General features: G+C 43.0%; 2 protein-coding genes, 1 long non-coding RNA gene and 1 other non-coding gene across 5 annotated transcripts; 3 read left to right on the top strand and 1 right to left on the bottom strand.

The window, feature by feature from the left end:
• The first annotated feature begins 24,704 nt into the window (after nucleotides 1-24,704).
• On the top strand, nucleotides 24,705-33,256 carry EIF4G2 (eukaryotic translation initiation factor 4 gamma 2). Its single transcript, XM_045557513.1, has 19 exons — nucleotides 24,705-24,851; nucleotides 25,345-25,447; nucleotides 26,113-26,244; nucleotides 26,365-26,431; nucleotides 26,530-26,681; nucleotides 27,039-27,149; nucleotides 27,345-27,428; nucleotides 27,521-27,619; nucleotides 27,871-28,012; nucleotides 28,110-28,270; nucleotides 28,644-28,757; nucleotides 29,330-29,455; nucleotides 29,608-29,712; nucleotides 29,808-30,023; nucleotides 30,107-30,365; nucleotides 30,719-30,923; nucleotides 31,060-31,271; nucleotides 31,362-31,483; nucleotides 32,427-33,256. The coding sequence occupies exons 5-19, from the start codon at nucleotides 26,598-26,600 to the stop codon at nucleotides 32,490-32,492; spliced, it is 2,106 nt and encodes a 701-aa protein (XP_045413469.1). The 5' UTR covers nucleotides 24,705-24,851; nucleotides 25,345-25,447; nucleotides 26,113-26,244; nucleotides 26,365-26,431; nucleotides 26,530-26,597; the 3' UTR covers nucleotides 32,493-33,256.
• LOC123643167 lies at nucleotides 28,810-28,952 on the top strand. Its single transcript, XR_006736719.1, has one exon. It is a non-coding gene; the product is annotated as a small nucleolar RNA SNORD97 (small nucleolar RNA).
• Nucleotides 33,257-49,265: 16,009 nt separating the features above from the next.
• CTR9 (CTR9 homolog, Paf1/RNA polymerase II complex component) lies at nucleotides 49,266-74,043 on the bottom strand. Its single transcript, XM_045557512.1, has 25 exons — nucleotides 73,786-74,043; nucleotides 72,480-72,578; nucleotides 70,236-70,475; nucleotides 69,636-69,753; nucleotides 68,981-69,070; nucleotides 66,537-66,685; nucleotides 64,699-64,806; nucleotides 63,420-63,527; nucleotides 63,071-63,307; nucleotides 62,755-62,844; nucleotides 62,515-62,643; nucleotides 62,221-62,404; nucleotides 60,980-61,068; nucleotides 60,056-60,241; nucleotides 59,883-59,970; nucleotides 59,191-59,339; nucleotides 57,729-57,845; nucleotides 57,424-57,569; nucleotides 56,106-56,177; nucleotides 55,459-55,594; nucleotides 54,813-54,959; nucleotides 54,227-54,384; nucleotides 53,062-53,158; nucleotides 52,732-52,844; nucleotides 49,266-50,327 (listed from the first exon to the last, which is right to left on the bottom strand). Exons 1-25 carry the CDS (start codon nucleotides 73,828-73,830, stop codon nucleotides 49,895-49,897), a joined length of 3,528 nt encoding a protein of 1,175 aa, XP_045413468.1. The 5' UTR covers nucleotides 73,831-74,043; the 3' UTR covers nucleotides 49,266-49,894.
• Nucleotides 74,044-74,048: 5 nt separating this feature from the next.
• Nucleotides 74,049-97,169, top strand: LOC123642439. 2 transcript variants are annotated; one of them, XR_006736454.1, is made up of 5 exons: nucleotides 74,049-74,074; nucleotides 87,092-87,211; nucleotides 94,242-94,308; nucleotides 96,449-96,581; nucleotides 97,115-97,169. It is a non-coding gene; the product is annotated as an uncharacterized LOC123642439 (long non-coding RNA). The 2 variants fall into 2 exon arrangements; XR_006736455.1 differs by lacking the exon at nucleotides 94,242-94,308.
• The last annotated feature ends 44,366 nt before the right edge of the window (nucleotides 97,170-141,535 follow it).

Genomic DNA, 141,535 nt, shown 5'->3' with positions numbered 1-141,535 from the left:
TCCAGAGATTCCAATATCTCTCTCATAGTTCCAAAGAGACAAGAATTTTAAGGAGGAAATAATCAAAGACATGATAGAAATGAAGAAAAATTCCTGGTATGACTCTAGTGTAATTTATAAGGTATATTTAATACAATTTGCATTTAAAAAAAGAATGATCAAACATTACTTAAGTGCATCTTATATTTTATGGCCATGTGGCATCTCAAATTTCATCTTTATAATATATATTTCTAAATTATACATTCTTTGTGTTTTCATAACGTGCTTTTTGTAACTTTTAATTTTGAAATAAAGTTAAACTTACAGAAAAGTTGCAAAAATAGTACTGATACCCATCACCTAGCTGCCCCTAATGTCAATATCTTATATAACCATCATATAATCATCAAAATTAATAAATTAACATAGGCCTGGTCCAGTGGCTCAAGCCTGTAATCCTATCACTCTTGGAGGCTGAGGCAGGAGGATCGCTTGAGGTCAGGAGTTCGAGACCAGCCTGAACAAGAGCGAGACTCCTATCTCTACTAAAAATAGAAAAAATTAGCTTGGCATGGTGGTGCACACCTCCCAGCTACTCAGGAGGCCGAGGCAGGAGGATTACTTGAGCCCAGGAGTTTGAGGTTGTAGTGAGCTACGATAATGCCTGGGTACTCTAACCTGGGTGACAGAGCCAGATTCTGTCTCAAAAAAAATTAAATTTAATTTAAAAATGAACATAAGTACAATGCCATTAGCTAAATTACAAATATATCTTATATAAAGTAGGGGAGAAAACTGGTCAATGAGAATAATTAACATATATAGATATATACAAAACAGAACTAAGAAGATGAGTAGCCACTACATCTTTATTTCTACAACTATTCTTGAGGCCACTGTTTACAATATCTTTCCTTCATCATCTATTCCATATTAATTTTGCCAGCATCCATAGCTAGTTGAGGTTTTCACATGATGTGGAATTCCTGAGAAATTTGAGTCCTTGGTGGTTCTGCTTGAATTGCATTACTATGGTCTCCTATTAACTTTTACCACTATACCTGGCAATACTAGGAGGCAACCAAATCATCCTGTGGGTTCAAGACATTCTCATCCTTACTCCTATTGTATAGCAGCAACTATATTTCACCTGATATCAATCAAGAATAAATCATCCCAGCCTATTCAGTAACCTCTTTCTTCCCCCTGTTCCAATGTCATCAAGAGCCGAAAATAATCAACTAATAGTATAAACTTCCAGTTAAGTGGAAACATTCTTGGGTTTTCTGGGGAGAACATTCCTTCCTTGGATACTAAGATTCTAAAAAGGACAAGCTCAAAGTTGTGGGAATAGAAAGTAAACCATTTTGTGGGTGGATTAGTTGGGTATAATAGTGGGAGATGTTTATCTCACTCCAGGGTTTCCCAGCTGATGTAGATAAGGGGAAAACAGTACTTTATGTTGGTTGCTGGTTCACAGCACATAATGCTGTAGGACAGGAGTTAGACTTTTTTCTGTAAAGGACCAGATAGTAAATATACCAGGCTTTAAAGGCCATATATGGTATCTGTCACATATTCCTTGTTTTTGCTTACAACACTTAAGAAGTGTAAAAACCATTCTTGAAAGCTGTACAAAAACAGGATGTGGGCCATATTTGCCCTTAGACTATAATTTGCTAATCCCTGCAATAGGGCAACACCCTAACCTTACAAAGTATTCCCTCCATACTGGCACTGGAACTTAGGCTTCAAAAAGCCATTCAAGAGTTCTAAAGGCCAGCTGCTTCTGGAAGATGGAGTGTACAGTAAGATCAGTAAGTCTGTGAGCATAGTATTCTGGATCACCAGGGATTAACACTATTGTATAATAATCCCTTAAAGGTCAAGATGTTTCCCTTCCCCCTGTGCACAGTTTTACCCTAGCAAATAGCTACATGTCTCTTTAGGGAAAGGCTGAGAGAAAGATTTATATAACATACTTTTGCTATAACCACAAGTTTCTTTCTCAAGTGTACATAGCATACCCCGTATTCAAAGGCATCTGGATCTGTGAGCTTCCCAGTACTAGGAAATGGATGAGGGCTGTTACTCCTAGTGGTGTCTCTAGTCAGGCCTCTGTTTTCCCAACCTAGAGTTTGTTTATGTGCAAAAATCTTTTTTTATTATTATTATTTTTTTTATTCTTATTTCAGCATATTGTGGGGGCAAAAAAGTTTAGGTTACATATATTGTCCTTGCCCCCTGCCCCCCAAGTCAGAGCTTCAAACGTGTATTTGCACAAATCTTGAAGACTTTAGTGAACTACCCATCTCCATTTTAGTACTATTTAATAGAAACTCTATGATCAATAAGCCACCACCAGCTGGGTGCCATGGTGCACACCTACAGTCCCAGCTACTTGGGAGGCTGAAGCAGGAGGATTGCTTGAGCTCAGGAGTTGAGACCAGCCTGAACTATATAGTAAGACCTTGTCTCAAATAAATAAATACAATACAATAATTAAATTAGATTTAAGAAAAACCAATTAGCCACCACCAAAGATCTCTGTAGGTCAAAACTTTTAATTACCACTCTGACTATACTTGGTAATTGTGCCCAATGTGACTATGGAAGTTATTATGTTCCACTACCTGGCCTCTGCCACCTCAGCATCCCTCACCATCATTGAAAGTAGAAAGCCCATTTCAATGCCAACATAATGCAATTTTTATCCCCAGAGAACAGTCATTACAGTAATATTCAGGGATGCTTGGACTATCCTCACCAATCTATTTATTCATGCTATGGTTTGAAGATAATGTGCTCTAGGCCCTTTTGGGGACATAAGGGTAGATAATTCAATACAAATAACAACACACTTCAATGTTGCATTCTTTCCAGACCTTTGGAGCTTGTCTTCAACATTATATCAAGAAATTTATGGCAACTCAACTTTATTTAATTTCAGTCACCAGTTGAGTCTAGCTTTTAATTAACCAAGTGAGCATAACTAGAATACCCCTAGCTACCCAAACTAATGTGACTCCAGAATCTCTGGTAAGTGTTCTCATTTCAATAAATTCGGCCCAATCTAAAATTCCATTCTTCTTTCCTTGGTCTTGCACCCTTAAGAGTCTATTCCTACACATATTCCCCAGCTTTTTGCTAATGCAGTTTAGCAAAATATTGCCATTCTTCTGGCATGTAATGTTTCTCTTCCCAGACTTACTTTGTAGTTGGTCCCTTAGGAACATGCTCGGCTCTAACTCAATTTATAGGTCTGGAGTTAGTAAGAGGAGATAGGATGGAAAAGGAAAAAAATTGATATCCCTGTGCAAGATGAGGTCTGTATTATCTGTTATTGTGTAGCAAGTTACCCAAAATTTAGCAACTGAAAACGGCAAACATCTCACACAGTATCTTTAGATCAGGAATCTGGAGTTGGCTTAGCTGGGTAGTTCTGGCTCAGGTTCTCTCATGAGGCTGGTGTTAAGATGTCAGCTGAGGCAACAGTCATCAGAAGGATTGACTGGGGCTGAAGGATCTGCTTCCAAGATGGCTTATTCACACACTTGGTAAGTTAGTACTGATTGTTGGTAGGAGGCCTCAGTTCCTCACCATTGTAGACCTCTCTATAGTGTCCTCACAACATGGCATCTGGCTTTCCCCAGATCTAAGGCAGAAACTGTAATATTTTTTATGACCTAGTATCATAAATCACACATCATCATTTCTGCAATATTCTATAGGTTACAAAGGTCAACTCTATTGAGTGTGAGAGGGGACTATACAGAGGTATTTAATACTAGGAAACAGAAATCACTGAGGCCTTCTTGGAAACTGGCTATCATAAGATCATAATACGGTTTTCAAAAAAGGTAAGACCAGCCTCATCAGGGGAGGAAGGAGGTTGCTTCTGTAGGCATGGGATGCCCGATGGATTTTGGGAGCACAGGATACCATTTTTTGAGTCCCACTCTTTTCAAGTCAATGCCCTAACTTCCACATCAGAGATCAAGTAAAATTCTTAATTCTACCTCAGTGATAATCTACTGAATCAGACTCTCCTTTTAATATCTGGTGTGTTAGAATTGTGGCTATAAGAGATAAGGGCGGTTTTAGGGCAATCATAAAATCTTCTGGTTTTCTGAACATACCCTGAACTAAGACTTTGAAATCTTAAGCCTATAATTTTAAGTTTTCTAGCATATGTGGAAGCAACCAACACAACCCCTACCTTTGTATTCCTTGTGTTTTCCATAATGGTCTATCACAGCGGCCAGTTGGTTCACCAAACCTTGTTTTTAATAGGCACTTCATTCCAGATGAACACAGATGATCATTTTTTTAAACAAAAACAGAATATATTTTCTTATATAACTAAAAATGGATAGCCCTGGATACAGGGACTCAAATCATGGTAGTAAGAATCTATCCCTTGTCATCTCTTGGCTCTGCCTTCCTTTGTTGTGTTTATTTCTTGGGAGGCTCTCTCTATGTGATGACAGAGAGGGTCTCTGACTTACATATTACTAGTTTAGCAATCCACAGGTGATAATAACTATTTCTCCACTGTGGATCATGAAGTACCAGTTTCCTCTAATAGTAACCAGATCCCCACTGCCTACAAGCAGTTCAGGATAATTCATCCTACATTCCCATTTCCTGGAAAGACAGTTGCTTATAACTTTGCTTATTTCTGCATCAATCACTGTTTAGTTGCATAAAAGAGAGTCCAGTCACATTTAGGCATAAAGAGATTTAAAGCAAGGAATTGACTGCTTAGAAAACCACTGAAAGGACTAAAGGAGCTAGCTGTAGCTCCAACTCCTAGTAACAACCTCCAGCACTCACAACGACTCTGTTTCTACCATGGTTAGAAAAGCTCCCACTACCATTGCTGTAGGAATCTACTGCCATTATTGTTGCTCACCACACAACCTCATTACCTCAGCTGTTGCTGCTGCTATAGGAAACCACTAAGTTCCAAAATCATTCACATTACTTCTACCAAACCCACACAGCAAATTAGATTCCATGCATCTTTCCTCTCTCTTCACATGGCTTAGTTCTGGAATCATTTCTCACAAGATTCATTGAACCAAATCTTTCTGGGAAATGTCACTTATTAGCTTTCCAGATATGCAAATTAAAAAGGGTTGAGCATCAATCCAAAGTTCTCATAATATTTTATTCAGACTAAGTATTAGTATTATACTATAGAATTGTAAGTATTGATTATATCAGATTGAGAGTTCTTTAAAAATAGGGATAAAATTTTATTCATATTTAGGATACTCAGCATTTACAGTGCCTCCCTCAAACAAAATTCCATAATTAAACACAATATTAGTTTAAAACTTTTATTAAATATTTACTAAGAACCTTTGTGTGTATGAGTAAAGACTCATCCTTACATAATCCCTCTTTCAGCCAGACTGTACTCATTGCCTCCACCCAACCCTTTGCTAAAACTGAAATTTCCTTCACATTAATTCTTCTCTTATCATACCTAGAATACAGCATAGTGACTGGAAAGTTCAAGGATTTGGGGGTCAAGCAAATCTGGGTTTGAATTTTGATTTATCCATTTACTAGCTATATAACCTTGGGTAGAATATTGACCCCTCTAAACCTTAACTGTGCTATTAGGATAGTAATACCTCACAAAGTTGTGAGGATTAAGTTAGATAACATATGAAAGTTGCTTGGCACATACCAGACACCTAACAAGTGGCGTATAATATTATTAAAATATCTTCCTCCACCTCATATGTATTATATAACTTTGGAATTAGAAAGAATATAAGAGTTTATCTAGTCCATCTCTATAATACTAATAAACCGAAAGCCAAAGGAAGTGAAGTTTTACATCTCCTATTTCTACCTGCCATAATTTGTCCATAGTTCATCTCCTATATGTTGACATAATATCTCTTATATGTTGACACATTTGCACCTGAGATCCCTGATAGATACTTGAGCATATTTTTATCTTCCCTTTGAGTGAGACTTAATATGGAATTATCTGTCCTGTTTGATTGGCCCTAAATAGCTATCTTGTCTTGATCACTGTCTCAAGGACAACTCACCCCCATATACCTCATTCTGAAAGTGAAGTTTTCATCCCAGCATTCTAGAATCCAAGATCTCCCTTCTAGACACAAAAATGTATAATCTTGATCCCAGCTATTTATCTCATCATAACTATAGGTCAATCCATCTTTGGCCACTGAATTGCTGTACCTATATTGCTAAACCTGCCTTTGCTATCAGGCAAACCAAACGGGGTGTGAGTGTCTAATGCAGTGGTCCTCAACTGGGTTGGATGGGATTTTTGCCCCCCAGGGGGACATTTGGTAATGTTAGGAGACATTTTTGGTTGTCATAACTGTGGAGAATATTGCTACTGAATCTAGTAGGTGGAACCCAAGGATCCTGCTAAACATCCTAAAATGCACAGGACAGGCTCCCATAACAAGGAAGTACTTGGCCCAAAATGTCAATAGTGTTGAGGTCAAGGAATCCTAGCCTAATTTTAGACCCAAGTCTTGTACACTTAGCCCTGTGTTAGAATGTCATAACTCACCAATAAGGACCAATAAGTTCTAAAATAGGACAGCTCTATCAAGACACCATCCTTTATTATTTCTGCCCATAGAAAGCTCTTCCTCTGCCTTCATTAAGGCTATATTCATTTATAGTCTCCTAACAGACCTCTTTTTTTATATACATTTATACATTGTCTCTCCAGCAAGGCTATGAGCTCTTTGGGGACAGTAACCCCATCTCACATATTCTGTAGCCCTGTTGTGTATAACAGTATTAACCTATCCATAAAAATAATAAAAGAACCTTGATTCAGACCAAATCTTTCAGAATGCCCCCACTTTCTGGACAAAGGTCCAAAAAGAAAAATGATAGGATGTTTCCCTAACTGCAATATTCAACCTACTTGAAGTCAAGCAAGTCAAATCTTGGCTTCCTGGATCTCCATACATCCCCACCCATTCCTAAGCGTTCCTGGTTTTTATCTTGGCTTTTGATTTATTTCCATTGACACCTTCTCTTCTGTTCATCTTTAACTGCTTTCTTTACTAATACCCATAGCACCTTGTACTTCCTCATTCATAACACATCACACTTGAATTTTTTTTTCAGTGTCTTTCTTCCCCAAAAGACTTTTAGTTACATGAAAGCAGAGACCATTTCTACCTTCTTCCTTATTATATTCCCAACATCTTAGCACAACAGCTAGCACATAGTAGACAGTCAGTATATATCTATGGAATGAAAACAGCAACTGTCTGGCCCCAAGTTATACTGTCTCACATTTCCCTCTGACCTGTAGTAGTAAGTAACAAAATTTACTTCCCTTGTTGTTAGTGCATTTGAGATTTTTTTTCAAAGTAAGTTTTATTAAAACATACTGGATTCCAAAAGGAAGTTCAATAAAGAAACTACAAAAAGGAAAATTCAAATTTCCAAAGTATAGCTTTCTATTCTAACACAGACTGATTAACACCTAGGCTCCTGAGATCTGTTTCACAGCCTACTTGACTGTGCCACTCACCTAGTATATCCTTCCTTTGTCCCCTTTCTTACCTAAGGTCTCAGATAAATCCTGGGGAAAATTGCACATGAATGGGACAATAGGCCTTTTTTTGGATTAACTGCTGGTCTTACCCTCCTCCTGGTGCCTAATATCAGTTTGTCTTTCTGTGCCTTTATCTGTCATAGTTGGACTAAGGGAGATAGCAAGACTCTTTAGTCAATGAGAAAAAATAATTGTGTACTATTTTTGTCTAATCAGAATCATTTCTTCCTAATTGTCTTCCCTAGAGAGATCATTATGCCACATAAAACTGAAAACTTCATTCAAGTCAAGCTAAATTTCATATATCACTTCCCCTTCTAGTCTTTCTGTTATAAAGGATTGGTTTCAGAGCATATTAGACTGTTCAGTCTGCTATAACAAAATACCGCAAACTGGGTAGCCTTTAAACTACAAAAATATATTTTCAGTCTGGAGGCAGGAAAATCCAAAATCAAGGCACCAGCAGATTCAGTGTCTTGTGAGGGCCTTTGCTTTGATTCCTAGATGGTGCCTTCTCACTGCATCTTCATATGGTGGAAGGGGTGAACAAGCTCCCTTGGTCCTCTTTTATAAGGGGCAAAGAGAAAGCTCCCCTTTGCCCTCTGAAGATTTGTTGAAAAAGCAACTCACAAAAGGCAGATTAAATGGAGAAAAAATATTAAAAATTTTATTAACATGTACATGGGAAGAACCACAAAGTAATTACCTCCCCCACCAAAAGGGTTCAGATGCTTAAATACCATCCTGTCAAAACAGGTCATGGGAGTAAGGAGAAGAGGAATTCCATTGAAGGAATTACTAGGGTGAATGAATGGATCAAGGAACAAAGATTAATTTGTAAATAGTTCTCTTAGAATTTGAATGAGCCCAAGAGACAGACATTATCTTGTGAAAGGGTCTGTTCAGGTGTAATTACATTCTTGGTCTTACAGGGAAGGGAAGAAAAAAATAGTTCCCTTTGGTGGGTCTGGATCTTAGGCGCATAAAAGAACTTCAGCTTCATCTTGTACTTTGGGAGAGACTGTATAGGGCCTGGGGGAAGATCAGAGAGACCTTGAGGCTTCTTTGGTTCAGCATATCAAAGTGCCATATTTGGGGTGTTGGCTTCTGAGCCCTAATAGGCACTAATCCCATTAATAAAGGCTCTGCCCTCATGATTCAATCAGTTTCCCCTCAAGGAACCTCCACCTCCTAATACCATCACCCTGGGAGTTAGAATTTCGCCATACGAATCTGACGGGGGACACAAACATTTAGACCACAGCAGAGAGGGATTTTTGTTTGTTTGTTTTTGTTTTTTCTCTGCTTCATCCATGTAGAGAAGAGGGATTGTTTCTTAAATAGCTGTGTTCATTATTACTTGTCAGTATTTATATAATTGCTTTGATCAGAAGGAACTGTAAGGCTGGTGGCGGGCACCCCTCCCCTCCCTAATGAAAAAAAGAAGCCCACGAGACTTGCTGAAAACAATGCCTGCAGGGCCCAGCTAAGTTAAAGAATAGCCACACCTGGATGGTTACCCTGATAAGGGTCTCAGTTCCTGGATTCCATACATACCACCAGCCCCTCCTAGTTCTCAATACCCACCCTAAAACCATAACAGAACCGAAAACCCCCCCATCCCCCAGCTCTAAAACATATATAAGCCCACACAAAACTTCTGAGCGGTGCAACTTCTCAGGCCCCTCTCTCTGGGGACCCTTGAACCTGGCCCTGCCCCTCTCTTGGGACCCATTACTCTCACCCGGGAACGCTCAAATAAAGCCTCATTGCTCACCCCTTTCAACGCTGCTTGTCTTTCTTTCTCTGGCACCAACCATCCAAAAACCTTACAGGAACAAGGTTTTTTAGCTAAGCAGGATTTGAGGGGTGGAGTTAGAGAGAAGCTTTAAAACTCCTTTAATTTAAGAATGTTGCCACTACAATTGGTTTATTAACTTCTGAGCTTGGGCCTGGTGCGGTGGCTCATGCCTGTAATCCTAGCACTCTGGGAGGCCAAGGCTGGAGGATTGTTTGAGCTCAGGAATTCGAGACCACCTCTGAGCAAGAGTGAGACCCCGTCTCTACTAAAAAATAGAAAAAAACCAGCCAGGCGTGGTGGCACGCACCTGTAGTCCCAGCTAATTGGGAGGATGAGGCAAGGGGATTGCTTGAGCCCAGGAGTTTGAGGTTGCTGTGAGCTAGGCTGAGGCCAGGGCACTCTAGCCCCGGCAACAGAGCGAGACTCTCTCTGAAAAATAAAATAAAATAAACTTCTGAGCTTAGCCTCCTGGATCCATCTGTTCCCCACCCTATCCCCCATTTTGTCCTTGGCTTTTAATCTTTCTTTCTCTTCCTCCTCCTCCATATTTTCTCGATTTCTCTCTTGCTCTTGCTCTCTGAAATTTCTGCACAGCATAAAGAAACCCAAGGGTTTACAATCTTCTGAAATCCACTGCTAGACAACCAAGTTGTCTAGTAACCAAGCTGTGGGTATAGGTGAGTGTGTTTGCCCCATTTTTTTTTTTTTTTTTTTTGAGACACAGTCTCACTCTGTTGCCTGGGCTAGAGTGCTATGGTGTCAGCCTAACTCATAGCAACCTTGAACTCCTGGGCTCAAGGGATCCTCCTCCCTCAGCCTCCCAAGTAGCTGGGACTACATGCGTGGGCCACCACGCCCAGCTAATTTTTCTATTTTTAGTGAAGATGGAGTCTTACTCTTGCTCAGGCTGGTCTTGAACTCTTGGCCTCAAGCGATCCTCCCACCTCAGCCTCCCAAAGTGCTAGGATTACAGGCATGAGCCACTGTGCCCAAGCCTTACCCATTCTATAGGCTGGCAGAAGCCCTTCCTGATTCCCAGGCTTAGTTTCAGCTAACTCTCACTATATATATGTATAGTAGTAACTCCTCATCTTGGTTTTTGAATCAGGCAGGTATCCAGCTCTGGTTTAATGTATTGTAACATTGTGGAATTACCCTGGGGCTCTTTCCTGTTTGACCTGAGATCAATGGTGGTATAGTATTTGGGCTCTAGAACCCATACTGCCTAGTCTCAAATCCCAGTTCTGCTACTTACTCATTTCTCTGTGCCTCAGCTGCCTTGTCTATGAAAGACAGAATAACATTAATAATATTGAGAAAAGAAAAACAGCTCAGAGCAGTCTGAGCTATGTGAGGTATGCAGGCCCAGAGAAACATGAGTATGGGATTTCAGTTATTCACCATCATTTGTGCCTGGGGGCAATTATTTAAAGTCATTTTGTTCCTGATTAGCTACTTCACCCATTATCTTTATGTTCCTGGAATTTGTGATACCAAGAATAATGTATAACTAATCAACAGCTTACTTTATTTTAATATAAATTCTTGGTAAACAACTCAGGAACTGCCATTTGCAATTGCTGGTAATCAAAGCGTGTATATAAGGCCACTTGAAACTATGCTCCTGAGTTTCAAACCTCAAGCTTTGCCCAAATAAACTCTCTACTTATGTTAATTTTGCCTCAGCTTCTTCCTCTTATGTTGACAATATCAATCATCAACTGAGGTTGGTGTACACATGTAAAACACATAGAACATACATGAAACATGGCAAGCACTTAGCGTCTGTTAATTATTATTATGAGTTCACCCATGCCCTCGTTGGGGAAAGACCCATGTTACTTCTACCATACTAACAATTTAGCAAATGTTTACTGAATGACCACAACGTGCCAGACACTGTGCTAGGAAGAACATAGAGATGAAGCAGAAACTAATGTTGACTTCAATGAGCTATATTTGGTCTATTGATAGTAATGATGGCAAAAGAGTAGCTGTTTATCTAGGTAGTCATTTACAGTTGCCTCTATTGATTCTTGAATACAAGAAATAATGTTTAACCTTTGACTTCTAATATTATCTTATATTCTGTTTTCTTCAAAAGGTTGGGAGCACATTTGTAATCATAGATCATGATCCCCTTGTCTCTCTGTTAAATTTACCAGAGATAGTCAAAATTATATCTTTTCCAATTTTCCTATAATTATTAATAGAAAGAAACAATACCTTGTCTTTAGCTGTAAGCAGAAAGGCATCACTGAATTTACCATTGAACGTCTGTGCTAATTTAAGACACTTTCTCACTAGTTAATTCTCAGATTCAGTGGATTTTATCTCTGACTTGTGATCATAGTGAAAGAGTGCAGAAAAGAGACAAACTTTTTAAATGTTCTGTCCAGAAAAGAATAAGTGAAGAACCCTAATCTAAAAAAAATATGAAGTTCTAGTAAAGATTATGCTTGAGAGGGGAAAAAAAGGATTTTAAAAGATCCACTGAATTAACTAAAAATAAAGGACAATTCTTTGTTCTGGTTTATCATTCTCTGTGAAAAATGGAGGCATTTTTTATCTGGTTTCTCTGACAGGTGCTTTCTCTTCTAAGCAAGGGAAGGAGTCATGGACAGGCCCTCAGCTCAGCTGTAGGAATGTGAAAATGGAGAGGTATAGTGTTCTGGGGCAAAGATTAGTGTCTGAGATAGCATTCGGTGACTGTGGGTCAGCATTGTTTTACCATGGTATGTTTGCTTTCTGTTTTGAGTTCCTGGGTGGTTCACAAATAATTCCTCTTTCTCCACCTTTTATCTAATCAGTCACAATAAAAAGTAACTGTCAACCAGAAAACCGTGTATTTATTGCCAAGGAAAATACATTGATATGAAACTAGAAATCAATAACAGGAGAAAATCAGAAAGTCTGCAAATATGTGGAAATTAAGCAACACACTCCTGAACAACCAATGGGTCAAAGAAGAAATAAGAAATATCTTGGGACAAATTAAAATGGAAACACAACATACTAAAACTTATGGTATGTAGCAAAAGCAGTTCTAAGAGAGAAGTCTACAGCAATAAATGCCTACATTAAGAAGAAAGAAAGATCTCAAATAAACAACCTAACTTTATACCTCAAGGAACTAGAAAAAGAAGAACAAACTAAGCCCAAAGTTAACAGAATAATAAAGATTAGAGCAGTTCTCTCTCACTCTCTCACTCTTTGTCTCTCCTTAAAAATTAAAAAAAAAAAAAGATTAGAGCAGAAATAAATAAAATAGTCTAGAAAAACAATAGAAAAGATCAGCAAAATAAGAGTTTTTTTTCCAGATAAACAAAATTGACAAACCATCAGCTAGACTAAGAAAAAAAAGACAGAAGACTCAAATAAATAAAATGATAAATGAAAGGGGAGACATTACATCGATACCACAGAAACACAATGGATCATAAGAGACTACCATGAGCCATTATATGCCAACAAATTGGATAACCTAGAATATAAATGGACAAATTCCTAGACACATACAAATTACCAAGAATGAACCATGAAAAAAGTAGAAAATCTGAACAGACCAATAATAAATAAAGAAATTGAGTAATCAAAAATATTTCATGTCTGGTAGCATACACCAGTAAAGCCATCTGGTCCTGGGCTTTTTTTGATGGGAGGCTTTTTACTACTGATTCAATCTCCTTACTTGTTATTGCTGTATTTAAATTTTCTCTCTTCATAATTCAATCTTGGTAGGTTGTACGTGTCAAGGAATTTATCCATTTTTTTCTAGGTTATCAAATTTGTTGGATATATAATATATTTGGTCACAGTACAGTTGTTCATAGTAGTCTCTTATGCTCTTTTGTGTTTCTATTATATCAATTGTGATGTCTCCTTTTTCATTTCTGATTTTATTTATTTGTCTTCTCTCTTTTTTTCTCAGTGTAGCTAAAGGTTTATCAATCTTGTCTAACTTTTAAAAAAACCAACTCTTAGTTTCATTGATCTTTTCTATTGTTTTTCTAGTCTCTCATTATTTCTGCTTACTCTATTAAGAGATGAAGTATAAAGTCAAGGAAAGACCACTGGAATAAAAGTTTAAAAAATAGATGTGGACAAGTGATTTCTACCAAACTTCAGTTTTCTCATCTATAAAATGGAAATAAGAATATTTCTCTTACATACAAAAGCACTCTTTAAAGTACAAACTTGATCATTTTATAAATTATTACTGTGCATAATCTGTGCTGTGGACATGTACTTTCTGCCCTCCAAGCAAGATTAAAACTTGTTTTATTGCACTTAAATTTCTATATTTCAGTTCAATAATTTGGATTTTCTAGAATAATGATTCTTCAACTGTGTTGTTTCAGCACATTTTGTTCCATTTGGTTATATTATAAATAAGTATTGTCACTGATAAAAATTATAAAGTACCAAAGTTTGAAAATGATTTTATTTTTAATAAATGATAATATATGCAGCATTATCCCTATAATAATATTCTCAGTAACTGGCGTTCATATATGCTTTATTACTTTGGAAAGATAATAGTAGGAACTGCACATTACTTGAAGCCTAACTCATCTAAATTGCTGCCAGTAATTGTAGTCACCTTTCAGGAGTGTTTCTTACAGATGAACATTACCTATTCTCTATCTTAAGTTTTTTAAAATTAAATAAATTATGAAATACAGTTGACCCTTGAACAATGTGGGGGTTAGGATGCTGACATCCTCCCCCCTACACAGTCAAAAATTCACATATAACTTTTTCTTTTTCTTTTGGAGACAGGGCTAGAGTGCAGTGGCACAATCATAGCTCAGTGCAACCTCAAACTCCTGGGCTCAAGCAATCCTCCTGCCTCAGCCTCCAGAGTAGTCAGGATTATAGGCACACGCCATGACACCTGGCTAATTTTTCTATTTTTAGTAGAGATAGGGGTCTCACTTTTGCTCAGGCTGGTCTCAAACTCCTGATGTCAAGCAATCCTCCCACCTCAGCCTTCCACAATGCTAGGATTACAGGTGTGAGCCACCGTGCCCAGCCTATACCAAATTTTTAGTAGTATGAAAAGCATGTACTAGGTGCTCACCAAATATTTGTTAAATGAATGAATGAAAGAAAATGGCCCATTAGGTAGAGTTCTATAGTAAGAATACTATGAGCACTATATTGGACTGAATGATGACCACCTGAAGATATGTCCATGTCCCAATCCCCATAATTTGTGAATATTATCTTGGATGGCAAAAGATGTGATTAAATTAAGGATCTTGAGAGGAGGAGTTTATCCTGGATTATCTCAGTATAATCATGTATATCCGTATAAGAGAGAGACAGGGAGTTTTATGATGCACAACACACACAGAGACACACACACAAACACACAGAAGAAGGCAATGTGAAGACAGCAGCAGAAATGCAGCCATAAGCCAAGGAATGCCGACAGCTACCAGAAGCTGGAAGAGGCAAGAGATGGATTCTTCCCTAGAGCTTCTGTAGGAAGTAGGAAGTGCAGCCTGCCAACACCTTGATTTTGGACTTCTGACCTACAGAACTGTGAGAAAATAAATTTCTGTTGTTTTAAGCTACCCACTTTGGAGCAATTTGTTATGGCAGCCAAAGGTAACTAATGCAAGCAGCTTACACATGCAAAAGTGATTTAAAAAAAAGAAATATCTCCATTATCATTATTCATGTTGCTGTTGGGAGGGGGGAGATTGGTGTATTTGAGAAAGTATGAGATTCTGCCACATATTAACTGAGTTATGTTGGAAAAGTTACCTAACATTCAATTTCCCTATATATAAAATGGGGGAAATGACACATCCCTAACTTGCCCCAAATGGTTTGAAGTGAGACTCAACTAAAAGAATGCATATTCCTATATCATATAAATATTTATTATTGCCTCATATATGCCAGGAACTATTCTAAGCTCTTCATCGCTTGTTCTCCAACACATTGCCTACCCAGGAGCCAGTCATCTTTTAAAAATCTAAGGGACACAACATGGCAAGGTTCCTGCTGTCATTAAGCTTACATCCTAATGCAGTGAGCAGACAACATACAAGAAAGAATGCAAAATATCACTTCAGATAGCAAGGAGGACAATGAAAAAAATTAAGTGGGGCAATGTGATAGAGTGCCTAGAAAAAAGAACATTATTACATAGGGTAATCAGGGAAGGCTTTTCTAAACAGGTGGTCATTCAAGCTGAAATCTAAATTATTTTTAAAAATGCATCCATGTAAAAAACTGAGATAAGAGTTTTGGGCAGTGGCACTTGAAAAAGAAGTAGCCATAGCTTTTGCACATTTGAGAAGTAGAAAGCTTTGCATAAGCTTGACATATTTGAAGAACAGAAAGGGGCCAGTTGACTGAAGTACAGAGATCAAGGGGACCGTGGTAGGAGACGAGGTCAGAGTGATATTCAAGGGTCAGATCATGTAAGGTCATGTAGGCCATGAGAAGGAGTTTGGATTTTATTGTGGATATAATGTATATCCATGATCAGAGGTTTTTAAGCATGGTAATGACATTATCTGATTTGTATTTTTTCCCTTTTATTTATTTATTTATTTTACTGTTCCCAGGATCAGCTAGAAATGATATATATATTTGTTTTGTTTTTGTTTTTTTTTTGAGACAGTGTCTCACTCTATCATCCAGGCTAGAGTGCAGTGGTGTCATCATAGTTCACTACAACCTCAAACTCCTGGTCGGTCTCAAGCAATCCTCCTGCCTCAGCCTCCCAAGTAGCTGGGGCTACGGCTTGTGCCACCATGCCCAGCTGATTTATATTTTTAAAAGATGACTGGCTTCTGGGTACAGAATGTATCAGAGAGCAAGACATGAAGTTGAGGGACCAGTTCTAGAAGGCTACTGCAGTAATTCAGGCTAGAGATAATGGTGGTTCGATTAAGGTGATAGCAATGTAGATCAAAAGAAGTGGGCCAATTTAAGACATATTTTAGAGACAGAGCCAATAGAACTTCTGATGGATTGGATACGGAAAATTAAAGACAGAAGAGCTAAGAATGATTCATAGGCTTTGGGCCTTAGCAACTGGCAGATGGTGAACAATGGAGGAAAAACTGGAACATGTTAAATTTGAAATGCCTATTAGATATTCAAGGGGAAATTTCAGTAGGCAACTCAATATAGATGACATACATCTATGGCTTGCATGGGGGGAAGGGTGGATCAGAGATAGAGATATGAATTTGGAAATCATCATAATATAAATGATATATAAAGTCATAGGATGAATGAATTACCTAGGAGAAAACTATTCAGAGGGAAAAAAATAAGGCCCAGAATAAATCCTCGGTGGTACATCAATATTTAGAGGTCAAGCAGAGGAGAAGAATCTAACTTAGACTGAACTGAATTGATGAAGGAGCCAATTGAGGTAGGAGGAAATCCTGAAGCAAAATGAATGAATAATGTCAGCAAAATAATATGCACAAATATTTTCTCAGTTCCTGTGTGTGCAAAGAACTCCACTGGTAATACAAGAGGAGTACCCCATGTCAAGAATCTTATGATTTTGGAAGGGAGATAAAAATAAGCCCCATTTAAAAAATGCATTATATAGCTTTCTAACTGATCTCCCTATCTCCAGATTTGCCTTTCAATCCATTCTACACAAGCTGCAAGGTTAACTTCCTTAAAACAGCACTCTGATCAATTAAACTTTAAACTAAAACTGATCTAAGTTCTGATCAGCAAAAGAATTTTCTTTGTCGGTGTAGTCAAGTCCCAAATCATCATTCTAGCACTCAAGGAAGGATGGCTGAAGCCTCATCTCCCATTATTTTCTTTATGAAACCTTATAGCACTTTTTTCTTGGTTGTTCAGTTTAGCATTGCTTCTACCCTTCTCTTCCTTTGTATGTAATTGGTGTGTTGATCTTTTCTTTGTCTAGGTTGTGAGCTCTTTGAAAACAAAGATTATGCCCAACCTCCTTGCCTAGCTGTTGGTATATTCACTAACTTTTTTTTTTTTTCTGCCAAGTGGACAAAGACCACCAAATTTTAGTCATATGTACTATACAACACTGGTGTTAGTCAAATCTCCATCTCTGATCACCCTTCCCCCCATGCAAGCTATACATGTATATCATCTATATTGAGTTGCCTACTGAAATTTCCCCTTGGATATCTAATAGGCATTTCTAATTTAACATGTTCCAAACAGTTTTTCCTCCATTGTTCACCATCTGCCAGTTGCTAAGGCTAAAACCTATGAATCATTCCTAGTTCTGTCTTTAATCTTCCATATCTAATCCATCAGAAGTTCCATTAGCTCTATTTTCTGAAATACATCTTAACTAAATGGAACAAAATTTGAGTACCATACAAGTAGATTAGGGATAACCACAGGAATGAAGGAGTGATATACCTAGGAATAGGGAACTAATCTGAAGCCAGATGACAAGGGCCTTTTATGCCAAACTAAGGAGTTCCAATGTTATTCTGGTAGGGGAGAACTACTGAGGTTTTTGAGTAGGGCACTTATATACTCATCCTATGCTTCAGGAATGAATTGGTAGAGGGAATAAATGAGGCTATCCTCAAAATTACAAGCAATGGAGTATTAGTAGGAGTGAATTTTTAGGGGCAGCAATATCAGCCTTACTAGTGCCATAAAAGAAGATTGGGTATCTGGCCAACAGAAGGTAGAGTAGGAGCAGAATACAAAGGGCTTGAAAGCCAGGCAAAAGCATATGAACTGGGATTGCTGGGTTCTAATGCCTGTTCCCCTACCTGGGGAAAGTCCTTTATCTTTTCTATAACCCAGTTTCCTTTTCCTAGGTTTTATTTCAGCTGTAAATGTTATAATTTTCTATAATACTCTGTGCTAAAGTGGTTCTCAAAACTTGACCGCACATTGGAATCACCTAGAGACCTTTAAAAGCTATCAATGGCTGGATCCCACTTGCAGAGATTCAGTTTTATCTGGTTCAGTTGGATGCAGCCTGGACATTGAGATATTTAAAAGGCCCCAGGTGATTCTAATGTGCAGCCAAGGTTGAGATCAAATGATATATTAAATAGAAAATAGTGAAGCACTAAGATTCTTAAGCATGGTAATGATATGTTTAAAAGTGTTTTAAGCAAGCCTAACCACGAATATACAGACTAAAAGGAAAAGACTGTAGAAGACCAACTAGAATTTTTCAATATTTCAGAAGAAAAATATACTAAGGCCTAGATTAGCATATACACAATGATGTTGCAGGGAAGAAGATGCATGCAAGAAACGTTTAGAGAGAAGTAACACCAGGACTCAGTAACTGACTGAATATTAAACCTGACCAAAAGGAAAGAGAAAATGTACGGTCAAGTTTCTAGCATAGAATAGTGGGATCTTTAGCAAAACAAATAGTTTGAAATAGGTGGTTTATCAATATTATTGATAATATGGAAACTAACATTAACTGCTATGTCAGGGTCTATGCTATGTGCTTATCTCATTTGATCTTTACAACAACTCTATAAATACTGTTGTCATGCCCATTTTACAGATTTAGAAACTGAAGGAGAGAGAGCAATTAAATAACTTGCCCAGGCTGGGCATGGTGGCTCACACCTATAATCCTAGCACTCTGGGAAGCAGAAGTGGGAGGACCGCTCAAGCTCAAGAGTTGGAGACCAGCCTGAGCAACACTGAGACCCCCCAATCTCTACTAAAATAGAAAAAATTAGCCAGGCGTGGTAGCCCATGCCTGTAGTCCCAGCTACTCAGGAGATTCAGGAGGCTGAGGCAGGAGGATTGCTTGAGACCAGGAGTTTGAAGTTACTGTGAACCAGGGTCACCATGGCACTCTAGCCCAGGCAACAGAGCAAGACTCTGTTTCTAAATAAATAGATAAATAACTTGCTGAAAGTTTCACAGTAAGTGGTAGAGAAGATATTTGAACTCACCTGGTCTAACTCCTTTTCCTTATAATAAATTTCCTTAATAAATCTGTTGAGTTTGAACAAACAACTTTAAACAGCAAAATGGCTGTAGAGGCCAGACTGGAACATAAATGAGTGAACTAAGTGAGATTTAACTGTGGAAAAATTAAGAGAAAACACCTAGAGGAGGCAGTCCTACTTGGCTATACTTGAATGTTGCCCTATAAGAATTTCAGGCCCAGTATTACCATATTTTAAGATTTTTCATGAAAAGTTGGAAATCTGGATTTGTATATAAAATCTCCTAATATTTAAATTCAACTAATTCAAATGTCAAAACTACTGTGTGGCCCAAACTAAATATAGCTGCAAGTCTGCATCTCTGATCAATAAACTGTTGGAAATTCAGAATTGGATTTTGGAGATGTAGGATTAGGGAATCCTTAAGCACAGAAAGGATAGCAGATGCTCCAGGAGTAGTACGTGATAGAATAATAACTAGCATTTAACATGATTAGTTAAAATAATGCAAAAATGTATGAGTTAACAAGTCAGTGAAGACTCTTAAGAGTTTTTTAGTCTTATAAACTGATAAAATAGAAACTTATAAACTGCTGAAATAGAAGTGTAAAACTAGAAGATTGAAGTGGGTATATTCAAATTCAATTTTCTGTGAACTAAAAGCTAAATTCTAGACAATGACTTGAACTTTCATATATCCATAATGTGGTGCAAACATTGCAAAATTATGAAATGTTTATTTCTCCCACTGATTGGAAGGTAATTGAAAGGATGTATTTTATGAATATTTTTATTTTTCTTACCTAGGGTTATTCCCTCTCAGGCCAGTTTCTCACGTACACTCATACCTGCAAAGCCCATAGCAGAGAGAGGGGTTCACAATTAGCAAAGATTAAATAACACTTTTTAACAAAGTTTCTTAATTATAAGAACATTCAGCTTTTAGAGTTAGGTGAATATTCTCTTTGAAGTCTAGACTAGAATAATGGGTTTAAAAAAAATTTTTTTTTTATTTCCTTCCTCATGCCACCTTGTCAAAGATAGTTTTTGAACACCACTCTTCCTATAAGACTAATATATTCATTATCAGACATAAGGAATGTAAACCAGTTATGTAAAAATGTCACATATATTAAAGCATTTTTGCAATTTGTAAAGCCCTACAGAAATTAGAAAGAAACATTATTCTGTTATCTTGAAGCTAGAAGGGTCCTGAAATTACAATGTAAAACCTCTTGTATTTGAAACAAAATTTGTACTTTTCCCAAAAATAATCATTTCCTTTTTTAAAAAAACATGTAACTAACTCCAAGAGTGAGAATAAATTTTCTAGTTCTTAAAAATAAAGTTCAAGTGAAATTGATTTAATAGCAATAATTGTAGTAATATCAGGTGGGGGAATGATCAATCAATTCCAGCATCTTTAGGCAAAGACTTAAAAATGTTGGAATTGTCTTAGAAACCTTCAGAGTCACACCATATCCTTCTATTATCAGATTTAAATGTCCTAGGAAAAACTATGCACCTTTCCTGAAAATTGTCTCACGGACTAGGTGATTTCAACACCAAGAGCTGTTTTGACATGTCAAACTTAAGTTTCAGTCTTTGAAAATCATGCCCTTCATTGAAGACTTTCTTTAAAAGTCAAGCATATTAAAACACACACACACTTTCTTGCTCTTGATTATACACTGTATCAAGAACAGTATCTTCAAAATGGAGATGGGGACATTTCTGTTAAGTATATGCAAACATGACTCCATTTTTTGTATAGCCAAAACGGCGCAAACGATGGAACACAATATCTATCCTTTAAAATATTACCTGAGAAGTATAAATAGTTTGACTTGCGGCTTCGAAAAGCCTAATCCTACCTCCTATGATGGACCTTACATAAAATGAAAATACACAGCTGACAATGTTTAACGTGCTCTTTAAAAAAAGAAAGAACAAACAAAACCCAGGAGCTAGCAATTTAAAATCCACCAAACGCCCGCGCTCTGCAAACGCCTCTTCTAAAGAAGTCTAGCATATTCTGAGTATTCCTCGGTGACCGCTGGCCGGACATTCCTGTTTCTTGTGTGAGGTACAAAGACAGACACTAAGCCCCTTCCTTTCATTCACCCTGCAGGAGGTGGATCAGTAAGGAGCAGAGTGAAGCTTCCTTTTCGCTTTGGGGCTCTCGTCTTTGCTCCTCAAACCTACTCTCTCGGTTCCCTCACCCTGAGGCTGCCCAAGCCAAGGACCTGCAGACAGGTAGTGATTCCGGGCGCTGCGCCCCGGGGGCGCCAGGCCTCAGCCAAACAGGCCAGTCCCAGGGAGCCCAGGCACGCGACAGGCAATCACAGCTTCGTGGGGGCGCCAGGAAAATCAGTGCTCTGACACGCCACGGACGGAGGTCGGGTAAGGTAGCAAAAGGGCGCGTTTTCTTCCCAAATTCCCGGTGAGAAAACGAGGTAGAGGGAAAAGGGGTTTGTAGAACTCAAGCACGGGGTGCAGACTCAGGGAACAAAGAGACTGTGGAGGAAGACGAAGCAGCCACACCAACGCAGACTCAAAGGGGCTCTCTGACTTTACGCAAGCGGCCCGAAGCTTGACAGCGCTCGGCTTCCCTTACGCCACTAGCTTGGCCTCAGAGCCTTCGCGAATACGGCTTTGCGCACTGCGGCGGGGCTGCGCCGCAACCGAGCTTGGCCCTGTGGCTCCTCCCCGCCGCCCTGCGCGGATTGGTGGCGGACGACAGCCAGGCTGCTGATTGGGCGGCAAAGGAGCCATTCGGGGCGGCTCTGGTGGGTTCGGCTGCCCTAGAGTGATAAGTTCGGCTTCAGACACGCCTTAGAGCCAGCAGCGAGTCGGAGCTCTATGGAGGTGGCAGCGGTTACCGGGTGGTGGCTGCAGCAGCGACTCCTCTGAGCTGAGAGTTTCCAGCCGTCCCCGACTCCTTCCTCCCCCTTCCCTCCCCCTTTTTTGTTTTCCGTTCCCCTTTCCCCTCCCTTCCCCATCCCCGACGACCGGATCCTGAGGAGGCAGCTGCCGTGGCAGCTGCTGAGTTCTCGGTGAAGGTGAGTGGAGCCGCCGCCGCCGCCGCCGAGCGGAGCGCTCTAAAATGGCCGCCGTCCCTAGCCGCTTCTTTTCCAGCGGTACAAAATGGCGGCCGCAGGCGGAGCCGGGTGGGGCGACCCTTTTTTAGCGTTTCCTCTGCGCTTCAGGCACCTGGAAAGTCTTGGTCTTTGTTCTCCCTTCACGTTGCTTACGGAGTAGAAGGAAAAGTGCGGCCTTGCCCCGGCCGCCGTCCAGCCATGGCTGGGTGGCCGTCCCCTGCGGGGCCGAGGCCGTGGCGGACCAAGGCGCGGGTGTGCCCGGAGCGCGAGGGAGCGTGGCGGGGGCCACGCGCGCCGCGACGGGAGGGACGCGTGCCGGCGGGGAGGGCCCGGCCGTTGGCGCGGGACCAGCGAAGCGCACGAGTCCCGGAGCCCGGCCCCCAGGCGAGGAGGAGGTGTGTGGGGCCCCGTAGCGGCGGGGCTGCCTTTCGTTGGGGAGGGAGGAGAGAGTGAGTGTTTCTGCCGCTTTTGTCAGTCTGGGAAGCAATGGCGAGGCCGCTGTCAGACCCCGGGGGATTTATGGGGTGGGAGGGGGCCGGCTTGGAGGCGGCGGGTGGGCAGAGGCCGCCTTCCTGCCTGGAGAACAAAGAGCCAGGCGCTGGGCTGGCGGGGGCGGCCTCTGCTGCTCCTCCCCGCCGAGGGACCCGCGGCCTCGTGGGGCGGCTGTCGGAAGCACTTGCCTAACTCGAGCCTGGGTGGGAGGCATCCACCGGTCTTTTGTTCCCAGGAAGGGAAAAACGGGGTGGAGGTTCCTGCTGCCATGTTGTGGCCCCGGTCTTCCGCCTGCCTTGGTGCCAGCCGGCGCACACTCAAGCCCCTCTCTTGCTTGTCTCTACAAGCTGTCCGTGGAGAGCGGTTAAAAGGATGGAGGGTGGAGAAAACCACTGAACAGTCTTCAGTGTACCTGATCCAGTCTGGTGGGCTCATCGTTGAGGCAGTAAAAATTAGGGGAGACATTTTCACATGATGCTGCCCGTGTCGATAGAGTTAGATTTTTGTTTGTATTGAGCTCAGTGCTCAGTTTTAAAGGCGGTAGAGTGTGGCTTTTTCAGATTTGTTCTTAGAAGTTTGAGATGTTCTTGCATTTCTATGAAGACTGTTCTTTGCATCTTTGAACACCAGGGAATTTCTAGGTGGCTAAACAAAATGAAATTTTACTGTCTGTCTGTGTTTTGAGTACATTTTAGAGATCTGCAATGCAGTGAAAGTTCAACTGCAGTGCCAGGATCTGATATAAATTATAATTGAATGAAAGTTTGTAGATCTCTATGTTAGCAGTATCTAATTTTGGTGCTCTTTCTCATTCTAGGTTTTTCATTTCTCCCATACCCTCCCCTCCCCACCCCATCCAATAATATTATTCTTTTGAAGATTCTTCGTTGTCAAGCCGCCAAAGTGGAGAGTGCGATTGCAGAAGGGGGTGCTTCTCGTTTCAGGTATACATAAATTTAATTTTGGGAATCCTTTTGAAAAGGCCAGTCCTAAAACCAAGAGTCACCACACCAAATAATTCTTAATGGGCTGCAATTTTAATTTTTAAAGTTCTTAAATTTTCATTAGCAGTCTTCATAAATAATTGCCATCTGACAAATGGAATCACTTGTTTGGCTTTCCGTTAGGCCTAAGTTCAGTCTTCATTTGTGGTGTGGTATCTAAAATACAAAATAAAGAAATCCTTTATTTGAGTAACATGTAAGTGGAGTATAGTAAATTTTTTTCTTTTAAATAGTGCTTCTTCGGGCGGAGGAGGAAGTAGGGGTGCACCTCAGCACTATCCCAAGACTGCTGGCAACAGGTATGGTAAACAAGTAAAAATGCATTTTATGAATAATAGATTTAAGTTAAAAGTTTTTTCCCATACACGACAGTATAGTTGTGGCAATAGATTATCAGGAATCCTAGTCTTAAGGGGCACTTTTTGATAGATATCCAAAATATAAAATATCAACTCTTGGTTATTCCTTAGCCATATCATCTGCTGTAAGTTGGCGTCCTAAAATTGTTACTTTTTTCCTCTTATTCTTGGGATTATTTTTACTGATTTTTATTTCTGAAATCAGTTATTACCTCTACCTCTACCAATTGGTATTGAGTAAAGTGGTGTGCATGTAGCATGGTCATAAGACATTAGAAAGTGTTGATTCTCAGGAAAGTGTTGATAATCTCCCTGGACCCACAGCATTGGCGTCACATGGGAATCTTTACTAGAAATGCAAATTCTCAGGCCCCACCCCAAACCTACTAAAACAGAAACTGGGGGTGGGCTCAGCAGTCTGTTTTAGCAAGCTCTTCAGGTGATTCTGATACACACTACTGTTTATAATCAGCGAGTTCCTGGGGAAAACCCCAGGGCAAAACGCTCAGAAATGGATTCCTGCACGAAGCACTAGACGAGATGACAACTCCGCAGCAAACAACTCCGCAAATGAAAAAGAACGACATGATGCAATCTTCAGGAAAGTAAGAGGGTAAGTTTCAAAGACTGTTTTACTAAAAGGAGGGAAGAAATATGAATTAGCTGTATTTTTCCAGTCTAAGAATTATCTTAAAACTGAAGAGCTGCACATCAGTATTTTGGGGCTTACAGTTGCTTTCAGCCATTGGGTTATAATCCACAAGCCTGTTGTGCTGGCACTTCCCCTGGCTTGGTATCTAACCTGGCAAAGCATGGGATATAATGGTCTAGCCTTGATAATGAGGCACTTTGAGCTTTGAAAAAGTGAGGAAAGTTTCTTGTCAAACAGCTATGTACTCCCAGTCTGGAACAGGTGTTATCAAAATAATGGGTTTATTTCAACATCCCTTTGGTTAGATGAGTAAGAAGACGTGTCTTGATATTAAAGGTAGCAAGTAGAAGGAAAAAATCAACATAATTTAAGAGCTCAATTATGTGTATTGTCTGACACTTAACTCAATTTTGTGTATTGTCTGACACTTAAAATGGGATTTCTTTTTCCCCAGCATACTAAATAAGCTTACTCCTGAGAAGTTTGACAAGCTATGCCTTGAGCTCCTCAATGTGGGTGTAGAGTCTAAACTCATCCTTAAAGGGGTCATACTGCTGGTAAGTTTTAAGTGTTGGCTTAACTCAAAGGGGGTAGGAAACTAACAAACTCAAATTTTGTTGTTGTTGTTTTTTTTTCTTTTTTTACACTTCCATTATTACTTAAAACCCTGAGATGTGAGCTAGATACGTCTATATTTTTGAATACTGATAAAGAGTTAAATGGGGCCTAAAAGCAAACTATTTGTTTTCTTTTTGTAGAGAACACCATATTTTGGTCTTGGAAAGGAACTGTATGACAGTTGATAAAAGATTTTCCAGTGTCTTTTTAAAAAGTTTTGCTACCCAAGATGTTTTCTAACACCTGGGGGAGGGATGTTGACTAGATGAGATGTATAACTGGACATTTTTGGTATACTGTAATGGCTAATTTTATTTTTCCAGTGTGTGTGCTGAGCACTTGTATTACCTAAATTAGTTTACACAATAAATTTTAAAATAGAAGTGTCTTATTTCCAAATTTCAGATGAGATATAAAGAACTGTCAGAGTTGATAAGGAATTTGTCATGAAATTTAAGATCCTTAAAGACTACAAGAAAGTATTAAGTTACAAAGGAAGGGTTCTTTGAAAAAGTTTTCGTATTTACGTATTTAGTTTTTTTAAAAGTGACTTTTTTTTGTTATAGCAGCACAAAAAAATTTAAAAAATGACATTTTTCTGTAGATTGTGGACAAAGCCCTAGAAGAGCCAAAGTATAGCTCACTGTATGCTCAGCTATGTCTGCGATTGGCAGAAGATGCACCAAACTTTGATGGCCCAGCAGCAGAGGGTCAACCAGGACAGAAGCAAAGCACAGTAAGTGGTAGTTTTTGTTTGCTTACTTTATTTATTTTTACTCCTATTCCGTATCATTTGCTTGTTTTAAAGATGATTTGAAAAAATTAATAAAGTTTGGCAAATGTCTTACGTTTGCAGACATTCAGACGCCTCCTGATTTCCAAATTACAAGATGAATTTGAAAACCGAACCAGAAATGTTGATGGTGAGACTTTCTATTTGATACTAAGTGTAGTACTGTGTATTTTCAGCTAAATTCTGAGTGTTGACTTTGGTGTTTGGTTTTGTTTTTTTTTCCCCAAGTCTATGATAAGCGTGAAAATCCCCTCCTCCCCGAGGAGGAGGAACAGAGAGCCATTGCTAAGATCAAGATGTTGGGGAACATCAAATTCATTGGAGAACTTGGCAAGCTTGATCTTATTCATGAATCTATCCTTCATAAGTGCATCAAAACAGTAAGTATGACTAGGAATTTAGACTTACATGAATGTAACCTATGGGTACATCATTGAGGGAAATGAGTCGGTTGTCCATCTGAATGGGTGTTGGCCAGTGGTCAGCAAAACTTAAACGTTGATAGAACAGTATCTAATATGGATGTGTGCAGTGTATTTTACAACGTAAGGGTAGAACTGATTATACCTATGTTAAAATTGCTAAGTTTGGAGGGATATTTTAAATACAGACCAGTAGAAAGCACTGTACTAGATGCTGTGGGAACTATGAGTGAATGCAAATGTAAAGGAAAAGTACTACATCTAAACCCAGAGTAACTGTAAAATATCGTCAGCACCTGCTATTTCTTTTGATAGCTTTTGGAAAAGAAGAAGAGAGTCCAACTCAAAGATATGGGAGAGGATTTGGAGTGCCTCTGTCAGATAATGAGGACAGTGGGACCTAGATTAGACCATGAACGAGCCAAGGTATGTATGTTGTGCAGAGAAGCAATGTAAGTAGTTTGTCTTAACTTTATATAATCAAGCAACTTATTTTTGTGATGTTATAGGGGATTGCTATATTTAGTCATTAACCTTGGTTTTAATCTAGAAGTCTTAAAAGCCTTAAATTTACACTTTTGCTTTAGCTCTTGCAGTTAATGTATTTTTCTCTCTTATCAGTCCTTAATGGATCAGTACTTTGCCCGAATGTGTTCCTTGATGTTAAGTAAGGAATTGCCAGCGAGGATTCGTTTCCTGCTGCAGGTAAAACTCAAAGTTTCTTTAAATGTGCTGGTAAACTGAGTTTTTTGTTTAGGAGTATTAAAATAAAATTTACATTATTTTTTAAATTAAAGGATACCGTAGAGTTGCGAGAACACCACTGGGTTCCTCGTAAGGCTTTTCTTGACAATGGACCAAAGACGATCAATCAAATCCGTCAAGATGCAGTAAAAGTAAGATAGTATTTTTGTTTTTTAATCAAGTGTTATTGTAGTAACACAGGGTCCCCTCTCCCCCTTAACACTTAAGACTGTCTCGTCTTAACATGGAGCTTAATGTTTTTAGTGTCTAGTATGCCATTTTTGGAAGAAGCTATTTACAGAAATAATAGTCTATTGTAGAAGTTTTTGGTTTTCCCAGCATATAAATTTCAGTTTTAACTAAAACAGTGCATAGAGACAAAAGTTCTTGTTCATTCCTAAAGGATCTAGGAGTGTTTATTCCTGCTCCTATGGCTCAAGGGATGAGAAGTGACTTCTTTCTGGAGGGGCCATTCATGCCACCCAGGATGAAAATGGATAGGGACCCACTTGGAGGACTTGCTGATATGTTTGGACAAATGCCAGGTAATTTTGAACAAAGTGGTGGTTTGTTCAAACTAAAAAAATGAGTTTAGATTTTTAATTAGTAGAGTTTAAGAGTTGTCCATGTATGTATTTTAAGGTAGCGGAATTGGTACTGGTCCAGGAGTTATCCAGGATAGATTTTCACCCACCATGGGACGTCATCGTTCAAATCAACTCTTCAATGGCCATGGGGGACACATCATGCCTCCCACGCAATCGCAGTTCGGAGAGATGGGAGGCAAGTTTATGAAAAGCCAGGTAAAAAAAACATTTAAAAGTGTTCAGACAACAAAGTATAAAATTCTGTAATATATGTGATTTCATTTCCCTTTTTAAAAAATAAAACTATTTTAGGGGTGTGGTTTTTGTTTTTTTTTTCTAAACCACATTTACATTTGTGACAGTTATTTCAAACTGAGTGAATTGCGTATCCTTAAGATTAGTAAAGTATTAGTAAAATCACATCACTATTTGACAGGTTAGATTTTTATCCTTCTCTGTTTCATCTTTTACTTTCTTTGGGCAATTCATTTGAGCTTTCCTATGGCTTGGCTCATCCCTTTGGTACTTGATTACCATAATTTGTGGACCCCCCTTTTATCTAGACTTTCTTTCTCCCTTTCTGAAATAGGGGCTAAGCCAGCTCTACCATAACCAGAGTCAGGGACTCTTATCCCAGCTGCAAGGACAGTCGAAGGATATGCCACCTCGGTTTTCTAAGAAAGGACAGCTTAATGCAGATGAGGTACATTTGCCTATGTTATTTATATACCATAGTTTGTCAATTCAGAAATTTATTGCCCGATGATTATAAAAAAGACGCGTTATTAAGAGGACTAATGCTGGAATTCTTCACCCTTTTCTCTCTTTTTCTGTACTACTTTTTCTTGCTTTGGATATCCAGTGTCCTATGAGCGAAGATTATGAGATATGAGGGCAAATCTCTTAAAATCTTTATTAGTTAGAGCAAGGAAAATGGTTGTCAAGATATTGTTCCAGTTTCTCTGTAAGTAAGATGATTTAACTAAGACATTTTCTAAACTCTAAATTTGCTTTTTATTTGAATATTTTAGTCATGCTGATCCTAGGAGAATTCTCATAAATGCAAGATTTATAAGTTATCTTGTGGATCAGATGTTTGATTTTCTTGGCAGAAATTACACCTTTAAACTTTGTTTAGTTTCTAGAGAAACTTATCCCCTAGATTCTATCATGTTTGTGTAGAATTTTTAGGATGTTAGAATGTTACATTTAAAAATGTTAGCCAATTGCACGCTCTTAATTTGGATATCTGTTTTGATTTGCTTTCAATTCCAGATTAGTCTGAGGCCTGCTCAGTCGTTCCTAATGAATAAAAATCAAGTGCCAAAGCTTCAGCCCCAGATAACTATGATTCCTCCTAGTGCACAACCACCACGCACTCAAACGCCACCGCTGGGACAGGTATGGACCATCATATGACATTTTCTGTTGTTCCAGTATGTTCTAAAGATGTGTGAAGACTTTGGTGTTCTCTTCCCTCTAACCTCACGTGCTTCTTTTTTTTTTTTTTTTTTTTAATTAATAACCATATCTGTAACGTTGCTTATTTTTAGACACCTCAGCTTGGTCTCAAAACTAATCCGCCACTTATCCAGGAAAAGCCTGCCAAGACCAGCAAAAAGCCACCGCCATCAAAGGAAGAACTACTTAAACTCACTGTAAGTTTTAAGTAATCCCATTTTGGTCTCTAATTTTTAGAGTATATTTGGAATAGAGAAAATGCTGAAGATAACTTTGATTATGTTCTTTGTAGGAAACTGTCATGACTGAGTATCTGAATAGTGGAAATGCCAACGAGGCTGTCAATGGTGTAAGAGAAATGAGGGCTCCTAAACATTTCCTACCTGAGATGTTAAGCAAAGTAATCATCTTGTCACTAGATAGAAGTGATGAAGATAAAGAAAAAGCAAGTTCTTTGATCAGTTTACTCAAACAGGAAGGGATAGCCACAAGTGACAACTTCATGCAGGTAGAACATTTTCCTGTTTCTGTGATAAGAATTCTTACTGCTCAAATTTGAAAACTAATAAATTATTGTCTATTCCTTCTAAGGCTTTCCTGAATGTATTGGACCAGTGCCCCAAACTGGAGGTTGACATCCCCTTGGTGAAATCATATTTAGCACAGTTTGCAGCTCGTGCCATCATTTCAGAGCTGGTGAGCATCTCAGAACTAGCTCAACCACTGGAAAGTGGCACCCATTTTCCTCTATTCTTACTTTGTCTTCAGCAATTGGCTAAATTACAAGATCGAGAATGGTTAACAGAACTTTTTCAACAAAGCAAGGTCAATATGCAGAAAATGCTCCCAGGTAAGAGAATGCTGATTTTTTTTTTTTTTTTTTTTATCGTATATCTAGAGATTTCTATTACTTTGGATTTAAAATTGGTCAGGCTGATTATTCTGTCCAGGTAATGATAAACATGACCCTGATGATCCTGTCCAGGTAATGATAAGCATTACCATGGATAGATGTTACCATTTTATGAAGAGATAGTTATAATCTAACTATTATTTGATCCTTATGTTGAGAGTTTTTATTTGCTGGGTTGGTTCTTTATTCTTTTATACTTGGGAAATCATTCATAAAGCTCTACTCTCTAGACAGGCCAGCTGGGTAAGAATGAACTATTTGATAATACAAAAATGGCTTTGTCTCTTCAGAAATTGATCAGAATAAGGACCGCATGTTGGAGATACTGGAAGGAAAGGGACTGAGTTTCTTATTCCCACTCCTCAAATTGGAGAAGGAACTGTTGAAGCAAATAAAGTTGGATCCATCCCCTCAAACCATATATAAATGGATTAAAGATAACATCTCTCCCAAACTTCATGTAGATAAAGGATTTGTGAACATCTTAATGACTAGGTAAGATGAGTGATGTTCTACATAAAGTTACGTTTTATTTACAAGAAAAGTCTGCATGGCCAGAGGACTAAGAGTTGTCTGTTTCTAGAGCTAGAAAACTTACTTTTGGGTTCTAACAAGGCCTCTTTCTGTTCAGCTTCTTACAGTATATTTCTAGTGAAGTAAACCCACCCAGCGATGAAACAGATTCTTCCTCTGCTCCTTCCAAAGAACAGTTAGAGCAGGAAAAACAACTGCTTCTTTCTTTCAAGCCAGTAATGCAGAAATTTCTTCATGATCATGTTGATCTACAAGTCAGTGCCCTGTATGCTCTTCAGGTGCACTGCTACAACAGCAACTTCCCAAAAGGTGAGGGCACCATTACCTAAGAACGATGAGTGTGGAACAGTTCAGCAGCACACTAAATAATGGGATTACATTTTGTTTTTTATTTTTTAGGCATGTTACTCCGCTTTTTTGTGCACTTCTATGACATGGAAATTATTGAAGAAGAAGCTTTCTTGGCTTGGAAAGAAGATATAACCCAAGAGTTTCCAGGGAAAGGCAAGGCTTTGTTCCAGGTAAATCTTACATAAAAAATTTGGTCTGCTTATTTCAATTTGTTTATTACTTCAGATGAAAATTAGAGGTAGCTAACATTTTTAGGAGTAAAGCTACTTACATAGATTGGGTGATTGTGCGTGTTTGGATTTAAGCGTTTTAAAAAACTTAGAGATTGCTTCTAATTTCTCACAGTTTAATTTTCTGTCATGAACAGGAATTAAAGTCCAAGGGGAAGAACATACATCAGTGCAACCTGAAATCTGTGTATATTAATTACCTGGAGAGAGTAGTTTAAAAGTAAAAGTTGGTTCTAGGCCTCATTGCAAAGATTCTGATTTAGTAGGCATGTGGTACACATTCCAGATGATTTTCCTAAGTTTTCCAAAGGAACCAGGCTTTGAGAAACATGGTCTAGACATTTTACCTTTACTCCTCCTATGGTATACAAGTTAGGTTCATGAAGGTCATCCTTACAGCATTTATCTTTAGCCCTGTCCTTGGGGAATCTGATCTAGTAGTTTTGAGGTGGGACTAGAAATATGCTTTTTAGAAACACCCTGCGCGCGCGCGCGCGTGTGACACACACACACACACACACACACACACACACACACACACACACACACACACACACACACACACACACACACACTTGCTAATAACATACTTAGGCTTGGAGGAGCCATTGTCCTAGACTAAAGTAATTCTGAAATGTAACTGGAGAAGTGTCGAAGAATGAAACAAGCTAACTGGCCACAAACAGCTTTTATGTTATCCCAAATCCAAATAAACCATTCTTTGTGTAACTACTACATTTGCAGCATGTTCTGAGGTTTTGTTAAAAAATTATGTGGTACAACTTAAAATTTTTGTCCTTGGATGAAATTCTAGTTATATCAAGCCCCAAAGTTGAGTTTCATTTTCTGTTAAGTACTTTAAGTTAACAAATCTAATTCACAGGTGAATCAGTGGCTAACCTGGCTAGAAACTGCTGAAGAAGAAGAATCAGAGGAAGAAGCTGACTAAAGAACCAGCCAAAGCCTTAAATTGTGCAAAACATACTGTTGCTATGATGTAACTGCATTTGACCTAACCACTGCGAAAATTCATTCCGCTGTAATGTTTTCACGATATTTAAAGCAGAAGCACGTCAGTTAGGATTTCCTTCTGCATAAGGTTTTTTTGTAGTGTAATGTCTTAATCATAGTCTACCATCAAATATTTTAGGAGTATCTTTAATGTTTAGATAGTATATTAGCAGCATGCAATAATTACATCATAAGTTCTCAAGCAGAGGCAGTCTATTGCAAGGACCTTCTTTGCTGCCAGTTATCATAGGCTGTTTTAAGTTAGAAAACTGAATAGCAACACTGAATACTGTAGAAATGCACTTTGCTCAGTAATACTTGAGTTGTTGCAATATTTGATTATCCATTTGGTTGTTACAGAAAAAATTCTTAACTGTAATTGATGGTTGTTGCCGTAATAGTATATTGCCTGTATTTCTACCTCTAGTAATGGGCTTTATGTGCTAGATTTTAATATCCTTGAGCCTGGGCAAGTGCACAAGTCTTTTTAAAAAGAAACATGGTTTACTTGCACAAAACTGATCAGTTTTGAGAGATCGTTAATGCCCTTGAAGTGGTTTTTGTGGGTGTGAAAAAAATGGTGAGAATTTGAATTGGTCCCTCTTATTATAGTATTGAAATTAAGTCTACTTAATTTATCAAGTCATGTTCATGCCCTGATTTTATATACTTGTATCTATCAATAAACATTGTGATACTTGATGTAATTGTATGTGACTGAAAAGAGCTTCCACAATTTATGGAGAATTACTAGCTTTTGTTTTGAGGTATAGGAAATCAGTCTTAGTTTGAAGATTTTAAGACTTAAATTCTTAAACTCTCTTTTCATCACATAAGATTTAAGATTATTCCTCAGGTTACTGGAAGTAAACAATGTAAGTAATTTCTGTAATCTACAAAGATAAGTCTCATGAATTTGGAACAACGTTGCATAGCAAAAAAAAAACCTTAATGACATTTGTCTTGTATCATACTAAAATATGGGGTGATCTCTAGACAAGCATAGCCATCTTGCAGGAATCATTCTCAGTAGCTGCCCCTGAATTTCCAGGGAGATGGCCTGTTCCCTCTCAAGAAGTACTGGTGTCCCAGTAAAATTATCTGGATTCTTGATCCAACTAAAGCTCTGCATGGAGGTGAATATATTTTCAGAAGCCTCTTAAAGGGAATTTGTACCACAACCGCTTGCTGACCAGATGTCCCCTTGGAATAGCTTGATGATCCTAGGTTTACCTAGCTAACATTGGCTTGGATAGGGGCTCTTGAGAAAGTGTGCTCCTAGAGTCCTGGTTGATGTCTCAACACCTAAGAAACCTGTTCTTGGTGGCTAGGGGCAACCCTCAAGGCAGACAGTCATATTGCTGATCTTGATAGGACGACTTTTGAGGCAGGGTCTTGCTCTGTTGCCTGGGCTAGAATGAAGTGGCATCGTCATAGCTTACTGTAGCCTCCAACTGATCCAAGTGATCCTCCTGCTTCAGCCTCCCAGATAGCTGGGATTATAGGTGTGTACCACCACCCTTGGCTAATTTTTATTTATTTATTTTTTATTTTTTTATTCTTTGTTAGTATAATTATTTTTTGTAGAGAGATGTGTTCTTGCTGTGTTGCCCGGGCTGGTCTCAAGTGATCAGTCCTCCTGCTTCAGTCTCCCAAAGTGCTGGGATTATAGGCATGAGCCACCCTGGCTGCCCCTGGTAAAACCTTTGATGTCAGAAGAGGCTCTACCTGCTCATGCTCCAAGAAGGGGTGGTCAGTAGAACTAGTATTTTTGTGTCTTATTTGAGTCGGAAAAGCTAACACGAATTTTCTGTTCACTGAAACTTTAACAGCTTTTGGTGAATATCTAAAATACACACAAATTAAGGCCAAGCAGAGGCTTGTATAAACCTAATAAAGATTTGAGGACTGACTTTATTAAGACTAACACAGGAGCTACAGATTGTTCCTGACCCTCTGCCCAGCCCTTCCCACTAAGAGGGGAAAACTAATTTTTAACCTAGGAGAGGCAGCATGTGATTTAGGGAGGTGATGAGCCATTCTGATTTAGCTTATAGCTGGAATTTTCCCAGTACAGCCAGGGTATTGGGCTTTGGGAGTCTTAGAACTAAACCCTGGTGTGTAGGGGTTTGTCATTGCTAAGCAAGTGCTTTCATTCTCCCACTGCATACACTTAAAGAATCAAAATACTTAAGTGAGCCCTAGAGAAGATACAATATTATCTTAATCCAAAAACATAACAGTGTTTTATAACCTACCATACTATGGAACAACAGTATTGGGATGTAACTGACATGCACCCTGCATGACTGACCTATAGTGGTCAGCATTTAAATAGTAACTTCTCTTAAAAGTAAGATTGCACATCTGTACTACCCCAAATTTCTGCTTTCCTTCATGTATAGCAAAACTGAAAGCTATTCAATTTTTTCCCATTTCAAATCTCAGTACCCTTGCTCTCTTAAGTTAAAACTTTTCTCAAAGCCACCAATAACTCCAGTGCTATAGCCAGTAAGTTTTGACTATCCTGTAGGCAGTATTTGGGGTCATCATTCCTTGAGAGTGTTTGCTTGTTTCCAAGACACCTCACTCTTTTCTACCTTGCTGACTTCTCAGTCTCCAATCGGAAATGCCTAATCTCAGAAAACAAACAGTTTCAGTTGCTGTCAAAACCCTGCGCTCTCATCAAATCCTGTTGACTGTATTTCAAACATTTTGGAAATTGGAGAACTCCCCACCTCCAACCACCACCCTCATTTCCCATCAAGGTACCGCCATGGCCGTAACTGCCTCCCTGCTTAGCCCTTACTCCCCCATTTGATTGCAGCACCACTCAGCTCAAACCCACCAAATGGCTTTCTACCTAGTTAGATGTTTAAGTCAAAATACTAAATTTGGTCTAGATGGCCCATCTGATCTAGGCTCCCACCCTTGCTCTACACCCCATTCTCTGGTCTAATTTCCTCCCGCTGGCCACCTTGCTGTTCTGGGACATGCCAAGCATCCCTCTTGGAGGTTTACCATGTTCCCTCACCCCACCGCCCACCCCTAGATAACTGGATGACTGGCTTTCTTCCCTATCTCAGGTCTTGGCTGAAATGTCACCTTTATTAGTAAAGTCCCTTATTGTCTACCTTGTTTAAAAATATAACCCTAAATACATACTCCCTATTCCTTTTTCCTGCTTTTTTTAGTCTCCTTGTCAACCATTTTATGGCAGATTGCATATTCACATCTGACTCCACAATGTGGAGAGATGAAGTGTTCTGTCCACTGCTATATCCCCAGCACCCAGAACAGTCCCTAGCACTCGTGAGCACGCATATGTGTTGAACCAAATCATGAGTTAATAAAATTACCTTATGTGGCAGGACGTGGACAGAGAAGAAGGAAGTAATAGGAAGAAATGACTGTTCTAGATAGATACAGGGTTAATCTCTACTAGCAGTGTGGTCTTAGGCAAGATATTTCTCTGAGTCGATTTCTTTTGAAAATGGGGCTAATACTTGAAGATTGCGATGAGAGCTAAACAAGGTAATATATGTGGAAGTCACTAGCAGAGAGCATCGCACATAGTAGTCCTTCAATAGATAGGAACTTCTTACCTTCTCAGGAGCTTTTCCAAGATTCCTCCCCAGGAGAGCTGCTTCCGTCCTCTGAGCTCTCAAGATCACCAGCTAAATCTACTGGATGGATCTCAGTCTTGATCAATCAAAAGCATTCACCAGTTGACTACTCCCTCTTTCCTACTTCACTTGTTTTTCTCTCAGGCTTCTCCTCAGTCTCCCTTTAAGGCCATCTTTTGTAGCCTGGTCCCTGAATCTTGCTGTTCTACTTTCCTTCCTCGACACTCACTCCTGCAGCTCCAGTTACCAGCTATGTGCTGATGACATCTATATCTTGAGTCCAAACCTCTTTCTAGAATGTCAAACTCACCCAGCCAGCCCCTGGACCTTTTAAATGAATGTGCCACAAGCATTTCAAACTTAACATCGTCACTAAACTCTTTCCCCCAAACCGACAGTCCCTCCTTTGCTAACCCTATGGGTGATACCCCCATCCAAGCCCAAAACACGAGTCATCCTTGACTCCTGCTTCTCCTTCTCAACCAACCCCCACATTCTACCCATTCTGCCCCCATTATAGCTATTGAAGCTATTTACTTCTCTTCATATTTCTCCACTGCCACCTCATCCAAACACCATCGTTTCATGCCTCAACTATTGCAACAGCCCACCAAAGTTCTCCCTTCCTCTCACCTCGCCCTTCTTTCAGTCCATTCTCCACATTACAGTTCAAGTGGTCTTTCTTAAAAGTCTGTTTCTTCCTCCACCCTTCAATGGCTCTGAGTTTCCTCAGAATAAAGTCCAAATTCCCAATCATGGCCCCAAGTCCTCTGCTGTTTGCCCTTTTTCACCTTTCTCTTCATCTCCGTATCTCTGGGCCTTTGCACATGCTGATTCCTCTGCCTGGAACATTTCTGTCCTGCTATTCCCAACTCTTCATCTCCCTTCATCTGGCTCATCCTTCAGGTGTTAGCATAAATGTCCCACTCTTGGGAAGCTTGGTTTCCTCTGCCAAGACTGAGTTCAGAGTTTGCACCAATCAGGGTTCTTGGTTGCAAAGAAGAAAAACATAATTTGGACAAACTAGATAGAAACGAAGTACACTAGAACCCCACTTAAGGGACCTACAGGAAGCCCAGAGAAGCAGGCTTGGAAATGAACAGGGACTAAGAAGCCAGGAGCCTGAGCCACAGAACTACCTGGCTAGGGCAGTGCTGAACCAGCCCAGCCCGTCAGATCCTGGACCGTCCCCTGCCAGTGTCTGAACAAATCCCCAGTGATGCCAGGTCCAGGTTCGGGGCCCCAGGAAGAAGCCCACAGTGGACAGAACTTGGATCGTGCATTCACCCCTCGCTGCCTTGGCAGGATCTGGCCTTTGGGGCCCCTGTTGTGTCGAGTAGGCCCTGACTACCACCAAGGCTTACAATGTAGGAGAAAATTTGAGCTTTGGAAGGGACTTGCGAGGACAGCCCCCAGAAGATAATTTTCCACTGTGAGGTCCCTCTGCATTCACTTCCCCATCTCTGCACTTACTGCCTGCCTTTCCACTGTCCTGAGAAGAGCTCCACGAGGGTGAGGAGCTTGTCTCTGTTAGTCATTGCTCTAGTCTCACATTAGGGATCAATAAATAGGTAGTGTGGCCGGGCGCAGTGACTCACGCCTGTAATCCTAACACTCTGGGAGGCCAAGGCAGGTGGATCATTTGAGCTCAGGAGTTCGAGACCAGCCTGAGCAAGAGCGAGATCCCGTCTCTACTAAAAATAGAAAGAAATTAGCTGGACAACTACAAATATATACAAAAAATTAGCCGGGCATGGTGGTGCATGCCTGTAGTCCCAGCTACTCGGGAGACTGAGGCAGGAGGATCGCTCGAGCCCAGGAGTTTGAGGTTGCTGTGAGCTAGGCTGACGCCACAGCACTCACTCTAGCCCGGGCAACAGAGTGAGACTCTGTCTCAAAAAAAAAAAAAAAAAAAAGAACATTTTGATGGGGTTTTTGTCTACTTATTTTTCCCTCATAGGAAGAGAAACGTCTCAGAGAAAAGGAAGAACAAAAGAAACTTTTGGAACAGCGGGCCCAGAGTGAAACTGTGTCTCAAAAAAATAAATAAATAAATAAATAAATAGGTAGTGAATGCAACAATGAAGCCAGATTTTGTGGAACCGGAGTTTTATACAATTGCATGGAATACACAGTTAGGTTCAGGGGCCAGAAAGAGTCCTATGTAAGAGGGTGGCCTTGAAACTTAAACTTCATTGACTTCATAGTAGCTCTGAATGAGTTAATATAGTTGATATAGTCAGTTGTAATAATTTTTGTACATATCTGCCCCAGCCCACTAGACAGAAACTAAAGACAGGGTCATTATCAATGAATGCTTGTTGAAATGACTTGAATGTTTCGTCTCATTTGTGACCACCTCCACCTTACCATTTCCCAGAGCTTCCAATCCCATTACAGTGCACCCAGTTCCCCACGTTAAATTAACGTGTTCAGTGCGCATGCACGAGTGAGCACCTCCGCTGTGCCAGCCTGCGCTAGGGGATGGGGATACAGCGGTGAGTGAGACTCAGTCTCCTCCCTCAGTGGGAAGGCAGACACCAGAACGGCTCAGATGGCAACGGGAACAAGGTGCTGGGGCCACACGGAGATGTGACAAGGTGCCATGTGAGCTGAGAGCAGGGTACATCCCAGAGAAGCTGAGCCCTGCAGGAAAGGCGGTTTCCCCTGCAAACGTGCCAGGGAGGGCTTTCCAGTCTTTCCTGCGTGGCAAGCAGGCCTGGCCTTCCTCCTGGCTCGGCAGAGCCCTCTCCCCTCCACTCTGCACCAGGACAGATTCCACCCGACACCTCTGAGCAAGGGGGCGGCTCGGGCCGGCTGTGGCTCTCGGCTGTCCAGTGGGGCCAGGAGGACAGAGGTGTACAAAGCTCGTTCCCACTTGTCTCACTAGCTTGAGAGAGAATTTTCCTAGCAGAATCCTCCAAGGAAAAGCTAGGGCTGCGGACAAGGAGGCACCTGAGCACAGAGCGGAGGGCGGCCGACACGGGACGGTGGACGCGGTGCGGGGGGCTGGGCTAGATCACGCCCTCTGCCGGGGCCCCCGGGAGACCACCCCTGGCAGGCAGGGTGCAAGGCTCTTGCCCTGCACACCCCGAGGGGAGGCAAGACCAAGATCCCCCGGCCACGCTCACAGAGAGGGCAGAGTGGGAATCTTGCCCTCGGCTCGGTCTCCTTCCCGCGGTGGATGACACAACAATGTGACCGATAGGCAGCGACTCCTCCAGGGCTGCCTGTGTCCTCGGTGGCGCGCGGAGTCAGGGGCCGGAGCCCGACCCCAGCTTCCCCATCATCGGTTCTGGGAGTTCAGGCCAATCACTGCACCCTCCGGGCTTCCTTAGACTTACCTGGGCGACGATGCTCGGTCTGCCCACCTCCTCGGGTCGCTGCGAGGGCCGGCACACAGGTGCTGGGAGACAGTGCACGCGAGGCCAGGCCCCGCCCAGATACGTGAGAACCTGCCGCGTGCCAGGCGCTGCGCGGCCGCTAGAGACGGAACAGGCACGGAGACAAAGTCTGCTTTTGGAGCCAACATTCTGAGTGACAGGACAGAGAGACAATAAACACAGAGTCAGGTAGGAAAAAGTGCTGAAAGTAGAGAAAAAGGCAGAGTGAGGGAGAGGGAGTGACGTGACTGCGCCCGGCGTAGGGTGTGACGGCCTTAGGAGCAAGTGCGGACGTGCAGCTCGGGGAGGACGAGCGCCAGGCAGAGGGGACCCGAGCCCACGGCCCTGGGGAGGGACAGTCCGGAGGCCAGTGTGGCCCCGCAGAGAGGGGCTGACACAGAGAACTAGTCAGACCTAGTAAGGACTTTGGCTTTTATGCTGACGGAATGGGCTGTCTCTGGAGGATTGCTGTTATCGTTTGTGGGCATTAATCCCTCATTAACACTACCCGGTGCCTGCACCGTGTGCTGTGCTGTGCCATATCATTGTGGTTATTCTAGCTAATGTCTATAGAGGATTAAGTATTGATATGCACTAGGCTGGACTAGACATATTAATCACCCCTGTTAATCTTCCCAACATCCTAGAGGCAGGTACTTTGCTATCTCCATTTTACTGATGGGGAAACTGAGGCTTGGAGAAGTTAAGCACTTTGGCCAAGAACTTTCATTCATTTGGCAGGTGGTTATAAGCACCTTCTGCCTGCTCTTTTTGAAGTGCTAGGTCACACGTCTATTACATCACAGGGTGGTGATGCCAACCTGCTCTGTAACTCAAGAGCCGGTGCTCAGAACCAGTGCACCAAAGTGCATGTTGAGGGGGACAGAAAAAGAGCAGAGAAAGTCAAGGACCCATCCCAGAGGCAGTGAGCTCCTTGTGCCTGGAGGTGTGTGACCAGAGCTGGATGAGCACATGGAGGTGTCAGAGCCTCTGAGGGTTGGGCCGCAGGATGTGAGGTGAGGGATAATCAGCCCCCAAATCCCTCTGTTATGCGCTGAATTTTTGTCTCTTCCCCACTCCCTCCCCAACCCCCCTCCCAAACCATCCCCCAACCTTCCCCAAAAGATATGCTGGAGTCCTAACTCCAGGTAACTGTGAATGTACCTTATTTGGAAATAGGGTCTTCGCAGATGTAATCGAGTTGAGATAAAGTCATTAGGGTAGGCCCTGATCCAATATGTTGGAAGAAAAGGAGAAGAGACAGCCAGGGAGAATGCCATTTGATGACAGAGACAGAGACTGTCATCAAATTACCCCTCAGAAATAAGGGAGTGGCCTGACATTTTAGCTCTATTTCTTTCTTTTTTTTTGTAGAGAAACATCATCTTTCATATGTTATCTTCCAATCTATAAACATGATTTATCTCTTTAACACTTCTTTGATATTGTTTTCATCATAATTTGTAATTTTTAGGACACGTATCTTACACATGTGTTGTTAGGTTTGTTTGTTTGTTTATTATTTTAGAGATGGGTCTTGCTCTGTCACCCAGGCTGGCATGCAGTGAGTGGTCCGATTATAGCTCACTGCAGCCTCAGACTCCTGGGCTCAATCCTCCTGCCTCAGCCTCTCGAGTAGCTGGGGCTACAGCCACCTCACCTGGCTATTATTTTTAATTGAAACATAATACTTTCTTTCCAATTTCAAGAGATCCTCTCAATTACTTTTTTTTTGAACAATGATACACAGTTTGAGGATGACACATTAACCTGACCCCAACCAACGCTAGTTTTCCATGTTTGTAGAGACCCTCAATGGGCTTGGTGTCAAAGAAATTGAACACAGATTTAATCATTGTTCCTGAGAACATGATTATACTATCTCAAGAGCTGGCAAAAGTTATAAACAAACATTTTAAGGATTGCTTTAAAAAGCAGTATGTTAAATGAAGATGGAAAATACCCACCTCTGTGACAAATGGAAAAGCCAGCTGTCTTGATGTGACACAGATGAGTGCTGGCAGCTCGGGACAGCACTTCCATCGGCAGCAGAGACTCGATTCTCAAGGCCTGGATCTCGGCACCCCAAGAAGGGCGGGAAGGGGCCCTTCTCTTGAAAACCCTGTTAGGTGATTCAGAAAGTGACTTGAGAGTAAGACGCTGGCCACAGGCTGGGCTCAGTGGCTCACGCCTGTAATCCTAGCACTCTGGGAGGCCGAAGCGGGAGGATCACTCGAGGACCAGAGTCCGAGACCAGCCTGAGCAACAGCAAGACCCTGTCTCTACTAAAAATAGAAAGAAATTATCTGAACAACTAAAAATATATATAGAAAAAATTAGCCGGGCATGGTGGCACATGCCTGTAGTCCCAGCTACTCGGGAGGCTGAGGCAGGAGGATCGCTTAAGCCCAGGAGTTTGAGGTTGCTGTGAGCTAGGCTGACGCCACGGCACTCACTCTAGCCCGGGCAACAAAGCGAGACTCTGCCTCCCCAAAAAAAATAAAAAAAGAAAAAAGAAAAAAAAAGAAAAGACTCTGGCCGCAGATTTTGTGATTAATTTGAATAAAATTATTTTATGAAATGCGAATGGAGAAAAGCACCAGTTCTCAATATTTTATTTTGTGTAGCATGTGATTTAAATGTTTTTAATTAAATTAATAAATTAAATATTGTTAGCAGACATCAAACTACTTCACCTACATCCCCAAAGTTTATAAATTTAATAAGAAAATTTTTTGCCAGAGAGAGAACCTATGCAGTGTGCTTGGGGTCACGTTATATTCAGGACACCTTATAGTCAGGCATATACGGTATTTGGGGCTCAAAACACAACCGTTGCTTTGTCTTTAGACATGCTGAGCCGTGACTACCAAGTCACCAGTATAACGTGAGCCTTGCATCATCTAACCACATTGCTTTAAAGAGGCAACATCCGTAACAACGCGCCATGGAGAGGCAAGGTCACATGCGCATGCCTCATGCCCCAGCGCCACTGTGCCAGGGCCCTGGAGAGGGGCACCCCCAGCCTCCTGTCCCAGGGCTGATATCTCTGCTGAAGTTCTTACACCCCTACCTCATCCCTGCAGGAAAAGCAGCGGGCACCACCTGAGCTGCAGGAGACAGCAGTCCCGACGGCCCCACTCTGTAGCTGGAACTTGTCACCCGTTTTCCCAGCAGGCCTCACTCCCGCCTCAGCCCACCAGAAGCCCCAGGGCCCCCAGTCATCCACCTGGATCCTCACACCAAACTTCTCCATACATCTGCTAACCTGTCCCAATCCCCCACCCTCTGCCCCCCAAACGTTCCTCCACACCCTCTGGGCCCACAGTCTATCACCGGCAAACTCTCCACGTCCTCAGTCTCTTCTCTGAACATTCCTGCTGTCCTTGCTGTAAAGGGGGGCCTGGCTGTCCCCTGATGCATCACTTCGCCTGCTGTCTCCCCCTTATGGCGAATGGCCTTAGTGTGGCCGCTGTCCCCTCTGCTCTCCCCACTGGCGCTTCCTTACCACTCCTCCTTTCTTCCAAAGGCCCAGGTGCTTTGAAGTTTGAGCCATCAGACTTTACTGCCTCCAGCTGTGCTCACTTCTCTCCAAAATAACCTTTTCCTCTCTCCCTAAGCCTCTGACTCCTCCCTCCTTCCCTTGAGACACCCCCGTCTCTCCACACCACACCCCCAGCTGATGAAATCGCCTCATCAGGCCTTTAAGCTCCAGTGAAAAAAAATTGTGGGTGTTCCCCCAGCAGGGGCATATTCGTAATGTTCTATAACCTTGCTACTCAAAGTGTAGTCTTCGGACTCATCGCACCTGGAGGCTTGTTAGAAATGTAGAATGTCTGGTCTCACTCCAGACCTATGGAGTCAGAATCCCTAGGTCATTCATTAGCCCTTAAAACTTGACGACCCCTGATATCCAACCTAATCAACCCAGGCCCCTTGCTCAAGCCCACCAAGGATTGTGCTGCCTTCCCAGCCACGACAACCATGGGCCTCAGCTCCTACTTCATTGAGATGCAATCCTAAACCCTACACGCTTCTACCATGCAAACTACTGACTTGCCAATAATCGCACTAACATATGACTTCCTTTGATGTGAACAAAGGGACCCAGCTCTTTCCAAAGGCCAAATCCTCTCCTCGTGTTCTGACCCAGTTCCCTATCCACAGGGCATTTTTCATCCCCACCCCAGGGAACGAGGGCCCACTGGCCAGAGCACAGCTGTCACGGGAGCACACTGCCAGCTCATGGGACAGCTGCCTTGAAGAGGGGTTTTGAACATGATCTGCTGTTTGCAATGTGAGGTTCCAGAAGGAAGGGTCCCTGAGTCTTCTTGGAGGATCAAAAGCATAGAAACATGAGTTCTGCAATTTCTGTGAACCATGAAAAAGAAGGATGTGTATGGTTTCATCGCCAGGGAGTTCAGACTAGAAGAGATAAGAGGATTGCAGGTTGCAGAAGCAGGGCTTTAACATCCATTAAACCAACCCCAGAATTTGTCCCTGACATAATTGCTTATGGCCAAGGAATGTGGGGGTGCTCCCTCTCCCGCCTCCTTGGTCCATTGCTTTAGCTGCCACTCCAAGCTGGAAGCAGCAGGAGATGAGATCAGGAGGAGCGTGTCTGCGTTTAGTGACTTCTCGATCAGACACGTGCAGGCCAGGACAACCCGCAGGGGGCTAAGGCAGGAAATGAAGTCTCCACTTCTCTCCGGTTAAGGAAATCAGAGCACCAGCTCCCATGGGAGAAATCAAAACAGTATTGTTTCAGAGAACAAAGCGGATCAGAAGAGAACAAAGGTTTTGGCATCAATCCTTCTCTGGGGAATATACTGTCACAGACACTCCACCCCACTTAGACAACTCCAGCCTGTCTGGGACTAAAGACCAACCTGCAAGTTCATTGGTTAGGATTAGGCTCAAGAGTAGTGATCTTTCAGTAGTTCGACTAACACTCAAGGCCTTCACAATTGCCCAAATGAGCACAAAATCTGGTGAGCAGTAAGAACAGTTTGTAAGAAATGGCAACCTCAGAATTCACAGCTATGTGGAGAGTTTGGTGGTGCGTTCACTTGTGGCTCCCGTGTCTCTGAAAGAGCACCTGGGCTCGTACCAAATGGCCGCCACTGGCACCATCGACAGTGCAAGCACAAACATGACTCCAGCAAAACAAATTTGCCGAAACACATGCTAGAAGAAAAGGATGGAGCTACCAGAGACCTCAGAGCATAGAGTCCACTTGTTTCCACAATCTCCATTTTTAGATAAGAAATGGAGTTTTAAATTGCTATTCAAAATACAAATTAGCACCTACTTCTTGCCAAGTCATATGATTGGCCCTTGGAAAACAGATGAACAAGATATAAGCTCTGTCCTAAAGCTCACTGTCTGGTGGGGACAAACAGATAAATTCTATCAACAGTCTGGGGCGTGCTTGGCAGAGGCCAGGAGCCCGACACCCCCCAGTTTCTACGGTGGCACACGGTGACAGCCAGTGTCCCAGTGAGCACCCTGCATCATGGAAAGAGGGTCAGACCCCCAGACAGGTTTAAGCTGTTTACTCAGAAGTAAAGAGCTTCATGGTCGGGAAAGGAGAAGGGTGCAGGTGAGAAAGGTAGGGGTATGGGTGTATTATTTTTATTTTTTTTTACATCATGTATTCTTCTATATGAATGAGAAAAAGAATGAATGAAGGTGAGTCTTTGACAATATTGAGACTTCTGATCAAACTGTATCTTTTGCCAATGCCCCTCAGTTACAGGATATACTCATCTTTTTTTCTTGTTAAATCAGTTTGACATAGAGTTTTATGTGGTTGTCACCAAAAGCTTTCTAGTTACTGTAGCATTTTCATAACTTATTTGACTATGGAATTCTTTTTTAAGGTGTATCTTTTGGGATTAGTGTGTCTTGGTAAACACTCCGGGAACACACTGGATTTCAAGATCTGTTTAGGAGATGGAATTGATAAGAAAGTGAATTCACAAATTTACTGACTTCTAGATAAGACACCCGAAAACCCAGCCCCAGATGCCTTGTATCTAAGCATTTCCTTTATCATTTAGCTGTGGACTTCATGAACAAGTATAGATTTGCCCTCCACTCCCCCAGGGAGTGTTACAACAGTGGCAATCGAGAATTGAGCAGCTATATCAAGGCAAATGAATAAAAAGTTGAGATATTTTCCAAAACTCAAATTTTAAAAATGAAAAATGTTATCAAAAACCCTTCTGCTATAAAGCAGAATAAAGAAAAGCAAAAAACAAGAGCCAATTGTAGATCACGAAGATTTCTAAAAGAAAAAAAGAAAAGAAAAGAAAAAAAAAAAAAAAAGCCAAATAAATACATAGTTCATAAGCAAAAAACATTTTCATATGTTTATATGAAAAATTAGGTCTGAAATAGCAGACGTGGTTTTCAATTACTTGAAACAGAAATGTGGGCCAGGCATGGTGGCTCAAGCTTGTAATCCCGGCACTCTGGGAGGCCGAGGCAGGAGGAATCACTTGAGCTCAGGAGTTCAAGACCAGCCTGAAAAAGAGTGAGACCCTTGACTCTATTAAAAATAGAAAAAATTAGCCGGGTGGATGTTGTGGCACATGTCTGAAGTCCCAGCTGCTTGGGAGACTGAGGCAGGAGGATCACTTGAGCCCAGGAGTTTGAGGTTGCATGAACATTGATGACACCACAGCACTAAGCCAGGGGACAGAGCGAGATTCTGTCTTGGAAAAAAGAAAAGAAACAGAAACATCTCAAGTTACTAATTCAGTTGAGGTAGAAACACTCTATTTAAAAGCTCTGGAATGTTAAAAGGATCACAAACAACCTTGTTTTATAGATAGGGAGACTGAGGTTGAAAAGTGAAGCGTTTTGTCACATCAATGTGAGTGTCGTGGAGTTGGGCCAGGGCAGTCGGTCACCAGGGCCTGATGCAAAGTGAGAACCTCTGCAGCAGCTGCTGTCTGTTGATTTGCTCGACCCCAAATCAGAGGATGCACTGAGATCCAAATGCATTTGATTTGCTGGTAGCATATACTCTTTCCTGTGTCCCTAATGCTATTATGAGAAGCATTGCCACTGACCTGTACTATTTGACACACCTGAAAAGACCAGGACATCAGAAACTACCTTTAGGAAAAAAGCTGCACCCAAATTCCAGTTTTAGGAGATGATATTATTCTCCTTTAAAAGGTCTTTCTTGCCTCTTCTGGCTACTTATACTCCCAGGGATGGAAATTGTTCATTAGTGGAATCAAAACAAGGGATACTTTAAAAGCTCCAGGAAAGTCATATTTCCTGGAGATTGAAAATATTTTTCTGAAAAGGAACTAGGAAGAAGCAAGACTTTTTAAAAGGATACCCTATGAAAGAATAACTGACGTAGACCCCAATTGGTCCAAACAAGCCGAGCTTGATGAATAGTGCCAAACATTCAGAATCAATTCAATCACACAGATAATTTGACTGCTAATTTACAATGTGTTCATCACTTAACCTATCTTAACTCAGAATTCTTGCAACAATCCTGTGAGTTAGGTATATAGTCTTTTGCTAAAATGAATTAGCTGTCTGCTTAAAAAAACCTTTTATAATCATTTCAGTAGTGAAAAAGGGTTTAAAGTTTCAGATTCAGAATAATTAAGTGGTTTTTCTTGCATAAATTTCAACAAATTTTTAAGCTCAATGGTTCCAATTTTATGGCTGTGGTGATAGTTCTGAATTAACATCAAAGACAATACAAATCATAGTCTCTAATTGTGACAGATTCAATTGAGGTTTTCAAAACTTACAGCGTAAGAGCAAAGGCTTGATTTAGATGAGGAAAGTGAAATAATGTGCCTAAGGGTCACGTGCTGGTCAGTGTCACAAAGAGAGATTCTAATCCAGGACTCCTGGATTCCCGTATCTGCTGTTAACCAGCTATGCTACGCTGCCTTCTCCTGTTGGCAACTCCACTGAGAAATGGAAGGTTGGTCCATTGCTTTAGCTGCCACTCCACATAGCTGTGAATTCTGAGGTTGCCATTTCTTACAAACTGTTCTTACTGCTCACCAGATTTTGTTCTCATTTGAGCGTGTGTGAGTTCCTGGAGGCAGCAGTAGAGCAAAGGCAACAGGCTGGTTAAGACTCCTTTGTCAAAATATTGTGCTTCAATATTGCACTTCCCACACCTGGGTCACTGTAGGGCGCAGGCTCCGAACTGCAGCCACGGGAGGATGCTGCTTCTGAAGAGAGCCCACAGTGGCTTCTGATGCGGGCAAGTTGGCTAGGGGAAAATATTGCTAGTCTGTGAATCTGGGGACACACCTGGGAGAAATATTCATACAAAGGCAGAACTGACTCAAAAACTGTAACTGGGGACACGTACTCAAAAACACCTTTGTAGCCAAAACCTGGAGTGAATTATTGGAGAAATCATGACACACGTTAGGTTGAAACCCTCCGTAAATAGCTTTCCAAAGGACTGTCTGTGAATGTACTTTTGTTTAGTTACTGCTTGAAGTGAGTCATCAGTTGGGAAATGCTTTTTAAATTAGATAGATTCTTGTCAATTGGGGATTAACTACTTTGCCTCAAGTATGAAGTGTGACATACTGTAAAAAGCAGGTTGAAAGAGGAGATAGAAGACCTGGATTCTAGTCTAAACCTCACCATTACTAGCTGCGTGACACACACGTTCAACAAACCTCAGAATTTCAGGCTCCTCACCTTTCAAAGCAGGATACTGCCTGGCCTCCCTTACGTTGTTATAGTTCTTAGAGCTGCACATGGGACTCCCTCTGCCTAAAACACCCTTCCTGGAATTCTGTATCCGGCCAGGCCTTTGAGTCCTCTCTCAGGACTCCTGTCCTTCAAGAAACCTTGCCTGCTTCCACCAACTGGGAGCTGTTTGGCAAACTCCCTCGTGCTTCCGCAACCTGTGCAAACATTATCACCCCACTGGGACAATACACTTATCTTCACTTGATTTTTAAGGACAGAAAGGGCATTTTATCTTTGCATTCTCCACTCAATGCCTAATACAGTACATTTAATAATACTTGTTGAATAGCAAAGATATGGAATCAACCTAAGTGTCCATCAATGGAGGATTGGATAAAGAAAATGTGGTAAACATACACAATGGAATACTATTTGTCTTTGTAGCAACATGGATGGAACTGGAGGCCGTTATCTTAAGAAAAACAACTCAGACACAGAAAAGACAAATATTGCATGTTCTCACTTATAAGTGGGAGCTAAATAACACGTACACGTGGAAGCAGATAGTGGAATGATAGACAGTGGAGACTCGGAGGCGTGGATGATGGGAGGTTGCTCGGTGGGTACAATGTGTGTTGCGTCAGTGACACGTGCACTAAAGGCTTTGCCTTCACCCCAGTGCAGTATGGCAATGTAGCAAAACTGCATCCGTACCCTATGTATACATACAAATAAAAATGGAAAAAAATACTTGACTATGTTAAAGCTCTTACAAACTGCTACATAAAAATATTACTCTTATTACTTAATTATTGAAAATAAAAATACATATTAGTACTTTAGTTTTCCTGCATCTTTAAAAAAACTCCAAATATGTAAAGAATTACAAGTCTTGAGGAAACAACCTTCTGCCAAATGCAGGTTTTTCCCAAATATTTATATTACTTCTGTTACATTTTCATATACAAATGTATCAAGCAAAAAAGGACACAAAATTACACATAAAAGTTGATAAAAGAATTTTATTATGTGGCTTAGGTAGATTTTTGCAGTCTACTAACAGAAAAGCATTTTTCCACACCTTATTTAACCTAACAAATTATATACTTGTGATTTTATCTACATGGCTGCAGTATTACACTATTGAAAACCTTCCTTTCATATGTACTTTGGTGCAATTATACAGTAGATACCTCTTCCTCCAGAAAACAAAAATATTCAGTTTAAACTCAAAATGGAATAAAGACATTAATACCAAGTTTGTGCACCAGTTGGTAAAAGATTGCAATAAAAATCAAAACAGTATGCTGCTTAACATACAAAGAAGATGAGACATCTGCCACAGTTTCAGTCAGACCTTTGTAGGAATGATTTAGCATCTGGGTGTATTTTTACTGCAGTTTTCACATACGACAGGTGGGATTGTACCACAATGAAGAATAGTCTCGTTTGCAAAAGAGACTCAAAAACTGGACTCTAGCACGGGAAAGGTCTCTTGGGGCTTAGTAATATACAAATGGATAGAAAACAAAATTGTCTTAAGAAAAGTTTCACAATTGACTAAACATCTGAAACGTTTTTATCACAGCTTTCATATATTAAAAAAGTTTCCTCCAGAGATGAAATAAATCCTAGTCACTATCATCTGACCCGTGTTCTGAGCCTCTGTCCGAGGCCTCGTTGTTGGATCCCTCTGGTTCTGATTCATTCCCAGAACCCTGGCCGGAGCCCTCGTTATCAGATCCTCGCTCGGACTCGCGCTCGGACTCGCGCTCGGACTCGGCACTGGGCGAAGCTGGGCGAGAGTCATTCTCAGAACCTCCTGAGCGGCTTCTCCCCGACTGCACAGACTCGTTGTCGGACTGCTCGGAACCCGAGGGCCTTCTCTTTCTGGATGGCTGGTCGCTGTCTGAATCCTCATCTGACTGCCGTCTTCGAGGACTCTGGGGACTGCCGGCCTCGCTGTCAGACTTGTCCTGGTTGTCATCAGAATCACTCTCTGACGAGGCATGTTTCCGCTGCGGCTCATCGTCATCGGAGTCGCTGTTGCTGTGCCTGGGATGTCTGGCGAAGACAAGCTCTCGTTAGAAACCGCCGGCTCTGGCTCACTGGGGCCTCGGCCAGCAGAGATAATGTGCTTTTAACAAATAAGGGCATTTAATGGTGGTGGTTACACAGGTATGCATTTTGTGATGCTTGTTTTGTCTACTATTCTGTAAATTTGATATATTTCACAATAAAAAAAGGATTAAAAAGGAAAAAAGAATACAGCATTTTAGTGACAAGTCAGAATATAAACAGAGGGTGATTCTCACTGGGTACTTGTCATCAGAATGAAACATTTCCCAATTTCATACATAAAATTGGGAAAAAGAAGGGAAATATTTATCTTTATACACAAAGTAACGGCAACAAAGATCAAACCCAGGATCTCAGCTGAGTGTCAAGACTTCGAAGAACTGACCCTCTGCCAAGGCTGCGAGAGTGGGACGCTTCCCTGTCCTGGTACCATCTGTGCTAACAGACACCTGAAGAAGAGTGAAGCCACTGTTTCTATCCCGAAACTGCTACTGGACGAGGTCCCCTCAACCGTGACTAGACTTACTCAAGATCGGAAGCTGGGGCTGAGAGGGTCCTTTGGCTTGTTTACCTTTCCTCCTGAGTTCCCCCTCCACTGGTCAGTTGACTTGTAAAGGGAAAGGGAAGACATGCTTATGCTTAGAGTGGTGGTAGCACCCTGGGAGTCTCGGCTTCCTGGAGGCTCTAGGGGGAGAGCATTCCCTTAACCACTGTGACAGCTGCTTCAGAGCAGACATACCACGCTGGCATATTCCTTACTTTTGGTTTCCATGACAGATATTCCAAGAAAGGAATACTGAGTCCTACAGGGTTCAGTCTAGGAAGGCTGAGGGAGGTGAAATGTATTATTCTCTTCAGAAACTAATATATCCCTGTGGATTGGAGAAAGATTCTTTGTGCCTCAATCTGAAACAAGACTGAGGCACGTTATATAACCCAGGTCATTCTGAGAGAACATGAAGAGTGACTGAGGAGGAGACACTGCATATTTATTGTGTATACCTATTAAGGGTCAGTGGGTTCCCTGGGATCCAATTCATTTCACTCCATCTGGCCAAATAAGCAAACACATTTTATGATGGTCAGGACAAAGTTTACTGATGCAAATAGCTCAAATAAACTTGGCCTTGACCTCAGGTACAGGCTTGGCAGCAGCTCATCTTCTAACAATGTACCTTTCCGCCTACATGTTCATTCCTTGAAAACCACACATTTCATTACACTGATCATGGTTTCCTCTAACCAGCGGACCAGGGTAACACTGTGGGGGCAAGGGCAAAACAGTGTTTTAGGGAAAAAACAATCCAAATCTGGGTCAGCTAGTGTCTTCAGAGAAAAAGGGAACTGCAAATCTTTATAGACAGTTCTCTACAGATCTCTACCCTATGAGGACAGTCCCCCACCAGAACCCTTACCCTCCTTAACATGCTAACCCCTGTCTCACCTCTAACCAACCAGGCCTCCCTATTCTTCCTTTAAGACTCAAATCAAACACCCTTTCTTTTACAAAAAACCCCATCTCTTACAACTCCCACCACCACCCAAACTCCATTAGGTATGGTCCCTGGAGAGCAATAAATCCAAAACTTAAGTGATAACACTTACCCTACTACAAGGTGGTTTTGGTTTGTTATTCTCCACTACCTCTGAAGTAAAGATCCCTTGGGGGAATTTATAGGTCTATGTCCTTTTTCCCTGTGTCCCTAGCACTTAAACACTATCGTACAGGATGCATGTTCAAATGTCTGTTGAATGCATGACTGAAACAATGGCTATAGAGCTTGGTATAGTATGGTATTAAGAGTCCTAGTCTAAGAATCCAAATGGGGGGCAACTTGAACTCAGGGGGCAAGTTTAGGACAAATCAAGTATTGCTTCACCAGGTGGGCCAAGCACTAAAAGAGAGTACTATATAAGCAGTCTAGAATAAGCCTTCCATGGAGCAGGCACAGTTGATACATTTAGGAGGATGTCATCTATGAAATTTCAGCTAATATCCACGAAGAAATGAGATTTCAAAATAGGTTTTCTTCTTTGAGGGAGAAGCATGTAGTAGGACAAAATGGTAGGGTTAGAACAACATGTCTGCTAAAGTTTCTTCCAACTGTAAGATTCTGAGAAACTAGACAGAAGACATCTTGGCCCAGTGGCCACTCCTAGTTATCTATTTCCTCCAATTTTCAAGAGTCTGTTGTTTCCCCCTTTGGAAAAAGAAGAAAAGAAAAAAGAGGGAGAGGAGGGGAGGGGAGGGAAAAGAAAAGAAAAGAAAAAAGAAAAGAAAAAGAGAAAGAAAAGAAAAGAAACTATTTTTTCTAGCAGAGAAAGGCTGATTAACCACTTTTGGTTTACCTACATCATTAGAAGAATTTATCAAGGGAAAAATTCCTACCCTTCATCAGCAATTTTAAGTTTATCCTCATCTGAAGAATCATCACTTGATGATATTATGGCTTTGGATTTTATTTTTCCCTTCATTGAAGGAGGCAGACGTTCTGGCTTGGGCTAAAGAAAGAATGTCAAACATAATAGATTAGTCAAGAGCCTTATATTAAGACATCTTGTTAAACTGAGTTTGCACTATAATAATATATTCAAACAGCCACCAATAAACTTTAAAAACCATTTGTGCTTGAGGAAGCTGCAGAGAAAGAATGTATTCTAGTGTATGCAATCTTTTGTGTCTACCAGGGCACAGAAAAACACAGTACTGTAAACTTACAGCCTTTTTCTTCTCCGCTCTTGGTGGACGGCGCTTTTTCGATTTGGGGCCATTTTCTGTTTCATCATCATCAGATCCTTCTTCTCCCTTTGTAGGTCTTAAACAGCGAACACCAAGAGAGCTTGTTAAGACTCACTCATGCCTATAAAGTCCAAGGCTATTTTGGCATTAAATTATTACTCATTTTAAATACCCTTCTATGTGGCTGCTGTCCTCAACCATATTGTACTCAAGGGCAGAGTCCATAACTTACTCTTGCTGCACATAACTCAGGTAAAAACCATGTATTTAAGCAATGTCTGCTGACTAATTTAGTCACTGTTGAGCTCTCTCATTAATCTACATTTGAATCTTGCACTTGGTGGAGGGTGGAGTAATAGAGAAGGTGAGAAAATACCCAGGCTCCAGACCCCAACATCTTTCCCCTCCTCTTCCTTCCTTCCCAGCTGCTGATCCCAGGCCTGCTACTAATGCCCTCAGCATAGCTTCAGTTCCATAGGTCTGTGTTCGAAGAAATTCATCAGGTTCTTTCCCAAGTATTGTCAGCCAAGAGCTGAGAAGGGCAGTTCTAGGGATAGCCAAATGGAGGTTCCTGGACAGGGAAGTAACATGAGATAGGAATGGGACAGTTTAGGGGGCATCTCCATGTGAGAGAGGGCAGGGCACCCTTGATCTTAACAGCAGATGGTACTGGGTGGTTTAAAAGGCACTTTTACACATATTCGCAACTTAAGCATTGAGCAAAACCATGAGGTGGGCGTTGCTGTTAACCATTTTACAGAAAAGAAACTGAGACTGAGTGACTATTCCCAGATTGCACATGCATAGATAGTGTGGACACAATCCAGGTCTTCTCATCCTAAATCACATTCATTTTTGCAATAAATATAATTTTAGAGACATAAGAAAGGCAATTATGAGTAACTTGTAGATCTCAGAAGGAAAGATGTGTAGAAGTATGGAAATTCCAAGTACTCAGGGGATTTTGTAATGGGGTCTATTTTAGGATTAAAGTAGGAAGTAGGAGCACAAAAGGGGTTCACTGTTTGGAAAGATGAAGTGATTACCAGGGGCTCATAAATTCTAAACATAAAAGGATTCAGAAGGTGAAAGGTCTTTTGCCACTTTTATAAGGTTATTTAAAACACATTAGTGATTACACTACCTTCTCCTCTTTTTCTTCTTTCTCTCGCCACCCTCCTCCTCTTCGCCTTCTTGTTCACTACCACTGCCCTTTCTTCTCTTCTTCTTTTTGGATATAGGTAGGTCATCATCAGTGTCATCATTGACAAATTCATCAAACTCTCCTCCCTTCTTAGAACGCTAAAATCAAAACAAAACTACAGTCAGTTATTTCCTGGCTGGTGGAACATGGCTGGAATGATAAGCTATAGAAAGAGGCCATATTCTACCAGTCATCTGAAATCTGAGTCACATGGAAGAGGTACTTGGCTAGGCCCATATTTTAAACACTTCTAACTGGGATAAATGTGTCAATTGGTTAAAACTTTGCAAATATCATCAACTACTTAAAAGGTCACTACGAGGTAAAATGTACTTAGCTAACCTTGGAATGCATTTCTACGTACTGGATACCATTTAAATTATTCTCTGTGTTAGAAGACTGTCTTTTAACAAAGGAGGAAGTCACAGCCAATAACTAAGTACAGACTGAATTTAACCAATTATTTCATTTCTGACAGCCAAAAGACAGGGGCTGATGTCATCGGCACTAGCAGGAATCATCTTACCCGTCCACCACCACCACCTCTTTTCTTCTCTTTTGTTGCTTCTGTCTCGCCAGTAAACATAAGAATATTTTTGGTCTTCTCCACATACTGGGCCCGCTGTTCCAAAAGTTTCTTTTGTTCTTCCTTTTCTCTGAGACGTTTCTCTTCCTATGAGGTAAAAATAAGTAGACAAAAACCCCATCAAAATATTCTTTTCTTTTTTTTGAGACAGAGTCTCGCTCTGTTGCCCAGGCTAGAGTGCCGTGGCGTCAGCCTAGCTCACAGCAACCTCAAACTCCTGGGCTCAAGCAATCCTTCTGCCTCAGCCTCCCAAGTATCTGGGACTACAGGCATGCGCCACCATGCCCAGCTAATTTTTTCTATACATATTTTTAGTTGTCGATATAATTTCTTTCTATTTTTAGCAGAGACGGGGTCTGGCTCTTGCTCAGGCTGGTCTCGAACTCCTGAGCTCAAATGATCCACCGCCTTGGCCTTCCAGAGTGCTAGGATTACAGGCATGAGCCACCGCGCCCAGCAGAAAATGTTCTTATAATGAAAAATTCATGGCCACCACCCTACGCAGACAACTTTTCAAAAAAAACACAAAGTGTATATATGTACACAATTCTTTAACTCTAGTATAACTGGAAAATACAATAGATACCTGTTCTTTTAGAAGTTTTTGCCTTAGTAGTTCCTTTTCTTGCTCTTGCTTAGCCCGCAACTCCCGTTCTTCTTCATCCTGTTTACGGGCCCGGGCCACATGGTACTGGGCCTGGCTCAGTAAGTCAGAGCATTGCCTAGAACATTTCAGATTTAAAGAACTATGAATGCAGCTAGTATATTTTGTTCAGAAATGCAGCGCATGTGTTTTCCTTACACCAACTGAAAAATTTAAAGCAGCACCATTAGCTGATATCTATGTGAAGTCTTAATTTGCAGAATTAACTTATTTTATCATAATCCAATACTGTCAATTATGTTCAGTTTCCAAACTATAAATGTGCTCCCAAAGCACACTAAAAAGATTTTCAACATTATGTTCACATATGACTCAGAGTCAGGAATCATATCTTGACTCTGGTGACAAAGTTAACATTACTGAAATACAAAAGTATCTTTCCCCCACAACCTATGTACTTGTACTAAATAAATTTTGACAAATTCCCAGAAGGGAAAAAGCCTTGGTAGAGGTTAGAAAGTCCCCAAAAGTATGAAAGACCAACCCCTGTTTAGTACTGTGTCAGTCTCCCAGCCCCAACTGATATCACCGCCTCGCTCAAAGTCACTTTCCATAAATAGTAACATTACCTGGCTTCTGTAGCAGCAAGGGCCAAATCAAATCTCATTTTATCTCCCACTTTACTCAAGTAACTGAAGTATCTAAATAGAATAAGAAAATAAAATACTTTACTTAAAAAAATTCTAATGAAATAAGGCCCTTTATATTTTGAATCTGCTCTACAAATAGTCTGAGAAAAAGGTTTATATATTGACTGACTTAAATGAATTTATTTAATGCATAAAGGCTATCATCTCAATAGGAAAATTACATATGCAACCAATTAAAAAAAATTCTCATTAATATGCCACTCCATATGTTTAATAAAAGACAAGTTCATCAAAATAATCTGTTATATTTAATATTATCAGTAAATTCACAAATAACTAAAAAATAAATTAAAGCAATGAATATTTACTAAATACATGGAGGTTAGGGGGCTCAGGTCATGAAAACACTTTTAATTTACCAGACAAGAAATGTTAAACAATTCAAATAAGGTTGGACAAAACTTGAAGAAACGTCATGTTTTAACTTCACTACACATTGAATTACCAAATAAATACTATAAGGTTAAATAAATTTTGAGCTGAGCTAAATAAACCAATTAAGCAATATTTAAGAAGACTTTAATCCCTAGCTCAATCAAAATCAACATTACATAAACAGATACACTGGTGTAAAAAGGAAAACTAACATAAGTGGAGTCTAAAAATTTCACAAGTATAAAATGCTGAGTCATACTATCATCAGATTAATGAAAAATCTAGCACAAGGCTACAAAGCTAGCCAGCCAATTCTAGAGGTCAGGCCATATGATCCAAATCTGGCAGATTCTGGCTACGGTTGGGTGCCACCTGGTGGCAGCAGCTGTCTGCTTTGGCTTAAATATCACTGGAATGATTCTAGTAAGTTATCTTTTGAGGGAAGTGATTTTCAGCACCTTGAGATAAACAGCTTTAAAGAAACAAAGCATGCATGCATGCATTCATTCATTCATTCATTCATTCATTTATTTATAAAAGACAGGGTCTCACTGTATCACCCAGGCTGGAGTGCAGCAGCACCATCATAGCTCACTGCAACCTCAAACTCCTGGCTCAAACAATCCTCCTACCTCAGCCTCCTGAGTAGCTGGGACTACAGGTGTGCACCACCCCACCCAGATGGTTTTTCTTACTTTTTGTAGAGACAGAGTCTCACTGTGTTGCTCAGGCTGGTCTGGAACTCCTGGCCTCAAGTGATCCTCCCCTCTCAGCCTCCTGAAGTGCTGGGATTCCACAAGCATGAGCTACTACGCCCGGCCCAAACAAAACATTTGAAAGGTTGTTTCTACAAAATCTTTACCTGTGTGCAAGCTCTAGTTCTTTCACAGCATTAAGTACTTCCTTCAGATTGCTTTTTTCATCTTTCAGGACAGAGGTAGCTAATCTTTGCAGGACCAAGGCCACATTAAACATAAGAACTGTATCACTAGGTGCCACATGTCTAGCCTGTAAATAAAAAACAAAGCAAATATTCCATATGGCCAAATGACATGAAAATGATTTTAGTCAATAGAATGTTAGCAGTTACGTTAACATGCATAAAAAATTAAAAAATACAATGCAGCATAGAAATGGATGGGAGTAATACTGAATTCTCCCTTTTACCTTCAGCAAAGTCTGCTTGCATTCCTGTAACTTGCCACACTTGAAGAGAGCCCGGGCCAAATAGAGCACAACTTCAGTGTTTTGGTGCTTATAGAATTTCCTGAGGCAGTTTTCATACTACCAAAAAAAAGAAAAACTTAAATACAATAGGGACTAAATGATATTTTCATTTTGTAGCAAAATTTCAAGCAATTTTAAAGGTTGTGAAAACGTATCTTATCCTTTGAATGGTTAATTTCAGAGAAAAATCTGAGAAATGATTTTTGACATTTATCAGGATACACATTTTTACAACATAAAAATCTGATCACTAGAAAAACCAGATGCGAGAATAGTTTTTTTCCATTTGAAATTTGGACCAACACTGAAAGAAAGGGTAAACAGATTGGAAAGCCTTTTTCTTATCTTTAGCAATACTACCTAGAATCAGCTGTTGAACACATATTTGAAGTCAGACACCTGGCTCCTTTCTTTATACCTCCTAGCATCTTTAAGGATTGGTGCGACATATTGGCAATGAGAAGTCTTACAGTTCTGACTGTTAACTTCTTGGTAAAAACAATATAATACCAGTGTTAGTTTTGACATGAGCATAGCACTTTTTGACCACGGAATACATCTTGTCATAGCTAAGATCTTTTTCATGTAAAATGATTAGATAGTTTTCCCCTGAATATCTCTAGTAATTAATCTGCATTTATAAAAGGCAACATTATCATTCTGCAGATCAGGAAGGCCAACCTCAAAAAACAACCTCTGAGGCTACCACATGCAGTCTGGGTTCTGTGAGTATCCATGACTAACTAGCATCTTTCCAATATTCTGTATACTGATAATAACCCATTGTTTTAAGAAAAAGGTAAACCACTTTCCAGTTCTTTCTGGCCATAATACATCCCACAGAGCCCAAGAACCTTTTTACGTTTTAATGTTACAGATTCTGAGTACGACTTTTATTTCAAGTTCAAGCACTGAACAAATATGATCAGCAGAATAAAATTCTACAGTCATGAAATATTATCCCCATGGAACTTTTGTTTTTTAAATAAGTCATTTAACCTTTCTGAAACTCAGTTTAGTTTCAGAAACTGACTGAACAAATACTAAATCCTACTATTACTGGGTATTTACTACTATGCTAGTCTTGTTAGTGTCAAGTACTTTTCATACTGGATCCTCATCAAATTCTATGAGGTTAAGGTACAATTATCTCCATTTTACAGATAGGAAAACTGGCTCAGAGAAGATATCCTTTGCCCAAGGTATGCAATTAATGGTGGAACTAGGACTCGCATCTCTGGACACCAAAACCTGGCCTTAACATTATATAATTATAAACCTCTGAATAGACAGAGTATTATCAGAGACAGCATACAGCTCCACAACAGGACCAGAATGGTTAAGAAAATATCTGCTCAACAACGAACATGATATAAAAATATCTTGAAAGACAAGACATTACCATTTGAACAGCACTGATATACTGCTTTTGCTCCACATAAATGTGTGCTAAGTTCAACCACACATCACTGATATCTGCTGTTGCTTCTCTGACTTGGGCAAATACATCACGAGCTTCACGGAAATATCCTTTGTGGGCCAAAACAGCTCCTAAGGTTATAAAAAAGTTCACATTTAAAAATTTTCTAGGCCGGGCACGGTGGCTCACGCCTGTAATCCTAGCACTCTGGGAGGCCAAGGCGGGTGGATTGGTTGAGGTCAGGAGTTCGAGACCAGCCTGAGCAAGAGTGAGACCCCGTCTCTACTAAAAATAGAAAGAAATTATCTGGCCAACTAAAAATATATACAGAAAAAAATTAGCCAGGCATAGTGGCGCATGCCTGTAGTCCCAGCTACTCGGGAGGCTGAGGCAGTAGGATCGCTTAAGCCCAGGAGTCTGAGGTTGCTGTGAGCTAGGCTGACGCCACGGCACTCATTCTAGCCTGGGCAACAAAGCGAGACTCTGTCTCAAAAAACAAAACAAAACAAAACAAAACAAAAAAAAATTTCTAATTATAGCCAGAAAAAATAACTAAAAGTCCTATTTTAAAACAAGTACATTTATTACATTTGGAGAAAAATTCTGATCTATAAACATTCCTCCAAAAGCATTCATTTTACAAATCACTATGGACACTCAAGTTGTATAATCACCTATGCCATTAGCAGCATACAGATTCTTTGCATCATTTCTGAGTACTTGTTTGTAGATGGCCAGAGCACGATCTTGATGACGTTTTTCCTATAAAAAGAAACAAGTATTATTAAAAAAAAATTCAAACAAGAATGCAGAGTATTCATTATTTAAAAAGACAAAAAGAGATTACCTTCTCTCGGTCTCGGGTGGGCTGATGCAAAGTTTGGAGCCACACGTTGCCAAGGGCTAGCATAGAATATGTGTCACTCTGTGTGGAAGGCTGTTTTAATATCCTCTCAAACTTCTTCTGGCCTGGACCCCATTCTTGTTTCGCCAAATGAAGATTACCAATCAAAGACCAAGCATCTGGATGATCCTGAAACACATGTACAAAGACGCAAAATCTATGATTTAGACTGAGAGAGATCGATCATCTTTCCACAATAGCTGATTACTGAAGAGCTGAGCTACATTACAACAGTGGTTTTCAAACCAAGAGTTGAGACCAATTAGTGAGTTGTAAAATCAATTTAATGTGTGGTTATCAGCATAATAAATGCAACAGAGTGGAATAAAGCAAAAATACCACTGTATTGGCAAGAGCAAATAATGATTTGTGAAACTTTCATTTCAGTTGTTTATATACACACATATATGTGTGTACTAGGCTATGATGTGAAATGTATACTGTGGTCCATAATCAAAAAGTTTAGATGGCCTCTATGGCTCCATTCAAAATTCCAAGATACTACTATTCTATATATTTTTCTCATATGGTACTAACTAAATCACAAATGAGGTAAACTAGAGAAGGTAAAAGACACATCAGCCAAGTCACATTTGCTGAAGTGCACGTGAAGTGACAGGATGGGGGAAGGGAAGAAGGAATAAGAAGGAGGAAAATAGAAGGGATTTATATTAAAAATATATTTCCTATTTATTACATGATTAAAATATAACCTACTATACTCGTTAGTATCTTTAACAACTAAATAAAAAACAGGAAGATGCCAACGTTACTAGTAACATGACAGCCATTAAAAGGAGAACTGATTTACAGAGAGAAAAAAGTGAAAGTAATTATTTCTTAAATCTAAGAATTAATATTACCAACCTGATTAATCTGAAGAGCTTCCTTAAACCAATCTGAAGCCTCATAAAAGTTTCCTTTATCTCTGGCCATGGCTCCTAGGCGCAAATAGCCTGAAAACATACATTTAAAAGTTTTTATGTTCAAAATATTAGATATAAACAATCATAATTTGAAAGTCATACTTTTGAAACAATTGGTTTTTGTTAATACATCCATATAAGGAACAGAAAAGTCCCACAGGTAAAAAAAAATTATCAAACATCAATCCAACAAGTTAAATAGTAATTTTGTCACCATCAAGTCTTCCTGTTTGAAATCTAAGATCGATCTCTTCCACTCCATTCCCTTGGTCTAAGTCCTTATCTCAAACTAAGATATTTAAAAAACTTGCAGCTGGTCTCCGTTTCCAATTTCTCTCCAACGCACACCACTGTCAGTTACCTTTTTAAAAAAAGCTGCTTGTCATGGCAAAATAGTGAAAGCATGGATTACTAGTAAAAGACCAGGGCTCTAACCTCAGTTTTTCCACTTAAATAAGAATAATGTGCCATACAAATGTAAGTTGTTGTTTTATCTAGAAAATGTCACCCTCCTCCAGAAACCAATAATGGCTCACTACTGCCTATCAAATCAATTCAAATTCAGTCCGGCCTTCAACTAAAATCTTACTTATTTTAAATCACTTTCGCATCCCACAACAGCATGACAGACACCAAGATAATGGCTCCTGATTTGACTACAGTCAACAGCACGTTTTAGGTTCTTTCAAAGAAAGTACAGCATGTAAGTTATATTTTAATTAAAAACTTTTCACATTTCACAATGTACAGATTGCAAAAAGTCACACTAGGACATTTTAGTAATAATTGTTTCAAGGAAAAACCGCACCTCTTTCTCACTATTATAAACATTGTAAAAATGTTTATATGAAATCAAAGCACGAGAGTTACAAAGATAAATCCGTTAGCAAATATGCCAAGGAATTGTCAAAAGCCTAATAAAGGTAGCTGGCCCACTGAAGCTAGCTTAGTCATTGAAATATGGTCCAACCGGTTTTAGTTGTTCCTTTTATTTTCTAGCATAAGTAAAGCTGCACCTTTTACTTTTAAGGACACAAATTTGCCTTGAAGAAAAAGGGGACATCAGAACCTTCCGATTTTTAAAGTATTGGTTCTAAGAAGGATTTTTTTGTCAGGCTAGATTTTTACTGCTATTGTGGGAATTAAGGAATTTTATTATACAAAAAATTTTAAAATTCTTACAGTCAACATAATTAGGATGTTCTCGTAAGATGTTTTTATATAGTTTTTCTGCTTCATGGAATTCACACATTGCCTCATACAGCCTGGCTAAATTGTATGACGTTGTAACCGATATGGCATTATAATAATGCTCATCATGCTCAGCTTCTGCCTTTGCACGATCCAATGACGCCAAAAAATATTTCTACGAGAAAGAAAAATTACATTATTAAAAGACTTAGTTGATACATCTAAGAAAGGTTGTGCATTCAACTTGAACAACCATAAAAGAAGGGAATATTTCTATTTTCCTACCTTTGCCTCCCCTAGGTTTCCAAGTCTAAAATGGAGGGCACCCACATTATTCAGAATCTCTGGGGGGACATCAGCCTGCACTTTCTCCTGAAGGATTCGTGTTGCTGTTCCATAGGCTGAAAGGGCACCCTGTATTTGCATGGTCAACAGAATATGGTATAAGTGAAAATGGAAGAGAAACACTATACCAGGCTTACAAAAAACACACTGTGTGGGAGATGAACAGCATTACTAAAATACCTGTATATCAGTCTGTTCTAAGATTTGTGCCAATTCAATCCAAGCTTCAACATCATCAGGATACTGTTCTGTGACCTTCTTCAAATGGCCCTAGAATAAAAGATCATTAAACTAAATCATTCCATCTATAGTCTGTCAAAGTAAAAAACGGTGGTGGCTATTTAAACCTACTTAATAAGCCAACTGTTTGTTACCTAAACTGGAACAAGCTTAGCTAACAAAACTGCTTCTGTCATATCTATACTAGCAATGACAAGAATGGGAGGAATGGGAGTCTCAGGATAGCTAATAGAATGTAGCCACGACTTGAACGTACCTTGGCAATATCTCGTTTTTCTTGATCTTCTGAGGCAGCATATAGAGAGCCAAGAATTTTCATGGTTTCATAATTATTAGGGTAAGCTTTCAAAACTTTCTCAAAGCACTGAGATGCATTTTCCTTGTCACCTCGATAAATATACATTTGTCCCAAACCAAAAAATGGTAGCACGAAAGAGGATGAGGCAAACTGTGTGGCTTGATAGTAGTACTGAAAAGCTTGGTCATAATCTTCCTGCAAAATGAAAACAAAACAAGACCAACAATATGTACAAAAGTGTTAAAAAGACTTAAAAAACTACACACAAAAAGATTAGATATTTAGAGAAGTTATCAAGTTATCTTACCTGAACATGGAATGATCTAGCCAGCTGATAACAGCTTTCTGCTTGCATAGCTTCCACTTCTGTATTATGGAATGCATGGAGAGCCAGGTGCTGGACTTTACTGTAATCCTGAATATCGTGGGAATTAAGGAGTTTTATTACATAAAAAAGTTTAAAATTCTTACAGTCAACATAATTAGGATGTTCTCATAAGATGTTTTTATACAGTTTTTCTGTTTCATGGAATTCACACATCGCCTCAAACAGCCTGGCTAAACTGTATGATCAGAAAATCAACTGAGTGAATCATAAGATTAGCTTGCATGGCTGTTTTACCTTAAATAGTCACACTTCATTTACTTACAAGATACATTTCCATCTTCTCTCTAAATAGTTGCCTCTTAGTACTATCCCAGGTACAGCCTAATCGATAATGCATTATGAAGGAAGAGTATGCTTCTACAGCCAGAGAACAGTAAAGCACTGTTGTTAATAGCTGTGTAACCTTAAAATCTAAGGCTTAGATTATTAACTCTGCCTCAATGTACTCATCCACAAAACAGGGATAACATTACCTATGTTATAGGATTGTTGTGAGGATTATGTAAGTAAATACATGGAATACACTCTTAACAGTGCTTAGCATTTAGTAAGCACTGGATGCACACTAATAATAGCAACAGTGTTGCTATTATTCATATATTCATTGTAGCTATTATTCATAACATTGTAGCTATTATTCAAAAGTTTACTTTTGTGAACTTTTACCTAGATTGCTATTTAACTAGTTTAAAGTTCTTAGTACAATTTAGTATCTGGTTTTGATATGGTAGATTAAACCTTCCTGTTTATTATATACAAACTTTGCCAGTGAAATCTTGGATTTAGTATTTTAATAACCTAAAAAAGACCATCGTTTTGCTGTCTTGGTGAAAACCCTCCTTAGCCAGTTGATCACTTCCTCATTTCTCTATTGTAATCGGGTGGAGACCTTTATTTTTACCTTTAAATTTGTTTACATGTCTGTTTTTTTCTATGAAACGGAAATCCTTGAGTGCAAAAACCACGTCTTACTCATCTTCAGAACCCGACTGCATTATTGGGTACAGTGTAAAAGGGTCAATAAGTATTAAGTGAATGAATGAACAAATACACCCCCCCCCCACTGTAACCAATACAAACTCTAATTTGGAGGGGGAAAAAACCTGACATTTTCAAATTTCTTTCCAAGTTAAAAAAGTAAAGTATCAATGCAGTACAGAAAAACAAAAAACAGATTTTAAAAATTAATGACTTCTACCTTTTTGAAGAAAAAGTGATTTGCCAAATGGTTCAATACCATAGGGTTGCTAGGATCGATAGTATAGGCTCTGGAAAGAAGCTGGACACCATTTTTGATGGAATCAGCCTAAAAGAAAACATTGCAGCAAGGTGGAGTGAAAACATTTACTTAATTAACACTTTTCTTAAGTTTTCTTTATAGTCACAAGAACTAAGGTTATATAACCGTAAGTTCAGATACCAAAATATAGCTCTTGTTTTAGTTAATTTTCGCTGGAGATGAAAACTTTCAAATAGTGTATTACCAAATTGTTAGAATTTAGTTTTCTTAACAAAACTTAATTGTAGAAGCACCCCTACTGTAAAGAACTCCCTGTCCTCTGATATTGGGCACATATAATAAATATATTTGATATCATAGCCTTAAATAATTTACTGCTGACCTCTAAGGCAAATAATAGAAAATATACTACAAAAAATTACCATTTTCAACAGCTTCATTGACCTTTACTAAATTGTACATTTTAAGTGGATGATTAGTATATATGTTAAGAGAGACAGCAGCTTGTGCGCCACTGTGACAGGAATTAGAAGGCTCTTATGATTTTTAAATACCTATACTGCATCTGTAATTAAGTCTTCCTTTTAATTCTTAATAGTGGGATTTTTTTTGTTTGTGTCATTTTTTCCCTCTTTTTATTTTTTCATTCAGTTCTTGCTTGAGAGTTATTTACTTTATTAGTCCCTACCACCTCCCTCCCTCTCCCCCATAAAGAGCCACCCTGGGTTTTTACTGACCGTAGCCGTCATCTTGGTATGGCAGATATTTGTGAATTACCTAACAGCTATTTCACCCCTGTTACCTGCTAACTGAATCCAGAATTTGTAGCCTGTGGAAATCTTTTGATTTCAGAAGGGAAAGCTCCCTTCCTCTCTTCCCAACCCCAGGGGATGAATCATGATTAATCTACACCAGTCCAGATAAACTAGTCTCCTTTTCTAGAGAATGGTCTAAGGCAGCAGTTCTCAACTGGAGATGATGTTATTTTTGGTTATCACAACTAGGGGGATGCTACTGGCATTTAGTAGGTAGAAGCCAGGGATGTTACTAAATATCCTACAATGGATGGGACAGTTCCCCACAACAAAGAATTATCCAGCCTAAAATATCAATAGTGCTATGATCCCATTTTGGACAATTATACATAAGGGGAAGCATGATGAGGAGCTTCCTTCTTAATATTATATAAGATAGCGCTTCTCTAAGAGAAAGCCTTTTGTCCTCTCCCTTTCCTCCCTCTTTATAAGACTGATGTAATAATGAGATGCCTGAAGGTGCAGCAGCCATCCTGTGACTATGAGGTGATCGACATGACAATGAAAGGCCACATGTTAAGGAAGGGAGGACAGAAAGATATAAAATCCTAGTTTTGATGGCACTGAGATATCAAATCTGAGATTTTAGACATCTAGTTTAGTGAACAATAAAAACGCTTATGTTTAAGGCACTGGAGTGTGTTTTTTGTTACTTGCAAATGAAAGCATTCCAAACTGATATACAAGTCTATGAGTCTTTATCTGAGATTCTAAAATCCAAAAAGCTCTAAAAAAGTAAGTTTTTTTTTTTTGTAATCTTAAAGCAAACTCATTTGGCAGCAAAACTTTATCTGAATTGTGAGGCTATCTTATTAGTGTGAACAGTCACTCATTTTGCCAGAGAAATGTAAGTTTGCTTTCAGGATGGTACCCCAAATAAATCTTGATTTCTAAGACACAGCTGGTCCCAAGAGCTTTTAGATAAGGGGCTATGGGCCTGACAGATCGATTAGGAACTAGATAATTTTTTCACTTACATACCTCTTTATTGTTGAGTTCTAGAACAGCCAGTCCAACCAATGCTCCTACACACTTGGAATTAAGTTCTAGGGCCCTGCTGAATGCCAGACGAGCTTTCTCTAGTTTGTTAAGTTTCACAAAGCAGTGACCCATTCCTAAACGAACTTCCGCTGGGGGGAAGAAATCAAGTCATTCAATTTAGGGCATTTTTTACGGTTCAATTCAATTACAAAAATGCTTATTTTCTATTTATGGGTTGCAAAACACCTCAGTATGTATAACTATACTATAAAATCTTTTGGCCTACCACAAACTTGGTTTCACTGGGGGTTAGAGCATACCATTCCCCACCCCTCTCCCCCATCAGACACCTTTCTCACCATAGAACAGAACACCTGTAACACTGGTATTTTTATTGTCTTCTAACACCCCTGCTACACTGTACCTTCAACTTCTCATTTTTGAGGAGCATTTTTTAAAAAGAAAACAAAATTGGTGTTAAGACTTTATAAATATTGTGACTGGTTACATGCACATACGGTCATGCCCTTTAGAGCTATGCTTATACATACTGTCTCATTTCAAGGTCATGCCAAAATACAAACCTGTTCCTATTTCAGGCCAAGCTCTCCACTTGCCCTGCTTATCTATTCCAGGACACTGCTCCAGCAACCCTCCCCTATTTTTGCTGTATTACAAAATTTTTCCTTTCTACTGGATCATTCTCATTTACATTCTCCCACCTTAGAAAAATCTTCCCTTAATTCCATTTCCCTTTCTAGTTGCCCATCATTCCTGGTCTTCCCTTGATAGAAAACTTCTTGAAAGATTTAGCTACACTTGCTGCCTCTAATTCCTTTCCTTCCATTTTCTCTTGAATCCATGCCAATGAGGCTCTCATCTCCACCATTCCAATCAAACTGCTTTTATCAAGGTCACTAATGATTTGCATGCTGCTAAATCCAATGGTCCATTCTCTATCCCTATTTTACTTGGCCTAACAACAGAATTCGACACTGCTCGTAACCACCTTCTTCTGGAAACATTTTACATTTGGCTTCAAGGACACTGAATTTACCCTGTTTTCCTCCTATGCTTCTGGCTATTATTGTCCCTGGCTCCTTTATTGATTCTTCATTTTCCTAACTTCTAAATGTCAGAGTGCTCTAGGGTTCCATCTCTGGCCCTCTTTTCCATCTATACCCACTCCCCTGGTGACCTCACATAGTCTCACGGCTTTATACATCATATATATGTTGATGACTTCAAAACTAATTACTTTAGCCCAGACCTCTTTCCTGAGATCCAGCCCTTCTCATCTCTTCACCTGTATGTCTAAACAACATTTCAAACTTTTATGTGTAAAATTAGTTCCTCTTGAACTATTTCTTAAATGTAGTAAAACGTTTACTCCACTTTTCCAATTGCTTATGTGAAGGAGTTACTTTTGACTCTTCCTCTGTTTGTCACACACATCACATCTACTCTATGAGCTCTCCCTTCAAAACATTTAGAACTGACCACTTGTACCACCTCCACTACTACCACTCTAGTGAGAGCCACAGTCATCTCTGACCTGTGTGACTCCAAAGCCTTCTCCCTGGCCTCCTGACTTCTGTCCTTGGTGCTGGCCCCCCGCTAGTCTCAACCCAGAAGCTCAAATGATCCTTTTAAATATAAGTCAGATCATGTTACTCCTTTGCCCACAGCCCTCCAATGGCTTCCTATCTGTGTCAGTAAATGTTGAAGTCTTTATAATAATCTATGATGCCCTGTGTGACTAGTCTCTGGTTATGTCTTTGACCCCATTTCTTACTACTTTTCTCCCTCACTCGTTCTCCCTCCATTCCAGATACACTGTCCTCCTCACTGTTCCTCAAATTTGGCAGACACGTTCTTTCCTCAGGACCTTTGTACCTTCTGTGTTCTCTCTTTCTGGGAATGATCTTACCCCATATATCTGCAGTTTTTTTTTAGGTCTTTTCTCAAATGTCACCATCTCTGATAGTTTCCAAGGTCATCCTTTCTAAGCAACTCTAAATGCATCTCATACTCCTTTTCTGCTTTATTCTCCTCCTTAGCCCTTACCCATTGTAAATAGTATATATTTTAATCATTTATTGTCCCCATTGGAAAGTGAATTCCATGAGGGCAGGAACTTTTGTCTTTTTGGTTCTTGCTGCATTCTCAGAGTTTAGAGCAGTGCCTGGCACAGAGTTGGTACTCAATAAAAATTTGTCAAATAAATCAGATTTTGGAAAAAAAATAGTATAGGGAAAAATATTATAATATGATCTATTATCCAGCTTCTGAATCAAACAAAAAAAATCTCAATTTTGCCATTTTAATATTCTAACAGTTATCATTTCACAACTAACTTTATAAGCAACTGCCAAATCCTCAATGTTTTAGTGTTTTAGTTGGGTCAGACACAGCTTAGACCTAAAATAAAGTTCTCTTCTTACCTGGACAGCCAGGATTAGTGCGCAATGCTTTCTTATAGTAAGCAAGAGCTCCTCTGTAATCCTTCTTGTTGAATGAAATGCAAGCTTTACCTGTAATGATTTTAAAAAATAAATGCACACCGTCTGATTAAAGAATGCAAGTCTACTATGCTTTACACTAACTCACCTAAACACATCTCTCAGTAACAAATAATTGGAAATAGTGAATACAATTTCATAATAAAAATTTGTTTCTCATAAGGGTATATTAATTCATGTCTACAAACAGAAAATCCTGTCTTTTTAAAAATTTTTTTCGAGACAGGGTTGCCCAGGCTGGAGTACAGTGGCCCAATCATAGCTCCCTGCAACTTCGAATTCCTGGCCTCAAGCGATCTCACCTCGGCCTCCCAAAGAAAATCCTGTCTTTATGTTAACATGTTATAAAGTAGTAATACCCTGAAGTTGTCTAAGTAGAGATTGTTTATTCACTCTTTGGATATCAATAATAAATTATTCTTAATACATATTTTATTTCTGCAATTTGAACAATTTTCATTTTTAACATGATAAAACTCTTCTACTTTGTTGTTGAGCTGAGTTATCAGGGAGCTATCACAAAGAGATATATTCTAGGTATATGCTGGAAAAAAAAGATTCCTAAGAGATCACTTACCAAGAAGAGCTGGAATATTATTTGGAGACTGGTTGAGTACAAAATGAAACTGTGCATCAGCCTGGTCCATTTTGTCACCTTCAAGTAGGCAGAAGCAGGCTCTTCCCAACAAATGGTTCTATAAAGTAATGTATCATCTTAGACTTTACCCCCAATTTACCATGCATGTCTAACACTAAAATGAAAATCATACAGGAAGGAGGCCGAGCATAATGCAAATTCCTATATCAACATAATATGTTTAAACTACCAATGAGCAATTCTTAATTACAAAATGAGAAATTATCCTAAAATGCAAGTCTTCTATGCCAGTAACAGTAACAGAAAGAAAAGATCAAATTCCTTAAAATATGCTTGAAATTCACCTGAAGATGTTGGAATTACTGACTCAATATATGGGTAAGTTTTATATACTAAATTGCCCATATTACTTCAATAGCACAAGGACAAAGGAGCTCCAGCTTTAATGAGGAATTGACTTTATCAACCATATCATTTAAAGAAAATCTTTTCAAAATATCTGCTGCCTATCACACACATTTTGCTTTCATGCAGTATTTTTCCCCTTTCATAAACTGAAATAAATTTGACTTATTTTACCTGATCATACATGATAATTTTATCAGCCATTGTATACAACAAGGTGGCCTGTGTAATAAGATCCTTCTTATTGTCCTTATTCTTTTCTTTCCGAGCCTGTTGTACATAATAGGCTGCCAATGTATCCAAGCAAGTCATCTGGTCTTTTTCATGGTCTCTATAGTCCAAATTGCCATCTATACGTGCTGCTTCCAACAACTTTACAAACTCTTCTGTTTTTCCTTGCTTGTAGTATTCCAGCTATAAGGTAAAGGACCAAATTAGAATCACTAAAGCATATGTCCATATAATAAGTTGTACACAAATGTTTATTTATAGCAGCTTTATTTGTAAAAGCAAAAAACTGGAAATGATTCAAATATTGATTAACAGGTGAATGGATAAACAAGCTATGTTATCCATGCAATGGATACTACTCTACAATAAAAGGGAACGAACTATTGATACATGCTACGACATGGATAAATACAAAGTAATTATGCTGAGTAACAGAAACCAGATCAAAAAACAGTACATATGGTGGATTCCATTTATATAAAACTCTAGAAAATGCAAACTCATCTTTAGTGGCAAAAAGCACATAAGTAGATGCCTGGCACTGAGGGGGTGAGGGGAGAGGGGGTACAGAGGAAATTTTGGGGGATGATGGATATATTCATTAATCTTGATTGTAGTGATGGTTTTGCAGGTACATACATATGACAAAACTTATCGAATGGTATGCTTCAAATATGTGCAGTTTATTTTAGATCCACTAGACTTTAATAAAGCTGTTTAAAAAAGTGGAATCATTAAAAACATTTTCAATCTGTTTCTTACCTAGCAATAGTTGATTTCAAACTAAACTTTTCAAACAAACCCTGAGAGAGAAAGCAATAATGCAAGGTATAAAGAATTCTAAATAGAAACTTGGGTTCTGCTTCTAGATCTACCAAAAATTGCCTGTGACTTTGGGTTTGCTGAATAATTTCCCTGGGCATCTGATTCATTTATAAATAATAAAAGAAATATCCATCATTTACTAACCACTAACTATGGGTCACATACCATGCCAGAAACTTTATTTACATTTTTTCTAATCTGTACAACCACCCTATGAAGTAGATACTAACATTCCCATGTTTTAGATAAGGAAAAAAGCTCAGAAATTAGATCATTTGTTTAAGCTCACAGCCAGTTAGCAGCCAAGTTAGGATTTGAATAAAGGCCTCTCTAACTCCAAAGCCTATACTCTTTCTCCTATAAAAACCTATCACCCACAATGTTTCATCAGTTTATGCTACCACAGTGGCCATGCTAATCCACCATTACTCCAATTTTCATGTAAGTGCTGTTAAGGAAGGCATCCATACTAAAAAAAAAACAAACCTAAGTTACCTTCTGGTTTTAAAAAATGTGTGACAGGGATTAATGGCTTGGTTTTCATGGAATAAGAAAACCTGGCACTTCAAGTCAAGAAGGCACTGCTTACCACTGAAAGTACTTCTCTGTACTTCTCCCACATCCAAAGGGAAGAATGTCTTAGAGTGGGCTTGCACACTGGATATAAACCCAATTCCAGACCTACTTCTCTGACCCTTCAAGACAGTATTAGGAGCCTCCTATGTATCTTTATATGAAAGCAACCTGTGGCACACCTGATTAGGAATGATTATAGTAGTTATAGTACCTATAAAAAGGAAACATTATTATTCAGCTGATGCTGGGGGGTAGAGGGTGTAGAATTTTAGGCTTTCTGAGTGGGTTTTCCTGAGAATCTCCAGTAACATTCATATTAGGGGGGAGACCAAACAGGACAAAAAACATAAGGCTGAGATAACTTTGCCCAAAGGGGCTTCTGTGGATTTGCCTGAAACCTAGTCACTTTCTAGAATATTTTAAGGGAAATGTATTATTGTTATGGGAAACAATGCCAAGCAGCCAGGTTTACATCATAGCACTTTGTTTTCTCTCAGCTTACCTACAAACCATAAGCCAGTTTTACTGAATAATCACATACTTAATATAGAGTACAATTTAACTTAAAGGAATTTTGCCTTTACCAACATATACTAATTTACCAGTAGCGTAGTACATCATTTAGGAAACTGACCTTATTGTTCTAAAAATGATAAAACTAACTTACATACACATGGCATAATTAGTTTAATCATGTACCCAAGCTAGCTATTACTATATCTGAAAACAGAAACCACATATTTTCATAGTCAACAGGTAAAAAATATTTCCTACATAAATACTGACCGCCAAAGCAATCCATATGTGCAGCTGTGTGTGTTCCTGTTTCAGAATACTGATAACTTCATCTCCCTCTGGTAACTGATCGAAGTCAAGTTCAATGACCTAAAACACAAAATGTATGTTTTAACTCCTACTTCTTTCTAAAATTCACATTTCTTCCTTAACTACTATTTTTCTTGAATATACATCAATATACATATACATAGGGTATGTATTCACTTTCAATAGGGTTGAGCTAATAAATGTTAATATTTAAGGAGCACATGACAAATAGGTTATACTACAATATTAAAGTAAAAGCATAGAGAACCAAACAAACCCTACTAGTTGTCCCCAAATCACTAGAACTATAAAATGTTACAAATGCTTTGCTTACTCAAAAATAACAAAACCAAACCCTGCTTAACATATAATTCAAGCAGAGTGCAGATAAGCACCCTAGAGACTCTGATGCCATTGGTCTGGCTCCTTGAGAAGCTAGACCCTAGAGGCCATGCAAAGTTGAATGTCACTGTACACATTAATCATGGAGGCAAAATTTGTGTGTCACTGACACTCCTGAATGTGGGCACCAAAATAATAAAAGGAAAATGTTCGGGAATTAGATAGAGGTAACAGCTACACAACTGTGGAAATATATTAAAAACGACTGACTTTTATGGTAAGTGAATTATATTTCAATACTGTATCTCAAACAAACAAAAATATCCAAGTATGAAATATCCAAGAAGACTGAAGAACAAAGCTGAGAGCTTTATCAGACAAGCCATAGGCCACCCATGAATGAGGCAAAGGCAAGGGAGGGGAGGGTTAATTCTATCAGCACACAGTAGCGGCTAAATCTTGGGCTCCCCATTTTGCTGATGAACCTCTGTAGCGAGTTTCTAAGAAAGAAGAGGCGACCCCCTATATATTCCCAGGGAAAGATACTCAGTTTGAGTAGCATATAGACCACAGTGACATCAGCGCCCACCTCTGTAATCTGTGAGGTGCTTTACAGCTTACCGGGCACTCTGACACCTGCTCCCGCGTATTAGATAGGAAAAGAGCAGAGCACTGTCAAATACGAACATGTTGGAAAGGAACTTTCAAGAACTCCTCGGAGTGGCCCCGGGGCTGCAGGGACGCGGTGTTCCCAGCCTGAGAGGACACAAGGGCTGGGAAAGGAGGTGATCAAGAGCTTGGCCCGGGATTTCGATCTGGGCTCCTGGAGCAGGAAGGTGCTCTCGCTTCAGAAACGAAGTCGGGCGAAGTCGGTGGGGGGATGTACAAGTTCACCGCCCCCACCCCCTCCATACTCGACACTTACCTCGTCAGTGTCCCGGAGGGGAATCTCGATGGAGCCCCGCGACATGATGGGATCAGAAGGCGAGCGGGCGTCTAATCCCGCCGCTCCGCAGCCGGTAGTCTTTGCTCTTGGCTAGTCCAGAGGTTAGCGACGGATCGGGCTCTGGTCGTGACTGCCGCCCCGCGGCGCCGCCGGAGCTCTGGCTTCTTCCCGTCAGCCGCTTAAACAACGAGCAGCGGACGGCGCCTGGCCCCTTCCGGCGGCCCCGCCCCTTGTCCCGGAAGCACTCCCCCGCGGAGGAGTGTCTGAGGTGAGTTCAGCCTTTGGCTTTGGTGTTTCCCTCTTTGGGATGGCGGTTCCGAGGCTTTCGATGGCGTGTCGGCTACAGGTGGCCGGAGAGCCTGCAGGGCCTCAGGGAGCCTGAGGCTTCTGAGTCGGGCCCGAATAAAAACTCGGGAGGCGTAACCGCTCGGTCCTGCGGTGGGCGGGGCTTCTGATGACGTTGACCTCTGTGGGATGGGCCTGGCCAATCTTGTTTTCGTCTCAAGATTGGTACGGATAATTCAGTCATTCATTCCGTAACCCAATCATAACTTCATCTTTTAGCTTCCACTATGTTCGTGTCACACCTGTGATATCTTTGTGACTAGTTTAAATAGAAATTTTTACAATGAATTGTGTAATTCTGATATTTCATGTCCCTTTTTTTATAGTTCTTTGAAGCGTATAGAAGGATCTGCTAGATTTGTGATTTTCATAGTTGTGGAGGAATTGGCTTAAACCTGTAATCAGTGTTTTGAGTAAATTATAGAATTTTATTAAATAGGTTTTAATTTGTGATTACGTTAAACTGTAAAATAATATGATTAAATTAGTTTGTGATCAGTTTTTGCTAAATCAGAGAAGAATCTGATTAAGTAAATTTGTAACAGTGTCAGTTTTACCTCTCAAGTGTTTCTCAGATGCATTCTCTATTCTTCATCTCTCTGTCACATCCATTCTAGCCCAAACCACTGTCATCACCTACTTGTATCACTGCAGTAGCAACCTATTTTACCCAATACTTCATCCACTCTGGCCCTAAACTCCAATCCAGCTTTAGCCATGTTACACACTTATTTTTAAAAATACCAATTTGATGTTTGTCTTTCTTCCCCCCTCCCTTAAAACATTTAAGCAGAAATTTCTGTTAAACTTACATTTTGATTTATTGGTTGAATAGTTATTTCAATGTTTGGGGCAGTGCTGTCCAATATAAACATAATGCAATGTATGTAATTTAAACAGATTAAATTAATTTTAGTAATATATTTTATTTAACTCAGTATGTTCAAAATATCATTTCAACATGTAATCAGTCTAAAAATTGAGATAATTTATATTTTTTCCATACTAAGCCTTGGAAATCCAGTATGTATTTTATGTGTATATACTCATCTCAGTTGTTTAATTTTAATTGGAAATGTTGGATCTGTATTTAGATTTCCTAAAATTGTAGTTGAACAAATAGATTCACATATTTTAGTTTTCCAAGATTTAAGTTAATTAAAAACAAATAAAATTTAAAATTAAATTCCTCAGTTGGACTAGCCATATTTCAAGTGCTCAATAGCTATTAATGTGGTTACTGAATACTGTATTGGACAGCACAGCACAGTATTCCAAGAAATACCGTTTAATACATTTTAAGGCTTATAAAGTGAGCATTAAACAGAAATATACATAGTGGTGATTGTTATTCTCCATGCCCAAAAGCTTCCCTGGTATTAAAAACCCTGTTGATATGTTTGATCATTCATTTACTGGCTTCCAAAGGCATCATAACTGATAATGCAAGCAGTATGATTGAACATCAGGGGGATTCAATTGAGATTGGGATTTGGAGGAAGTGACATTTAAGTTGCAAATGGGAAAATGAGTAAGACTTGGCTAGGTAAAGGATGTAGAGGAATACGTACCAGACAGAAGGGGCAGAATGCTGGGGAAGAGCTTGTGAACCTCAAAGAAGGCTCTGTGGCTGGAACAGAAAATGACGGGAGAGTGGCATGAGTTTAAGTTGAAGCTGAACATATAAGGCATACCCAGATCATGCTGGGCTTTATTCATATAAAGAAAAACTGACATCTTGTATTGCTTCCAAAAAGAGTAAGTGTACATATTACATTTCACAGTTAGGAGAAACAAAACACATTGTGCTCTGAAATAAACTGTAAAAGAACAGTGTCATGCTATCTGTGGTCTCCAAAGTGAACGAAACCTTCAGCATTTCCTGTATATTACTGACTCTCTAACAAAAGCAATTTAATTGTTGACTTTTGTAATGCTAAAGTCTAAAGATATACAATAGTTTGGGGGCATATGGAAATCATACTAGAAAATTTCTCTCTTCCCACCATGAACCAAATAACTATAGACCTTATAACGTTGGTTTGTGTATTTGATGAACCAGTCTTTCTAAAGCCTGAACTCACTCATAAACTTTTGCAAGTGTTTTTATAAGTAAACTTTTTCCCTAAATGCTTTTGTCTCTGAGGATTTCTTTTGACATAGGGTATGTTAAGGATTTGCAGTTTTAGGTGCAATGCACTGAAAAGTTTTGTTTTTTTTTTTGAGACAGAGTCTCGCTGTGTTGCCCAGGCTAGAGTGAGTGCCGTGGCGTCAGCCTAGCTCACAGCAACCTCAAACTCCTGGGCTTAAGCGATCCTACTGCCTCAGCCTCCTGAGTAGCTGGGACTACAGGCACGCGCCACCATGCCCGGCTAATTTTTTTTCTATATATATTTTTAGTTGGCCAGATAATTTCTTTCTATTTTTAGTAGAGACGGGGTCTCGCTCTTGCTCAGGCTGGTCTCCAACTCCTGACCTCGAGCAATCCACCTGCCTCGGCCTCCCAGAGTGCTAGGATTACAGGCGTGAGCCACTGCGCCCAGCCTAAAAAGTTTTAAGTGATGTGTATGTGTCAATGAGAGAGGGGAAAAAAGAGAATAAAAGAGAATGAATTTTGTTGTTTTAAAAGATTGTTCTGGCTACATTGCAGACAATGGATTGGAAAGTGTCTGAGAGGATGTGGGGAGACCGCTTAGGAAGCTGCTATCCAGGTGATAGATGATAAATAGCTAGGAATAGGTTTAAGATAGTGGAGATGAAGAGAAGTGGATGGATTTAGGATTATCTATCTATCAATCTATCTATCATCTGTTGATATCTTAATTACCAGGACTTACCAATGTACTGGATATTGGGGTCACCGAAAAAGTAGTGTCAAGAAGGATTTCCAGTTTCTGGCATGAACAACTGGTGAATGATGTGTCATTCCCTAAAATAGAAACAATTAGTGGAGGAGCACATTTGGGCAAGGGTAGACCACTAGTTGGGTTTAAGATGTGTTTGCACTGTTTCGGAGGCGGCCAAGTGCAGATACGAGACAGTTGAATGTACAGATGTGGAGCTCAGAAAACAGTTTCTGAGCTGGAGAAATAAGACTGAGAGCCACCGGCATGCTGATAAAATGTAAAACTATGGCATTAGATGAGTTAATCTAGAGAGAGAATGGAGAGTGACAAGGGAAGGGCTCAGAACCAAGCCCTGAGGAATTCTAGCACACAGAGGTCATGACGAAAGAGGATCTGCAAGGGATCAGTGAGGACAATAGAGAGAGAATCACCTACCACAGGCCTGGCCATAATTGGGACTTAAAGTGCAACTCTTCACACCGATTGCTATAGGCAGCTTTTTGTTTTTCCCTGACTGCAGCAGACACTGATTAAATTTGATGTTTAAAGCTGTAGAACCAGTTTTGGAGTGATTTTAAAGATTTTATTTCAGCTAGCATGACTGTGCAATGTCTGTTCACAAAACGGCCACCCTCCCTGTTGAGTGCACTAGATCAAGGTAAAGTAATTAGTGTATTTGGTCAGTGTAGGTTTTGTTAAGCACATATTCAAAGTAGATTGCTAAGATTCTTAGTTTTATGTTGTTAATATTATGGTTGGTGTAGTGTTGGTAAATACATACATTTAGGCAGTCTGAAGAATGAGCTATTTTATATGTTGATAAAACATACTAATTATTAAAAAGGAGTAAAGAATATTTGATCTTTACAAAGAATATTTGAAATCTTAAATTAGATATCTTTTGGTCAGGTGTGGTGGCTCACACCTGTAATCCCAGCCAGCATTTTGGAGGGTGAGTTGGGAGGATTGCTTAAGGCCAGGAGTTTGAGACCAGCCTGAGCAACATAACGAGACCCTATCTCTACAAAAAAATAGAAAAATTAGTGGGGCATGGTGGCATGTACCTGTGGTCCTAGCTATGCAGGAGGCTGAGGCAGGAGGATCGCTTGAGCCCAGGAGTTTGAGGTTGCAGTGAGCTACAGTGGTGCCACTGCATTCTAGCCTGGGCAACAGAGCAAGACTCTATCTAAAAAAAAATAAAAATTAAAAAATTAGGTATCTTTTAAATAGCAGGACACAAATGGAAGTGTTTTAAGTAGTTTGAGTAAATTATCAAGAAAGAATAAGAAGCTATATTAGTTTGCTAGGGCTGCCATAACAAAGTACCACAGACTGAGTGACTTAACAGAAATGTATTTTCTCATACCTCTGGAGGCTAGATGTTCGAGGTCGAGGTGTTGGCAGGTTTGGTTTCTCCTTGAGGCTTCTTTCCTTGGCTTGTACGTGGCTGTCTTCTCCCTGTGTTTTCATGTGTCCATCCCTCTGTATACATCTAAATCTAAAACTCTTCTTCTTATAAGTGTATCAATTGTATTGGATTAGGGCACACCCAAACTACCACATTTTAATTTAATTAACTCTTTAAAGATCCTACCTCTAAAATATAGTCAAATTCTGGGGTTAGAACTTCAACATATGAATTTGGGGGAGGGGACACAATATGGCACATAACAGAAACCCATCAATAGGATAGGATAAATCTCTGCAGGTGAATTTTTAAGTGGGACTTCTTCCCGTTAATTCGTAAAATAAGGCCTGTTTCTTAAATATTGGGATATATTAACATTAAGCAAAAGTTTTAGGGTTATAATTTTATCATTACATTTGGCAGGGCAGTTGCCTTAGAATAATCTGTGCCATAGTTTCCTCCGGGTTTTCAATAAACATTGATCTCTAAAATATGACCTTATTTTCAGGAATTTAAAATTACATAAATGCTCCCTTAGCTAAGAACTAGAAATAAAGGTTAACAAACCTAATTGGACTGTTAGTAAAAAACTATGATAGGCATCTTAGTTCAAGAAGGTTAGAATAACCAGAAAACCCTCCTGCTAGAAACATCTTAAATGTCCTCATAAACTCATAACTGGGCCATCTGATAATCCAAATAGCAGGCATTGGAGCCTATGCTAAGACTGCTGAGAGCAGGATGTTGTGTTCCGTATTCCAGGGACTTGTGTTTTAACTGACACAGAGACAGAATTAGAGGCTTTGGGCACATGTTGGAACCCTAAGTAAAAGGAGGGAACTAAAAATAAACCCACCAACACAGACGACGGTCTGGCCTCTGAGTAGAAAAGTTACAAATGGTGAGGTGGTAGAGAGTCTCCCCAGAGAATTCCCAACCACAGATCTGTATCTTAGGAAGGTTTGGTTGACATTAAGTGCTTGGTCTGAGAATCTCCTAGGCCACAGATTAGCATAGAAGTTACCCCTAAGTGTGTGGTATCCTTGGGATGCCCAGGCAAGTTACTTAACCTTTTTGATTGATCCTTACTTCCCCTAGTAGTAATTAAATAATAGTAACCAACAGGCATTGAATGTTTACTTGTGTCAGAACTTTACATACAGAAACTCTTTTGTCTTCTGAACAACCCTATGACATAGGCACAGTAATCTGTCGATGGCGTGGAGTGACAAGGGTAAGGGTGAGGTTGCGGTGGAGTGGTCATATCTGTCTTCTAGGATTGGCTTGAAAATAAGGCGAAGTGTAATGTATTAGGTCAATGCTTATGTGTCTCTACTTTGAAAGCTGCCACCATCTACTCTACTCCTTGGGGTTTTCTCACGGCAAGTGGAACATAAACTCCTAAATTCTTCTTCTTTTTCTTGTCCCCAATGACAAGAAGCCTAAGATCCTCCTCCACTGCCACTTCTCATTTTAAGGATTTTATTATTGATCCTTATTGAAGAGAGGAAGGAAAGAAGATGGAACTTGAGGTGGGCCTTGAAAGATGGGTAGGATTTGAAAGGGCAGAATTGTGGGAAGGGGGTTTCATTCAGAGAGGAAAATCGTGAGCAAAATCTTTTTTTTTTTTTTTTTTTATTTCAGCTCATCATGGGGGTACATAAGTTCAGGTCATATACATTGTCCATGTCCCGCCCATCCCCCCCGAGTCAGAGTCCCAAGCGCGTCCATTCTCATTCTCCAGGCAGTGCGCCTGGCACTCATCATGTAGTGTGAGCAAAATCTTTACAAGAATAACACTTTTTAAGGCCAGTAACAGGTGAACATATCACAGTATTTAATAAATGCTTACTAATTCTTTTTTTTTTCTTATGGCAGGTCAAGGAGACAAAAACTTACCAATTCCTTGACAAACGTGTTCCATCTCCTCCAGGAAACCTTCTTGTTATCGTCTTTCTACAAGGATTTCTCTCCTTCATATTTTTCTTATTGTCTCTAAAAATAGGTTGGCATTGAACTATATTTAACTTGGATATATACTGTATATATCACAGTATATATCACAGTATATTTACCCTTTTCTCTTTAAAATACATTTTTTTTGTGTGTGTATAATCTTTCCTCCCTTCTGACTCTGACCTTCTTGAAGAGATACTTTCTGAATCCTCCCCTCTCCCAGTGTAAGGAAGCTAGAAGGTGCTCACTACATAAATAGATGTTGAATTGCTTTATAAAATCACAAATGGAAACACAGCAAAGGACTTTGTTTCCAAAAGCAAATGTATACTTGGAATTTTTATGTTATTGCTTTATGTAAATGAAGCTTTCTGCTTAAGTGTTTAAGTAAATATTTTGAAGATATTTTGAGGACCTTGAAAAGGGAAGATTGTTCTTCACATTCATTCCTAAAAGTTATAAGAAGCATTTCAAATTTAAGAAAAGAGGCATTATTTTGGCTGAATTATCTTAGGTTTTGTATATTAAAGGATCTTTGTTTATAAAATGAGTTTAGAACTGTTTTAAAATATTTTTTTCCTGATTCTTTGTCTATTAATATCTTTATGTATGTCATAAATACACCACTGTGTACTGGGACTTGTTAGGGTAGAGAAGAAACCAATGTGTACTTCAGGGAGAATTCTTTTACTTACCCCTGGGGTGATTTTATGCCTAAAAAGTATGATATAAAAATTTAAGAAATTCTTTTCCAACCTATCCTACCCACTTGCCCTCCTCAATTAGTGTGGAAAATCAACTTGACTGTGTAATTTCTGGTTGATCAAATTAGTAGCTTACACAGGATAACCAAACTTAGTCAATTTATCAGTGCTTTTTGGCTGAGGATGTGTCAAAGCCGAGTCATACAAACCTACCCTCGAGTGCAGATTGCTCGTGCCCTTGAAGTCTGTTTACAAAGGCAATTTTTAAAAAAGGAGAAAAAAAAAGCATTGGGATAAAAATTTCAGCACTCATTTTAATTCCTTTTGTTTTGTTTGGAAAAATTCTTTTCCAGTGTTAATAACATTTTAAAATTATTTTATGGTGTAATAAAGGGAGAGCTTTTCAAGTTTGGGAGAGATTTTTCATTTTTTTGTTTGTTTGCTTCAGAGATAGGACTGTCCCTTAGAGCAGAGCTTCTCAAACCTTTTAGTGTAACAAGCACCACCTGGAGAGCTAGTTAACGGGCCCCACCTCCAGTTTCTGAGTGAGGAGGTGTGGGGTGGAGTGGATAATTTGCATTTCTAACAAGTTCCCATGTGATGCTGATGCTGCTGGTCCGAGGACCACACTTTGAGAACCACTGCTTAGAACACCTGCGTTTAGAGAAGCTTAGAGTCGGACCTTAGAAAGAAAAGTTGTAATTTCTTGAATACTTACCTTGTGCCAGTAACTTTCTATATATTATGTCTAATTCATACAACAATTTTACAAGTTGAGAATGATTATTCCTATTTTATAGATCAAGGAACTGAAGATCGGAAAGCTAATTAGGTTATCCAAGATCACACAGCTAGTAAGTGGTAGAGCCTGAATTTGAACTTGGGTTTTTTCTGTCTCCAGATCTAAGCTATTATATTTCCATTAAAATATGCTTCTTTTTCTGGATTAAGGCTCATCTCGCCCCAGTTCCTTCCCCATGCAGAAGTAACTTCTCCAACATCCCTGAACCATAGCTCTTCAGCTTCCACTCACACCTGTCAGCAACAGTCACTCTCTGCTTCGTGAAGGAGGCCTTATGGGGGGCAGGACAGGTAGAGTGAACAGCTAACTGTTGGTTCTATTTTCCTGGGACCGAGTGGTTTCCCCAGATGACACCTTCAGTTTTAAAGCCAAGACGGTCCTGGGCAAAGTGAGAGTGTTTGGTCACTGTAGGGGAGCTCAAGCCATTTTGAATTCCTTATAATGAGCCAAACCTTTCTCCCTATGGTTTTCCACCTCGTTTGTGGTTTTCTGTAATAGGGGCTTGTGCACGACAGTCCTTCAGATGTTTGAAGACGGTAATCATGCCACCAGCCTCCAGACTGCCCTCCTTCCCCTTGACCCTGCCTCACATAACATCGTTAATGTAACACTTACAACGTGTCAGGAGCTCTTCTAAATGCTAGTTAATGATACTAAATAATAGCTAGTTAATGTATATTAACTATTATAATATAATCCACACAGGAGTCCTGTGAGGTAGGTACTGTTATAATCCCCATTTTACAAGTGAGGAAATGGAAGCACAGTTAAGCACTCTGCCCAAGGTCACAATTAAGAGGCCGAGCCAGGATTAACCTAGCAGTGCAGCTCCAGAATCCACACTCTGGATCACTGCCCTTCACTGCTTTCCACCCAGCCAATGAGGCTTTACTGAGCGCCTAGTATCACTCGGCGAAAAGATGCAGAAGAGAGACATGGTCCTTGTCATTATGGGGTGAGGGGCAGTCTAGTGGGAAACACATGCACCATAAGTAAATAAATAAAAGAAATAAAATACTTACAAATTAGGATAAGTACTATGAAATAAATAGGTGCTAAGATAGACAATATTGATGATGTAGTATGGATCTGTGCAGGGTAAAACTGTTTTCTCCTTCTACTCTCACACTCACCGCTCTACACAGACACTTCTGGTCACCTAAATGTATATGGGGTGTTTCCCACACATCAATCAATTCTGCAGCACACACCAAGGGAGTATCCCATAATTCAATTCAATTCTGACATTATCGTCCTGAAATAGCATCAGATCCCACAGGGTAAGGGCTCAGTCCCCTACAAGACTGCCCACCACTTCAGATGCGAAGTCCCAGGTTGTGACCTATACTTCTAATCTATAGGGTATAAATTGGAGGTTCTCATGACCTCCTTCTCTGGTTCAATTAATTTGCTAGAGTAGTTCATAGAACTCAAGGAAAAGTGTTTACTGATTTATTATATTAATAAGGCTATGATAAGGGAGACAGATGCACAGCCAGATGAAAAGATACGTAGGGCAAGGTATGGGGGAAAGTGCTGGGAGCTTCCATGCCCTCTGTGGGTGCACCATCCTCCAGGCACCTCTGGGAGTTCAGCTATCTGGAAGCTCTCCACACCCCACAGTTCAGGGATTGTTATGGAGGCTTCATCACACAAACATAATTGATTATTAACTTGGTCTCCAGCACCTCTCTGATTCCCAAAGAATGGGAGATAGGGCTGAAAATTCCAAACTTCTAATCATGGCTTGGTCTTTCTGGTGACCAGCCCCCATAAGCCCCCAAGAGCCACCTCATTAGACCAAAAGATCCTCCTGTCACCCAGGAAATTCCAAGGGATTAGGACCTCTGTGTCAGGAACTGGAGTCAAAGACCAAATATTAGAATGAAAGATGCACGTAGTAACCCTATCACTCAAGAAATCAGAAGGGTTTTAGAAGTCCTGTGCCAGGAACTGGGAGCAGAGACCAAATACATATTTCTTGTTATATCACAGTATCACAGGGTCCAATCAGGAGATAGAAACCACACTGTAGGTCAAACGGGAAGTTTAATCTAAAGAATTATTAACTGTGATGAAAAGGTAGCTGTAAGATGTAAGGAAACTCTATTTGGCACCCTAGGGCTAAGGCAATGTGCCTACAGAAGCACAAACTTGGGAGGAATTCAGATCTCATTGGAGAAGGTGTGGTTCAGCCACCAGACAGCAAAGCTATCTGGTTTGGCCAAGCTGCAGCGGGTCTGGAGTTTCTGGACAAGCAATAGGCCACCCCCCAGGATGCTGGAAGATGTAGTATAGGTGATCAGCAACTGGGGTGCACGGGGGCTGCACAGAGGCTCTAGCTTTTGCTGAGAGGGCTGTGGAAAGGTAGGCGGAGGCTGCAAGGCTGCAGAGGGATGGTGCTCTATGCCCTTGGCTGGGGCAGAGCCACCATGTGCCCTCATACCTACACCACCGACCTTTGATCTCAGCAAAATGGCAGGAATGCCTCTTCCTCCTGCAACATCCCTCCAGTGCCTCTGGCTGAGAAAGACTAACATCTTGCCCACTTTAAAGAAGTGCTTAAAGGAATTGTGTTGTTTAGCATAGAGCATATATTAAATAGATAGGCTCATTCAGAGCTCACAGGCAATAAATTGATAAACAACTGAGTGCCAAGTTTTTAAAAAATACATGTAAAAAATGATATAAATCCAAAGTAAACATTTTAAGTTCTGCAACTTTACTCCAGAAAGATACAAAATGAAAAAGAAGAATCTCATTCCTTCCCTTCCCGTACCATTTTCTCTTTTCAAAGGCAAAAAACATACATTCCTATGATTCCTTTCAGGAAAAAAATAATGCATTTACCTACAGATGTATTAATGTGATTATACAAAGGGTATCATTTTTCTCTTCATTATGCTTCTTTCACTTAATATGTCTTAAAAATCTTTCCACATCAGCCCGTCTAGGTCTACTTTATTCTCTTTAATCATTGTATAGTATTGTGTCATGTGGATGATGGTTAATTTAGTTACTTTTGATGGACACTTTGGGTTTTGCTTTTAGAAAAATTCTGCCAAGAAGATTCCTGTACATACTAGGTATAATACAACTATATCTAAATTCTTTTCTATGTGAAAGGATAGATTTTGTCAAATTAACCTGCAATAAGATCTATCACATTAATTTGTACTGCCCTCTCATTGAAAGTGGTTGATAGTATTCCTTCTCTCACCTTTCTGCCAGCACTGGAGAAAACTTTTGCCAGTTTAAGTGAAAAAAAAAAAGTTTTACCACTATTTTGATTTGCATTTGTTTATACCTGAAGTAGAGCGTCTGTTCATATATTTATAGTCTTTTGAATTTGTTTTTCTATAAACCATTTCTATCCTTTGCCTAATTTTCTATTGTGTAGTTCATTTTTTTCATATTCTTATATATCAGTTCAATTTAAGTTAAAGAAAAGAGCTCTTTGACAAATGTGTTTTAAGTATGTTTTCCCTGTTTTGAACTTAGTTTTTTGATTTAGTTGGGTTTTTTCCCCTTCTTTTTTTCATACCAAAGTTAGACAAATTTATTAACTTTATGGCTTCTGGGTTTTATAGCTTTCTCAAAAGTCTTCCCCTTTCTTAGGTTAGTAATAAATTAATACTCATTTGAAGATATTTTATGATTTATTTTTTTTCCTCTTCTTATCTTTGCCTCTTCTTCCAGGATTATGCTTTATTTTTTACATTTGATTTTTGATTCATCTGGAATTGATTTGGTTGCAAGGAGTGAGATAGAAACTCACTGTCATTATCTCAGTAGGTACTGACCAGCTGTGCCATCACCATTTATTACTAATCTTGCTTTTCCCAAGTGATTTGAAACCTCACCTTTGTAATATACTAAATTACCTGTGCATTTGGATCTATTTCTGATTTTTCTTTGGTTCCATTAATTTCTTCTCTTGTATCAAACTGATTTACTGAATGATGTTTCAAAATATGTTTTGATATCTGGATAGACATAGAAGTGGACACACTTTGGATGGGGTGGACAGAGAAGATCTTGCTGACTAGGGGACATTTAGGCTGACATTTGTAGAATAAGAAGTAACCAGCTTCACGGAGACGAGGGCAGGAGCACTCTGGGTAGAGGAAGCTGCATACACAGAGGTTGGGAGGCAGAAAATAGTTTGAAGGAAGTGAAAAAAAGCCAATAGCAATGGTAAGCACATTAAACAAGGGAGAGAAGGACATGAGATGGGCTTAGAAAGCTAGGCCAGCTTTTGTAGGACCACATATCACGTAAGGAGCTTGGTTTTGTGCTAAGCACAAAGGGAAGCAGTTAATGAATTTGAAGTAGGGAAGTGGCATGCTCACTTTCCCAGAGTATGACACCATCACTCTGGCTGTTATGTGGAGGTGATAGTTGAGGCACTTTTTAAAATACATTTGGGCTTACTTACAAAGTCTCAGCAGGCGGTGGCATTTGCTGAGACAGGGAAGACTTGGAAGAGAGAAAGGTTTGGGAATCAAGGGAAGTGCGCTGGGGTTACATGAGGGGTGCAGGGTTGAGACATTAAGTTTGAAATGTTTGAGAAATCCAAAAGCACATGGCAAATAGGCGGTTCTTCCACACGTGCACCTGGAGCCAGGAGAGGTGCAGGTGGAGAGACCAAACCAACTATGAATGAGTGTTATCATAGGGATGGGTGAGATGACAGAGAAGGAAGAAAGTGTGGAAAAAGAAGATAGGAGAGCCCAGGACCGGGCCCTGAGGAACACCAGCACTTAGAGGTGTAGGAGAAGGAGCCAGCAAGACACCAGTGAGCAGCCAGAGGCGTGGCAGGGAGGGCAGGAAGGCACCATCTTCCTAACACTTCGATGCCTCCCACTGCCCTTAGGACAGAGTCCAAACCCCTTTCCACCCTGCCCACTCTGGCCAGCATCTGTTCCTCCACCCCTTCATCTGTAGTGACTCCCAGCCTTAGTCACCTTCTTTGGGGACGTCACAACGCCCTTCTTGCCTCAGCTTGGAAGACTCGCCCCAAACCCCTTATCTCGTAGGTGTGACTTGTATTCTACCTCAAGTTGCCACCTGGTTAACCGCGCGGCTCCCACCTGTCGTTTTCTACCCCAGCGTCTTACTGGTTTCCTTCACCGTGACGCACAACCATACATTTGTTCACACGGGGAGGTAAGCTCCCTCAGGGCAGGGATGATTTCTTTTTTATTTCTTTTTGTATCCTTAGTGCCAACACAGTGTCTAGCAAACAGTAGGCGCAGGAAACATACGAGCATGAATGAATGAGTAAGCGCGTGGTCCTGCGAGGGAGGAGTTTTAACCGCATCTTTCCTTTGGATCCCAGCAGGTAAACCTTTTTTTGTTTTGTTTTGTTTTAACGATTAAGGACATGAGCTCAGAACGAGATGGTCACTGTTCACGGTTTCCAGCACAATGAATAGTGATGGGTGGGTGAAAATATCGGTGAGCCGTGTTCCAGCTGCCAGACGGCAAAGAGGACCGATCAAAAGTTTGGCCAAGAGCCCGGGTTCCGGTGGCCGCTGGGCCCGGGCTACGCAGGCAGGCGCCGGGAGAGGGCAGCAGAGCGCTGCTCGGGACGCGGACCCCGCAGAGGCAGGGACGCCGCGAGGGCCGGGCTAGGCTGGGGTAGGAGGGAGATGACCTTTTGTTTAGTCCTTTAGGGACCAAGTGCACCGGTGGAGAGCTTGAGGCAGCCTTCCTATTTGTGTTGAGATGTGCTCCTCTGGCCACATTAGAGTGCAAGGAAGCTGCCTTACTGCGGGCCCCTTGTTGTTGGAAAGGTCACAGCCTCTCCTGGCAGTGCGGGGAGAGGACAGGGCGGGGGTGACGGAGGGCCCTGAGGTGGAAGGGTGAGCACAAATGCACACATGGGAATTTTGGCCTTGGCCGCCAGGGGGACAAGAGACTGTTCTGCAAAGTAGGAAATCAGGTGGCACCGGGCGGTGAGCACCAGGCAGGGAGCTAGGAAGGCTCCAAGGCGGACAGCACCCCGGGGAACGTAGGAGGTCACCACCGAGGGACGTACATTGTCAGAAATAACTTGGTTTCCCATGCTCTCGGAATTGATTTCCTTCCTGTTCTCCTTTTTTGTTAGTAAAGTTGTTTTTAAAATTTCCGATCTATCATCTGTGCTCAGGGGAAAAGGGATTTTGCACACATGCTGGGTTGGCGGGTCAGGGGTGAAAGGGGAGCACAGTGAGTGCCCCCTGGGGGCAGCCAGATGGTAGCAGGGGTCAGGGGACAGGCCCCAAAGGGAAGTGACACTTAGTCTGGAGGTATGGTCTTCTCAACTTATACACACACACACACACACGTACATACAATCACATACAACACACATGTACTTACATATATGCATCTCACACACAGGCTCACACAGACACCTCGCACATGTAACACACACAAAGCACACAGCTCACACGCTGACACATCACACACACAGTGTAATACACCCACACTACACTGATAAAAGGTCTTTGGGGTGAATATTATGGTTGCCTCTCCAGTGGCCCTTCCAGGTCCCCCCCCACGCCCCCATCCCCTGGTATAAAGCAACAATGTGGTTTAAGTCTAGGATTCAATCAACTCCTAGTTTCAGGGGTAGCTTCTATTGGCCTAAACCCATTAACAAAGTCCCAGCCCCTTGGCATTCCCTTGGCCACTGCGGTTGTTTTAGGAGTGGGCACGACCACCCTGATCCCTTAGACGTGAGTGAGGAAGCACGCAGCCCCGGAAGCTGTTGGCAGCTGTTGGCAGCTGTCTTGCTACCCCGAGAAAAGGCTGGTCTAGAGGAAGCTCACAGGGGAGGTAGAGGCGAGAGACTTACAGACAAGCTGAGCTGTGGCCCCCAAAACATTGGTAGCCTCCATGCCAGGTGCCCACATTACCTCTAAACTTTAGATTTTGTGAACCAATAAATCAGCTTGGCTGTTTAAGGCATTCAAGTTGGATTTTCTGCTCCTTATATCTGAAAACCATGGAATGGATCAACTGCTCCTAGAACTCTTTTATGGGGAGGCCCAGGAGGGGTCTGGCCTGTGCTTTAATAATAAGGGCTGTTCCTTCCTGCCCCTCCTTTGGCCTCTTGGTCCTCAAAGCGACCACAGTGCCCCTGGCACAGTTCTTGGAGCCTTCCACATATAACAGAGAAGAAGAAAATAGTATTTAAAACTAAGACCAACTGTAGCCTCTTCGCCTTATAAGGAAAGTGACACAATCAAAATCTGGGGAGGAATAAAGCTCTAAATGGACCTTGTTCCTTGCAGAGGCTGAGATGAGATTCAAGCCAATGATTTTGAATTTTAAAGTTCAGGAAACCTTGGCTGACATGGGACATTATATGTACCTATGCATATATACATATATAAAATATATAAATGTAAAAATAATATATCATACATTAAATATATTTAAATACACTAATTGCTCTAAGTACCCTGAGACATGAGCATTACTTACTCCATTTTGCAGATGACGAATGAGGCTCAGAGGGGTGTCACCAGCTCAGCTACAGAGGGATGGAGCTGGGCTTCCAACTCAGGGCTCTTTGGCTCAAAAGCTTGGGATCCCCCTTCCACGGTAGAAAGCCATTTCCCACACCCACGGCTACCTCTTACATGTGATTTGCTCTGGGTGGGCTTCTTGGGGAGGAATGTGGTAAAGAGGTAGGACGGGAGTTTTCCTAGTATGTTTATTTCATGGGAGTGATGGAGGGAAGGGGGAAGATAGGGAACCTCTTACACCAGAATTCAGATCATGGTAGAAGGGAGAAGCAAAGTGGACCTTTGAAAGTCAACCACTGCCCGGGAGGCAGTGTAGCACAGTGGCTAGGCACACTGGCTCAGAGCCCAGCTAGACCGGGATCAATGCCAGGGTCTTTGTGGTGAATATTATGGTTGCCTCTTCATTGGCAATCATAATATACTAGCTCTGTGACCTCAGACAACTTAGTTAACCTATTGAGACCTGAGTTCCATCCCTACAAATGAGACCTACTTCCCAGGGGCTTTGTGTGGATCAAACCAAAAGCCACCAGTACAGCACTTAGCATATAGTGTCTGGCACCCCAAAATGGTAGCTATTATCATACAAATTAAAATACACAGTGCTTGGCAGATTCGGAGGCATCATAAAGTCCCCTTCTGATAAACATTGCCATGCTCAAACATGACATCATACTGAAATGGCACAGGGCAAGGGGAGGCAGCTCATGTACGATGTTTTTCTCTCTCTCTCTCTTTTTTTTTTTTGTCCTGTGGGAGCAAGTTGGGGGGAGGTGGGATGGACTAGCTCTGTCCTTGACCTTTGGTGGGAAAGGAGAAGGAGCTTCTTACTGCACAAGATGAAAGATAAGCATCCCTCATGGAGACATCAGGACAGAGGGGCTGAAATACATCTGTTTATTGACAATTCCTGAATTAAGGAAGCCTGGCATAAGAGTTGCTCCTCAGAGAGCCTGGTGCCCCTCTGCCATCTGGCCCAGAAATCAAGCTGGAGTGGCAGGAAGTCTGACCACTGTACCTGGCCAGGTCCTGTTTCAGGGCTTGTCAGGGCTGGGTTGGAATGCAGGTTAGGTCAGCCCCGGGAGCTAGCTAGGAGGCAGATGAGCAGGCAAGACACTCGGGGCACAGCATTTAAGGAGATGCTCTCAGCTGCCGACCCTGCACTTGCAGGAGATGGAGAAGCAGCGTCTCCTTCAGCTCTGTGGCCTCACTCTCACCTTAGTCCTGCCTGGAGAAGCAGGCTTTGTACCACTACTTCTGTTTCAGGGTGAGGGAGGCAGCTCTCTCATGAAGGGGAGGGCACACTGTGTGTGTGGCCCCCACATCTCAAGGAGGAGCCCCCAGACCAGAGACCCTCCCTGTGAGTGGAACCTGACTGTGGTGGACTCTCAGATGTCTTCCCTGGGGCAGGAGGTCAGACCTCAAGGCACTATGCAAAAGAGAGCATGTTTCTTTCTCCTCCTACTCACAGAGGGAGCTTTGGCTCAGAAGTGGAAGGCAGGATGTTGGGAAGGGAAGTGTTTTAGTTATCTATTGCAGTGTAACAAATTAACCCTAAACTTAGCAGCTTGCAACAACGTTTCTTATTTTACCCAGTCTGTAGGTCAGGAATCCAGGCACGACTTATCTGGGTCCTCTGTTTCAGGGTCTCTCACAGGCTGGAGTCGGTGTTGCCTGAGGTGTGGTCACTGCAAAGCTCAGCTGGGGAAAGATGGTCTTCCAAGCTCCCGCACGTGTCTGCTGGTAGAATTTGGTTCCTTTCTTGCTGTTGCCATGTGGGCCTCCCTGACATGGCAGCTTGTTCCAGCAAAGCCAGCAAACCGAGCAGACAGAGAGAGGAGAGAGAGAGAGAGAGAGGATGCAAGCAAGATGACAGCTATAGTCCTTTACAGCCTAATCTCAGAAATGGCACCCCATCAATTTTGTCATATTTTATTTGTCTGAAGCAACTATGTCCAGTCTCCACACACGTGCGCGCGCGCGCGCACACACACACACACACACACACACACACACACACACACACACTCAAGGGCACCACACCAGGGTGTGACGGTGTGACCGACTACCCAGAAACCAGATCACCAGGAAGCATTTCAGCAGCACATTCCCTACCACAGGGAGGGAGCAGAGGTAAGCAGCTGGGATTTACTGGGGTCCAAACACGTGTCAGGGCATCTCTAATAATCGTCCCATTAAGTTCTCATGCTAGGCTTTTGGAGGGACAGACCCCAGTTGTCCTCTGCATAAGAGTGTCGAGGAAGGTCTTTGCAGAGTTAAATGCCAGTTGGGAGGCCCACACAAATCCGAGGAGGACAAGTCTGAGTAGAGTGAGAAACGGCAAGTGGCCCCCAAGGTTGGAACTCAGGGATTAGTCCAGTTTGTAGCGTGGCTGGTACCTGAAGGACAAGCAGACTTCATCCAAAGCCACTGTTTGAGTGGGGAAGGTGGAGAATACTCGCGTGACAAATGAAGGGGGGCAGTGATGAGGTTGCCAGGGCGACTCCCCGAAGGCTGAGGCTGGGATTAGATTGATGAAGCAGGTGCACCCTGACGTTCCGGAACTGTCGATGATGCTGGGAGACAGCACTAGTGAAAGGCTCCCATAAGAGGAAGTCATCTGAGAAGCAGCCTGAGTGCTTCCAGAAGTGTGGCGCCGTGGGCACGTCAGCCCGGAGGAGTGCCATCCTGGATGGCAGCCTCAGGTAGACGCTGGCAGATGAGGTGGTTCCTGAGGTGATTGGGATGGTTAGAAAAGGAGGAACCTGTGCACAGAGGAAATCAAAGTGGGCACGGTGGCTCATGCCTGTAATCCTAGCACTCTGGGAGGCTGAGGTGGGAGGATCACTTGAGTCCAGGAGTTTGAGGTTGCAGTGAGCTATGATGATGCCACTGTACTCCAGCCTGGATGACAAAGCAAGACCCTGCCTCAAAAGAAAAAAACAAAAACCACATACATACAAAAAAACAAAAAAGTGGAGGACATGCAGAATATTTAGAATTTCTAATGGATGAACTTGTCCATTTACCTTTCCTTAGCTTGTATGATCTCTGGGGGTCAGGTGGGGATTTTCCCTGTTATCCTGGGATGCATCTGTCCTGATGTGACCTGGGAGCAAATGACTTGTCCTCTGTTAGCCTTAATTCCCACACCTTTAATATGGTAATAATGCCTACTCGTAGTGTTACAGGGATTAAATAAGTAAGGGATATACATTACCTGGTATACAATGGGTGCTTAATAAAAGTTAGCTCTTTTTCCTTCTACCTTTTCCCTTCTGCCTCCCATTCAAAATGGTGTGGTTTATACATGTACAGTAGACTGACATTTAGCCTTCATTCCATCTGCCTTCTAGTGACTTGTCCAGAACTGCAAAGGACAGAAAGCTAAAACTACAATTCCCAGACCCCTGTGGGGTCAGGGGTCTGGGGAATCCTCACTGTGGGAGATCTGGGCAGAAGTCCTGGAGGCCACACTCTGCTGCTCCTGCTGTTTCTGCTAGCACTTCAGTGGGAGCCTGGCACGAGCAGACATCCTGGTGCCCTGTCCCTGGCCTCATGACATTGGGAGACGAGGGGCATCCATTTTGCAGGGGGCCTTGTGGCAGGAGCAGTAGGTCCTGGATCAGGCAGTTTCGTGGTCCAAGGTGACCCAGCAACCCCCTTGGTGGCTCAGCTCTCTTTTGGGAAGCCTTGCTGAAATCTCAACCTAAAGTCTATTCTAAATCCCTCCTAGTAGTTCCCTAAGACACTTAATACCCTGTCATAAATCCTCTCTTACTTAATCTAGCCAGAGTGGATTTTGTTCTCCTCAACTAACCAATATAAGTGGGATGGAGAGATTTTTATTGCTGAATTCCTCTTAGAGAAGTCACTGTGTGTGTTTTGGAAGGATGCCTTGATGAGTGCCTGAAGGGAGGGCAGTCCCCTCACCCAGGGTCCCCTGCCACGTTCCCACCGCAGGCCTGGGTGGCAGCTCACACTAAGGCTTTCGGAACTTTTTGCATTGCTCCTGAAAAAGAGGGGGACAGAGGCAAAAGTGTGGAAAGAAGGCACAGGACTCAGTGGATGGCCAGAGGCCAGGTGCTGTATTATATGACCCTTTTCCAAGACCCTCTCCCCCGTATTTTCTGCAAAGTGTGTGTAAGTGCTTGGTGCAATAGACTTTTTTGTTGCAGAAACTAAAGGAGTGACTGAATTTCATGTTGGCAAAAACATGGTCTGGGGACAGAAGTGGAGTGAGAGGGAGGCAGAGTTTGGGGAGGCAGAAGCACCTGGAGACCACGGTCTTCACAGGGAACCAGCAGAGATACTGAGGAGGGTGCTGGATGCTCCGTCTAAGGTATTCAGAAGTCCAAGGTCATCTTGCCTGGGTATCCAGGGGCAGAGGCCTGGAGTACACATGAATAGCATTTAGGACCGATTCCTTCCTGCTCTGCTTGGCTTTTTACTTTACAACTTGATCTCTGTCTCCCCAAACTCTTAGAGATCCACAATCCTTCAGAGCACTGTGCTTTTCTCATCTGTATTTACACACATTTTGTTCTGTTGTTGTTTACCTTTTCTGCAAGAGTGTCAGCTCCTGGAAGGCAGAGGCCTGGTTCTAATTCATCTGTCAATCTCCGAAGTTATTACACGTGTGTATGTAATAACTGTGTGTACGTGACTTTGTGAATATTTCTGGGAAGAGTATCCAGAACTTTAATCATGTTCTCAAAGGAGCCTGGAATTTAAAAAATGTTTAGAATTGTGTGAGGGGGTCTTTTTTGGGACATCCGGACACTATTCCTTTACTTATATGCAAAAAGAGTCATCTTTCAAAAGTCAAATCGATCTTTTTTTTTTTTATTTCAGGATATGATGAGGGTACAAACGTTTCGTTACATTTTATGTCTTTGCCTCTCCCAAGCAAGGATGAGAGGTATGCCCTTCCCCTCTACAATGCTCACTGTGTCCATTAATTGTGAGTTTACCGCCCCCCCCCAACCCCCTCAAATCCATCTTATCCTCCTGCTTGTCTTCCATCGGGCACGTGCATCCATGAAGATGGAAAACTCATGGGCTATGCCAGAAACCTAGAATCGGTCTCCAGTTTCAAGATTCTGTCAGTTAGGGGCTCAGTCAAGCAGTGCATGTTTATAGCTTCTTCCCCAGGACGCCTTGCCCTGCACTCAGAGAGGTTTACAAGCCAAGCTGACATCGACTGAGCCCCACTGTGGGTGGGATCCATGGGTGTTGTGTGCTCTCCAGCCAGCCGTCTCTTAAGCTGTAAATGTTTATCAAGTGGATGTGAGATGTCAGGCTCCGAAGAGTGTCTAGGGTGGTGTATGTGTGTCTGTGTGTGTGTGTATGTCTGTGTGTGCACAGGGTGGTGCTGGGAGAGTGAGAGCCCCATAGAAGCTGGTATGTGATGGTGACACATGAAAGATTTGAAGACAAGAGTCCCATCACACGGCTGTATCTCCGTAGCCCAGGGCTGATTGGAGGTGAGCTCTGTTCTAACCTGCACATCTCAGCCCAGAAACCACGGGCAACATCAGCAAAGCACAGCTGGGTTCCTGACAACTGCCGAGTTTGTAAACTTTCTAAAGATCCCATATTTATCTCTTAAATTAATCCAGTGACACTTCCATTTAGCTGACAGCATTGCGTGTGGGTGTGTGGGTAGATTCAGACAGTAAGAGACTAGAGAGGGCCAGATTGATTTTTTGTTGGCATTTTATGGTTTTTATCTTAGAGTAATTGGTTGTTAAAATGAAACTATTTAACTCTTAGTTGCAGTTGAGGCTCCAAAATCGCTGCATTTTCCAAAAGTAAGATCACCTATGAATGTTTGCAAAGGTGTGCCCCTCGCTCACTTGAGGATATAAGGTGGCCAGGAGGAGTAGACACTGGAGGACGAGTTTGAGGAAAGCCGTCCATGTGCTTTGAGGCCCCACCCCCACACCCCAGCCCTCATCTCTAGAAGGGGCTCTGGACATTCTGAGCATTTTCTACTCTCAGGATGCCATCCACCAATTTACACAACTGCCATCTCGTAACTGTGCCATACTGGCCACGATCTCATAGCAAAAGTGTGTCCCACCCTTTCTCTGGACCCCCATGAGCTAGGGACTGAACACTGGGGTTGCTGCCACCAGTTCCACCAGAAAAGCAAACACCTCCATGGCAGAGCTTGTCACCAGGTATAGCAGAAGGCGTGGGAGCGCGGCCCGTGTCTGACTTCTGCACTCCAACTCTGGCTTTAGTGCATCTTACGGGCAGGACCTAAAATCCGATCCAGAGGGTTGCCTGCTAAGAGTCTGGGAATGCAGTTTTATCTCCTGAGCTCTGCAGTGGGGGAAGGCACCCCAGGGGGAGGCTGGCATGGGCGCTGAGCACCCAGTTCACCTTGCCTAACGCACTCCTACTCTTACTCCAAGGCCCACATTAAGGTTCTCTCTGAGACTCCTCTCTCACTGCTCCCCACCCCCACCCCAGTAGAAACTTCCTCCTCTGTGATCCTCAGTTTACTGTAGTCCAGAGTAACATATCAGTCTTCTTTACTGAGAGTTTCTTAAGGGCAGGGATTTTATATGACTCATTTCTATGTCTCTAGCACCCACAACAAGTCCTGATAGATAATAACTGTGATGGTTTTAAAGCATGCTCACACAGTTTTTGACGCTTCTCACTTTGAAAAGTAGAAGTTAATTCCCCTCCCTCCCTTGAGTCTGGGCCAGACTTACCAATTCACCTCTAATGAATAGAATGTGGTGGAAGTGATGTGTGACTCTGAGAGTGGTCATAAAAGATACGGCTTGGTCCCTCTTGGATCACTGGCTCTGGGGGCAGCCAGCCACCATGTTGTGAGGACACGCAAGCAGCCCTATGGAGAGACCCTCGTGGCAAGGGACAGAGGCCTCCTGCCCACAACCAGCACTAACTTGCTGGCATTTTCATCTTCCAGAAGGGGAACTCTTTCTCATCTGATGTGGGAGGATAGTTAAGTCTTTTGCGTCCCCCGATCCCTTAAAGTGGTTAAAAACCACAGCCTGTGACTCATTCTCTTTGCTTCCTAGGAGTTGAGGCATGGTGGACAAAAAGGAGAAAGAACTGAGGGTGGACAGGATAGAGGTGAGGCCAGGAGTCCCTGTCTGCATTCAGGATTACTGGCTGTGGTTTGGCCAAGCCTGACAAATGCCACTGAGGAAGGTGAGGAGGGACATCAGCAGTTCAGAGCCCCCTCCCCTCTCCCTGTCAAAGTTTATGGTGAACCTCAGAGTCTCTGGCAGGGCTCCCGCCTGAGGGAGGAGAGCCATCGAAGAGCAGCCTCCCAGGCCTGGCCTGCCCTGTGCACCTGCGGGCTGGCAGGAGGGGAGAGAGAGGTTGTTGCCCAGCAGGAATGCGAGAGCGCTTTATGCAGGAGCATGACCCCTGCTCTCCAAGCAGCCGCCTCCAACAGGAGGGCACCACTTTCCTGCTTCTGGAGGAAGTTGGGGATGCATGAGCAGTTGCTCTCCCGCAAACCAGCTGAGGGTAAAAATTTACTCCTTCAAGAAGGCAGGGCCTTGCATCCCTCGGCCTGCTTTCCCCTTACTGGAGTCCTGCGTCTTTTTGTTCCCAATTACACAGTTATAATAACATATTTTCATTGTTAAAAAAAGTTCAAACAACACAGTTATATGAAGTAAAAGAACAAATGTTCTCCTTCACAACTTGGCCCCGATCTCATTTTCTCCCTACAGGTAACCGTGGCTCACGGTTTGACATGTGGCCTGCCAGGCCCCATGGATGTGGAGGTATCACACTTCACATACTGCCCTGCAACCTGGTGGCGGTGTTTTCATTTGGTAATAAATTATGGACAACTTGGTTTCACGTCAGTATGTAAAGATCTAACTCTTTTCTAAGAGCTACCTAATATTCCATAGTATATGTGAGAGGAAGAAAAAAATTATGCTAGGAATAACCACTTCCTACGGCCTTCTGTGGAGTGGGGGTGAGGGTGTTGCATGGGGGTGGGGGGCTCTTTGTTCAGCTGAGCATCGGGAGGGGTTTGGGTGGGAGAGCGCTGGGGAAGGCCTTACGGAGAGCTGAAGAATTACTCTTTCTAATACAGGGGCAGCAGTGTGGAGCTTCTGGGGTCCTCTGGGGTGGAGGGGGACAGGGGAAGGAGGAGGTTGCTGACGAGATGGAATATGAGCGCCTCCCCCACAGTGACCCCTGCCTGCCGCCCTCACATCCTCTGCAAGTTTGCTAAATTCATGAGTGAACATAGTCCCCATCTTTCGAAGTGTTTCCTTAGAACAATATGGCAAGGATGCTATTACTGGGTCAAAGGGTACTCATTTCTTTATGGCTCTGGAGACATTGTTTGTTAAATTGTTATTCCAAAGGGCTGCAAGAATTATGCTGCCACTCATGTTTCCCTGTGTGGGGAGGTAGAAAGAAACCCCAGTCGAGGATGTGCATTTCTGGAATCCGAGAACTGGGATGGTCTACACAAGGTCTGACAGATCAACACGTAAATATGGATACCTGCCATGTGCCAGCTCCTGTGCTACATTCCGATGCCAAGAGGGCTGAGCTGGCTCAGGTGTCAACCCCAGCTCCCAGCCCCATGGGGCTGACAGCTTAGGGGTCAGGGCATGTGTACAGAGAGTGGCCACAGATACAAGGAAAGCCACAGGCTGGGAGTAACATACACGTGTCACCTTTCCCACTCCTCACATCCACACTTTTGGCAAGTGTCCCTGACTGATCATGGAACTCTCTCTTGCTGAGTCCACACACTTCTTCAGAATCCTTCTCAACACAGTGCTGTAGGCAGCAATTCCCAATCAATCAGAGTTGGATCCTGGATGGGACATATTTGCCTTTACTCGTCATAACATACATGAGAATATATAACTAACAACATTTAAAATGCTTATTTGTTATACTCTGGTTTCTCTTCAGATCGTATAAATCTTTCACCTTTTACTAAAATGCTTATTTGTACCCCACCAAAGGTATTAATACATGCACACTTGAGAAAATGCTGGCCTGGTGAGAAGACAGGTGAGTGCAGCTCAGAGGGAAGGCAAGCCCCTGCCACCGGCTTCCTGAGGCTGGCCCAGGTCCCGTCTGGTGAGCCTGTAAGCCCATATCTGAGACCCCAGAAACTTGGGAAGCAATGGTGGCCAGCTGATAGTGGCTGGGAAACCGCTGGGAAGTGGCTGGGGCACATCTGCTGGGGCTGTGGGTATGTTATCTGGCAGGAAGTCAGGGCCTGCAGTCAGAAGAGAAATGAGGGGGGTGTTCTGCCTAGAAGCTGCTAAAGACCTTTCTTGATCCTTGGACTTGAGTCGGACATAGTAGGGACAGGGAACCCCAGACGAAAGACATGGTGGCTTCAGGCCTGCAGTTGGATGGACCATCTTGCACAGGATTTGTCCCCTTTGCTTTATTTGTACAAGGGGAGTCATTTCTCTGGCAGTTAGACAAGAAGCCTCTTCTCTTTTCTACCTTGTTCCCACCAAAGTCAGAGCCAAAGGAATCAGCCTCAGAGACCAATTCCTTCAAACCTTGGGGGAGCATCTTCCCTGAGGGGCTCTTGTGGCCTCTGCCTACCCCACCTTCCGGCCAGCACTGGGGTCACCCTGACCTTGAGTTGCAGCTTCCCTGGCCTCTGTGAGTCCCAGGTCCTGCATTTCAGCCCTGTTTCCCCTGTTTCTCCCCTGCCCCAACCCACATAGCTGCCATCTGTGTCCTGCCAACCCTTGATTCTCATGGGCTTCCTTTGGTGGCAAGTGCCCTGACCCTGTGCAGCTGAGACCGAGCCTGCCAGGCCCTTCAATACTGGCCACACCTTCTTGCCTCCTCCTGCCAGCTGGGCCTCCGCTGCCATCCCTTACTGGCCTGTTGCTGCCCCAGCTCTTGTGTAGCCATCTGGGAGTTGCCAAGTGTCGGTCCTGAGTGGTGTGAGCAGGAAGCCTGTTTTTGTTGACGGCACAGTGAATTGAGCATGTCCACACGGAAGTACAGCTACTAGGCATGGCTCACTTGAGCCTGGCACACACGGTAGCATTATTCATACGAATGTCCCTTCTGTCAGAGGAGGCGATGGGTGGTGTAGGGCAGAGAATGGGGACATCAGAGTCAAGCAGCAGAGCTGAAATAATGGCAAGTCTCTTAACCTTTCAGAGGATAAATAAAGGTACCTAACTAATCGAGTTGTTGTATGGACAACTGAAATAAGTGAGCATGATTTATAATGAGAGCATTTCAAGTGTATTGGTTTCTTGTAGCTGCTGTAACAAAGTACTGCAAACTGGGTGGCTTACACAACAGAAATGTATTGTCTCACAGTTCTGGAGGCTGGAAGTTCAAAAGCCAGGTGTCCCCAGGTATGGTTCCTCCTGAGGGGTGTGAGGAACGGATGTGCCCCAGGCCTCTCTCCTTGGCTTGTAGGTGGTGCCTTCTCCCTAGTCCCTTCACACTGCGCTCTCCCTGTGTGTCTGTGTCCAAAGTTCCTTTTTTTATAAGGACACCAGTCATACTGGATTAGAGCCCACCCTAATGACTTCAGCTTAACTGATTACATCTGTAACAACCCAATTTCCAAATAAGGTCACATTCTGAGGTACTGGGGGTTAGGACTTCAACACAGGAATTTGGGGGGCACACAGTTAAACCCATAATAGTAAGCTATCACTATTCGTCAGGAGTTTCAGTAAAGTCCTGGTTATTGGTGGGGTTTTAGTGGAATTAAATGGTAACCATTATGCCCGGCTCACTGGCTCACACCTGTAATCCCAGCAGTTTGGGAGGCTGAGATGGGAAGAGATCACTTGAGCCCAGGAGTTCAAGGTTGCAGTGAGCTATGATTGTGCCACTATACTTCAGCCTGGGTGACAGAGTAAGACGCCATCTCAAAAAACAAACAAAATGGCAACCATTCAACCGTATGCAGTGAGCTGCTTTCTACTCAAGATACCTGGTGTGTCAGTCACTGGCAGTAGCAAGTCTGTGGGTGGCCCCACAAGCTTCTGAGTTCATGTGCAGAAGCTAAATCCCAAAAAAGTTTTTTTTTTTTTTTTTTGTCCTTTTCCCTGAATAGTGGAAGTGGTGGCAGTGGTGGTGTTGACTGTGGTGGTGGCGGTGGGCTCCCAAGTGTCACACAGACTACACCTGAGCTGGTGTCTGTGCTGGATCTTTAGGGCCTAGCCAGACCCTGACTCCGCCCCCCTCCCCCTCACCTCCTCCTCCTCACCTCCTCCTTCTGTCCCATGGAGGGATTTAGATTTTACTCCGTAAGCAATGAGGATGACACTGAAGATATTTGTACCAAGGGGACAATCTGATCAAAATGGTGCTTTAGGAAGATTGATCAGGCATCTTTCTGTGCAATGGTTAAGTGTGGTTGAGGCTGGAGGCAGGGAAAGACAAACTAGAGGCTGCTGCCCCAGTCCAGGAGAGAGGTGAGGTGTGACTGAAGATGGCTGGGGTGGGTTTCACAGATGAGGAATCGGTGTGGATGAAGGGTTATTAGAGCAGGATGAGTGGGAGGCGCTGGGGTCCAGGACTGGGTCCCCGCGCCAGGCAGGGGCTGGAGGATGTGACCCAGTGTCAGGCTGCATGGGGGATTCTGACTGGCAGATGCAGTGACCAAGTGGTAAGCAGCAATTATTTCATGTCCCTTAACACGCAGATCTAAAGGCAGTTGGTGGGGCATCTCCACTGGCGAGCATGAGGCCCAGAAACCCCAGTTGGCAACAGCTGGAATCCCGGGCAAGGGAGCCAGGACAGGTGTCACAGCCCTGCCTCTTTATGCAGTTTTGACTGGACATTTTCTCCCTTCTCCTCCATACTCAGGCCTCTTGGTCAGACCAACAAGTCTGGGCTAGCTTTTGTCTGCCACGTCTGCCCTTATTCAGGTGCTAGAGTCCAAGAACTGTGAATTCCACCCTCCAGCCAGATCTCTGTAGCCAGAGCTTCTTCCTCAAAGCCACCCACATTTTCTGAGGCCCAGGATTCAGTGGGGAGAAAGATATGAAAGTACCAGCTGTTCGTGTGCCCTTTGGAGTCCCCTGTCACCCAGAGAGATGCTTTTTGGGTCTCTTCTGACAGCTCCATTGCCCTTCTCATGACATAGCAGGAATGGGGAGTGGTGAGCAGGCGTGGACAGCCTCAACAGAGCCCTTGTTGCCTCCCCGATGCAAGGTCCGGGCAGATGGTGCACTTCTGACTGGCCAGGCCTGGGCAAGAGGACAATGACCACCCTGTTCTCACAGAGCCAGTGGCAGCTAGGCCCACATTTTCCTATCCTTACCAGCTTCATTATTGCTGGTTCTGCAGAAATGGCCCTATACCTGTTTAGTTGCTCCAGCTACTTCACCTCTCAGGGATACTCCATTCTTCACATGCTGAACATTGGATCAGGTGGTTTTTTTTTTCTCTTTGCTTTTTCCCTCTCTGGGATTTTTGTACTTCTGTTGATGAGCTGCAATCCAGAGAGGCTTTGATCAAGGCCTTCTCTTCAAATGGGGTGACGAGCTTGCCCCTGTAACCTATTGTCAGCCAGGACCTCCTTAGTATTTGACTTCTGGAAAAGATTGCTCCCAATCCCAAATCCCACAGTCCAGGGACATCCAAAGCACTTCCCAAGTCCACGTGAATTCTCCTGGTGCTTCTGCTTCTGGGCTCTTCCCACTATGTAAGCCACTGCTGCTTCAAATACCCCATGTCCACCTGCACACGCAGTTCACCCCTTCACCGGCATCCATGAGAAATCCACTCACAGGGTGTGTTTGTGAACTTAGCAGAGGCAGAGGGTCCACATCCCACACCCCAAAGCCTTCTTGTTGGCTTCTCTCCCCAGTGTCTGTCATGTCTTCCTTCAGTGTCCTGAGTCTCCTTTCTCCTCCACAGGGCAGAGCAGACCCCCGACACCTCTTTCCCAGCTGACAGATCTCTGAAGCTCTACTTTCTGCCCTAATGGTTCTCGAGGTGTTTTTCCCAACACAGCCATTTTCTCCCTAGAAGAAATTCTAGTGTCAGCTCTTATAATAATAAACATTTCTCTCTCTGATTTCACATTTATTGTACACAGAGTTGGGGGTTTTAAGAAGTTCCCTCTAGCTATTAGGATGCTTTTCGTGCAAGTTGACGGGAACCCAATGCAAAGTGCTTAAATGATAAAGACAGTTATGATCTCACAAAATCCGAAGCCCAGAGATAGGTTGGCTCCAAGCTCCAGGGCCCCGGCTCTGTCTCTTGGTTCTATTCCCGGCTTAGTCTCAGACTGGCAGCAAGACAGCATTGTGGCCAGACTCCACAATGTGCAGAACAAGAAGGGAGGGTCTCTTCCCATGTCTCTTCCTTTGTAGGGAGGAGACTTTCCCCAGATGCCCCTCGGCAGAACTTGCCTTCCCATCTCATTGGCCAGGTTTGGTCAATGTGCCTAAACCCGTGGCCAAAAGGGGCAAGGGATCTGTGACTGCCTTAGATTAAGCAAGACCCTTCTCCTGCTGATGAGGCGTGGTGAGCATCCACTGAAGCATGAGCCTGTGTGAGGGAGGATGGAGACCCCAACAAATCTGGGGTGCCCCTCAGGACTCCTGCTGCTCTGCCTCCCGGCCCCATCAGATGGCTGGTGGCTGCTTCTCCCCCAGCACCCGTCTGGGCACCTGGCAAGCCTGAATGTCCCTGTCTTTACAGCTCTCCTCCCAACTCTGCACAAAGGGCAAGCCATCACCTTCCTGGAATAAATTGTTATGTTTTAAGGAATTAGTGTTCTCGTCTGCATTTCCCTGTTTAGAACATACTAGCAGTCTTTTGCAAGTAATTGCAAGGGATATTTTTTGAGAGAAGTTATAGGCATTTGGGGGCTTCTAAAACTTCCATTTCACATGAACTCATTAGAGTCCTTATTTTTTTTTTCTATTTATTTATTTACTTACTTATTTTTGCCTTTTACTAGTTAAGATGGTGGTTCTCAAATTTCAGTGGGAATTTCTTAGGAAGCTTGGTAGAAATGACCGTGTCCTCCCCGCCCCCCCCACCTCCAATTTGGAGTAGAATCCAGGAACATATATTTAAAGTATGCATTGTAGGTGACCACACGCTGGGACACACTCAGTGCTTTAGGAGAAGGTGTCCACATGTACTATTGCCTTGACAGATTAACTGGGGAGGGGTGGCAATTCTAATTTCATGGAATTCTATTTTTGTTTATATAGGGATTTGTTGAATGGAAAACCAAATGTAATATAAACTTTAGACCAGCAGGAGATTTTTTTTTTCTTGAAGTGCATTTACAACTCTGAAAAGAAATCTCTCACCAAACTATCTAACTAAACTTTAGGATGAAAGGATAATTGCTTACTATCCAAATGCTAAGTGTTGGGCTACTTAAGACCTTGAACAGCCTAGGCCTGTAAAGCGAAGACTCTGGCACCTGGAGTATTTTCAGGGTTTTAAAGTCCCTGAGTTGGACTTCAGTGAATATGTTTGCTCCTTCTGGAAAGGGGGACCGCACCTTGTGAATTAGGTCAAGCTAGCGTTGAACCACACACTTGCTGTGGAGTCTGCTTCTGGGGCTCTGCCCCTCTTGGCCTGTTTTCCAAAAGAATTGGCAGCGCCCAGTGTGGGGGAGGGCTGCAGCCAGGGATGGACTGGAGGTGGGGAAGGTGGCTGTTTTTGGCGGGCGCGGAGTGGCGTGGAATCAAGAGCACTCCAGGGCAGACTTTACCTTTGCAGCTGGAACTGGGTGGCTTTAAGTTTCAACTTTCAGGGCTTGGAGATGGAGAGTGGGGATCCTTTGGCCCTTTGGAGAAGGCGCCCAGCACTGCAACGGCAGAGGAAGTGTCTAAGAGAACAGATGGAGACATGAAAAAGGAAATACAGGGGCTAAGGCCTTTCGGTCACTGGTAGCTGGTCCCCCTCTGCCAGAGGGTGTGAGCAACACAGTAGCATTTTAGAAGTGTCTCTGTGGCTGTTATGGGGAGATTGGATTGGACAGAGAAGCACCAGACAAGGAGACTAGTTAGGAGGAAGCAGAAAAAAAATATATGTTTGTTGAATGAATGAATACTGAGATGTGATATTAAGCTGTGGTTTTGGGTCCCTGCCCTGGACAAAGGCCATTCTCTGCAGCTTGCACTATGTTCCCTAAGGACTGTGGTAGGTCTTCAGACTTTTGGAAGAGTACAACCCTTCCCTTCCTTCTCTCTGCTGCTGCTGACCCTTCAGATCCCTACTCTTTCCCTTCCTGGGAAGTCTCTTTGGTTGCAGCCCCTAAGATGCTATCCTGTTTTTCTCTGTCCTTTCTGGTGTTTTTAGAGCTCAGTCTCAAGCTGGCATTAAGTCTGGTTCTGTGCTTTGGTGAACGCCTCTTCTTTGCTTCTTGCAGTCTGAGCTGTGTCTTGCTTAATAGCAAATACTATCTTTCTGATAGCCTGTCTGCTTCACGTCACATTTTTAGCCCACCAGCATCCCCATCGCAACACCACACATCCACATTCAAAGCACACACAGGTAATCTCTGGGCCATGGAGTGGCAGCTTCCATGCAGAGCCAAGGTGACTGCCCAAGTCTGTGCAATTGTGAGGGGTCACCCACTCTGCTCAGGCCCTTGCTGCTCTTGGGGAACTCACCCTTCAGGTGCCCTGTCCTCATGGTCTTGCCTTGCAGTTTTCCAATCCCAGGATGCTTTCAACATTCAGGAAAAGAACAAAACAAAACAAAACAAAACAACACAACATGGGCATTATTCCTAACTAGGAAAGATGAAGGAGATCTCTAGCACCCCTCAAAACTAGCTTTTGGAGAATCAAAAACAGGCTTAGATGTAGTAAGATGTCCTTTGCTCTTAATCTAGAAGAAGGAAGGACGATCACAAAGAAAGGCTTGGATCCAAAGTGAATTCTTTTGTCTAGTACATGGTTTATTTTAAATGTGAAAGTTCAAGGTTATAAAAACAAATGGTTTGGATGGGGCATTTGTGAGTTCTGAAGCATAGATATTTCTTCATATTTAGAGGATGTGCTCAGATATTTGTTTGTGCAATTTTTGTCATTGTTGGAATAAAAGAGGTACTGAGGCTGTGGAACATTGCACTCAGAATGATGTGAAAAATAAACAAATGACAGTGCAGGGCCCAGGGTCCCAAGGAGGGAAAGGAGAGAAAGTATGGCCCTGGCTGGTGTTACCGTCACATGGCCCCAGGATACCTAGTTGGAAAATCTCTTTCTAACATACCAAACCATAAATTGAGTGGATTTACTGATGGAATGCAATAAATTAGCCAAGTAAACTGCTGTCAAGATGATAAGGTGTTTCATTTCTCTAAGTTTCATTCTCTTTATAAGAAAACACAGAGCAAACACGTTTTGGGAATATGTTGTGAGAATAGGTGATGTATATAAATTGCCCTCTATGGTACCTGGTACAAAGTAAGGCTTTTATACCTGTTTGTTAGTTTTCCTTTTCTCTTCTGTCCTCTCCCCATCTCCCTCTTCAACTTTTTCACACATCCAAAATGTTCATCTTTTATACTTCGGGAGAGATATTTTCAGGGATATGTCTCTGAAGCTGAACACTGGCTGGCAGGTTTTCTTCAATGTCTGTGACTATCCCATTGGACTCTAGCAATTGTGGCTTGAAAATCTTTGTGCCCATAGCTGCATGTCAATATGAATTATTTCTTACACTTAATTTGTAGAATTAAGGTAATGTGGAAGAGAGTGTGGGCTCTGGAGCTAAACTACTTACGTTCACATCCTAACTTTGCCACTTAGTGACCTTGGATAAGTGTGTAATTTTCTAGGCCTGTTTCCTCATCTGCAAAATGGGGATAAGAATAGTGCTTAATTTATAGAGTTAACATGTAATGCAACAGGTTAATAGATGAAAGTGCTTAGAATAGTACGTAGCACTAAATGTGCCAATTTTTAAAAATTTATTTTTAATTATTTTAACATTTTTTTAAGAGACAGGGTCTTGCTCTGTTGCCCAGGCTGGAGTGCAGTGGCATCATCATAGCTCAGTGCAACCTCAAACTTCTGGGCTCAAGTGATCCTCTTGCTTTAGCCTCCTGAGTAGCTGGGACTACAGGCATGCACCACCACACCTGGACAATTTAAAAAAAAATTTTTTTTGTAGAGATAGGGTCTTGCTATGTTGCCCAGACTGGTCTTGAACTCCTGGACTCAAATGATTCTCCCACCTTGGCCTCCCAAAGTCCTGGGATTACAGGCATGAGCCACCACACCAGGCCTTAGAAGTGCCATTTGAATGTTGGCTATAATGATGATAATGATGTCTCCCCTGTAGACTATAAACTCTTGAGGCAGGGAGTATGTCTAATTTCCTCTCCATCCCTAGCACCCAGCATGAGGGCCTAGTCCATGGAGGAGAGCCTCAGCAAATTCTCGTGGGAGGGGTTAATACCTACATGAATTAATAATATGAAAATACTAAGGAATCAATGTGTTCACAAGGCAGGTACATGTGGATGCTTTATATGTGTGTAATTTAGGGGGAGAATTCTTCAAATATTACAATTTCATTGTGAAATTTTTGAGCAATTAAACTCAAAAAGCTTAAAACTATATAGGATTTGCAGTCATGATGACCTACCTGTAAAAAAAAAGGTGTATAGGATTTGCATTCAGATTTAATGACAGCAACTAATTGCTCAGAGTTGAGCACCTGGTGGGTCAGGGGCACCCTGAATTAGTTTGGGGTCAGACAGGAATTAATGTGTGTCAGGTGGGGATCGTCCTGGAGAGGTAGTCTTCATGTCATCCACCCAGGACCTGGAGCATCTTGGAGCCCAAGGAGTCTGACATGAAGGCTAAGCAGCAGCTAGAAATGCTCTCACAGGCTTGGAAATCTTGACCCCAAAAGCCACAGTCATGCAGGACCTCAAGAGCTTATCTACTGAGTAAAAGGAGGGGGTCAACTGCCAGCACGGGCTGGCTTTGAGAGGGACAATCTTCCAGCCATGCAAGTGGGATGGTGTACCAGGCATACGCAAACCCAAGAACAGATATGTCATCTCAGATTCTGATGTGAGGTCAATATGCTCCTATCCAGATCCAACACTATTATCAACCTTAGATCTGGGTTCAAATCTTGGCTTTCACCACCTATAAGATCCTTGAACCTCAGTTGACTCACTTGTAAAATGTGAGTCATAATGGCATGTAGTAGGTACTGAATAAATTCATTCATTCAGTCATTCAGTCAAGAAATATTTACTGAGTGCTCACCTATGTGCTAGGTGCTATTGCAGGCGCCAGGGATACACAACAGCTGACAAAACAAAGTTCCTGCTTTCACATTCTTGGGGCAAAATATAGACAACAGACAAATATACAACATACTAGATAGTGATAAGTGTTATATAGGGATAAAAGAGGGGATGGAGAGTCATAGGGTAGAGGATGATGCTTAAGATTGAACAGTCATGGAAGGTGACCCTGAATAAGGTGACATTTGAGTAGAGATGCAAGACCATGGAGGGAGTGAGCCCAGCAGATGATAACTGGGGAAGAGTATTCCAGGCAGACAGTCAGTGCAAAGGCCTGGGGGCAGAAGCAAGCTTGAAGGAAGAGTGAGGCGGCCAGTGAGACTGGAGCTGAGGTCCAAGAGATCAGGGTCAGATCGTGTAGGGCCTCTTAGGCCAAAGACGTTGGCTTTTTCATGCTGAGTGACATGGGAGGCCATTGGAAGGTTATGAGCAGAGAAGTAACATGATCTAACTCATAATTGAAAAGAATTGCTCTGCCTACTTTGGGGGACAGTGGAGCAATTAGGAAGCAATTGCGTTGATTATATGGCAAGAAATTATGGTGGCTTAGACCAGGGTTGTGGTAGTAAAGATGGTAAGAAATGGTCAGATTCTGGACATATTTTGAAGGTAGAGCCAACGGGATCTTCTGATAAATTCCCTGTAGGGGTGTAGGGAGCAGGAGGAAAATCATGAATAACTCATGGTTTGTGCTTGAGCAACTTGAAGGATGAGCTTGCCGTTTACTAGACAAAGAAGACTGAGGGAGGAGCAGGCATTGGGGTTGGACGTGTTAAACTGGTGATGTCTCTGGGACACCCAAGAAGAGGTGCTGAGTAGGCAGTTGGACGTATGACTTTGGAGTTTGCAGGAGAGGTCCAGGCCGGACATAAACACTTGAGAGTTTTCAGAGGATAGAGGGTAAAGTCACGAGCTTGGTTAAGATAATCCTGGGAGTGAGAGTAGACAGAAGAATCTAGGTTTGAGGAGTAAGCCCTGGAGCAGTCCAGTGTTACACGTCAGGGAGATGAGGAGGAACAAATGCATCCTTCCATTCCTCCTCCTTCTCCTTTTTCTTTTATTTAATTCACTTAGCCTTCACTTGAACGAAGCTGCTTACAATACTTCTTTTGGGTTTGCTCTTTAAAAGTAATGTGTGCACTTTGTAACTTCAAAGACTTTTAGAAAGAAAAAACTCCAAACCCTGGGCTGTGGAACGTGGCCTCGTGGTCCAGGCATTGAACCAGCAGGGCCGGTGCATCTGGAGATCAAGTTCCTTTCGGGATTAGTGAAATCGAGCTTTTGTTAGCATTCATCTAATGGTGAAATGTCAACTCGAAAACCTCAAAAATCCTTTTCTGCTTCACATCTCTTTCTTTTTTCCATCCAACAGAAAAACTATGTGAAGCCAGAAGGGAGAATCTGAGAAAGGTTTGACTCTTTCTTTGGTGAGATAAACAATCTGTTGTGTCATGGCACCAGCGTAGAAATCCTGTGTTTGAAGAACAAGACACAGTGTTATTCTGAATAGTTTAGGGGAGGGGAAAGTAGGGATAGCTCAACCCCTGTGATAAAGATCTGGGGGTCTCAGTGGACCATGGGTTTTCTATGAGCCAAGTAATGACATGGCTGTTACAAGAGCCAACACAATCAAAGAGGTCTAGTGTACTCGCCATAGGAGACCAGAATCCCGTGGTTAAAGAGGCTGCTGATTGGGTGACTCCAGCAGTTCTCTACGTTATTATGGGCATTGCATTGTGAGAGGGACTTTGGCAAAGCGTGTGCTACTCAGTGGAGAGAGACCAGCATGGGACAAGGGTTTAAACAAACACCAGGAGTTTGGCCTCAGTGGGAGCCTTGGTTATGCCATAGTCACTGTTTTCAGATATTTGCTAAGGGATGAGGGAGATTGGTTCTGCATTTCTCCTTAGGGAGAACTAAAGGAGGGAAAGTGACGTAGAATTTTTATGGTTACAATGGGCTGCCACATAAAGTAATGAGCTCTCTCTCTCGAGGAATCCTAGTAGGGGGTGAGTAATCAGTAGTCAGGGATGTTGTAGAGCTAAGTCTTAGGTGGGGCCAGTGGATGGGCTCTGGGAGGTCTGTAAATCCCATGAAAGCACATGCCAAATGGAATGGGGGCGTGTCTATTTTTCCGGAGAGAAGGTCCACAGCTTTTATCAGGTGCTCAGAGTTACAGGACCCTAAAAATGTTAAGAAGGTCTGCTGTAGCAAAAACCTCTAAGCTGCAAGCCTGTTTGACCTCTGTGGTCTTAGACCAAGTTCAGTGGTTCTAACTAGCTTGCATACCCGCCATGCCCTGGCCAAGGGCTCCTGTAGTTGGGCAGACTGTGATATAATTCTAGCTCAGCCACCATCTACCTTTGCCACGCTGGGCACATTGCTTAACTTCTCCTCACCTCAGTTTCTTCATTTGTAAAATAGGAAAAATAAAATCTATCTCAATGGGCCATTAGATAATGTAACACATGCCACCTAGCACAGTTCATGGCTCATAGCAGGAGCTTGGTAAGTGTGAGGTCCTGTCCTCACTCCTTTTCTCTGACATCTTTTATTTCCCGTCCTACCCACAGCGGCCCTATTTATCCCATGGCCCCAGCCATGATCAGAGAGGGATAGCTGCCCAGAAGGTAGCTAGTGACTTTTGAGACCTGGCTTAAGCAGACAAGGCAGGCCAGTCAGATTTCTGTTGAGAATCTGAAACAGGAGATAGCTGTCAGGAAGCTGGGGGCAGGAGGGGGCTAGAGCCGAGAAGCCATGTTGGACCATAGCAAGGTATGTGTGCAGAAAAAGTTGGGGGAGAGGGAAGGGGAGGGGAAGAAACACACACACACACACACACACACACACACACACACACACACACACACACAGAGAGAGAGAGAGAGAGAGATCTCACAGGGCCTGTGGGAGACAGGGATATAGGCCTTCAGACAGAGAGGCAGAGTAGAGGCCTCAGTTCCTGGCAGCTCTCTGCTCTCGAGTCTGAGTTCTGTGGGGATTCAGTTGTCATTGGCACAGCCCCTTTACACTTGAGCCAGCCAGAGTTGGTTTCTGTTCTTTGCAACTCAAAGAATCCTACACTCTCCCCGTCCGATCTGGCCATTAGGCCCAGCACCGTCTGCTCACCCAGTCGGCCCAGCCTGGGACTCCTGCCTCCTCCCTCGACCTTCCCTGTTCCACTCAGCACTTGAGGTCCAGCAGAAGTTCCTTCCTCTCCACGCAGCCCTTCCTGGCCACCCAGGACCCAGAGGCCTCTCTTTCCCCTGAGCTTGCACAGCTTGTCCAGCCTTTCCAGCCCACCGCATCTTCCTGGGGGCAGATAGTGGTCTCCTTGGGGGCAGGGCCCATGCCTCATCTGTCCTCTGCCTGGCCGGCCCGTGCTTGGAGCCAAGCAGAGTCCAGCAGGCAGGTGCCATTGGCTTTGTCCACTCAGACCCCAAACTGGCTGCACCGGCCTCTCCTCTTGGCAAGGATGTGATTTCAAGTCTGCATTCCTAGACTACTGTGGACTACGGACTCTTCCCTGGCTGTTTCTGGAGTTCCTTAGGTTCCCTTTCATGCAGCTCCTCCACACTGACTCATTCCCCACTCCACAGTCAGTTCAAATCTCCCCTCAGACTGAGGACCTGTCTCCCCACACCCATAACTAGCTCTTCATTTGTCCCAATTTAATCCAGCCAACATGTCTGGAATATCTGACTTGACTCAGACATTAAACTAGGCACTGGGGTCCTTGTATAAGGAGGCAGTGTGGGGCATTGATTTTATTAGGTTATTAAGTATGAAATGTCCAATTTCCTTAAGTACAAAATTTGACAGTTGATATCTCTGACATTCCACTTTGACACTTTGTTTTATCTTTATTGTAAAGGTACATCCTGAGTCTTGCAAACACATGGTTTGGCTTGTGTTTATCTTTCAAATTCTTTTAAGAGCAATTTTTGTGAAACCATGAGTTCCATCATGAAACTAATGCAGTGCAGACAGCTTGAAATATCAATCAAGTATTTGGGAAGGATGTGGCTAATGAATGAACCAGTAGGTTGATGGTTTGAGAAGTTCAGTTCTGCTGATTTTCATTTGAAAATGAGCCACGTGGACCACCTGAGACCAAGGAGGATAATGATGAGCTGAAGGCCATAGTGGAAGCGAATCTATCTCAACCTACGCGTGAATTAGCAGCAAGGTTTGACGTTACGATTCCAACAATATTGGACCGTTGGAAACAAATTGGCAAGATAAAGCTGGATAGATGGGTTCCACATGAATTAAACGAGTGTCAGAAGAGAAATTGTCTCGAAGCTTGCCTTTCTTTGCTGTCATGACATAAAGGTGAACCATTTCTACATTGTATTGATGTGTGATGAAAAATGGATTCTTTTTGACAATATCAAGCATTTGTCACAATGGTTGGATAAAGATGAAGTGCTGAAACACAGTCCAAAACTGAATATTCATCAAAAACAGCTAATGGTGTCTGTTTGGTGGTCCAGCACTGGTATTATCCACTACAGCTTCATGAAAGCTGGCCAATCGATTACAGCGGATGTCTACTGCAACCAATTCGATGAAATGATGAGGACACTTGTGATTAAGCAGCAGAGATTGGTCAATAGAGACAGGCCAATCCTCTTACAAGACAACACTTGATCACACGTCCCACAAACAAGGCTGCCCAAACTACAGCTGCTGGACTTGGAAACTCTCTGTCCTCCACCATGTTCACCAGACATTGCACCAGCTGACTACCACTTTTTCCAGGCTTTGGACCACTTCTTTTTTTTTTTTTTTTTTTTGAGACAGAGTCTCACTTTGTTGCCCGGGCTAGAGTGAGTGCCGTGGCGTCAGCCTAGCTCACAGCAACCTCAAACTCCTGGGCTTAAGCAATCCCGCTGCCTCAGCCTCCCAAGTAGCTGGGACTACAGGGATGCGCCACCATGCCTGGTTAATTTTTTCTCTATATATTTTTTTTAGTTGCCCAGATAATTTTTATTTCTATTTTTAGTAGAGACAGGGTCTCACTCAGGCTGGTCTTGAACTCCTGACCTCGAGCGATCCACCCGCCTCGGCCTCCCAGAGAGCTAGGATTACAGGCGTGAGCCACCGCGCCCGGCCTGGACCACTTCTTGCAAGGAAAAATATTCAATTCTCAGCAAGCTATGGAAAACACCTTTTGCGATTTCATTGCTACTTGCTCTCCAGACTTCTTCACTGCCAGCATAAACAAGCTACCGATAAGATGGCAAAACTGCATTGATAGTTCAGGCAGATATTTTGGTTAATTGTACTGCTTCTTGTTTGAGATATAATATGCTACACTTTTGATTTTAAATTGGACATTTCATATTTAACGGCCTACGTAGATGCTGGTTCTGGAGTTTGACTAAATTAAAATCTAAGCTTGCTTTCTGACAGCTGGTAACTTTGGTTGAGTTACTTGACATCACCAAGCTTTAGTGTGCTCACTTTTGGAATGCATTGATGTTAATAACAATAACATGACTGCCTTACAGGGCTTCAGTGAGGATTGAATGAGATTATCCATATGAGGGGCTTAGCCCAGCGCTTGGCACATAATAGATAATCAATGCATCACTGTTGTCATTGCTGTTATTATTATAGAGATGCATTGCCAGGCCCCTGTCTTTGAGGACCTTGCTACAAAGTAGGGGAGGGAGAAAAGCCCCAACTCCAAGCGATAGGTGTCTAATACTGAGTTTCTGTTTGGTATGCGCCAGCATTCTTGAAGGCTATGAATGGGGCAGAGAGGCTGAGATACTGCTTCCCCTCAGTTCTTTGGGTGTGTTGGTAGGGGCTGAGGCCACCAGAATTCCCAACGGACCACCTACAGCCATGAACAGTCTTGTCCATTCACCCTCATTAGCAGGCAGATGAGCCATGGAAAGCTCTGCTCTAACGGGTGTGTGTGAGCACAGGGAACAGGGGAGCTTGGAGGAGGGGAAGAACTCATCCGGACTTCTCCAAAGAGCAGTAGTGTCTTCTCTGAACTCCTTGCCTGACCCCCACCCCCTGCAGGACCTCTAAGCTCACCCTGGTATCACAGTCCTTCTTACCCACACCCTCCCTCCTCCACCCCTAGCTCATGGTTGCTGAGCGAATGGAGAACTAAACCTCACCACCTTCACGCCCATGACCGTCCAAGCCCATCTGGCCATGACACGCTGGCCATTCCCTCCTCTCCTCCATGCACTGACACCAGCTTCCCGTTTCTCACCAGTTTTTTTCCTGGCTCCTCATTTTTTGGTCTTGTTCATTTCTCCCTTTCTTCTCTTTCTAACTCTATTATGCACTCTCTCTGACATTCTTCCCTTAGCTCTCTTTTCTCTTACACTCTCCCCGCAATAAGTTTACACAGGCCTGTGACTCAAAGCTTTCCTAGAGATCCACATTTCTACAGTCTATGTCACCAATCTGGACCCCTCTTAAGCAACAATCCTTGCAACTCCGCATTTCTAACCATTCGCTGGGCATCTCCATCTGGGCATCCCAGCAGCCTCTCAAACTGAACCCCTACCTTCCTTAACCAACGCACTCTCCTCCTTGCTTCTTTAGGGCATTAGCCTCTCCCCATCTGTCCAGAGAGCAAGATGTGGGAGTCACCTGCTCTCTTATTTCCATTTCCCACGTGCAGTTAGGTCACAAGTGTATCGAGTCTCTCTCACCTGCCCACCTCATCACTGCGGTTACCACTTCTCTGTGGAACTTCACAGGTTCAACTGTTCAGGTGTCATCTCCACTTGGATGTTTCACAGTCAACTGAAACTTAACATGCCCCAGATAAAATGCTGGGTCCCCTACTCCTGTGCCCCCAGCTCAATTTCCCCAGGCTTTCTCATGTCAAAAAATGACTCCACCTTACATGCAGTTGCTCAACTTGGTCATCCTTGACATCCTCCTCTCTCTTGAGGGCCACATCTTTATGGGGTGTTTCAGGAGGATTTAGGCTACTGTTCAGCCCAGCCACCCCACTATGGCCATGTGTTGCTGAAATACTGAGGCACTTCCCTGCCAGTTGGTAGATAGCTACTGCCCAGAGACCCCTAACTGCTCCCCCATTACCCCTGCATGCCCTGGAACTCGCCATAATTTGGCAACTGAAAGATTGATGCCTGGTACTGCAGGGGACCTCCGGGACCAGCTCTAACAGGACGTCACTGTTACCCACTTTAGTTGGCCGGTACCTAGGCCATAGGAGTTGTTAATTATCTTGAAGGCGATCTCCAGTGTTGTTCATTTTGAAGAATAGGAAACTGACACAGGAGAGGTTAATTAATTTTCCCATGGTTGGGGAGGGGTTTTAAAAAAATTGCAGAGGACATTGGTACTTTGAGATGGGAGTCTGACAACCTCCTCATTTGCTGACAAATTAATAACCTCCTCTTTCCTTCTCCTTAAAAAAGTAAAAAATAAATACAAAAAAAAAAAAAAAAACCACAGTGCCTGGGCCACAACCCATGCCAATTTAATCAGAATTTTGGTGGGTAGGACCCAGACATCAGTGGTTTCAAAAACTTCCCAGGTGATGCCAATGTATAGCCAAGTTTGAGAATCAGTGCTTCAGGGCAGTGGTTGTCAGGCCTGACCTGCCATTATTGGAATCACCTGGAGAGTTTTAGCAAACTATGAATGCCTGGGGACACACCCTAAACCAATTAAAACAGTGGTTCTAGCATATAGCCAAGGGTAGGAGCCTCTGCTTTAGAAGATGAGGGTGGGTTTCAGGCCACACTGCTGTGCCTTTCACCTCCAAGTGCTGGACTGCAGAGGGCTTTCTTTACTTAGTGGGCAACAGCAGCTCCCTCAGGAGCTGGCCTAAATTATCCTGGATTATCCAGTTTCCTTAGAGAAGAACCCTCTGTTGCTATTGTTCTTATTTTGGTTGTGAAATCAAATATCGGATTGCTAAACTTGCTTTCTGTTCGAAGAGGTAGGGGGAGATGGGGAGAGGAACAGGGAATTGATGCTTTGTCCACAGATTTTTTTGGAACTGATTATATTGAAATTTGCCTTATAAACTCCAAGTCCCTCTTTTCTGGTCATAAATTAAGACTTACAGAAGCATTGCAAGAATAGTACAAATAGTCCCAAACCTTTCAGAAAAGGAGTAAGTCAGTGCAGGATTATCCCTGCTTTGTGCTTTTTAAAGTCCAGATCTTGGCTGGCATTCACAGGTTGTGGCCACTTCCCAAGTAGTATATTTTGAAGTGGTAAGATTTTCCCTTGTACAATATTATCTGCTCAAAAAACTTGTAAGGGGTTCAAGGGTTGTTCACATTCTTGCATGTATAAACATTTTTTTTAAGGTAGGTCTTAGAATCTTAAGATCCTCAGTTTTTTGTTCATTATGTCAAAATCCTTTGAAGGAAGGAATAGTTGTTGCCCAAGATTTTTTTTTTTGAAAAATTTGCATTTGATTTATTTGACTTATTTCATAGTGATGCCATAGACCTATTTTTCTTTAATTTTCTATTTATAAGTTATAGCAGTGCTACTACATAGATATATAAACGTTATTTGGATGTTTAAATCTTACCTTTTAAGTTTTTCTTCTCTACTTTTGGTTTTGAAATATTTCATGCACACAGAGAAGTTGAAAAATAATAAAACATTGAACACTCATTCTCTCTTCATGTGCATTTGTCCATTTTTTTTTGCTAGTTGGTGATTAAAATTTCCTGTTATTCTAATAAAGCTTTTTTTTTTAAAAAAAAAAAGAATAGTAAAAATAATTACTGTATACCCTTTACCAGATTCTCCAAATATTGATATTTTGTCACATTTGCTTTATCCTTCTATTTACTACCCGTCTATTAATCAATCTATTTTTTCCCTTCTGAACTGTCTACAGACCTTATTCATATTTTGGCAACTGTCTCAATAATATCCTTTGTAGCAAAAGAAAATCCAAGATCATTTGTTGCATTTAATTGTCATGTCTCTTTAGTCTTTTATTTTGAATAGTTGCTCTGTCTTATGTCTTTCATGATACTGACTTTTAAAAAAAATATTTATTTATTTTTTTGAGACAGGGCCTCACTCTGTCACCCAGGCTGGAGTGCAGTGGCCTCATCACTGCAGCCTCAAACTCCTGGGCTCAAGCCATCTTCCTGCGTCAGCCTCCAGAGTAGCTGGTACTACAGGCATGCGCCACCACACCTGGCTAATTTTTCTATTTCTTTTAGTAGAGATGGGGGTCTCACTCTTTCTCAGGTTGGTCTCGAACTCCTGGCCTCAAGCCATCCTCCTGCCTTGACCTCCCAAAGTGCTAGGATTACAGGCATGAGCCACCATGCCTAGCCTCGACATTGACATTTTTGAAGAGTACAGGCTAGTTTTGTGGGATTCATCCTCATGATTTCAGGTTATGCATCTTTGGCAAGAATATCATAGAAGTGACGCTGTGTTCTCATTGCATCCTATTACAAGGTACATTATGTCAATTTGTCTCATTACTGGTGATGTTAATCTTGTTCATTTGGCCATGGTGTTATCTGCCAAGTTTCTCCATGTAAAGTTACTATCTCCTCTTTATTATTAATGAATATATTGTGGGGAGATACTTTGAGACTATGTATATAGCCTATTCCTCCTTAAAATTTTAACCAGAAGTTTTAGCATTCATTGACGATTTTTGCATGAGAATACAATGAATGCCAAATTGTGATTTTCTAATTTTATCATTCTTCTACATCTATTAAAGTTTTCATTCCACGGCAAAGGAGCACTTTCCTTTCTCCTCTGTTTATATCAGCACATACTCACAGATCCTTATTTTGTTCAATGGATTATAATCCTTTACTATCCATTAGTTATTTCAGTGCCCACATTGTTTCAGAATTGGTCAGTGGGAGCCCCTTCAAGTGGTCTCGTGTCCTTCTGACATGTCTCCACAAATCATGCTTTTTGACACAATAAGATGCTCCAGGTTCATCTTATACTTTCTCTGTCCCAGCCCTAGAATCACCCATTTCTCCAAGGAACCCTGGTTCCTGTTATTGCAGAATGGTATTTATAAACCAAAATCTGAGTGCAACGTGAGCACATTGCTACTGGGCATCATTATTTCCAGGCCCCCTCAGTGGACAGAGCTAAAGAGTAGATGTGTGTATGTACAGTGTATGTATGTATGTGTCTGTGCAAACACATGTACTGCATATGTTTATGTATACATGCCCATATAAATCTATTTCTATCAATCTGTCTAGTTCACTCCAATACCTACAGCTGCAACACAGTGTTGCGTGGTTGATTCTATTTTCCCTCCTTTTCATGTGTGTAACTCCCTCCTTTGACAGTGAGAAACTTGGCTATCATTATCCACAATATATTTCCTAATGTGCTCAATCCTAGAACTCACAGGAAGTGTTTTCAGAATTACTGATCCATATGTCTATGAATAAGGAATCTACTCAATATTTGTTTGCAGTTCTTTTTGACTTTAGCCTGAGGGCAATGTAGTCCAAATCTAGTACAAAAGATACTTGGAATAATCCTTTTTCTACCCAATCTGTCCATAAACTTCTATTCCTACCCCCTCTGTTTGGCTCCGTGTCTCACCCCTGTCCTTGTCATACCTGGTTTCTCAGGTCCAGAGCCTCTCAGGGGTCTGGGCCAATGTGTGCCCTTCCCGGTGCCATCCAGGGTGAGGCTGAGGCCTCCTCTGTCCTCACTGGGCACCATTCCCTCATCCTCTCAGTGGCTTCCAGATACGTTTACTCGTCTTTGCCCTCCCTCTTGTTCTCTTTGTGGCTAAGGCTTTATTCCTTTTTAAGGAGTTCTTTGCTATCATTCTAATGCGATTGTAGGAGAGAGAAGAGACACGCTTGTCACTGGTCTGCTGTCTCAAACCTGACACCTGGAGACTCTAGAGGCAGCAAGATCTGGGTTTACACACCGGGAGACACTGGCAAGCTCCCTGACCTTCCCAGGTCTCAGTTGCATCATCTAGGATGTGGGGGTGAGAAGTCCTACACCACATGGATTTGGTGAGGATGAACTAGACCTCATAGGTAATGTGGCTGACACAGTGCCTGGCATGGAGTTCGGTAAAGGGCACCTGTCATTGTGGCCTGGATGCTGCTGAAGTGCTCTTACTTGTTCATTTACTCATCCAGGGCCCGTTAAGTGCTGAGCATATCACAGAGTCCCTAAGTATAAGGGCAGGGACATCAAACTCCCAGTGAGGTCACTGCAGCAAGCAATCCCAGAGCTGGCAGCGTTCTTGGCAAGAAGCTGCTTCTCCTTGCTTGGCTTCCCTTGGCCCCAGGATGTGCTTTTTGCCTGGGAGGCTGAAACTTCTTCCTTGGCCCTGGGTCAAACGGCCTGTCAGGGGAGCTTCCCTGAGCTGTGTGCCAGTGTGCCTCTGCTGGCCCACTGCTTTTATGCTGAGGACACATGACCGTCTCTGACGGGAATGAGTGATGAGCTGAAGATTTTGGTAGAGAGAGGCCAAATCCCTGTGTGGCTCCAGGAACAAGGATAAATATAGCCAGAGTGATTGCACATGCTCTTTTAAGGATTAAAAGTCAGCTTTTGGGCAAGCTGTGAAGCTCCATGACCAGGATAGCAAGGGACACAGTTCCTTTTTTAGAGCTGTGGTCAGCACTCTTTGTGCATTGCTGGATCCCAGGCCTCCACGATGCTATTCTCATTTGGCAGATGGGTCGCCTTCACTCGTCCACACACCCTGAGGTCAGGGCTGAGGTGTTCCTGCCACATCCCATCGCCCATCCACCACTATGTCTGGCACACTGAAGGTGGTCAACAAGATCTGTAGTCCAGTTAACAGTAATATCCCAACACCGATTTCCTGGTTTTGAAATATATTATACAACAGCGATATAAGAGATCACCATTGGGGGAAGCTGGGTGAAGGGCACATGGAACTCTGGAATATTTTTGCAACTTCCTGTGTGTCTATAATTATTCCAAAGTAAAAAAAAAAAAAAAACCTTTTGTCAGGATCCTGCCAACACTCTTTGACACTTGGGGGAAGCAGTGCTGGAAGATGAATTGATTAAATCCTCATTCACGACAATGCTTTTGTTTTGCTATTGTTTTTGAATGTAAACACATGATTTGTGCATATGATTCAAAACTTTAAATGTATATGTAAAATATACAATGGAGAGTGTTTTGGAGACAGAGTCTCACTCTGTTGCCCGGGCTAGAGTGCTATGGCCTCAGCCTCGCTCACAGCAACCTCAAACTCCTGGTCTCAAGAGATCTTCCTGCCTCAGCCTCCCCAATAGCTGAGACTATAGATGTGCGCCACCACACCCGGCTAATTGTTCTATTTTTAGTAGAGACGGGTTCTCCCTCTTGCTCAGGCTGGTCTTGAACTCCTGACCTCGAGCGATCCTCCCCCATCAGCCTCCCAGAGTGCTAGGATTATTGGCTTGAGCCACCACACCCAGCCTAGTGGAGAGTCTTTACCCCAGCCATATAGTTCCCCTGCACATAGGCAACTAATCTAAGTATTATTCATTTCTTGTGCTAATTTTGGAGAGATTGTATGCATGCTCACATATAGACTTGTAAATGAATACAACAAATATATATTAATACATATACACACACTCTTTTTCACTCAATTAGTAGCAGTCAATAGACATTGTTCTGTTATCTTCCTTTTTCCACTTAATAATCTCTCTTGGAGGCTTTTCATATCAGTAAACCAAGGGCTTCCCATCCTTCGTTGTGGCTACACTCCATCTATCTTTATGGCCCCAAATTGCTGCCTATTTATATTGTTTCCAGTCCTTTTGCTTTTTTAAACAACACTGCAATGAGTAATTGTGCTCATTTGTCATTTCCCAAGTGTGGGAGTGTGCTCATAGAATAAATTTCTAGAAGTGGAATTGGGTCAAAGAGTGTGAACCTTATAATTTTGATAGTGCTAAGTCATGCTCTATAGAGCTTGTTCATTTTACAGACCCACCAGTAATGTGTCTCATGAGATGCTTGTGTTAATGCTGTGCTTTAAACTAGTTATTAGGTGACCCTTTGTTAGTCTAGTGGAAGCTGTGGGCCTCTACCCATAGAAAGAAAAATACAAGAAAAACACAAATCACACAATGTTTTACATACAATTTCAGTTGGCTTGGAGACTCCTGAAGGCTATCCATGAACCCCAGGTTAAGAGACCCTGGCTTGCAGAGGAGGCAAAGTGGTGAAGAAGACAGAGCTTTAGGGAAAAACTATCCAAGTTCACATCTCAGCTCTACCGCTTACCGGCTGTGGAACATGAGGCAAGTGGTTTTACTTCTTTCAGCCTCAGTTTCCTTTTTGCTGGAAAGGTTTAAGGCACTTGTGAGAATATATACAATGCTTTTATGTAAAGCATCTGTAATATATAGTGCTAGGAATATAGTTGGTGCTCAATATAAGGCCTGGTTTTATACATGTGCGCACACACACACACACACACACACACACACACAAAGCCTTAGGTTCCTTTTCAGCCTCTGGTTTCCAGCTGTCTCTGTCGTGACTGCTGCTAGATTCCCAAGATCAACCTTTGCAGCAGCATTCCCCAAAGTGGGGGGCTTGGACCAACCACATTAAGAATCACCTGAAGGATTTATTGAAATGCAGATTTTTGGGTCTTCTTCAGAGCCACGGAATTAGAATTTCTGGAAGAGGAACCTGGAGCTTCGCACTTCAGGATCTAATGCACACTGAAGCTGGAGAAACAGTGCTGACGGGTTTGGTAAATTCCTTCTGGACTCTATACTTGCAATTCTAGTGGTTACCATGTGGCTTTGCCAGGGGGAGCCTGTACCTACACATGGACAGGTGTGGACACCTGAGAGAAAGCATGGCTAGTATTCAAGGCAGCCTCCTCTGGCTTCATCTATAAAATATAATTACTTAAGAGGGTAGCAGACAGCATGCACTGTGCCCAATCAGGGATCTCTCTCATAACAACCAGGGAGGAGAGACAGTCCAGAGCTACATGCCTGAGGAAGGGGCTGGGATGGAGGCCCCATGGGCCAGGCTCTGTGGAGAAAGCCTGGCTCCGCTGGGTGGCTGACGTGTGGCCAGGAGCTGGGGATGAGGGCTGTGCACAGCTGCGCAGCCATTGCCAGGGGGGCTTTGGCAGTCCCATCTCTAATGCCTTTGACCGTGACTAGTTAAGGTTTTCTGGGTGGCAAGTCATGGCCCAGGGTTAGGGTTCCCAGATTTAGCAAATAAAAATATAGGATAGCCAGTTAAATTTGAATTTCAGATAAATAACACATAATCTTTCAGTACAAGTATGTCCCATGTTTATCCGAAATGTAAATGGGTGTCCTACAGTTTATCTGGCAACCCTATGCAGGGCTTCTCTGTGCTGCCTCTAACCCCAGAAGGGGCTGAAGTCCCATGAGGGTTGCCTTAATCTTGGAGCTCCATGACCTTGGCTTTGGGTGGGCACTGCACTGAAATGCAGGTGAAGAGCGTGTAAGGACAGGGCGTGGACTTCCAGGAGAGAGCCAGCCCTTCCTCACCTGTGTCTGGGCAGGGGCAGGGAGCTAATTGATGCTGATCCAGCACTTATGAGATGCTGGCACTATGCTAAACACTTGAACATTATCTCATTTATTCCCCCTAACAATCCAATGAGTTAGGTATTATTGCAATTATTCCTACTTTAGAGATGAGGAGACTGAGGCTCCGTGATGTTAGGACCACAGGGCTGCTAAGTAGGGGAGCAGGAATTGACACCCCTGGGGCTTGTGCCAAGTCTGGGATTAGCTGATTCTCCCAGGCCTTTCTCTCTGGTAATCCCAAGGGTTTAAGGTGGTGGGAGCAGCCCCTGCCACCAAATCCCCGGGACAGGAAACACGCCCAGTTTCTCTTGGCGCTGGCCCAGGGTCTTATCCAGGCTCACATGCTTGCTGGAGACTCCAGCCTGGGAGGCGGATCTGCAGAGTCCCCTTCGTCCCCATCTGGCCAGGACAGTGTCCGGCGGCATGAGCTGCCATGGGCACTGCCATCTGCTGTGTGGCTGTCTGTGGGAGGGGCCCAGGGGGAGGCCAGCTGGTCAGCTTCCCTGCCGTTAGCCCCCTGGGCCAGGCCAGAGGGGGCTCCCAGAGGAGCTCTCGGCTCTAAGTCCCAGCCCCTCTCAGAGGAGGCGGCGGCCGAGGTTCTGCAGCCAGAGGCTTCTCAGCTCGGAGCTCTGGAGCCAGATGTAACATTGACCTTAAATGGTAAAAGCTCCCCAGAGTGCAGAGAGGCTGGCCAGAGGAGGAAAGGGGAATAACTCAGTTTTAGGTAAGCCTTCGCTACATCCTAGAATAACCTGCCTCTTCAGCTGGGAAGCAGAGGGAACGCTCTCCTCCTTAAAGGTACAGGGTGCTGGGATGGGGGCGCTAAACTTTAACTTTCCAGGGGAGTTGGCTTTATTGGGTGGCATTTTGGCTGAGTATTTTTGTTGTTGTTGTCTTAAGTTTTAAGTAAGAAGTCAGTCTTGCCAGTCCTAACTTAACTAAAGTGTGCTCCTTTTGCTTGCTGTTGGAAAGCGTGCAAAGGTCAGTGTGAAACTGTGGGTCCCGACAGGAGGTCGCCACCCCTAGCTTGCCTGTGGGCCCCTTTGTGGCAAGAGATGAGTCCTCAGATTAGGCAAGCCTGCCAGCCGGGGCTTTCTCCCCTCTGGGCTTCCTTATGTCTCTCTCTGTCCCCCTGTGCCCCGACCTTGAACCCGGTGCTGGCCCGACCTGTCTCCGTTCTTGACCTGCCTCTATTTCTGTCTCTGCCCCTCCATCCTGTGTTCTGGACACAGCCCCTGTTTTTAATGTGTCTCCCTCTCTCTTTTTGTCTCCAGCTTCCCCCCACCTGTGCCTTTTCCCTGCTCCCTAGAGGGGTGCCGCTGCCCTGGCCTGTGCCCCAGCCCTGCTCACCTCCAGGGCTCTGTGTTGAAACTATTCCTAGAGGGAGCAGACTGGCTTTTTCCAAAGGGAAGGCCGGTGGAAGCCAGAGGCCGGAGAGAGGCCCAGCTGTCTTGCTCCCTCCTGCCCAGTGAGTAGTTGTAAAAGCCTAGAGAGGCTCTGCAGTTGGAGTGAACAGCATTGCAGGGTCTGGGACCCCTGGCCAGCACCCCAGCCTCCCAGAGCTCAGCAGCTGCTGTCCTCTGAACACTCTTCAGGCTGCTCACTGAGGTGGCCGGGGGGAGCAAGGCAGCCCAAGGGCTCGTCTGAGCTGGGTCTTTTGCAGGGAAAAGGAGGAAGCTTTCTAGGACTGTTAGGCTGGGGGCATAAGGAGTCAGGACCTGGGGGTAATGACTTGCAGGTGGACTTACCTATACCCCAGCTGCCTCCTCCACCACCATACTTTTATGGTGGCAGGAACTCAGGTTAAGTGACTTGCCTAAGCTCATACCACTATGAAGGAGCAGAGGTGGGACTCAAACCCAGGTCTATATGACTCTAACTCCAGTGCTCCTGCCCCTCAACACAACTGTGAGTGCAAGGGTATGCTTCTGCCTCCAATAGTGTCTTGTGATTTTTGACTTAATGGACAAAACAGTTGTCATTGTCATATTTGCTTGGTCCATGATTCAGTGGTGTGTGTGTGTGTTGGGGGCTGCTGTTTGTATTCACAGTTGGTGTGCCTTCCTCCATGCTTGGTGGAAAGTCCTGCACCCTCTAAGTTTGTCTGGGAAGAATAACTATGTGGTAATTGCTACAACATGATCAATTATCCCAATAAATGTTTTCTGAAAGAAAATAAAAGAGCAAACACGTAGTTTTTAGTACACATTGGACACTGTTCTATGCCCTTTCCTTACAGGAGCTCACTACTCCCACAGTCCTACAAAGAGGGGATTATTCTTACCACCCTCAGCTTGCAGGTGGGGACACTTTAGCACAGAGAGGCTACACAGCTGGCATTCGTGAGAATCCAGGGGCAAGCACGGCTCCCTTCCAACACGGCGTGCCTGAGGCTGTCCACAAGGGATTTCACGTGCCCCTTACAGCAGTGCTGTGAGGGACGTGTCTTTACTTCGATTCTGTGGGCAAGGACAATGGGGGTAGGGGACATTAAATGATTTGTCCAAGCCCACCCAGCCACCAAGTGACAAAACTGGGAATTTAAGTAGTATGTCAGGTGAGGAAGTTAGGGCCATGTGACACCTTCTACTTGAAACTGAATTCCTAGGGGTCAAGGGGCTCATAGTTTTGGGATGAGGGGTTCTGTGAGTCCATGAGAAGAAGCGAGATTCCCTGCCCGATGGGCAGAACTACACATGGTGGGTTCTTGGCTTCCCAAAGAACCCCACCTCTTTCCTCTAAACCCTGGTCAAGAAGGTGGATGGATGTACCCCACATTTCCAGCAGGGGCAGACTGAGCCCCGCAAGGGCAGAGACCCCATCTCCCTGTATGTCCAGCACCCAGCATGATGCCGGAAACACAGAGTGCTCAGGATCATTATTTTTGTATGAATAAGTGGACATAAGGCTTGTGAGGTGGCTTCTGGTTAAACAAGAGCCCAGGTTTGTTATGCACATGTGCCTAGTGGTCAGATTCGTCTAGTTTGGCTTGAGCAGCAAGGTGGGGGCCTCAAGTTACCCACCCCTCCCACCCTGCCGCCTCCCCTGCACAGCCCCACAGAGCCTGCCCCTCAGCCGTCCTCCCTGTGGCTTGGCAGTCAGCAGAGGGATTCTATCTGCTGACCGAGGAGAAGCAGAGGCCTGGGTGGGTGGGAAGAAGAGAGCTAGGAGCCCCGGACTCTGCCCTTGCCCCTGCCCCTGCCCTTTGGGGAGCTATTTGAGTCAGGGGAGGGAGATGGGGAACTGAGTTCTCATGTAGTATGTGTGTAAGGAAAGAGCAGAGGAAATTGATATTTGTTGAGCTCCTACTTTTTGCCAGGATCTGGGCTAGATCTGTTGTTTAATTTAATACTTGAGTTAGAGATGCGGACGTTGCGGCTCCAGCATACAGCTGGCAGGTGGTAAACAGGGCTTCCAGCTCAGGCCGCCTGGGTCCAAAGTGGGCACTTCCTTCATAGATGTCACCCTGCCTCTCCTTAGTAACTCTGGTCTCAGAGGCAGTTATTGAGTGTCACAGTCTAAATCATGGGAAAGTCACAAATAGAGGGACAGGGGATGTCATATTTGCCCCGTGGACCTTGGAAGCCAGACTTTGAGTTCAAGCCACAGCCCAGGGCAGCCTCACCGATGGGCCTTCAAACCCAGAGCCTTGGCAGAGGCAACCCATCCCCATGGCCTTGCACGAGCCCCACCTTCTCAGCAAGGGCTTCTCCAGGGAAGATGGAAAGCAGGTGACAGACAGACAGACGGAAAACCTTTCTCAGCTGGTAACAGATGTAACACAAAGTTTGCTAAGGCTGGGCTTAATCAGCTCTGGTTACTTTCTTTCTATGACTTTTTTATTTATAATTTTTATTCAATTTTTTTCTAGTAATAAAAGTAATGCATGTTCCTTGCTAAACTTTCTTGGAAAATACAGAAATGAATATAAATAAGAAATTCAGAAATAAATATAAAGAAATAAAAAATCCCTCCAGAATCCCATCACTCAGAGTTACGTATTGTTAATATTATGGTATGTTTCTTTCTTTACATTTCTTTATATTTTATAAAACTAGGGTCTTACTAGATGTGTGATTTTGTAGTCTGCTTTTTTTTAACTGAACAATCTAACATTATCATGTTTCCATATCATTAAAGATTCTTCAAAACATGATTTTTTCAATGGTTGCATAATATTGAGTCATTTTAGCTGAGCAGCAGTTTAATCATCCTTCCTCTCGGGGTTTTGCAAATGTGGTTTTTCTTTGGGGACTATCTCAGCCGCACACACAACATGACAGATTTTCTAAACATTTCTAGTGTTTGGAAACTCATCTCTCGAAGGTGGGATACTGACCCAGCCTTCAACACACGAAATCACATGGCAAGAACATTTCTTCTTAAGTTCTTTTCAGTCCTTTGGATCAAGGAGAAAGCCTCTGTTTGAGGTAGGGTGACCAACTGTCCAGGGTTTTCGGGAATGAGAGTTGCCACAGGACTCTCTGTGCTAAAACTGGACAAGCCCTGGGCAGATCGGAAAGTTGGTCACCCTCATTGTGTATTCAACATTTTTCTGACCCTTGCTTGTCTCCCTTCTTGAGAAAATGAGAACAGGCCTTGGGCATGGAGCCTTTGGTAGGCAATAGCTAAGAATTTAATAACTGCTTTCATTTTATTTATTTTTATAACTCTCTATTTGTGGTAAGTGGTACTGATTTTTTCCATTTAAGGTAGGGATATAAAGTTTCCCTTTTAAATAAACGTAATGACAGTGGTGCTAACACTCCCCCAGTGCTCCCTGTGTGCCCAGCGCTGTTCTACCACTTGACCTGCAATAGCTCATTTAGTCCTGACTGCAACCCTCTGACACTGTTGTTATCTTCATTATACAGATTGGGAAACTGAGGCACGGAGAGGTTAAGGAACTTGCCCAACAACACAAAGCTAGTAAATGGCAGAGCTGGGACTTCACTCTTGGCTTTCTGGCCCTTTGCTAGTTAAATTAAAGAATATTAAGTAAATAAATATATAGGTGGAACACAGACATGGCAAAAATTGTGAAAGTGGTGTGTGAATGACTTAAGTTTCGGAAACATTGGCTTGGAGGATATCGAGGTTTTATGAGCTGGTGGAACTGAGGCATCAGTGAGTGCAGGGTGTGGGGGAAGCTGAACCATCTCAGTAAAACCAAGCGGAAGTTAGGAACACGTAGGAGAGGCTGGCAGGGACCAGACCATGCCCTGCTCACAGCCTGGTGGTCGGGGTGGGATGTGGTTCCCAGAGTGGCCACCCAGGCAAGGGACACACAGAGACCACAGAGAGTTCTGCTGCTGACGAGCCAGCCAGGAGGGTGTTTCCAGAGAGCCCAAGCTTCCTGGTTTATCCTAAGGAGAAGAAAGCCTGAGGACGCCCTTGACTTCGCTCATGCAGGTGTGGTGAAAAGGGCACTGGGCCCTGAGTCAGGAGAGGGGCTCAGCGTTGACCAGTGTGACCTCAGGGTCACAGTGAGGACATGGCAACTCGTGCTGGAAGCAGCACAGTGCCCTGGGGGGAAGCGCAGGCCCTGGAGTGACTGTGGCCCCACCCCTGACCAGCTGTATACCTCGAGCTGCACCTAAACTCTCTAAGCCTCTGTTTACTCTTCTGTAATATAGGTTGGGTCTCCCTTATCTGAAATGCTTGTGACAAGAAGTACAGGGGATCAGCTTTGTATTGCAGTCAGGCTCCTGGCCAAAGCCCGGTTGCAAAGCTGATCCCTCAGGGTGCACTCATCAGGTGAGACTTGTGCCATGCCCTAGTGAGGGGCAGGCAGGCTGAGGCTGCAGGGGCTGCCACGTGGTCCCATGGGCACCCCAGCTCCTGCCTCTTCCACTTGATGGAACCTCTCCTTTTCTCTGGAGATGCCTGGTGGGAGACTTGTTTGATGCATCCTTCCTTAGACAAGACAAGCATCGAACTACAAGTATCTGAAATGACTTTTACTTTTTTCAAAGAAGTTCCATGTAGGCAACTCCAGATGGGGAGCAAATGATCTCTTAACTCCCTTCTTCTTCTTTTGGGTTACTTCCCACAAGTGGACAAGAGGATATAGGGGAAGGGAGTTATCATTGTTTGAGCATATTGTACGTGCCAGGCATTTTGTATTTAATATCTCATTAAATCTATACTTTAGCCATTAAAGGAGATATTTATGGGCAAACTAACTCAGGGAGATTAGTACTTAGTAAGAGAAGAATCAAACCAAAAGCCATCCGACCGCCATCCCCAGCTCTTCCCACCCTCTGTGGCTTACACTCCAGGCTGCAGGGTGAGAACGTCCAGGACCTTGTTCCTGCTCAGGAGGCCCCAGTGCAGCTGCTCTGAGCTGAGGCCCTGAGCTCTCGGGGCAGGAGTCTAAGGCCGCTGCCCTACTAGGCCTGCTCTACTTTCCACCTGTCTTTTCTTTTCTTTCAGTATGTGGCAATCTTTATCAGGTCTCATAATCTAGTTCATAAACAACCCCCTTCCTCTATTTAGAAGGAAAATATAAGTCTAGAATCATGAGCTTTTTACTGGGAAGAAATGCCATGTCCTACATTGTGTGTCTTGAGTCACTTTCCATCGCTTACCAAGACTTGTGCCCTTAAAGTTTATAAGTATGGCCATGGTCTCCAAGTCTGTTCAAATCCCAGCTCCACAACTTACTGCATGACCTTGGGCAAATGATCTAACTTCTCTCTGTCTTACTCCCCTTACGTCTGAAGTAAGGCTTCTGCTGAGAGTAATATGACTTGTTCTAAAGGTTGTTACAAAGATCAAATTGGTTGCTGTATCTAAAGTACTTACACATAAATAAGTACTAAATAAATTATTAATATTGAAGCCCAGATTAATATCAAACACATGGAACTCCTCTATTTTGGGGGCCCCAAACGGTCAGGTTTCCCCAAGGGCTGTCTTGTCATGATATTTTCAACCTGTTTGGGGATTGGCTTCCTGGCAGAAAGGATGTAATGCCCTCCCAGGCTTCTCACTCAAGACATCTTTCTTGTTTCCCACCTGAGGTCCAACTGATCCCTAATGTAGGTTGGAAGGCGATGATGATGATGAGGCCAGGTGTTGTCAGGAAGAACCCAGCTAGTCAGTTTTCAAGAGGCCTCCCTAAGGAGCATCATCTTGGGGATGTTCTAGGGACCTGAGCCTCTGGTTGGTGACCTGGGGTTGACTGCACATGTAGAGAATGACTTGAGATAATCAAACTCACAAGAGATTAAAGTATACAATTCTGAATGTCTATGTGCAAATGTATGGTGGGAGGTAACTCTTTCCAATGACCAAAATGCTTGGGAGATAGAAATTTTGGTCGTAAGGCAGAGACTTCTGAGGGGCAGTTCACCTAGGCCATGATGTGGCCCGATGAGCAATCTCTGCCCACAGCAGAGAGATCTCCCTGCCCGGAAGGGGTCTCTCTCCTCTGGGAAGTTTAGCTGAATCTATCTCTTTGCTGTAGAAAAGTCCTCTATAAACAGTGGTTATTATGTAGTATTCATATAGCCTGTGTCTGGGTAGCACATAAGAAATATCAGATTCCATATATATTGATTAAAGTTCTTTGGTTACCAAGTATTGAAAACCTATGTTGGGTAACTTAAGAGAAAGCTGAGGCCGGGCGCGGTAGCTCACGCCTGTAATCCTAGCACTCTGGGAGGCCGAGGCGGGTGGATAGCTCAAGGTCAGGAGTTCGAGACCAGCCTGAGCAAGAGCAAGACCCCCGTCTCTACTAAAAATAGAAAGAAAAATTATCTGGCCAACTAAAATATATATAGAAAAAAAAAATTAGCCGGGCATGGTGGCGCATGCCTGTAGTCCCAGCTACTTGGGAGGCTGAGGCAGTAGGATCGCTTAAGCCCAGGAGTTTGAGGTTGCTGTGAGCTAGGTTGACACCACGGCACTTACTCTAGCCCGGGCAACAGCGTGAGACTCTGTCTCAAAAAAAAAAAAAAAAAAAAAAAGAGAAAGCTGGGATTCATTGTAAGGTATTTCAGAGACTCAAAGGAAAAGGTAGACAGCTAAACCACAGGCAGGCAGAACCCAGGGCACCTCTGGGGGCCTGGTGGCAGGAAATGGCCAACCTTTTCTCTAGAGCAGAGTCTTCAAGAGTTTTTGATGATGTATCTTACTAGTTTAAAAAAAAACTTTTTTAAAAGCAAGCAGCTCTAATTTAGGTATGTGTCTTTATTTCAATTCATATTCATGAGCTATCATATTTATGTTAGAAACTTTATAAAACATATAAAACTAGAAATTTTTAAAGTATGAGAAAGACGCAATATCTTGAAATTTTTATTTATTTATTTATTTATTTTTGAGACAGAGTCTCACTCTGTCACCCTGGCTAGAGGGCCATGGCATCATCATAGCTCCCAGCAGCCTCAAACTCCTGGGCTCAAGCAATCCTCCCACCTCGGCCTCCCAGAGTGCTAGGATTACAGGCATGAGCCACCACGCCTGACCTATGTTTTTATAATTGTTTAACAATATCAACAACTTTTCTGCTTTATCTAAAGAAGTATTCTTTAGTAAGAGGAATGTGACTGATTAATCACATGTAATGACTCTATATGCTTCTTTAAGAAGCCAGTGAACTCTGGTGCCAGGGAAGAGGGTCCACCTGGAGTGAGCTGTAGTTATGCAGGGACACAGTCATGCCAGAGATGTAGTGCTGGAGCAAGGAGGGGCCAGAGAAGGAAAAGCCAAACCTCTCTCTCCTCCCACCTCCTGCCAGTCCATTGGCCAGACTCAGCATGCAAGCAAAGGAGCCCAAGTGATGTGGTCCTTAGGTGTTGTCCTGGAGCACAGAGCAGAGACCAGATCAGGGGGCAGGGCAGACAGAGAGGGAGGCAGGCAGAGGAAAACCAGCTCAGACACCTGACATGGAAGCAGAGCATCGTTACTGAACTGTGATACTAAATTTTCAATGTTCTCCACCAGTTTGCAAAAATTTTTTGAGAGTTGCTTAACTTAGTTTTATTAGTGGTAGTATATTCATTGCACATATTTTGTGCGAGCCTTTTAAGCCACATGCCCATTTTATGATGGTAGGTTGGTTAAAACTAGATAGATATGTTTCACGAGTCCAGTTACTTGGGCACACACAAACTGTGTCACCCTTCACTGAAAGCAAATGAATCCATGAGGGTGCTACGTGCTTAGCACTGTGGAATTCTCCCTGGTGCCTTAGGACACCTCACAAACTGGACATGAGAGTGACCTTTCAACATGTGGACTGAATAAGGGCACCACTGCTAATCTGTTTATTAAATGTTAAGGAGGTTTTGTTCCTACTTTTAAATAAAAATAGATAGCAGTTTCAAATCTTCTTCCTATAGTCGACTGAATCACCTTGCATTCCCTGAGTGAGCATGCTCCACTGCGAAGACCGCTGCTCTGGACTCAGGCCCAACGTGACCAGGCTCCAGGGGCTCCTAGTCTCTGTCTAAGGTCTCAAGAGAGAGACCTGACAGGCCCAGGCCCAGCTTGGGTCAGGCTCAATCAGCCACGGTCGGCAGTAGGACCATGGGGGATGGATGTGGCCACGGGGAGCCATCCCTTTTGTATAGGGGCTTCTAAAGAAGGGAAAATTGTTGAAAGCAAAAGTGTCTTCAAAGGAATTATCTTTCTGTCCTGCCTGCTGGAGATCTTAATCAAGCCTGACAACTCCTCAACCACATGTACAGGGAATTTGGGGGGTTACTTCCATAGACAGCTAATTACATCCATTGTGTATGGGTTTTTACCTGTGAATATGCTGGAGGGCAGTCTTATCTCCCAGCTGCTGTCCCCATGTACAGCCAACATTCCTAGCAGGCCTGGGGGGCTCCCCTGTCTCCCCCTGACTCAGAGGTAGACGGTTTCTCAGGCCAGCTGGGCTCAGCAGAGACAAACGCATGTGGCTGATCATGGATCTCAAGGATCTGTTGCATTAGATCCAGACACACTTGGCAAGTTCTCCCTACACTGTGATTCCTACAGTTTACAAAGTGCACAAGTTGCTTGGGCACACACACAGAGCCTGACTTTTCAGAGTCCTGGAGGGTAAGTTCCATTTGCTGAAATCTCCAGGGACTTGTTTCAGGTGGTAACAAGAGTAGTAATAATGCACTTATTATTACTATAACAGCTGTCATTATTGAGTACCAGCTAAATACTGTGTTAAGTGCTTTATATATATTATTTCATATTTTTGCAGCACCATATGAGATAGGTAATATTATCTCCATTTTACTGATGAAAAAATGGAGGCTTTGTGAGGTTGAGCAGTGCAGTCAGGATTTCACAGTTGGAAAGTGGCAGAACTGAGGCCATATTGCCCTTGCAACAAAGTGCGTGCAGCCCATGGAAACTCACGCTTGAAGTTTAGCAGGCCAGGAGGGAGTAGAGGCTCAGCCGGTAAGATTTCAAAAAAGGAGAGATCATTATGGGTTTGTAGAGAGGTATTAAGGAAAGGTGTCACTGTGGCAAGTTTATAGCATGTGCTTGGCAGATTTTATTTTATTTATTTATTTATTTATTTATTTGGAGACAGAGTCTCACTCTGTTGCCCGGGCTAGAGTGCCGTGGCATCAGCCTAGCTCACAGCAATCTCAAACTCCTGGGCTCAAGTGATCCTACTGCCTCAGCCTCCTGAGTAGCTGGGACTACAGGCATGCGCCACCATGCCCGGCTAATTTTTTCTATATATTTTTAGCTGTCCAGATCATTTCTTTCTATTTTTAGTAGAGACGGGGGTCTCGTTCTTGCTCAGGCTGGTCTCGAACTCCTGAGCTCAAATGATCCGCCCGCCTCGGCCTCCCAGAGTGCTAGGATTACAGGCGTGAGCCACCGTGCCTGGCCTTGTAGATTTTAAATGAATGAACAAATGAGTGAACAAAAATTCCCAGGTTTAAAGGCAGTGGCAGTCTCCCAACATCCGTCTCTGGTGCCACTTTCTGAGCCAAAATGAAGACAAGATAGAAGCAGTAGCCTCAAGTTCTAGGACTGGCTGTGCCTCCAACTCGTGTTGTGCCCTTGAACAAATCAGTTCTCCTTTCCAAGGCCTTGATTTCCTCATCTGTGAACCATTCACCACCCCTCCACCAGGCTCAGTGATTCCCCCCAGTAGTTACATGACTGAGCCCATCCCAGAGCCATAGCTGTGCTGGATACTGTGTCTGTGACAAGGAGGAGGACTGCAGGTGTGTTAGAAGAAATAGCTGTTAATGTTCATTTTCTAGAGGCCCATTCAGTGCCTTTGGGGACGGTTAGCACTGGCATCAGGTCCAAAGTAAATGGAAGGATGTGCTTTTAGGAAAACATTTACTGTTAAAGGGAATACCTGCTCATTCTCTTTCTTGTTAACAAGGTACTTGACTCAAGCTTTAGAAATTCACATTTACATTTGCTTTTCATGTCAGAGGCTATGGTCTTGTTTTTTGTTGCTAAACGAGGCAGCCATGGGAATCTGGTCCCTCTTCCCACACACTACAGAGTCGGCTTCTCCCAGCTCTCCAGCTCTGGGGTAGATAGGTGTGCCCTGCAGGAGTCCAGGGTGCACACAAAAAGACTGGATTTCAGTTCTTTGCAGGGGATGAACCTCATAGGTGCCGGAATTTGGGGGCCCTCCAGGAGGCATCAGGTACCTCCTCAGAGCTCCCATGTAGAGGAGATCAGGTGACCTTGAGGAGATGCAGGAAGATGGTTCAAGGAGCTAACTGACTGCACAGCACATCCTCCCACTGTAGCTCACTGATCCTCCCTGAGGACCGTGGAGCCATGTCATCTGGGTAACCTTTCATGAATTCACTGATTTCACAGTTGCATGCACTATGGGTAGCATAACCCCTCTCACCGCTCCCCTGCCCCACCCCATGACCCCATTAAGATTTTTATGGGCTCCAAGCACTTTTGCCTTCATAGGCCTCTTCCTCCTTAAGAAAATATTAAAAATTTTATTTTCTAACTACACTGGTGGAAAGATAAATATATTAATGTTATCTAGTAACACATTGTCTTTGACCTAAAAGTTCATTTTTTCTTCTGATTTTAAAAGAAATTAAAACATTTTCACAGGCCCTTAGCACTGTTCCTACTGCACTTAATGGATGAGTCAGCCTCGACGCTGTCACCTTTCTGTTCAGAGTATGTTCTAGGGACCAGCAGTGTTGGCATCACCAGGGAGCATGTCAGAAACGCAGACCCTTGAGAGCTGCCTCAGACCTACTGAGTCCAGCTCCACACCTTCACAAGCCCCCAGGTGACGGTGCACGTGGTCGTCTGAGATGCGCTGCCTACCGCACTGTTCCATGGTGTATTGGGAATATCTGGTCACAGGCCACACACTGCTACCTCCAAATTACAGCAAGAAGTCTAATGACAGAGAATCCTATATGGAAAGTCTGTCCAGCATTAAGTGGCTATATAAATGCCAAGAATTCCTGGATGGTGCTGTCTGCAAAGCTGTTTTCTTCCCCTGCCCAACTGACACTTTCTTCCCATCCCCCCACCAGTGGAGAAATGAGACCTAGAGGAAGGGGTGCGTTTGCTTCCCTGCTCATTCTTCCAGCTTTCCTGTGCAGCGTGTAGCCTCCAGAGCCATCTCAGCAGAGGAAGAGAGGGATTGCAGGAGGCACCAGATCTCAGTGCCTCTGCCCAGAGATGACACACAGCCCGTGGACCAGAGCTGGTCACATGGCTCTGGCTCACTGCAAGGGAGGCTGGGAAGCTAGAGGAGCACATGAGTGTCCCAGGAGCACAGACTCTCTCTGCCATGGGGGAACCACGAGTGAGGCAAGTAACAGTTACTGCGGGACCTGAGGCCACCCAGAAGGTGAGAAATTAAGGGACTGTGGTGCGGGCAGCCAGAGACTCAGCACTTGCAGAGCAGTCTTAGAAAAGCTGGGAGAATTAACTCAGAAGCAAATGCACGCCCTCCCCCAAAGTCTTACTTAGTAAGGGGTGGCAAGGGGTGGGGGCATCAATTGGGTAGCAGGGGAGAATGGCTTTGGGAGACAGGGCCATCCAGGAATTCTTTGCCTCTATATACCCACATAATGCAGGATATATCTTCCATAGAGGGTTTTCTGTTATAAATCTTATTGCTACAAGATGGAGGCAGGCATCCCAACTTGTATGGGATTTCAGTCAGCAAGATGCACATCCAAAGCCACTGAGGTTTTGGGTTTGTCTGTTGCAGCAGCTACTCTTGATTATCTTAATTCACTGCCCAAGCAACCTTGTCACAGGAAGCCCCTCCCATTTTACCACCTGTTATTGGCACCACCTCCCCCACCCCGGCCCCCAGCCAGACTGCTTGTCTGGGCCAGAACGGCCACCCCAGGCCACTGTGCCTGCCCAGTGCCAGGTCCTGGGTCAGAGTCTTGTTGCATTCTATTTTGTAGGGAGGGAAACTCCACATGCAACTTACTTGGTAAACGAGTAAGTTTGGCTTAGAATCTAGGTCTCCTGATTCCTCTGTGCCTGTCTGTGAGGGGGAAGATGAAGTGGGAGGAGGCCTTCCTGGCATCAGGGATAGGCTCCTCACCCACCATCTTTGCCGAGAGGTTTCATAAAACTCGAGGCTGCTGTGGGTCTGGGGACAAGAGGTGTCAGGAGTAGACTACTGCTCCTGAGAAAATGCCAGAAACCTTTTTCTCTTGAGGGTTTAAAAATGTCAGTTAACAATTAGTATTTACTATGTGCCAAACATTGTTCTAAGAAGTTTATATATATTACATAATCTACATGATTATCACCATCCATGTATTACAAATAAGGAAACTGAGGCATAGGAAGACGAAGTAACTTGCCCGAGGTCACACAGCTACTATGCGGCAGGGCTGGGATATGAACCTGGGCAGCCAGGCTGCAGGGCCCATGCACACAACCGCTCTGCTCTCTCACCTCCACACGTCCTTGAATCTGAGAAGGTTTAGAGCATCTCAGACTAGAGTTTTAAGGGGACACTTTGAGATACTCCTTGAAAAAATATTTCGTGGCCAAATAAATTTGGGAAAATTTTATCTTTTCACTCCTTCTTGCAGACTTGTACTGTGCATTTGCTTCTTAAAGTCTCTGAGATGTCCTGTAAGACAGAACCTAGCTCATAGTGATATCCCCAAATATAGGGAAACACGAAACCTTTCTTTACAGAGCTCCTCACATCACCCAGAACTAGAGCGGTACAGACTCTATACAGCTTAGGGGAAGGAGGCTGGAGGCATTCTTGCTTGAGCGGATGCAGGGTAGGTCACATGCCCTCTAGAGAGTCCTCACGCTTGCAGAACCACCAAGGCTCACTGAGTGAGCCAAGCCAGCTCAGAAAGCTTCTCCCTGGGAGGAAGACAGTGGCTGGAGTGGGGAAAGCACAGGCTCTGATGGTTTTCAGTCCCCACTTGGCTACTTTGGAGAAGTCACAGCATCACCCTGAGCTTCTGTTTCCTGCAAAGTAGCACCACTTATAGGGCAGTCAGGGTATTGAGTGCGTAAATATGCCTAAAGCATCAGGCACGTGGCACGCTTCGATGAACAGTGAATATTGTTGTCATTATTACCTGTTGTCTATTTTGCTTTTCTTGTTCTTTGCAGTCTCCTGGTCCCATATAGAACTAGGAGACTAGGATTGGAAGCGTCCCATGGGCAGGCTGGGACACCATGTCAGCTGGAGGTGCTTGTGCCTCTGTTCAACTCCAAAGAGGTCAGGGGACCCCTCAGAACAAGGGATAGTTTCCTCCTGAGAAGAGGAAGGGGGCACTCTTGGGTTGAACTTGGGTTGAACAGAAGAACAGGGAGGAAATGTAGAGAGCTGAGATTGGACTTGTGGGACACACCCAGATTTAGCCTCATATCAAGATCAAAAGGAAACATTAACCCAGGATTCCAGAAGGAGACAGATGGCCCAGAAAAGGTAAAAGTTGGTCTCCTTGGTACAGGCAGAATCTTCCCCCGGGAAAAAGGCTTTGATTATGAATGAGGCACCAACTGGCAGAGCGTGTGCAGAAGTCTGTGCCAGCACTGACCTGTCACCTGGCGAGGGGCATTTCTAAACATGATGGGTTTGAGAGTAACTTCAGAAGATGGTAATTTAAAAAAGACCTTGGGCAGAGAGGGGGCCACTGTGGTGGCATAAAACGGACACTGGATTGGCATTAGTCTCAGCTGGACTCCTGATGGCTGTGTGACAGTGCCAAATCACTCCACCCCACGGAATCTCGGCCTCCTCACCTGAGAAGCAGGCATAATAGTCTCCTCCTTGTAGTATTTCTGGGAGGAACAAAGCAAATAGGGTCTGAAATAGCTTGGACAAAGGAGAGCTCCAAACAGCAAGAAGTTAGTATTAAAAACTGGGAAGACGCTTTAAGGATTGCCACCACGTGATAATCAAGATGAAATAGCCCCCTCTACAAAGGCTTGGACTCTCCCCAGGCGAAGTCCGCTAAGCAGATCAGGCACGTTGGTGAGGACTGAAGGTGGCAGGTATAAGAGCCTTCCCAGCAAACACAGTTTCCGTATGAGCCAGCAATTCCAGTCCTAGATGTATACCGCAAAGAAGTGAAAACAGATGTTCAAACAAAAACTTGTGCAATAACGTTTGTAATAGCGCTATTCACAGTAGGCAAAAGACAGAAACCACCCAAATGTCTACCAACTGATGAATAGATAAAGAAAATGTTCTATACAATAGAATATGATTCAGCCATAAAAAGGAGTGAAGTACTGATGTAGATCAGTGGTCCCCAACCTTTTTGACACCAGGGACTGGTTTTGTGGAAGACAGTTTTTCCATGGACAGTGGTGGTGGGGGGGTGAGGGGGCATCGCTGCCTTGGCTCCACCTCACATCATCAAACGTTGGATTCTCATGGGGAGTGTGCAGCGTGGATCCCTCCCATGTGCAGTTTTGTGCTCCTGGGAGGGTCTGATGCCACTGCTGATCTGACGGGGCTGAGGCTCGGGCTGTGATGCCAGCGAAGGGGAGCCGCTGTGGGTGCAGGTGGGGCTTTGGCTCCTGCCAGCCTCCTGGCCGTGGCAGACCACAGATGTGGATGAACCTCGAAAACCTTTTCTTTTCAAGGTTCTTTTAATGGAAGGAAGCCAGACTTAGAAAGTCATATATTGTAGGATTCCATTTATATGAATATCCAGAACAGGTAAATCCATAGAGACAGAAAGCAGATTAGCGGTTGCCAGGGCCTGGGGGAGGGGAGGAACAGGGAGTGACTGCTTGATGGGTACCTGGTTTCCATTTGGGATGATAAAAAATGCTCTGGAACTAGATAGTGGTGATAGGGGCACAACATTGTGAATATGCTTAATGCCACTGAATTGCAGCCTTTAAAATGGTTAAAATTATAAATTTTATGTCCCATATATTTTATCATAATAAAAAGAAGTTTCCTGGTGAAGAGGAAACACGACCCAAAGTTTAGGCTCCTCTCTCCTAGAATGTGGTTGAGGGGAGGGGATGGGATGGTGTATTCAGAGCGTGTCAGCTGGAAGCTAAGAGCTTCAACAAATTCACCAAGGGGCTACGGTGGGCAAGCCTTGTGCAAGGGCCACAGGGCGTCCTGAAAGGAGTAAGACATGCTCCCTGCTCTCAAAGTGTGTAGAAATTACTCTCATGAAAGGAATACTGAGAGGTACTACACCGTGTGTAATGGAGTAAGTTCAGGAGAGGGAGACAATGATTCGGTCTGCAGCCGTCCGTGAAGCCTTCTTGGAAGAGAAGGTAGTTGAGTAGGTGGGCTTTGGGCAGTTAGGTAAGAAAGAAGTAGAGGGCCTTCCAGGGAAAGTACAGGGGTGGGAGGGAGGAGGGAGCATTTCAGAGGAGGGAAGAGGTTGGTATGAAAGGGGCCAGAATGCAGAGTCATGAGAGACAAGCGCAGGGGGAATTAGGGTCGGATTGTGCAGGTCTTTGACGAGGGACTGAGGAGGCTGGAACTTGATCTCCAGGTGGTGGGGAATCAAGGAGTCTTCCAAGCTGTGTTTGAAAACAATCAGTGTGATGTGAGACGGACTGAAGGGCAAGAGAGAGATGGGACAGGGACATGAGCGGGGGCATTGTCTCTACAGGGGTCAAGGAGCCCAAAGCAATGGCCACAGGAAGGTGAAGGGTGAACCTTCAAACCTGTTGAGCTGTGCATTAGTCAGGGTCTGGCTTGCGTGGAATACAAACTGATTCAAATTGGATTAGACAATTATCAGAATGTTCTGGATGACATAATTGAGAGGCCTAGGGCAATTTCAGATTATGGCTGGATCAATGGTCATTCTCTCTATCTCTTAACTGTCCTTAGTGGTGAATGTATTCTCAGGTGGCCTCTCCCTTGTGGTGGCACCATGGTACTTGCAGTCCCCAGCTTGTATCCTGTCCTTTCACCAACCACAGCAGGAAGAACTCCCCCAACAGTTCCAACCAAGGTCGCCAAACTGAGTTTATTGGCCGGATCTGAGTCGGTGCCCATCCCTCAACCAGTCCTGTGTGACAGGCCCACTCCCACAGTGGGTGGCAGGGTCAGCCACCCCTACCCCAAGCACAAAGATGATAAAGATGCTGCTGTTCCAAAAGAAAGGGGACTGGGAGCCAGATGGGCAAACCCCGCAGCCATCTCCCCAAAGCACCAACTGTGTGCATAGTAGTTTACACGTTTCATCCCTCAACCATCCTGAGGTGGAAACTATTGTCTCCATCTGACACAGGAGGGAACCAAGGTGTAGACTAGCATGTCCTCCCTGTCTACCCCCCGAGCCTTTTCTCTGTTCCGTGCTACTCCCAGGGAGGCAAAGTTGGCCACTAAGAGGCAGTGCAAGGGTCACAGCCAAGAACACTAGAACTAAAGCACATGATTATCAAGGTCAAATCACTTTTTTTAAAGCTGAGAGCCCCTCAGACTGCATTTAAATCAGAAAGCCTGTGCAGTGGTTATAGGTCCTGACCTTTTAACTGTTGGGAAGTTGGAGGCCAGTTTCTCTGCCCGAGCAGGGTAACTGGGTGTGAGGGTCAACTGGGCTGGGAGAGTGGGGGGTGTGAGTGTTACCTGCACAAAGGTGGCCATTCAGAAGCACCCGCTGCAGGCAAACTTAATGACACTGCCACTTGCCAGCTGTGGTGTGGAGGGGCGTTTGTCAGTCAGGGAAGAGGGAGTAAAGGGCATTCCATGCACTAAACACAGGATACAGAGGCACTGAGGCATGCTTGGAGTGACAAGTCTTCGTGATGATAAAATTCCCTGGGATCCCAGAATAATTGGAGCGAAGAAAGACAAGCCGCTGGGGCAGTGGCTCCCTTTGGCATCAGCAGCAGGTCAGAGCCCAGTCTTCATTTTTAGGAATTAAGTCATAACCCAATGACAGAGAACCACCCAGGCCACTTCTCCAAGGGGCCATTTCTGCCCTGCTAAGCTATGCACCAGGTTAAAGGCCTCCGATTTGGTAACGGCAAGTGTCAGGCATAAATCTCAGGCACAAATCTCAGGCACTTGCAGTTTGGGACGTAGCGCATGTGAAGCAGAGAACAGAGGAACTGGGCAGGTGCCAGCAGGACCAGGGGAGCTTAATGGTTGCCCAGGTCCCAGTTGGGGTCTGACACAAGGCACTCCGGGCGAACAGGGACATTTTAGAAATGCTGACATTCCCAGGGGACTGGCTCGGTCCAGGGTGGAAGTCAATTTTAGATGCTCTGACTACTATTTTTGGAGCCTGCAGCACATTAATTCACTACTGCTCCAAATGGTAGGCAGCCAGGGGGGCCTTCAGGGAGCCCAGGGGCTGTTTCCCAGCCCGGCTACAGTGCAGCCTGCCCAGAATCTGCAGGCCAGCGCCCACTCCGTTCCCGCTCGGCATCGCCGTGCATTTCCTGTCTGTGTGCTGGTGCACAGCGCCCGAAGCACCCAAGACCTTCTCCAAAGAGAATCCTTCACAAACTAAGAGGAAAGGATGAACCGCCATCTTAGGATGTGACTCAAGGCTATTTCAAGAAAGTGGTGCAGCTTGGACTCTGGCTAAATCTGGAGTTAAGAGAAGAGGGACCAGATCAAGAGACATCCAGAAACTTCCCTAGCCTTCCCTTCTCAGAGTTGGCTGGATCTAAATCAGGGAGGGAGGGGACTCTGTGCAGGGAACAGTCACTTTTCCTGTTGAGCTGAAATTCCCTTTCACGTGCCTGTCAGCAACAGAGGAGCCACAAGGCAGGGGAAAGGGGCACCATGTGATGCCTGCACTGGGCCAGGTCTGGATGGGATGAAAGGAGAGTGGAACAGAATGTGTTCTGGGAAGTCTCCAACAGAAAGCCCAGAGGAGCAGTGCTGGGTGCTTGCA

This window comes from Lemur catta, chromosome 7, assembly GCF_020740605.2.
Source record: "Lemur catta isolate mLemCat1 chromosome 7, mLemCat1.pri, whole genome shotgun sequence".
NCBI lineage: Eukaryota > Metazoa > Chordata > Mammalia > Primates > Lemuridae > Lemur > Lemur catta.
The sequence above is the reverse complement of the archived record's forward strand: the minus strand, read 5'-3'. Positions and strand labels throughout refer to the sequence as shown.

What these genes read in the sequence shown, in the direction of transcription:
- EIF4G2 (XM_045557513.1), top strand. Translation starts at nt 26,598, where the DNA reads ATGTTGGGGAACATCAAATTCATTGGAGAACTTGGCAAGCTTGATCTT. An exon ending in GACAGCTTAATGCAGATGAG is followed by an intron (nt 28,758 to 29,329) that starts GTACATTTGCCT and finishes TTTCAATTCCAG; the next exon opens with ATTAGTCTGAGGCCTGCTCA. An exon ending in GTGAACATCTTAATGACTAG is followed by an intron (nt 30,924 to 31,059) that starts GTAAGATGAGTG and finishes CTTTCTGTTCAG; the next exon opens with CTTCTTACAGTATATTTCTA.
- CTR9 (XM_045557512.1), bottom strand. Translation starts at nt 73,830, where the DNA reads ATGTCGCGGGGCTCCATCGAGATTCCCCTCCGGGACACTGACGAG. An exon ending in CTAGATCATTCCATGTTCAG is followed by an intron (nt 63,308 to 63,419) that starts GTAAGATAACTT and finishes TTCATTTTGCAG; the next exon opens with GAAGATTATGACCAAGCTTT. An exon ending in CTTAAAATTGCTGATGAAGG is followed by an intron (nt 50,328 to 52,731) that starts GTAGGAATTTTT and finishes TGTCTTCGCCAG; the next exon opens with ACATCCCAGGCACAGCAACA.